The 121,896-nt window shown below is 47.0% G+C and overlaps 1 protein-coding gene across 1 annotated transcript; it reads right to left on the bottom strand.

The window, feature by feature from the left end:
* Positions 1 to 5,088: 5,088 nt before the first annotated feature.
* Positions 5,089 to 114,625, bottom strand: NPAS2 (neuronal PAS domain protein 2). The gene is made up of 21 exons (XM_069494407.1): positions 114,227 to 114,625; positions 90,381 to 90,434; positions 70,189 to 70,337; positions 62,583 to 62,674; positions 58,099 to 58,188; positions 48,465 to 48,585; positions 47,366 to 47,479; positions 33,572 to 33,690; positions 32,795 to 32,877; positions 31,955 to 32,061; positions 29,469 to 29,616; positions 27,316 to 27,400; positions 24,442 to 24,580; positions 23,812 to 23,921; positions 21,580 to 21,669; positions 17,527 to 17,673; positions 12,219 to 12,416; positions 10,019 to 10,209; positions 9,632 to 9,724; positions 7,740 to 7,890; positions 5,089 to 6,357 (listed from the first exon to the last, which is right to left on the bottom strand). The coding sequence occupies exons 1-21, from the start codon at positions 114,292 to 114,294 to the stop codon at positions 6,175 to 6,177; spliced, it is 2,532 nt and encodes an 843-aa protein (XP_069350508.1). The 5' UTR covers positions 114,295 to 114,625; the 3' UTR covers positions 5,089 to 6,174.
* Positions 114,626 to 121,896: the final 7,271 nt, after the last annotated feature.

The following is a 121,896-nucleotide window of genomic DNA, read 5'->3' as shown; positions in this document are numbered from 1 at the left end:
TAGGTGTTTTAGAATTAATTCGGCTGCACTGAAGAATAGCTTGGAAGTAGAGGGCAAGGTGGTGGCAAGGAGACCAGTAGCAGGAAACTGTTTACAAAATATAGACAAATGATGAGGGTCTGAACTAAGGCAGTTGCAGTGGGATTGGAAAGGAGCCACTGATTTTGTAGATACAAGGAGGTTAAATCAAGAGGACTGGGATAGAGGAGGCCAGTGTAGACTCTACATTTAAGAGGTGTGGGAGGCAGAAGCTGTAAGAAATTAGTAAAGTGTCATTAGAGCAGTACGAAAAGAGTTACTTGAAAATATTCCCATATAAGCCAAGAGGAGGACAGCATGGTCAACAGGTACTAAATGCTATAGAGTTCAAGTAAGGCAAAAGCAGATGTACCCATTAGATTCTCCAAACAGGAGATTGTCAGTGGTTTCACAAAAGTAATTTCACTGGGGAGTGGGGGTGGCTGCTTCTAGCTATTCTATCCCTGGGGATGTAAAGACTGGAGGAAGAATACTGCGCGGGGCCTGGGGAGGCAGCAGGTTGTCCAGTTGGAAGAGTGGGTTAAATGTGATGTAAGAGATGATGGGGAGCTTTGAGGAGACCTAGGAATTGCATGCCACTAGTCTAGAGATTCTGAGAGTCCATTGGATCTGTGGATCTATGCCTTCCTTTTTCTTAACAAATTCCCTTATCTCCCAAGAGCATACCATTTAGTGGTTTCTCAAGATGGAGCATGAGAGCTAAAGTTTTTGAGCCTTTAAGTATCTGAAGCTATTTATTTAACTTTCAAGTTTAAATTCTGGCTTGTATGGAATTCTAGGTTGAAAAGAATTTCTCCTGAGCATTTTGAAGACATTCTCCATTGCCTTCTATCTTTCAGTGTGGTTTTTGAGAAGTCATGGGCCATTTTTTGTGAACTGTTTTCTCTCTGAAAGATTTTAGGATCTTCTCTTTATCTCTAAAGTTCTGAAATTTCATGATGATGATACCTTGAATTCAACGGCATTTCCTAGAACTGATGAGCTTGATGGTCAAAGTTGAAAGGGCCCACTTAATGGCTGGCACTTAATGGGAAAATGCCCATATCAAGGCATGTCACCCCTAACATGCTAACAGGGCTTTCAGCAATGGACGTGTTTCAGGATCTTACAGATAAGACTGGAGGCAGTTTCAGGACTGGGCAGAGACTGTGATCTCATCAGGAACTCAGGCCTTTGCATCCCATATCAGGGTGGATACTGCACCCCAGGGTTTCCCAACTGTCCTCAAAGGCAGGAGGTGGGGGTGAACAGGCAAGCTTTACCCCCCCACCCCATGTCTCTTATGAGAATACAAAATCCTTTCTAGAAACCTCGAGGAGCTTTCTACCTGTCATTGGCTAAGACTGGGACTCCCTTATAATCAGGCTGGAAGAGCACATACCTGCCCAAAACAAATGGGATTATCATGATTACCTTAGCCTAATGGCGGGTTGGGTTTTTTGGCCTGGGCTAGAGACATTGCTGCTGCCCTGGGCAAAACTGAGGTTCTGTTAACAAGGCATAATTTGTTTCAACCCAATGACAGGTGCTCTGCTTTCCTCCTCTTTCTCAAGCTCAGGCACCTGAAACCTGCCTCAGGCCTTTCATACCTTATGGCCCATCTGGGATCATTGTTCTGATCCTGAGTCCCTGCAATCACTCTCTGAAAATGTGATCCTGCCCTTTCTAACTGGCTCCCAGCACTAGAGGGGAATTAAGGAACAGCTTTCTGGGGCACCATTCATTTATTACATTGCTATAATAAATCAGAAGTCTGGTGCCAGCTGACTCAAACTGCCATATAACTGACAAAATGTGAATAGATCTTACCTCTTGTTGAAGCAAAATAGACCCCTCCGGTAGAAATCTACAAAATGGCTCTCTCAGATGTCAGTTCTGCTGCCTTAATCAAAGGTTGAACAGACATACAATAAAGACTATTTGATTTGAGGATTGAAAATCACGAGCTTACCTGGGGCTCTCTGTGCTTCAGTATAGTTCTGCAGGCTCTTCCAGCTTGTTTCTCCCTCCCAAGCCCCAGGGACCAGGCCAGTGACTGCTGGGCCCCCCAGAGACCAGAACCACTTCACAGAAACTTTGTGTGCTTTGTAATTCTCTGGTGTTTGTTAGCTGTGCCAGTTGCCAATGTCTTTTTATTTTTAGTGATTAAAAATCCTTAAAGAATCCTCAAAATGAACAAGATCTGAATGCTTCCCTGTGGGGGCAGCAAGAAACAAGTGGACAGGCTGCATTCCAGTCCTCACCAGCCTTGGGGACAACAAACCCTAAGGGAGTGGAGGGGTCCTCCTTGGCAGTTTCTTGCAGGGCTGTGCCCCAGGAAGTGCCAGTGGAACTTCCCAAGAAGAGCCACTGAAAGAGTTCTAAAAGGAAAGGCGCCAGGTAGTGAAGAGGCGCTAAAGGGAGCCGTGTCTGGAGGTAGCGTGGGGACAGACTGGGGTCTGGGAGGTTTGTGAGGACGCTGTTGCTGTGACCCAGCTGAAATGGGGCCTGGGCGAGGCGGCTGCTAGTGGGCACAGAGGCGAGGATGGCACAGAGAAGCGTATGAAATTAAAATCAACAATTCATAACTGACTTTATATGAAATGACAATTTCACAGAAAGCCTTAGTGGTTAACAAAATCATGTTAGAAAGACAGAATATAATACAATATATCACAAAAATCAGTGTGATTTCATGACTTTGAAAGAAACGTTTTCAGCTCTGTCAAAATAGAGTGACCCAATAACAGCCACAGATGTGGCACTTTTATCCAACACCAGCTCTCATTCTCCTTCTAGGCACCCAGATTTTAATCTTTTTTTTTTTTTTCTAAAAGGAGTCAGGACCCGTTGGAGGATAGTTGAGTCCATGCTTTGGGGCAGGGGGAAAAAAAAAGATCAAGATGGACCTTGATCTTGTTGTCTAGAAAGAAATCTGGAATCTGATTTTTTATTGCAATGCCAAAAAGACAAAGGAGTCCAATGCAGGAGCAAGCTCCCACTTGCCAAGTTGTGCCAATTTGAGCATAAATAAAATAGTAACAATGGTTAATTAGAAAAGTTGAGTTTATAAAAGGCCATGAGTTCATGACTTCACACTTAAAAACATGAACTATAAAAAAAGAGTACTTATAATTTAAAAAGGAGTTAATATAGTTGATATGCCTAAGCATGGTTATGCAAAAATCCTAAGTGAGATTTTTTTTGTTTCCAGTGAGCCCTCTTTCCCAGAAAAATAAAACTGTTCATATGTATAGTATGAAGTTCATGTGTGTCTGTTCAAAAAGCCACTAACAGCATTTTTCTAGAGGATCCAAATTAGTTATTTCTCTAGGATATATCAATGGCTGACTTTGAGATCTTCAACCTGCGCCTTCACAAAGAGAGAAACTGAAGCAATCTTGTACCACTCAAATTTTACCAGATTATTTAGATGAGTGCAAAATGTCATGGCTTAGAACTAATAGTTGGCCAATACACGATGTTGCATGTATAAACAAAATTTTACAATTAATTTAACGAACTTTAGTTACCATTAGAGACAGAAGACACTGCATTTTAACTGAGTTAGTTTAAAATACCATAAACTTGGCGTACTCCAGAGTTCACAGTTCAGTCACTTCTCATGAGCCAAGACTTTATAGTTTTCCAAATAGAAAGGTCATGGTTTTTTTTGAAATAGGGCAGGGTTGCAACATAGCTTTTTAATGAGCAAAATTTAATGAATCAAAACTTTAGAGATTAAACTTCCTATGGTGTATGTGGGTTTAAAGAAATATTACACAATAACTTTTCTGAGTTTATCCAAATTCTGAACATGTGTAAGATTTAAGCAAAGCTAAATTAAATTAGTAGCAACGCACACTCCACCCTCTTTTAATGGTTTCCAGCTAGAAAATCCTAGGACAATAAATAGGCTGTGTCCATTAAAAATCTTGTTCTACTTAGAAAGATTCTGACAGCAAATTCTTTTACAGAAAAATAAGATCTATAAACCTTTGATTTTACAAAACATTAAATTAAAAACAAGTTAATCCAGTTTCACACATAGTTTTTTTAAAAAGGGGATTCATTTCTGGTTCCTTTAAAGAGTGAATGTTCTAGTGCCTGCAAAATATTTTGACTTACCTTTTTTCAGGAATAGAATAATTGTGTAGTACAACTCCTTTTGAATGTATTTATATAGCACCCTCTTATATCATCCAAACCTGATCCTAGTTAGGGCATTGACATGACCTATCCCTATTTTACAGGGCAGGGGGAAGCACAGAGCTATATTGATGGAGAAGGGGAAGGAACTTAGCTTTCTTGGACCAATGCTTTTCAAAAGGGCATTGCCATCTCTGGTTCTCAAACACAGTACACCAAGGTACCCTTGCATCAACGTAATGAAACGTCATGAGAGTGGGATGACTGTAGTTGGCAGAAACCTTCTAGATTCTGCTATGTCCCCCTACCCTAACATGGCATGTATGTGCACACATGTTATAGGCACACATGCTTCCCCACATCATTGGAATCTAAGTGTTGGCAGTGAGACCCCATGGAAACCAACCTGGGTGAGTTTAATTATGGTTTACGAATGAAAGCTTTGGTGGAGAATGTCTTGGTCATCTCCACTCATTACCTATGTCAGGATTGAAATGTTCCCAGGAACTTTTTTCTGTTTTTGTTTTGCTGTCACTTCCACAGTAAGTAAACCATTGTTTTACTGGCACAAACTTAAAGAGAAGGACCTGAGAGGCTGAGCTGATGCACGTAGCTCAAAAAACTTAACACCATCACCCAAATTATTTATTGCGTGTTTCTACCTTTTTCATACCTTTGATTATCCTTGAAACATTTTGAAATTTAAAAAGCATGTTTACTGGTGAAAAGGTGTATGCAGGGATGTATAACAAGGGACAGAGGAAATTGTACAAATTTGTTAATTTATTACAAAATTTCCACTCACAGAAAAACACAAGAAAACTTTTATACTTTTATATTTGGGAAAGGAACTGGTGTCTCAGATACAAAATAATTTACACATAATCCATACAATTTTATTTTATATAGAAATAGGTCATTATTACAACAGCTGTACAATTCACTGCGCTTCATCTTATAATTACATAAAATCTTTTCTTTAGAAACATCTCAACATAACAAAACATACAAAAAAAGCAAAGTGCATTTTGAAAAGGAAAATCCAATTCTCAGTATTCTCATGAAAGATATGTAGAAAGATGCAGCATTCTCACTCAAAGGGCCAGCACATGGCAGGGTTTCCTTGGGGACAGGCGTCCCCCAGGTCTGTCTGTCTGGCTTGTGAAACCTGTCCCCTCATAGTCTCAGAGTTCTCAACAGAATTCTGGAATGTCAGCTGGCATGACTGTGCTTTGCTTTGAGTCCACCTCTGTAGTTGCAATCAATGAAGTAAACAGGAAATAGTCCAGTGTTACATTTAGGGAAAAAAAAATCACTGCCCGTACAGCACGGGGTGAAAAGCCTCATCCTGTAGGGCTTAGGCCAGAGGGTGTGAATCTGTAGCTTGGTTAGTGACCAGCTTTTCTATCTGATTGGTGGGCTGTTTTTGTTACTGTGGTCCCCAAATGAAGTCATGAGACCTTACGATTTTTAAAAACAGAAAGTGCCTAAGTTATTTCCTCTGTGCAGCTGTGCAAATTAAAACAAAACAACCATTTAAAAATAATGAAAAATAATCTCTTTATTCCCTCTCCAACAGATGTCTGACCCAATCCTTCTCCAGTACAAAGGAAAGACGATCAAGAGAGTGAAGGCCAGCTAGCGCGGACAGACGGGCCACCGTTGGCCAGAGTCACCAGTGCACTCTTGGGGGACGCAGCGCGATGTACCCCCTCTGAAGGTACACGGAGTATCGACACCTGCGCTGGGCACTTGGTTCCCGTCCAGTATGGCTGTAGAGTGTGCCCGAGAACCTCGGAGGCAAGGGAAACATGGCCAATATTCCTGATCATTTCCCCCTGCACCAGCCACTGCACTCCAGAGATGGTTACTATCCAGGAGTTTTGAGATGTACGCAGTGTGTACAAAAGCCAAGGGTTTAGTTCAGACTCCTGTTCCCATCTCCCGTGGCCACCCCCCCTGTCCATTGGTTAAAGCTGATTGTGTCCCAACTTCAGCGCCAGGGCACTACCGGGGAGGCTGCTGGAGGCCTGACGACTCAGACAGACCGCTGACCCTTCGGGGAGGCCGCGGGGGCTGGGGTGGCGCTGGGGGCGGCGGGGGATAGCCCAGGGTCCCTGGCTGTTGTGAGTAGGTGGAGAGGAGCAGCGAGTCCTGCTGCTCACTGTGCAAAGAGGTTGGTGCCTGTACCTGGAAAGAAAAGAAAAAGGGCTCCAGGGGTGGTTCTGAGTCATCAGTCCCTCAGCTGCCTTACAGGGGTGGGGCTGTGCTGCAGATTCCGTCAGACTAGCGACGCTCGTTGAGGGGGCCCGTGGGGAGAGGTGGCTCTGACAGGACCTTGGGCAGGGTGTGGATGGGGAAGAAAGGAACCTGAGGCTCTACCAGATGGGGGTGAATGCTGAAGCCAAGTTCTCCACCAATACCGGGGGTTCCTTTTGGCCCAGTGGACCTGGGGCTGAGGCTTTGGGGAATGGTTTGTAAACATGTGCATGTGACCTACATGTAGCCAGAATGTTTTTCGGTGATGGAACCTGAAGCCACATGCAGATAAGCGACGGGGCAGAACGCAAATACACATCCGGTGTGCACACTTTTCACCGCTGGTCCCCGGTCCATAACTACCTCCAAATGCTATTCGCCAGTACCTCCTAGGAACATCCTGATGTGAAGTTCAGAAGCTTCAGCTGTCCAAAGCCTGACATTGGCAGCTCCAATCTTATTTCTCACTATTCCCTTCCATGAACTCTCCCCTTCCGAGTAACCCAGTCTCCCCACTCTCGAGGCCACCTGGGCACACCTGCCCTGCACTTTGCTCAGGCAGTCTTGCTGGAGCGCTGTCCCTTTCTCTTCCCCCCTTCACCCACACCTTGTGCATCTCCTGGATGTCCGGCTCTGCAGCAGGTGCCTCCTGAGCCCACCCTTCCCCTTCCGTGATGGCTTCCCTGCCACGGTGCCCCCACTCTGCACTAACCCAAGCCCGAACGCACGCTGTGCTCACCCACCATCCCACACTGCACCCCGAGTTCCCTAAGGGCAGCGAGTAGGCTGAAGAGCTCTTTGTATCTGTAGCCTGTGGCTCGCACGCAAGTGCCCCCAAACGTGTTTATTGCTGCCACTGAAGAAAGACATGGGTGACTTCTCATATGTTCCCTGCCACCCCTGCCTTCTCGCCTCATCATGTCCCATCCACAGTCGCGTCTGTGTCCTGAGAACTGAAAAGTCCGACAAAGTCACCAATGCCTGAATGCCTGACTTTTGCTCTAAAAAAAAAAAAAAAAAAAAAAAAAAAAAATCAAGATATAAAAATTTGATTAAAAACTACTTTTTAAAGATGGAACTTTGAGCACACAACCATATGAGGCATAATAGCTGATTCCTGATTTCTCATACTACCTAGACCCAGACTTTATACACCTTAAGCATGAAAAACATTCAAATAGGAATCTTTCTGGGGCTTACTTCTGTACCAGTGACAGAACCACCTTGAAAGCAGAGGAGGAGAAGGCCTTTCAGACTTGGGGTGTGGCGCTTGGCCCCGGCTCCCTAGAGCCCCACGGGGCCGGGGTGCCCACCTGCAGGTAGTGCTGCGGCGGCGGCTGGGAGGCGGGGAAGCTGGGGTGAAGCACCGCCTGCCCCGTCAGCAGGACGGGAGTTGGGGCGCTGCTGCTGCTGCTGGCGGGGTGCACGTCCGGAGTCTGAAACACGGTTTGGCTCTGGGCGTACCTGTTAGGTTTCGCGTGGGAAGGAGAAAACAGACCCTTTTAAAGCAGTATTGATATGATACCAAAAGCACAGGCAACAAAAGAAAAAATAAGTTGGACTTCATCAAAAACTTCTGTGCATCAAAGGACGCTATCAATAGAGAAAAAAAGGTAACCCATTTTAACCACACTTAAAAATGGTTAAAATGGTTAAGTTTATGTTATTTATATTTTACCACAATAAAAATGTTTTTAGAGATGTTGATAATGGTCCACTAACAAGGGGCAGAGAAAGGCCATTTAGGAAAGGTCTGGAAGATTACGGATTAGGAACGGATGATTGCAGATACTATAGAGAAGTCCGCTCTGCATTGTATTTCTAGAGACGTTATCTCCCCGTGTGGGGTCGTCTGTAACAGGTGCTGGGGGCTCCAAGCCTCCCCTGAAGAGGCACACGTGTGTGTGTGTGTGTGTGTGTGCGCACGCGCAGACAGATCCTGACACACTTGGGCCGGAGCTGTTGGGTCATGTCTGGAAGAGACAGTAGGGGAGATGGGGAGGGTATAAATTATTGGTTTGACCGAAAATGGCAGTTAGGGTTCCCAGAGGAAAGAATTTCCATATTTGCCTAGTTCATGGCATTTTAAACATCTCTGGAAAGTGATGTAACAAGAATTTTTGTTTCCACTTATTTGGATCATTTAGAAGAACAGGGAAAATCCAAAAGCAAAAGCAAAACCCTCTTCCTAACTGACAGCATGGACAGAACTTTAAAGACGGCTTCCAGCCAGGTGCGGTCCCCTTCTCACCCTCCTGTGACCAGAAAGTCTCCAGGGCCAGGAAGTCTCTGGGGGCGAAGGCTACTGCGACGTGTAGTGTGTGGCCTTGGAGAACATCACATAACCCCTTTAAAGCTCAGTCTCTTCATTAATAAAGACAGGAGCACGCCCCTCTATCATAGAGGTTTTATCAGGATAAAATGAAATGATGTACACAGAGGCGCCTGACCCCAGAAAGGCTCAATGACTACCTGCTGTTCCTAACCCTACAGGCTGAAGGAGGGCACAGACGGACTTCTAAGGGGACAGGCCGAGGGGCGCCTGTGAGGCCTCTCCCTGAGCAGCCAGCACTGTCCTGGTGAACTCTGGACACAAATTAAAGCAGTGTTTATACAAAAGAGACATCTCTATGTTAGTTCTATTTCTGCCTCATTTCAAAGGGCTAGAAACTATTTTCCAGTAGCTTCTAAACTATTCACCCTGATGTCACCAGTAACCTTTGTCCCTAGCAGTTAAGCAGCTGAGCCAAGCTGCTTGTGGTCTGGGGGGCACAGCGGAGGAGAGACCCGGAAGTGAGAGGAGGCCGTGTGTCTGGGAGGGACGGGCTGCATCCGCAGGGTTCAGGTCCCCTGCACGGATTCAAGTGCTACAGAAAGTCAGCTGGAGCCAGGGCTGCCACCAGGGGCGAAGGTTTTTAGACATGTCAAGAAGTCCCAAGATGATGGCAAACTGGGGGTGTGATTAATTGCTTCGTTCAGGTCCTGTTCTAAGCATGGGGTGCTGACTCCAAGTTTTATCTGCTTACACAGGAAACAGTGGAAGAAAAGCTAAGGGGCAGAGTCCCCTTCAAGGCCCTGGGCACACTATGCCGCCATCTTCTGTGCAAGACTCATGGTGAGCACTGCGGGCCCAGGTGGATGAGACCTCACCAGCCTGGGACCATTCAGGCAGCGCTCGGCTTCCCCCCCAACCTGGGCCACGTACTTGACTTGCCGTCCCGTCCTGCTGACCTCCGAGGGCGGCCTCCCGTCGCAGGACCCAGGCATCATGGGCTGGATGGGCTGACTCAGCAACAGCCTTGGAGCAGAGGGAGCGAGATGGGAAACGCTGGTCAGCACCAAGCTGCAGACCCACCGGCTGATGGCGGTGCTCGCGCAGCCTGGCTGGACCCTGTACGGTTGACCCTAATCCCCACTTTCCCCCTCCACTCTCAGAGGAAGATGGATGCAGCAGGTCACCTACTGCCCCTTCCTTAGTTGAGCTCTGCTGTGGCTGCTTTAGAGTCTGACTGACGGCACCAGAAAGGAGAGCTGAACCGAACCGCGTGAAACCACGTCTTGGTTCTCCCTGAAACGAGGACCGTCTCCGTACCTGAGCTGCCGATCGTGGCTGAAGTCCGGGCTGGGCTGGCACTGGCTGGCGTCCTGGGAGGTGGAGGCAGGTGTGGTGAGATTCAGACTTGGTGGGAGCACAGCAGCGGCACTGCTGAACGGGGACGCCAAGCTGCTCACGGAGCGGCCACCGCCCTGCAGCACCTGTGAGCTTCTCATTGGCTTTGGACCCTGAGAAAGGTAACACTTCGACTCAACTCAGTGTCATCTCTCCAGGAAACATCCCCAGCGGCTCCTTCTTCTACCCGCCCTGGCCTTTCCCCTGAGGATCTACCAACTATAATATTTATTGAAGCATTTTGACATCTTTCCCACTGGATTGTGTTTGAATCCCTTGGGTCTAGGACTGTGCCCGGCTCTCAGTAGGAAAGCCATAAATGTGCGCTGAACTGAGCTATGTTCTGCTTCACAAATTCCACTCTGGACATGTGGCCCTCCTGGCTGTTTCTCTAAGTCACCGGGCCTCCTCCTGCCTCAGGGCCTGCACATCTGTTGACCCCTCTATGTCCCCTGATACCGATATTCTCACCCCCTCAGGTCTTTGCTCACATACTATTGATACAGTTTGCATATCTGTCCCCTCCAAATCTCATGTTGAAATTTGGTCCCCAGAGCTGGAGGTGGGGCCTGGTGGGAGGTGTTTGGGTCATGGGGGCGGATCCCTCATGACCGCTGGGCGCTGTTCTTGCTCCATGCTTCCCTGGAGATGTGACTGTTAGAGAGAACCTGGCACCTCCCCCTTCTCTCCTCTCTCGCCAGGTGTTGCACCTGCTCCCCCTTCGCCTTCTGCCAGGAGTGGGAGCTTCCTGAGGCCCCCACCAGAAGCACATGCTAGCACTGTGCTTCTTGTCCAGCCTGCAGAATCGTGAGCCAGACAAACTCTTTTCTTTATAAATGGCCCAGCCTCAGGTGTTCCCTTATAGCAACCCAGACAGACAAGACAATTCTCTTCTCTGCCTCCCTGGCTGCCTATTTAAAACTCCAACTCATCCCGCCCTCGCCAGCATTCTCGCTCGCCATTTCACTGTCATTTCTACTTGTTTGTTTCCCTTCTCCTCCCCGCTTGGAACAGGGATTCTTTTCTTCTCTCCCTTTTTGTTCATTGCTGTCCCTCTGGTGCTCAGAATTTGTGCCTGACATGCAGTGAACACTCAATAAATGTTTGCTGAGTACAATAATAAATGAATGAAGGAGGGAGTTCGAACTTGCTTTTGGGCTTTCTGGCTGTTTCACTGACTGTCCATTCACACAGTGCTACCACAGAGCTTTAATTCTTAGAGCTTTTATAAAATTTTTCAATATCAGATGGTGTAAATCCTTCCTCAGTTTTTCCAGAATTTTTTTGGCCATTCTCACCCATTCATTTTTTTCTGATGACCTTTTGAATCAAAAGGCTACATTTTCAAGTAAAACCTTTCCGAGTGGATAAAGATGGACTAAACTGTCTTACGCTGTACTTGTCCACATCGTGCTGTGCACTATCTGTCTAAGTTCCCAGATTGCCTACAGGACTAGAAGCTCCTTGAGGTTCAGGACAACTCTTGTTCCTCTTTGTTCCCTGGGGTCTCTGTGAGTAACAGGGGCTCAAGCAGACATTTCCTGAAGTCACCAAGGCGTATGCGAATGTGAGAGGCCTGAGGAAAGGCTGGTTTCCCATCTGTGATCTGCCAGAAGCAGGGGCTTAGGCCTTCTTAATTCCAGTCCGTTCAAGTGCCATTTATCTACTGGTGACCCTGTTGGATTGGGGGGTCACTGGTGGGCCAGGGGCAAGGCACAATGAACGGTGGTGGCTGCTGACGTGGATTGTAGCTAAAACCAGGAGTAGGTGACGGGGACTGCAGACGTGTGTGTGCCTGGGATGTCCTCATCTACCTCCAACCCTGCGTCAGCATCAAAGCTGAAAGTTTCAGCTGCATGGTAGCTTTAAGGGCCACAGCAAGGGACTAAGGTGAACATTAATAAGCCACAGAGGGAAGCCAATTCAACTTGGGGCTTCAAAGTGACTTTAAAAAAGAAAAGCCAAAAAAAAAAGCACACCACCATAATCTACCCCCGGTCCATAAACGAGCAGCGCGGTAGGTTTCTAGTTCATGTAGGCTACAGGAATCAAGTACATCCTGGACTGCAAGAGCCTGTCCGCTCTAGTGGCAAGGACTGAATCTGGAGCAGGGCGCATTTACCTGGGTTGATATCACACTCGATTCTCTGAGCAGGTGCTGGCTTGTGACCTGGGCAGAGGTGATCTGCCCTGGAAGTTGGGGGCCTGCCCCGAGCTGGGCATGGGTCCCTGCAGCCGACCTTTGCTGTAGCTGCTGCTGAGCCTCGGGCCGCTGGGTGCTGCTGAAACTCAGGGATACAGTTGGCTGCTGCAAAAACATCTGGGAGCAGAACAGAAATGCCTATAAGGTTGGGGTCACCTGGGCCCTCAGAGGTATGCACCTTCCTTGCATCCCCCATCCACAGCAACTGGTCAGCTTTCTTGCTCTGTCTGACCTGCCTGGAAACAGTTCATTTACTCAGCCGGGAGACAGAGGACCTGCGATGCTCCCAGCACAGTGCAAGGCGCTGGACGTAAGGCGGTGGGCTGGGGAGATGCTGTCCCTGCCTTCATGACGGTTACAGTTAAGTGACCAAGGTCTAACAGTATGAAAGCCACTTAGACCCAAATGTTCTCTAAATCACTTGATGTACTTGTTCAGAGTCTAGGTTGGCTTATCAGTTTCTTATCAGAGGGGATAAACATCTTATAAATGGAACGAATAATGCAATAACAGTGGCAGAGGGCTGGCTAACCTGTGGCACGGGCTCTGTGCCTGGCCTTCAGTCTCTGACCAGTGACCCGTGTCTATACCCACTGCTGGGAATCTTCAACCCAGCGCGCTCAGCTGAGATGGCACATCTGCGTCCATTACGTAGGTGACTGCGTTCCCAGGTGGGCAAATAAGCAAGGAGATGATGGCGTGACATCAAGTGCATGTACTTTAAAGTTATGTTTAAGTTTTATAATCATCCTGGTAATCTCTGTACATTTTATTATCTGAGATAGAGCAGACATTCAAGAAGCTGTGATATATTGACCTGGTGGTTTTAATTTGAAAGGTTTAAGAGAATTTGAGGAGTTTGTAAAGAGTGTGTAAGTGCTTATTAGACTGCTAATTTAGTTCAAATAAGTTTGGTGTATTTGATTTAAAACAGTTGCTTAAGTGCTTAGAAAGCTTCTACTTCTTAGGTTTATAAGTCTGCCTTGTTAGGTACGTGTCATGTTTGAAAGATTCAGATAAATTAAAGGCTTTGGTAGATAATGTTGATTATTCACAATCTGTTAAACTTACAAACTAATTGAACAGAAATAAAAAAACAGTGGAGCATATCTATTAATTTGGTCTTTTCAGACCAAATTAATAGACATGCAAATAAAATAGGATCTGTAAGATGACTCTAAAGTTTTAAGAAAAACAACTGTAATGATTTTAATAATAATTTAACTAATGACCTGAAACTAGCTCTTTTAACAAAAGCCCCTCTTGGGCATTAAAAATATCAAGTGACACTGTCTCTATCATGATTCTCGACAGGCAATGTTCCACTCCATTCCTGACCTTTAGCTTGCGGTTCTTCAGGAGGAAGGCTCTCTGCCTCCTGGAATCTGGCGTTTTTAACCCCAATTCCTGTACTCAGTGCAGTGCCACCTCACACACAGCACAGAACCGACACGCTGACGTTTACCGAGTGACAGAGCAGGTTTGGAGAGGCAGGTGCAGAGCTGTGACCTGCAGGCGCATGGAGGGCACGTACGGATCAGTTAGTGCAAGCAGCTGTTCCACAGCTGGGACTGGGTCTGGGCCCAGGCCCTTTTCAGCAGAACGCTTGACCTCCTCAATATCCCCTCGTGCTCCCACCCCCGACAGAGAAGCCTGCGGTTTTGAAATGAGGGCTCCTTACCACTTTAGAGGTTAAGAAGAATTTTCTGGGTATCTGTCGTCTTAAACCTTTGAGGATTAGTGTTTCATGTAATCCTAGCTACCTATTATAACGTGGCTTGTTACAGCACATAGGGTAACCTCTACTTCATTACATCAGCAAAACCCCAATACTCAAACCCAATTAGCATACATTTTTCTGGTAGGATACAATTTATCTTTTGATTAGAGTTCAAATAAATGCAACTGTTATTGATGACAGGCAGTATAGTCTACCTTAAGTCAGACATACCTTAAATTCCCACCCTACCATCTACTAACATCCACTAACCTTGGGCAACTTCCAGACCTTTTTCAAAGCTTTAGTTTCCTCAGTAATAAAACAGCAACATTAACATCACATAATTCACAGGTGGTTAAATGAGACATAGTAAATATTGAATAAATGTTAGATAATATAATAATAATACTTAATATGAAAAAGGGAGCTTTTTGCTCCTTTGCCTCTTTGGGCATATAAAAACTATTCAATAAATGAATGAATGGAATAAACATATGTATGAATGAATAAACGACGTTTATTCATAGTTTTGCACAAAGAAAGGCAAACTATGTCTGCTAGTGTTATGTATTAATAACAGACTGCTTGGTGCGCTCCTCTGTTCCATTGACATGGACACTCTCAGGGTGGAAACCCTGTCCTATTTATCCCTGTGTCCCCACAGTGCTTAACCATGTGCCTGGTACATAATGGGTGTCTGCCAAGTGGATGGATGGAAGGATGGATGGATGGATGGATGGGTGGGCAGAAGGATGGATGGATGGATGGAGGAAAACGCCACTTGCCATTGCCACAGGTGTCCTTCTAGCCACTCCTTAGAGCAGCCAGCAGAGGGCGGGCATGCTCCCAAAAAGGCAAGAAGCTGCCTTCCCAACTCTCGGAGGTGTGGCAGAGCTTTCGGCAGAACAGCTCTTACCAGAGTCGTGCCCTCCATGATGCTGTCTAGGTGCAAACACCAACAGCCTTAGAGGCCCTCTCCCTCATAACCCAACCTTTTTTTGGGGAAAAAAACAACGTACTTCGCAAGCATCACAGGCACACAGAGACTCAGTGAAAGTTCTGAACCAATGAAGTAAAGTCTTGGGCGGGAGAGTGATTCCTGGTTTGCTGCTGTGCACATCTGTGCCTCTGTTTTATCAACAATAAAGTGGAATTTTATGGCTTCTTAAAAGGGCTCTGGGGTCAGTCTTATAGAAAACATGCAAAAAAAAAAAAAAAATAGTTCCCCAATTCAAGTAGGAAAAGTTATCAGAGAAAAAAACCTTCTAATATTCAAGAACAAACCTGCCCTGTATTCAAATGTGATTTTTTCCATTATTATCTGCTTACTTTTACAAGTACTTGTCATCACAGGACATTTCAGAAGGACACACAATGGAGGTGATGACACCACGTGTATGTCACGAGGCCTCAGCAATCACCGATTTGCCGTTCTCATTCCGTCTAGCCTCCCACTGCTGGGGGCGGGCTGGGGTAATCGCTTGCTTATTCTCTACGCTTGAATCACACAGTTTGGTCTTTTTTCAACAAAGTCCCCCCAAATATCACATTTTGGTTAAGCATTTTGGAGCAGATTAATACTTCTTTAAGCCTTGCAAAAAACCAAGAAGGCAGACTCCTTGGGGAAATGTCCTCTGCTTTGACTGTCTGTGGATTTCCACGTTCTTTGGAAAATTCCACAGCAAAGGAAAGGTCGCAGGGCTGAAAGTGGTAGGGAACACGCGGCAGGCTAGATGCCCACGTCACCCTCAGACTCGGGGGCCCTTCGCACAGGTACTTGGGGGTGAACAAAATGCACGGGTCATGAGGAGGAGAAAGAAGGCTTCTTTATGACAGGGAGTGAAAGCAACAACCTCGTCGCCTGTTATTTAAAAAATTCAGCTTTCATGTTGAAAAGGCAGGAAGTAGAAAAGCCCAGGCACTGAGGAGGATGTTCATACGCCCACCTTGCTTTTAGCAGTTTCTGGCTCAACTTCCCCCTTCCTGTCAGTGTAAAAATTCCATTAAAGTAATTGGAGTCAGGCAAGTTCTGGGCTCCCAGTCAGGCCCTGGATCTGTGAGAAAAATATCACAGCTGGGAACGAATAAGTAAAAAGTGGCTTTTTACTTATTCTGGTAAAAGGTGGAATCATGCCTTGGTGACTCCATTTCTTTTCATGTAAATGCTGAGCCTTCTCCCTTATCAACTTTTGGGAGTCCCTGAAGAGGTGGGGAGGGAGCAGCAGGGCTCTGGGCGTGGCCGGAGGTCAGAGTGGAGCCTGCACAACTCGCACACGGTGTGCCTGGTGGCAGCGGGTGGGCAGGGGGACCTGTCCCAGCCATGGCCTCTCTACAGGGAGGAGCCAGCTCTGGCAGAGAGGGCTGTGCAGGGACAGGGAGGGAAGGAGCAATGAGCATCTGCAAAGCCACAGGAGCGCCCCTGCGGGGCTGGGCAGAGCTGCTGGGAACCCAAGGAGACAGGATGCGTGGAGGAGACATCTCCCCATGTCCAACAGAACCCGGACTGCCCTGTGCTAGTCTCAGCGTGCACAGCTCACAGCGCTGCTCCCCGATGGAGCCCGCCTGTCCTGGGTGCTGCTGCACTTTAGAAGCTGTGTGGCCAGGGGAGGGTCTCTGTGGACAGTGAGGGGGCAGGAGGGAGCAGCAGGGACAATGCTCTGGCCATGTCCCCTGGTGTTCTTTCTGCTTCCTTCTGTGTCTGCTAAGAGAGCTGCAATGCTTAGGGCTCCTGGGGCAAACTCCAAGGTTAGCTAGAATTGCAATTAAAGGCTGGGTCCAAATAATGCACATCTGAAGATAAGCAGTCCTGGACTGATGTAAGTAAAACCTGGTAAAAATAATCTGTCCTTGAAAGAGATCCAATATTTAAAGTTTTTCCTCCAAAAAAAAAAAAAAAAAAAAATCTCTCCAAACAATTCCAAGGGAGTTTGGAATATGGAGCTGTTACGGTGAGAGCTGTCGGAGCATGCAGAGCGGCCCCACTGGCATGCCACAAATGGGGTGGCACGGAGGTGCCGGCCCCCAGCTCCGTCTGTGGTCCCCTCCGCACAGATACCATCATTTCCCCCGTCTCCTTCGACTCAGCGCTGGATGAGACATAGAGAGCAGTGGCTTCCCTCACCCTCTGCTACCAGCCTGGCTCCATGCTGGGAAAGCAAAGTTGTGCCGGTGCTGGGAGCCACACCCGGACTGAGGCTGGCATCCGGGCAGGCGATCCAACGCCAAAGACACGAGTGAAAATGCAGGTGAGGCAGTGACAGTACGTGCCCACCAGAGTCGGGGGGGTGAGGGAAGAGGATGTCATGGGACTTTCACGTTTCCCTGGAGATGGGGATGAGGAGTCACTCCCTGTACGTTGCCTATGGAGGCTGCAATATGCTTCCTAAGCATAGAGGGCTCTGGAAGGCAGTGAACGAGGCTTTGAGAGCCCCACCTGCCCTGAAATGGAGGGTGGGGACCCATCCCAGAGTGGCAGGGAGGACAGACTGGCCTGGGCAAGGGCATCACCTGGACGTTGGAGTCCTGGACCAGGCAGAGCTGCTCCTGGATCTTGTGGAGCTCTTCCTGCTGCCACCGGATGCTGGCCTGAAGGACCCGCGTCCGCTGCTCCAGCTGGTCTCGGATGGTCTGGAACATGCTGAACTGTGCTGAAAACTTCAAGGTGGAGCCGAAAAACAGAACCAGAGGAAAGAGTTAGTTTAGCCTTGGCAGACAGATCGTGCTGTGGTTCTGACCATCCCAGTGCACGTCCATTTTCCATCGCCCGGCCACTCTGCCCGGTGTCCTGGGAGCTCACTGCCGGGTGCCTGGCAGTGAGCAGGGACTGCGGGTGAGGCCTGGGTGTCCTGGGGACCCGGCACCAGCCTTTCTCAGGCTGGCGGTGACGGCAGGCCCATCTGAATCTATAGATCTGATTTACTGTGCTGCAGTCTGGGAGGGCCACAGAGTCGGGACGTGGTTTGTAAGCAATGCTTACACTGATATTCCAAATTTGGATGGAAGAACAAATGGCTTTGGGGATGAATGTAAAAGCAGGGCACCCGAGAGTGCTTTTTCCTCATCTAGGGCATGGCAGCGTGTGCGACGGCTCCACAGGCCCTGCTGGGGCCTCTCGTCCTAAACCTGACCCCGGTGCTCTCCAAACCGGCCTGGGACGGGGAGTCCTTGTCATCCCCTTTGCTTCCCCCGCCCCGGCTCACTTGCTGCTATGCCCATCTCAGAAACCTGTGCAAATAAGAACTAAGAAGAAGCACAAAACAATCACCTAAAGTTTACCCTGAGGGTCACACTGGCAGAGGGGACGCTGGACGAGGGACGTTCACTCCTGCTCTGCACAAGCACCAGGTCTCCCCGTCCTTCAGGCCCCTCAGTCCCTTCCTGGGGACGAGGCTGGCTTTAGGGAGCTCCCGCAGGTGATCCCTGTCCCCTGTCCCCCGTCTGCCTCAACAGAGTGCTCTGCTGGCAGGAAACATGCAGAGAGTTCGGGATCACAAGATCGGGGGGAGGGCAGCACGCCCTGGGCTCGCAGCCCCCGCTCTGGGCTCTGTGGGGCTCTCCGCGACTCCCATTCCTTTTGGCAAATGAGTTTGCTGGACTTGGACTTTTGCTCCTTCTCTTTGTTTTTCCCCCCCTTTTTTTACAATGACTTGATCTCCACTCCCTCGATCTCTACCCCAACATTCTCCCTAGTCTGTTTCCTGCCCACTGTCTTTTGCAAATGCCTTCAGAGCCTCTCTCTCTCCCTCTGCCCTTTGACCTCCCATACATGGAAAAACAAGGGGACCAGAGAGTTGGGAATACAGATGGGATATACTGGGGGATGGAATAACTGATCACAGTTTTGTGGAACAGCAAAATAATAGCAAAGAGGCCAGGTGTGGTGGCTCACGCCTGTAATCCCAGCACCTTGGGAGGCTGAGGTGGGAGGGAGGATCAGTTGAGGCCAGGAGTTGAAGACCAGGCTGGGCAACATAGTAAGACCCCTGTCTCTACAAAAGATAAAATAAAAAAAATTAGCTATGAGTGCTTGTGCACGTCTGTAGTCCCAGCTACTGGGGAGGCTGAGGCAGGAGGATCACTTGAGCCCAGGAGTTTGAGGTTGAGGCAGTGAGCTATGACTGGGTCACTGCATGCTAGTCTGGGCCATAGAGTAAGACCCTGTGTTAAAAAAAATAAAATAAAAAGAAGAAATAAGACTAATGGCAGGTGCTGCTGCCATTTGTGGAGACCTTCACGTGCCAGCTATTGTCCCATGCAGGCAACATAGGGACAAGAAGCCCGTGTCGCGCCAAGAGGCTCGAGGTCACACAGCCAGATGGGGTAGAGCCCATATGTGAATCCTGAGTCTTAGTAGCTGGTGGCAAGGCCCCACTTCCACCCTCCCACTCCCACCTCCGTGGGAGCGGCTTGGACATCAGACTTCCTTTAAAAGAAGTTTCTGCTGCTACACATGAGTATAAAAATACCTGTGCTGTACTGGACTGTCTCAAAGAAATCTCAAGCAGGACGTAGCTCATCAAAGCGCTCAGCTGGGATTTGGCGAGAACGCAATTGAGAAAGCAAACAAGCTATATCCTGTATTTAATTTAACAAACAAAACGCCAAAGCTTCTATGGTGGGTTCTGCAAAGTCAGGAAGCTCAGGACTGTGGTTCCACCTGCAGTGGAGCCGGCTCCTGGCTGCTGAGCTGCCGTTGGGGGCCAGAGGGGCGGGGTTCCTAGGTGTGAGTTCCTTTTTGAATCAGTCTTGTTTTCTCAAGGCCTCCCAGGTACCCAGTCGATAGTCCCTCGTTATCTTCTTGAACGTGGCCTTTCTGATAGAGAGACCTTCTCTAACTTAGAGACATTCTAGAAACACAGTATGAAGCACAAGAGGCTTTTTGAAAAACTACCGGTTACCCAGATAACCCACTCCCCAGATGTGGGACTTTATTTCCCCTGTGTCCCCGACAGGTTGCTACAGTGATGGCATCACTGAGGGGAAGGAGGGAGAATCGCAGAATGTCATTGTTTCACTTGGGGCGGGTATGAGAAGAGCCACCCGACTTGAAAAGTCAGTATCATGCGGGAGTATCTGGCAGAATATGGCTATTATTAAGTATAGTGGGCCTAACACACTAAGAGCAGTTACTATTACGTAAAGTTCAATAAATGAAAAATTAGAATTCTCGAAGGGCCTTAATCACACCATTATGGTTATAAACAGATATTCTTCCCCATGCAAGATCCAGAAGTTAAAGGAATTCTCATTTCATGTGCTTTTGGAATGAGAAAGTTACTAATTTCAAACCAAGTATGCCTTAGAAATTTGAAGAGAAAAAAATTATTTTGATTTTTTTTTTTTTGGTCTAAGGAGAATGAATATAGATTATTTTAATTAGCAGACTCTGCATGAGTAGCTTTTACTACTCAAGCCCAACTCTAGCAGGAAGCATGTGCTAGCACGGGTCTTTCTTATTCCAGGAAAATATCAGCGACCCCAGCTAAGAGGACATATGCTCTGAAATAGTTTTCATCGGTGCTGACAGATGTGCACCAAGACAGAGAAGGCCACACTCTTGTCGAAGAGTCTGGTGAGCTGCTGTCTGGGACCGAGGTCTAGCGTGTGGCAAGGGACTGGGGCCGAGCTCAATAACCCCACAAGGGCATTGAAGGCAGAGCTCCGGCCTTGGCAAAGCACATGCCAATCAGCTCAGCTGCTCTCGGTGACCACAGAGTAAGGGGCTCCTGTGTTCTGTGGCCTGTCGCCCAGGCCCCAGGCTTGTCAGGCGTGTTCGTAACTTCCTGCTAAAAGCACATGCCTGGTCTTTCTCCCCTGCCATCCCCTACTTCTTCACCGGGCAACCTCCTACCCATCCTTCCAGGGCCAGCTCAAATGTCACCTCTTCTAGGAAGCCACACCGGACTTCCCGAGGCAGACTATTTTATAACTGGTTCTATAAAAACACACGCCCTGCCACGGGTGGCATCTTTCTCTGTGCATACGCCATCTCTCTAACTCCGAGAACCAAACGCAAGGGCTCAGTGACATCTTTGCATCCCTCACACGTTGCTTGCTCACTGACCCAAATAGAAACTCGCTGAATGTTGTTGAAACAAGGAAGGAATCACTCAGCAAGGCTGTAATCTGCCCTCCCTCTTTTTTTTTTTGAAAACAAATGTGATATTTATAGTATTGAACTCACAGCTTTTAAATCTTTTCAGAGTTTTCCAATGACATTTGGCCTAATTGAGGCCTCTTCTAAAATATGGCCAATTAGGAGTCATAAAAAATGAGAGCAACGTGGAAAAGTGGCAGAGAGATGAACAGAGATTGTTAAAAGGACTGGCACAGACACTGGAGAAAAGAACTTGGAGAATGTATCTGGAGAGGACAAGGACAGCAGAAGAGGATGGGTGCAGGATGAACTTCATGGCTCGCCATGCCCCCAGTGCACCTTGGGAGGAGCAGTCCCCAAGACAGAGCCTTGCTGGCACCTAAGTGCGTGACACACGTCAGCACAACACACCCACATGCTTCTGACTTGAGGAAGTGCTGCGCCTCCCCGAGTCCCGGGCTCACCTGTGCCATGGGAGCAGGCGAGCTCTGCAAGATGGTCTGGGGCAGGAGCTGCTGGGTGAGGTCACAGGTAGACGGGGAAGGCAGAGGAGCCTGGGGAGGAAAAAGGGGCCTTGTTAACCGGGCTTCTGGCCGTTCCAGGGGTGCAGGGATGCTCTGGCTTGGTTGGCTGGGTTGTCTGGCTTAATGGAGGCCCTTCTGCAGTAGGGTGGAGACTTCTAGAAGGCACAGGTATCCGTTCCGGGCTGCACTGCCAGGATGTGCATGCGGTCAGAGCTGACACACGGCTGGTGCAGGTGGCCTTTGAACCACGTGGGGTCCACGATTCCTCCACACCACGGGGTGCTCTGCATGGCTGCTACCTGCCCAGGCTGGAGGCTGTGCTCCACTGCCCTTTCCCTGCCTCCTGTTCCAGACTCCAGCTGTGGTAGGTTTGGTTGCTCTTCTCCCTTCTCCCAAACTGTTGAATTCCTAGCAGGGCCACCCCACAGTGAGAATGGGGCACACCAACAGCCAGGGTGGCTCCTGCGTGCCCTTATCCTTTGTGCCTGCTGCTAACGCAGATGCGAGTCTGTGTCCATGAACTCATCCAGGCGGTGAAGACTGGGGCAGTTCCACCAGCCTCCGCCGGGAAGCTCTGGAGAGAGTCCGGGGAAGTGAGCCGAGTCACATCCTGGCTGAGTGATCACTCGGGGCGATGGGGGTGGGGAGAAGACAATATGCAGAAACAAGAAGTGAAACCCTCAGCGTCATGGGCTATTGGAGTTTTTACAGGAAAAGTGAAAGGACCCTTCTGAAGTCATTCCCAAACTGCTCCTAGTCCTGAAGGGCTATAAAGAGCAGCTTGGATGGAAAGTGTCACCCAGGCCAGCACTGGGGGGGTGGGGGATGAAACAGGAGACCTTGTTCTGAGTGAGAATTCCCAGGCGTGGGGCTGAACCAGAGTTGACCCAGGCTGTCCTAACTGTGTTTCCCTGCACGGCTGGGAGGAAATGGAAGAACTCGGGCCACCACTGTGGCCACCATCACCAGGACGTACTGACAGGAAGGATTCTGGATGAAGGACAGGCCCAACTTACAAGTGCACTTCGAGGTGGCTGGAGAGAGGGAAAGTAATCCTGTCATGTTCTATTTGAAAAAAAAAGTGTCACCCAAACTCCTCAAGCAGGGTGTGCATAACCTTCACGGTGACAGCCAGAGGAAGGCGGCTCATTCAATCCATCTCAGTGTCAACGAGGATGGTGGCAGGTGTTTGGTGACTACCTGGATACAGCCCTTAAAATTCCTGGACATTTCTCCCAACTAGGACTAGAGGTCTATGTCCCTCTCAATGGGTGACTTGTGATGGCTGTGACCAAGAGGTATGGCAGGGGTGACACTACGTGACTTCCAAGGCTAGGTCGTAGAAGGTCATACAGCCCCTGCCTGGCTCTTCAGATGTTTCTTCTTGGAATCCAGCTGCCAGGGGCAGCCTAAGGCTCGGAGAGGCCTGCACACGTCCACGCTGGGTGGAGTCCACTGAGCCCAGCCTTCAGCAACCCCAGCCCGGGTGCCGGCCATTCAAGTGCAGACACCATCTGGGATGTGGGCTGTCTGGCCTGGGCCCACGAGATCCCCAACACCAAGGAGCACAGCAGAGCTGTCCTGACTGTGTCCTTTCTGAACTCCTGACCCCAACTCCATGGACAAGATAAATGATGGTTTCTTTATGCCACTCAGTTAGGTGTGGCTCGGACACGGCAAGAGATGACCACAGTGTTGAATGTCAGTGACTTTACATATAGCCCGTGTGCTTTCTAAGAGGCCAGTCATTCCCTGACATTCTGGAAGGGTCCGGCACACAGCAGGGACACTGGCTGATACATACAGAGGCACATTTTTGTTGACCTTAAGCTTCTCAAACATTTTCACTGGCATGAAATGGGATTCAGAATGGGGGGGGGGTCCTAACCATGTACCCCCAGAGGCCCCAGGATTGCAGATTTGTGTTTTATCTTTAAAATTCACTTGGATTCTGTATCCTATGGATATACATCCATGTTAATTTTGTCATAAAAATGTTTAAAATTAGCTGCCAATTAAATTACTTAACTTCCCACCCCCATCTGCCACCCCACACTCTCAATCTTTAAGTAAAACCGATTCTCTGGGAAGAGGCAGCATGTTGCCCGTGCTTTGCAGCCCCCGCCACACTGTGGCGTACCCCTGTTGAGAAGTTTGGGGTCACACACATACCGGCATCGTGGCTGCCTGGCTGAGCCCGGGCATGGGTAACTCTTGGGGCAGGGTGGCCGATCTTGGCAAAGCCGGGGTGCTGGCCTCAGCCATCAGCTTGGTCGGAGTGGCTATAAGAAAGCAACGCGTTACCTTCCTGACTCACACAAACTTACCAGCTTTCCCATCCAAAGAGGGGAACGACGACTATGATGTGCACAGCACAGAGCTTCGCTGGACTCTCTGACGAAGGAAGTCCACCATGGGTGGAGGTGGTTTATCTGAGCCACAAAACCCCAGCCTGGGAGCAGGGAGAAGACACCACAAGCAATCGCCACCGCTTGGTCCAACCGCCTGCCTGCTCAAACCCCTTTCCAGAGTTACTAAAAGTGGCCAAGTTATTTGATCTGTGTGCCACCTGCCTCATGTCTCCGCTTGGGGCTGTAGTGGAGGTACCAGGGTGCAGAGAGGTGACCGGCAGGGGGGAAGTTAGTGGGAAAGGAAATGAGGGGTGTGAACTGCACAGCAACTTCTGCTTCAGAGGCATGGACGGCCCTGAATCGACTCAGGCCTGGGACCCTCGTGGGACTCTGTGCCCCCTGGTCTGGTGGGGTCCCCCCTCCCACGCCCCATCCATGGAATCACACTCACAGGTGGGTTCAGACGGGGCTGTGTGTGAGGATTTGTGGGAGCTTCTTGAGGACGCGGACGGTGAGTGACTGGCGTTGACGGAGGCGCCCACGTCCAGTGCATTAAAGTGCTGCTGAGGTTCCAGGCTTGAGCCCTTGTCCTGAAACAGACACACAAGTCTGCGTTTCAGCATCACGATGATGTAAATAAATGCTGTGACTTTGGTTCTAAATACGTATTAATAGAAAAACTTGGAAGCTGTTTAAACAAACAGTACAGCTACTTGGGGGACAATTCCAAGCATACTTGGGTGGAGCATCTATACATATATGTAATCTAGAAGTCACTGAGAGATGTGTAGCCTATCAGCACTATTTATTACACTTTCTCACCTTTTATTTTGATTTTGTAGACTTTTAATAACTGACTTTGCCTTTTACTATTTCCATAAAATTGTCACTCACCACCCAGCATCTTGGCTTTCCAAGAAGAGGCAAGAGTCAGGTTCTAGAAATGAGGCTGCTGTCGGCATTGGACTGTGAACACATGCCATGGAGCAGACACGTCTGTACCTTTCTGGGGCACTTCCCACATCACCTCCGTGCAGCCTCGGTGACCCACAGTGGAGGATGGGCAAAGGGCCTGTGATGGCCTATCTTCCAACCTCTGGCTCCCAGGGTGTCTCGGCCTCAAAGGCAGCATGATGAGAAAGCAACTGTCACTGTTGGACCCTGCAAGACCATCTTTCCATCCTCCATGGCTTAGAGGCCATAGGATATTTTTAAGATAAAGAAGAAAACATGGTGTGACCACCCTCCTGAGCTTGTTTCTACCTAGTGTTAGAAGGATGGGAATTGCCAGCGTCCCTTGAGCTGCACTGACAGGCTGGTCTACGACCCACGGTCTGGGGTTTGAAATTCTGTGTGTGCGTCTGTGCGTCTCCAGTGAGGGTGGATGCGGTGTGTGTGCAGATAGGGCTGGAGTGACTGACACATGGCCGTGTGCAGCACGGAATGACCAGCTGTGTCTACACGTGCTGAGCTAAAGGTAACTGTGGGACATTGCTGCTCAGTGGAGTCTCCCTCGGGCCAGGCCCCTCAGAGTGGGGTCCCTTGGCCACGGCCGTTGGCAAATTATTAATGTATATTCCTGGTCAGCAGAGAAACAAGCCTAGGAAGTGCACATAAGCGATAAGAAACTTCTGTAGCCACTTGACATGTCTGCACATCACACCTGTGCACGGGAATCTGCATTTTACAAACAGTCAGTGACAGATCTGGAACTAAAAAGACAAACTGGTGTCCCGCCACAGGAGTGTGGGCACACTGTCCTGGAGCTTTAACTGTAAAGGGGTTTATTAACCTGGTGCCCAAGACTGTATTTGTGTGTTTCTACACATGCGTGTTTCTACACACACGTGTTTCTATGAGAAGATGTTCCACAGGGCTCAGGACTCCCCAAGGATCAGAAGCCTCAGTGATGAATTTCTGATGGATGATACGCGTTACGCCCGTTCGTCAGCCGTGATGTATGGTGTGTCTAACACCTGCCTATTAACAGCTTAATTCCGTTCTCTGACATGATACATGATGTATTAGGTGACAGAGCTGGGTAATAAACACTTCCATAAACAACGACAGCTGTGTCCTATCAGTGTGCTTGGTGATGAATCACCGTATAATGTCCCACCGTGTTGCACGCCAGCCGGGGAGGCTCTGCAAAGACACCGCTGCTCTCTGATCTCTCCTCTCTCCCAGTGTGGTCCTTGGGGGCTGAGAGATGCTTTTGTTTGACCACGGACAGGCTAAGACTGAACCATGGCTGCTATACCAGCCTGTGGCCCAAGACTCTGGGTTCTAGCTCCCTGGACACCCTGGAACTTGAACTTCATCCATTCTAAGAGGCAGCCCCCTCTCATTTGAACATATCTGAAACTGAGATGTGTCCCTCCACTGATGAAAGGAAATCCTTATTTCATGGATCAATTGGCAGCATTTTCTCTTTCTTAGTGGGAGATAAAAATCATGGTGGACTTCCAGTTGACAGCTTCTTAGCTTTGATGAACTACAACAATACTTCCTCCCTTTCTTGTTTTCTCTCTTTTTTTTCTCCCAACATCTGTGTCTGCTTTAAGAATGAGCTTTGAGGAATAGGGTTCTGGTCTATTTGCAGATGGTCTCCAAGGTTTTCTCGTGTTGTCTGACAAACTGGGAGAAGCCTGGGTGGGCAGAGGGGACCCGAGGGCTCAGGGCGGGGAAGGAAGGAGGTAACTGGCTTTGTGTCTTTTCATAGTAGTGCTCCCCAACACACAGCTGGCTCCAGTGTGGCCGGGAACCAAGACCCTGGACGCAGGATAGAAAGTGCACCTTACTGAGGACATGGAGGGCGTGCCAGGGGCAGTCTCTGCCCAGGGTGCCCGAGTCTCAGAGGCAGTGCCGTGGCACTGAGGCTAAGGCAGGGAATCATTCCATGCCTCATAGTAGGTGGAATAACTCCCAGCTCTTTGTCTGTGGGGGAGATACAAAGTGGACTTATTGTAGCACGCTTGTTAGGTTACAAAGCTGCTGAGCGATGCTCCGAGTCCTGAGGCTGTTTCTAACCCGACTGTGAGTTCTAGCCCTTGGGTGCCCTTGGGTGTGTAGCTAACTGCTCTGTGTTAGCTGCGCCCCATCTGAAGAATGAGGACAATGACGGTGCCCACCTCACAGGAATGTCATGAGGGGCAAATAAGCAGATGCCCAAGAAACATTCTGAACCCCACGGGAGTGGAACAAGAGCTCAGCCCACAGAATCTGCTCTGTGTGTCTCATTACTGTTTTCACTGTAACAGCTCTGGGAGGTTCTAGCCAGCCAGTCTGTGCCTTTATCCTTCTGGTGGGGCTGGGGCGGACATACCTTTAGTGCTGAGGGGTGGATGGCCTCGGATGGCGGGTCTTCCAAAGCCAGCTCCTGCCTCCTCTCCACCCGGACGTCCGCGTAACTGCTCAGGGAATTAAGAGACCACAGTGGAGGAGGGACATTCCAGGTGACAATGCCAGAACAAGCTTCAGGAAACACTGAGGTTCTCTGCATAACACCCACTCCCAGAACAGTCGGCAGAGAGGAGCCTGGTCTCTTACTTGTCTGAGTGAGTTTCATTCCCTGCCTAAATTCCACTGGAGGGATTTCTAATATTACATTCAACATATTTTTCATTTCCAGGATGTTTTTATTCCTCTCTCCTTTCCTATTCTTTTTACTCCTCTGAAATCTCCAATTGTGATGTCTTTAAAAACACATTTTCATCTCTGCGATGAGCTTCCGCCTTTAAATAATTAGAAGGCTTTCTTAAAACCTGTTCAGTCTGGACTGTGCATATGGAAGAGGGACACAAAACTTTGTCGTAATTACATTTCTCAGAAAGTTTCCTCTCAGGCAAGCCCAGAACCAGCCAGGCTCAGACCACTGACGAGCCTACAAGAACCCACGTTTTCAACAGCGCGGGTAAATCGACTTGGCGCGGTGACCCCGCTATGCCCGCGCCCTGTTTGTGCAGGGAGGGCTTGGGAATGACATGGCTCTTGGGCCTCTGGAATGCTTATCACCTTATTTATTCACTCCGTCCCCTCCCACCTTTCTCTGAGAGTTTCTTGCTAAGATTTGGGAGGGGGAAGGCGGAGGGGAAGAGCCGGGGGAGGGTGGAGCCTGAGGAACGAGGTGTGGTGGATGCTCAGGCTTCCCCGGGGTGCAGGCCCCTGACAGAGGCGGGCTGGTGGCAGTGAGCGAGCGACACTTGATCTCTGCTCTGAAGGGGGGATAATCATGAATTAGGCGAGCGGAGGTGGAAATATGGACCAAAGAGCATGGCCACAGAGTCACAGACCCCTGGCTGTGTCACGTCCTTCAGCGAGGGTGTCAGTGGTTGAAATGGGACAGGGCCGCTGGCCGAGGAAAACTAGCATTTCTCCTCTCCCGAATACCAAAGAAGAGTGACAGGCTTGGTGACCACGTGTCTGCACGGGGGTGCGTGTGTGCAGTATGGGTCTGCTCTGTGTGCACAGTCACGCGCTGCATAATGACGTCGCAGTCAACAGTAGACTTCCTGCACGACAGTGGTCCCACAAGATCATAACACCGTGTAGCTTTCCTGTGTTTTCAGATATGTTTAGACCTACAAATCCTTACCATTGCGTCACAGTTGCCTGCAGCACTGAGTGCGGTACCAGGCTGTACAGGTTCGCAGCCCGGTAACAACAGGCTGTACTAGGTGTGTGGTGGACGGTACCATCTAGGTGTGTGTACGCGCACTCTATGACGTTTGCACGATGACAAAATCAAGTGACACGGATTGTAAATATGAAATGCCGTCCCTCGAACCTTCCTTTCTTTGCTCTTCTCTAGACCAGTTTAAAACTGACTTATGTTCTTAAAATTTCTGTAGTGGGGGACAGGGAAAGACTTTTCCCCTCCCCCTTCGGGCCGTGGCCCCACAAGGCTGGGTCTATGAGACGCTGGCCTGGCCGTGCCGCTCACCTGCCCTGGGCTGAGGCTCCCTGAGGCCACCAGGAGCAGGGGGAACCCGCTCCCACCGGCAGCCCGGCTATTTTTCCCCGACACTGCCTCAGTTGCCAGCAGGGGTTTTTAAAGCATTAAAAATAAAGGGGAGTGTGTCTTTGAGTTATTTAGAGGCAAAATTTAAATTTTCTTCTCAAAGCAGCAACAAGGGATGGCAGGGGGATGGATGGAGAAGAGGGAAAATATGCAAGTAGGTCAGTGAAGCAGTAACTTACTAAGCAATACCCTGCAGCCTGCGAGAGTCCAGGAGGCTTTCACAGGGGCCTGGCTGAATGCTTGAAAGCAGTCTCAGCCCTGGGAGGACAGGGCCGTGTGTACCTGGAGGGCAGCTGAGCGCCGGGAATTGTTCTGTTAACTGCAGAGGGCGGTCTGGGCTTGATCCTCAGAAACTGGGAACACCTGAGGCGGCTGCTGATCTGGCTTGGCTGGCAGGGGACTCAGCACCCCTCCCATGCACGGCAAGGATGCAGCCCACACCTGCCGCCCGCACGCACCTGACCACCGAGTGTGTGCACACGATGAACTCGGGCTTGGAGTTCCACTGGTGGTAGGTGATGTAGTAGTGAGTCTGCAGCCAGATCCACTGCTGGCCTTTGGTCAGGAACCGGTAGCAACACGACTTCCCTTTGCCAAACTGCATCACTGTTGGTACAAAATGGATTGTACATCTTACAAATGTTAATACAAAAATGGTCTTTTTTCTAACACAAGCGTTTAAAAAGACAATACCAACATGGTTTATTTCCCTGGTTGCACTGTATTTTAAGTGACTGTCAGGATCATGGTAAACCATAATGAATTCTTAAATGATAGAAGAGGGATTCACATATTTTCCCAAATGCTCAAAAGCATAAAGAAATCTTCACATAAACGTAGATATGGAAAGACTTTCAAACTGGAGGTTTAATTAAAAAGAGGCCCAGGTTTTCCTGGTGTTCCTCTTCCCACTGCAGGTGGAGCTATCTTTGGGGCTGCAGGTGCCGAGCCCAGGAGGGAGCACCCAGACACAGGGAGAATTGGACCCCAAACAGACCTGACCGCCAGCGACCCCTGGACAGACTCTGCGGCTGTCAGTGGGCAGTTTATGTTCAGCCTACTCAGGACTCAAATACAGAGTCTGGTATGGGTGCCTCCACTCCAGGCCTCCCCGGCCCCAGAGCTGCCTGGAGCCCCCTAAAGTTGTGTCTGGTGGTGCTTCCTCGGGGGCATCTGGAACACAATGGATGCTGACGGTGTATTGCCCTGGGCAGGGCAGAAAGCTGGGCTATGCCTCTGAGGAAGAAGAACAGTTTGGGAATTTGACACCTCTTAGGCAAATGGTTAAGATCAATCTAACTAGGAAACTAAACCTGCAAAAGGAGCCACTGACTCTGCAGAGAAGCCCCACAGAGCAAGCGTGTGGGCTCAAGAGAGCAAGAACATCTTGGCCATCCACGGGGCAAGCCTTTCAAATGCTGGACGTAATTCTTCAACTCTAGCGGCTTTTCTCTATCAGAAGAGTCAGAAGCAACCAAAGGTGTAAAGCAGTCGTGCTTCTCAAATTTCAACATGCTCACGAGTCACTTGGGGATCTTGTTAAAATGCACATTGTGATTCAGCAGACCTGATTCTACAATGGGTGGTGGGGGGGAAGCTGAGATTCTAGAAGTCCAGCAGACTCCCCAAGGTGCCGATGCAGCTGGTCCTGGGACCGCACTCCGAGGAATAAGTTTTAAAGATGAGCCTAAAATTATAGCAGCCAATCCATATGGAACTTAAGCCTGTTCTTCCTTCAACAGGAACAGCATGGAAGAGAAAGTTCTAATGGGTAGTACAGACAAGGCATCTGTTAAAGCACAATGTTAGTGGTCAATCCATGTATCAGGATCTGTAGGTCAATGTCACTACAACTGTTCCTGTTCAGAGCTAAAAGTTGGCACTGGAAATAGGGCTTCTTACGGTTAATTCTTGGCTCCTCTTGCTAAGTGGGAACCTGGACAGACCGTGTAATTCTCACTGCCCCGTATCATAAGTCCTAACCCCATGTTGGCCAACGTATTCCCCTCTTCTGTGGCAGAGAGCCTTCCTGACACGTCCCACCAGCTGTGTGAGAGGCCTTCTGACCGCTCCAATATCCTGTGCACACCACCCTCATTGCACCAATGACATCCTACCAAGCCACCTATTTCTGTCTTTCCCAGCAGACCTTGCCCTGCAGGGCAGCCAGAAGATGCCCGTCATCTTCACATGCTGGGCCTAGCTTAGAATCTGGCCTATCCTTGGTGACCAATACATGTCTGCTGATGAAAGAACAGTTATGTAAATTCAGTATTTCGTCTTTGAAATGTACTGCAAAACTTAAAAAAAAAATTCCTGGCATTGTTTTAATTTCTTTTCTTTTTTTTTTTTTTTTGAGACAGAGTCTCACTCTGTTGCCCAGGCTAGATGCTGTGGCGTCAGCCTAGCTCACAGCAACCTCAAACTCCTGGGCTCAAGCGATCCTCCTGCCTCAGCCTTCCAAGTAGCTGGGACTACAGGCATGTGCCATCATGCCTGGCTAATTTTTTCTATAAATATTTTTAGTTGTTCATATAATTTCTTTCTATTTTAGTAGAGATGGGGTCTCACTTTTGCTCAGGCTGGTCTCGAACTCCTGACCTCGAGTGATCCTCCTGCCTTGGCCTCCCAGAGTGCTAGGATTACAGGCGTGAGCCACCGTGCCCGGCCTTGTCTTAGTTTCTTAATTAGGATTAAATAGTGTGCCTATCTGGGTGATACCTGGAAGGTGTTGGGGTTTGGGACAAAGTCAATTCTAGGTTAAGCCACAACATGGGGGTAAATGCAGTCAAGGGCCTAAAAGAAGCCCCCAAATCATTTCAGAGAAAACCAAGTTCCCCAGCTCAAAGACGAACGAGGCAACGAGTAGATTTCTGGAGGCTCAGAGCCCTGCTGTCCGGCCCCCGGGGAGTGAGTGCAGGGCCCCCACACCAATGGTACTCACGGTGCTGGTGGCACCTGGCCAGGAGCTCCAGGTCATCGATGTGGTAGTAGTCATAGCCCGAGGTTCCCAGCACTTCAAAAGGCAGGTATCCTATGATTGGAGGGGCTCTGCACAAGGACCAGGGGAATTTGTCAGCAGAGAGGACACACAAGGCAGGGCTCACCATGGTGGCCGTGCCTTTCAAGGGGCAGGGTACAGTTTGCACGTTTAGTGATCAACATGGAGGCCTCACATGTCAAGAACGAGGGGAGGAAATAACTTTGCAGTGGTCAAAACCAGGGAGGCTGTGTTTTCCAAAAGGCTCGACTTTTTGTGGCAGCAAGATACTGCCTTCCCTTGGCATAACCCAGCCCAAATAATAATACACTTTATCACTACTGGATAATTAAAAACAGCTATAGATTGGGTCGGCCCAACACCAAAGTGTAATAAAAAATTAAAGGGTGGGAGGGGAGATCTTTAGTTCTTAAACTGTGAATAATGTTACAAAAGAAAGAATAAAAATTGGGCTAAAGGATCAAAGGGTGCTGAAAGAAAAAAGATGAGAGGTTTCTGTGACATCTGCTCCTGCCTTACTGGGGGCTGGGAAGGCCCCGAGCAGGGACTAGTCCAAAGACGCCTCTGGACTAAGGCATCTGACCCACGCACAGAACATACACACAGGGCAAGTGCAGTCAAAGGGACACCACCTCCCCCTTGGCTGGGGACGACCTTCCCGCTGCCAGAGAATCCTTCTCCTTCTGCAGACCGGGCCTGACTTTTCTCTCCCAAGGAGAGCCTGGCTCCTTCAAACAACCCTTGAGAAGGACCCAACCCAAATATGTTTTTCTTTTCACAAACCTGTGATCCAGAAATAAAAATTTCCATTCCAAGCTATGCCTTGAAGTGAATTCCTCTAAAGGTTCGTCAACTATGCACATTTCCTGTATTGGAAGGGAAAAAAAAAATGTTGCTTGGGGTGCCAGATGCTCACCCTAGGTTTGTTCAGAAGGAACGCATGGTGGGTAACAGAAGTTAAAATTGTTTCGAGCAAGTCTCCAAGTCATGTTGGACTGAAACTCATCATCTGTAGCTAATTTCGGTATTAGCTGATACTAAATTTATTTCACAAGCTGGGGAAAAATACCTAGGAGCCAAAATGTCACACCAGCCCTTCCCATTATGGAGAAGTGTGGTAAACATGTGGAGAATGGCTTTTCATCTGAATTTGAATTACTCATTTAACTCAACATTCACGCCATAGATGTTAAAGCAATCATAGATGAGAAAATACAGACAAACTCTTGACTTTCTGACACCGGTTCTCACCCCTTCCTGCCCTGAGTGGTACTAACGTTGGTGTGAGAGGTAGGAAGATTTACAGAGTCATCAAACAGCATCTCTGTGGGCTGAATAGCAACTGATGCCGCCGTCAAACAAAACAGCTTTGCAGGAAACCGGGTAGGGGGAAGGGCACGTGTGCAGACACAGACACCAGACATTTTAGATTTTCAAAGCTAGTGACAACTTCATTGTAATTTTATCCTCTTCCATAAAGGCAATTAATTACATATCACAAAATCTGACTCAATCATAATAGCTCCATGCACAGAACTGTCTCTCATCAAAGGTACTTGCCTTTAAAAACTGCGGTGTTGCCAGACGCACCGTGGCGATGAAGCAGACCTCCTTTCCTAGGGGCACCCGGCAAGGTCTTGAGAGGGTGTTGTCAAAGCCGTTACAGGAGGGGCTAGGCACTGAGGGGTGGGGAAGAGGGCACACAGGTTAGCCCCATCTGGTGACAGCAGCCAACCCCTACCTGGAACTTACAGTAAGCCAAGCACCACGCCCAGGGCTTATGCACAGCATATTAATTCATTTCCTTCTTACAACAATCGGATGAGATAGGTACTCCTATTATCCCCATTGCACACATGAGGAAACTGAGGCACGGAGTGAAGTAACTTGCACACAGCCAAATAGCTTGCTGGAGGCAGAGCTGGGACTCGAGTTCTTGCTGGGAACTGATACACTGCACTGCCTGTAATTTCCACCAGCCCTCCAGCCCCTGGCTCATTGTGCTGCAAAATGAGAAGATAGTCTTGTTCTGCATTAAGGGTCCAAATACTCCAGCCAGTGTTTTAAGGGTGAATTTCACAATCAGACAGTGTTTCTGATACCGATGGTCCCAGGGAAGGCCAGGGCATACACTGATCCCCACGTCCCTGCCCCTGGCTTGGCACACCTGGGATTCAAGGGCTTCTGCCCTGGAAGGCCCCCTTGGGAGCCCAGGCTGATGTGGGGGCTGGGTCTGGACCATCGAGGAGATGGCTTCAGGATCTAGGGCCATCCTCAGAGGTTTACAGTGTCCACAACAGAACTCACTAGTTCCGTGGTCCTGCACAGGTGACAAAATCTGTTCCCATGCATTGTCTTATGTATTCTCACCAGTCTGGGAAGGCACTACTGCCTTCATTTTACAGATGAGGAAACTGAGGCCCAGAATCTGTAGTTCACCAAGGTCATTCAGAGTAGAAATAACAGAGCAGGGATGCCACCAGGGTCTTTGGCCTCCAAATCCTAACACGGAAGAGGGGGACTCTTCTAGGTTCACACCCACCACGGTGTCGGGGCCACCCCTCCGGTGGCACCTGCAGAGTCTTCCCTGCGAGGTTGCAGACCTGTCTTCAGATGACTGTGAGAACTGACTGACCTTTTAGGCCAGAGAAAAATTCAGCTATTTTTAGGTGGAGCTTGCTAAGTGGGAGGAAGAACCCTGCTAAGTATGAGAAAGGCCAACTTACCAAGCACAGAATTCTCGAAGTGGGCTATACACAAGGATTCCCGCTGCCGGGCCCCACCCAGATCAGCTGATTCAGAAACTCAGGGGGTGAAGCCCGGGCATCGGCACTTTCCGAAGCTCGGCAGGTTTACCAACGTGCAGCCAGGGTTGAGGAGCCCAGTGGCAGATAATCTTCGCTACTTTTTCTTTTAAAATTGAGTTGGTTATTTCCTGCACATTCTGAGCTTAAACATCCTTATGTTTTCCAATTTAACTAAGAATATATAGAGCATCAGAAAACCAAATGCATTATAAAATGAAATCTGTAAGGTTTTCTTTGGAGTTTAGCTTTCCAGTCATTTTTTTTTGTTTTATGTATTTATAGGTTTCTAAGTGAGTCTATCATGTGGTCCTCTCTCCACTAACATGAATAGATTCATTTTGCCAAACATATTCTCTGAATTCATTCACATAAATACTAATGTTTCCAAACATGAATATAAAGTGGGAAAAATGGAAAATAGTGGTCCCTGGAGAGTTTACATCTGTCCCGAGTTGGCTCAGACTATTGCAGATCAATCCGTAGGGTGAGCCAAGAAACTTATCAAAGGGAAGAAAAACAATTCCACATGAGGGAAGGGTCTGCAGATGTGAACATCTGTGTAATACTAATAAAAAAAAAGCATTTAAAAAATTCCCAGATGTGAAATACTTTCTCTGCTTGAATCTTGGAGACATTACCCAGCCAGATAATGACCTAATAAAATTCTCCTGACTCTTTTAGAATACCAAGACCTTCCAAGCAAACTTCCGAGAACTCCCCAGGAATTTAAGAGAAAGCCCCTTTAATCTAGCTCTGAATGATGTGCCTCATTTGAACGATCGTTTCAGCTATTAAATTCACGTGCTCCCTTAGTGAGTGCCTTCCTCCCGATTCACTGTGAGGAGGTGATGGGGACAGAAAAAGATCACACGGTGGGAAACACCTGCCCCTTGCTACTTCAAGGGTTGCAGAGACTCAGACTGTGGACAGTAAGTGGGTGCTCTGCAGAGCTTGCTGTTGGCCTGGCTCCTTCCAGTGTAGCTTTATCTGTTCTTACAACTTCTAAGGCTTGAAAGATGAAAATGCACCCCCAAAAGGGAAGTTTCATAATTGCTTGTAGCCTGCACGTGGTAAGCTAGATATTTTACAGAGGGGCTCAGAACTGAGCGACTTCAGGGCTCAATAAGCTTTTCCTATGAAAAACCTTAACTGAGGGCTTGATCAGGGTGATGGATAGTAAATCAAGGATGAACGTTTTAATAGAGGCCAAGGAGGAAACCTTGGGGGAAAACCAGGTGGAGGAAGACACTTTAAACATTTTGCCAATTGCACTTGCAATGAGTTCTACGCGCAGCATGCCTTCTTGCATATTCTAGAGTCAATGCAGGAGCAAACTGCTCCCTTGGACTTCATAGTCATATTTAGCACTTAGAATAACTTCTCCGGCACTTTGCATCCCAAGGTAGTTTAAAGACATTAATTAAGGATTCAATTAGTTGTTTCAATTTAAGTAATAGAAAGAATATATCTAATTACAACTGGCTTCCTGAGCCTCTCAGAAGGATTAACTACTACATGCAGGCGCAGCCCTGTTTTCTCAGATCTCTGACCACTCATGATATAGAGAAAAGCGATGCTTTCTTGCTGCGGTTTTTCCCCCAGAGTCATTTTACTCAAAATTGACCTGACTCTTGCCAAGAGCTAAGGAGATAGGCTTTCCCCTGCCAGGAACTGGGTCCTGTTCTCTGTCTCCTGCTCTGAGCAGGTGTCCTGCACACAGCAGGTGATCAGCATGTGTTTACTGGATGAATCTGAGAGGACTTTCCATCTCACATCCACACCATAGCCTAAGGCCCAGATCTGGACGAGACCATCTCATCCTTGCCACTAACTAGCGCACAGGCCTCGGGACCGGAGATGGCTTTCTCTCTGCTCTGCAGTGCGACCTGCCCTAGTGCTGCTGGTGGCCGGTCTACTCTGCCAGCTGCGGGAGGTGCCTGCAGTGCATGGTTCTGGGCTCCACTGGCACGCAGGCAAGCTCACTGCCCTACTGGTGCATTCGCACTGGCCAGAAGGGGGCTGGGCAAGAAAAGTGCTGCCAGTGAGCACACAGCAGTCACCACTCTGGGACGGAAAACAGGGCGAGTGCCCATTGCCCGCTCCTGCTTGCAGAGATACGGGGCAGGGCTCTCTTTGTGGTCTTCCTATTAAAATGGTCACAGGTTATCATCAAGTCCTGAATCTTTTATTACAGTCTCTCATTTCAGAGTTCCCAGACGAGTTTTGCCTTGGGCTGGCATTCTCGGAATTCCAAAAACCAGGCGATTCCCGAGGTTCTGTGGACACTCAGAATGACTAATGTCTGTCTTGCTTGGAAGCATCCCCGGTTGGCTTCCAAGGCTGTCTGATGAGATGAAGATGACCACAGGGGCGGTGAGAGCTCAGGTGGGGGAGAACTTGCTTCACAGAGGCCCAGGATAGCGTGAGGAAGACGTAGAGATGCTCATAGGGAACGTTACTTTAAGAGCAAAAGAACAGAAGGAAGCAGGGAGAGACGTATTGACTCTGTTCTACGCAGTTATCAGCCTGGCCATCAGAACAATTAAGTATTCTCATCGGAGATGACCTGCTTATGGTGAATTAGTTGCAATGGCTGCAGGAAAACACACTAATAGTCCACAAGGAAAGTGACAAATAGCTTTCTCGGCACTTCTTGCAACAAATGAATAACAAAGCTGATAGATGTCTGGGAAGGCGTGGAGCAATCAATGACGGGGTTTTGCTCCAGGAAAAATAAAGTTCCTAAATCTCATTGTGATAAACGTCCTGAACGTTTCGGCTATGGCTTTGGAATGTTGAGGGGAACATAATTTTCTACACATTCATGAGAAATCATCTTCCACTAATTAAGCAGTATTTTCAGAGTCTTGCAGTGTGCTTGACCCGAAGTGTTCTGAATATCCTGGTGACTAGGCTCTTAGCAGAGCAGTAGCACCATTATCTTGCCCATCTCTTGGCCTGGGGCACTGCCTACCTTGCTTGTGTGATGCTTGCTGCTTCTTTCCTTTCTGCCAGTTCCGTTTTGCACAGGAAAGAGCAATGTTGGAGAGAAAGTGAGAGCCACAAGAGAAAGTGGGGGGGGGGGGGGGCGGGGATGTTGCAATTCACTGAATTGAAAAATTACTCTCAAGGGAAATTATGTCTTGCTCAAATATTTCTTCTTTCCCCTGAACATGCATTAATTAAAATGAATATGTTTGGGGGCCAGAAGAGTGTAATGGCATTGAGAAGATATCTAGTATATGGCTGGTGTGGACAAGGCCAAATTATTTGTTATGCTCAGGAAAGTGAATTTCCTGAAAGCTCTCACCCCTGTCTTCCAAGTGGATATCTCATGCACATTTTTATCACAATTATGGGACAACTTGTACGAAAGTTCTCCCCACTCCCAGACTAAAACAAGCAGAAAGATGTGGTTGATAAATATATGACCATTCCTCATTGCTTCATTTTAGTACAAACCCTTGACATTTGTGTGGAATGATGCCCTTGGGTAACAATTTTTTTAAAAAATTTCAAAATATTAAGGGGGTACAAATGTTTTTATTACATGGATACCTTGTATAATGCTTAAGTCAGGGCTTTTGGTGTGGCTGTCACCAAAATAGTGTTCAACGTATCCAACAGGTAAATTTTTAATCCCTCACTACCCCCCCTCCCTGCTTCTTGGTTTCCGATGTCCTTTATATCTCTTTGTGCTTGTGTGTACCCATCGTTTAGCTCCCACTTATTAGTGAGAACATACGGTGTTTGGTTTTCCATTCCTGAGATACTTCAACCAGGACATGCTCTCCAGTTCCATCCAGGTTGCTGCAAAAGACATTATTTCATTCCTTTTTATGGCTGAGTAGTACTCCATGGTACATAGGAGGTCTGTCTGGAAAGTGTCCAGCCACTGTTAATATGAGAATGGTCTGCGTAACCTGGCAGCCAAGGAGAGTGGACTGTAACCACGCATGCATGAAGAATGCTGACTCCACTGTACTAGTCAGTGGGGCGCTAGATCATTGAGTGAGCATGTGTACTGCGTGGCCATTGCATTCAAGATGACTGAGCTAGTAGAGCAATGAATCTGCGTCAAATTTTGCGTTAAGCTTGAACGTTCCTATGCGGAAACTATTTGGATGACTCAGAAGGCTTTTGGGGACGATGCAACGAGTGCAGCGAAAATAAAAATGTGGCACAAACACTTCAAAGATGGTCGAGAATGTGTTGACAGTGATCCACATGCTGGAAGACCTGCAACAAGCAGAACGTCTGAGAGTGCTGAACGTGTACAGGTTAGGTTAAGAGATGCTAGGAGAACTGTGAGGTTCCAAGGTGCCTATTTTGAATCGGACTGAAGCGTCATTGTCCTATGTACAATGTTTCTTGTATCTTGTAACTTCTTCAATAAATGTCTCTATTTTTCATATTACATGGATGCATTCTTTCCAGACACACCTCGTATATATACACCACATTTTCTTTGTTGATGGGCACTTAGGTTGATTCCACATCTTTGCAATCACACTGTGTTGTGATAAACACTGCAACGCAGGTATCTTTTTTTGGAAATGAATTCTTTTCCTTTGGGCAGATACCCAGTAGTGGGACTGTTGGATCAAACAGTTAAGTCTAACAACTTGTTTTTCTACCGTGATCTTAACTCCTCTGCAATCTAATCTGGCAGCAATGCCCGCTGGGGAAGGACGTCGTGCTTCTCTGTTGGGTAGAAGGGATGTTTTGCTTCCTACTCTCTGGGTCCTGTGTGAGGTCTAGTGTGCGTGCGCTTGGCTCCCTTCACTGAGACATCTCAGTTAATTAAGCTCAGGGGGGAAAAACCCAACAACACAAAGCCATAAAATGAGGCAACCTACAGAAATCCCACGGAAAAGACAGAATCAAATGTTGTAAGCTGAAAAGCCTCCACTCCAGCCAGTGTTTCAAATCTGGTTGTGTGGTTAGAGGGGAGTAGGTAAAATGAGGGCAGGGAAACTTTTATACTCTGGTGTGTGGTTTCTGGAAAGCCCAGAGTGGAATGTTTGCTGAGGGTGACCTATTTGGAACGACACCAGCGACTTTTGAAATCCTGTTTTCTGGATTTCACTCAGATGCACATGGAAATCCAAGTCTGGAGGAGGAGCCAGGGCTCGGATGAAGGATTGCCTTCTTCCTGGCACGAGGTTCTCTCGCCGGAACCGGACACCCGCGTATCAGGACCCTTTAGGGCAAAGACTGTTCGTCACGCCTTTGGAAATCATCCAGCAGGTTTCTTCCCACTAAGGGGCTGCATGGGTTTGAGAAAGGCCCCAGGGGCTCCTCTATTTAATTGGAGAAGTAAAAGATGGGATGGCGTGTTCATCCAAAAGCATCTCTCTCTGTTTTTTTTTTTTGCATCTGTTACCGGACAAACATAGCCCTGAATTAAGTCTTCACTTCAACTGTATTCTGGAAATAGTTGATGTGCAGAACAGAGGAAGACAAGGGCTGCTCGAAACACTGTCCCTCCTGCTGGCCAGGGCCAGAGTCGGCTTTCCATGGGCAGAGGAGGGGACGTGTGCTTATGTATCCCAGCTCAGATTCCTCCGGGAAGCTTTGCACAGACTGGGTTGGAAACTGTCCTCAAGTAAGACACTTCTAGAAAAGACTACTTTCTTCTCCCATTTCCTGACATGTATTTCTTCACGTTTATTAAAAATCTGGGTTAAAGATGTGAAGTCCACCAGAACATCTGTGGCAAGTCCTAAGGAGTGACCAAAATGAGCAAATACTGAAGCAGGGGAAAATTCCACTTGGCCCAAGGATTTGGGCAACGGTTGCTGTGTTCACACTGCCCAAGTGAACTGGGGGCAGAGGTGAAGGGGCATAATCCACTGGTGAATCTGGAAATGTCTGATCAGAGACTGTGACCTCATCTCTTTCATGAGGGCAAAGCTGCTTCCGCCCCTCCCCACCCCCCAAATTCCCATGAACTCAGACCAGATTTGTCAGGTGACCCAGCAAATCTGGTCACAGAGCCTGACCAATCCCAGCAGCTATTTGGGGGAGCAGGAAAGCAGAGGGGACCCCCCCTCACACGATTTAAGGGTCTCCTGAAGCCCTCTCTGGCTCAGTCTCACCCTCTCTTCCCTGCCCTGGAGCCCACACGTTTCACTTTGGTTGGGGCCCCGGGTTCCTGCCAGTGTGAGTGTTGAGTAGTGGCAAAGCGCCTCCATCAGCCTTGGGCCAACTCTGTGGATCAGATAAGCTCCAGGGTGGGAAGAGAGAGTGTCAGGAATAGGCTGGGCCAGTGGGGGCACCGCCTGAGTGACGGCCTGAGTAGGGACAGCAGGGCAGGAGGCCACTGCTCTCCAAGCACCCAGGGAGCTGAGGTGGGGAGAGGGCAGGAGAGGGTCAGGGCACAGATCGGGGAGTGAACAGAGGCCACAGGTGAACTTCCCTGGCCACATGCTGGTGCTTCAGAGGTCGTCAGTGTGGACAACTCCCAAGGCACCAGGAGTTACATTTTCCAGGTTACCCAGCATCTGCCAACCTGTACTTGATCTTCACTTTGGATTTAAGGCCAAAGAAGTGGCTGGAGCCCTCCTGAAAGCCATGACTATATGCCTGGAGTGTACTTTGGCATTAGTCAAGGAGAGCCCTGTCGGCTCCCAGGGAAGAGCATTGCTTCCCTGTGAGTCGAAGTCTGTGGTTGAGCCCTGCTCTGTCTGCTACCTGCTGTGTGCCAGGGCCAAGGTCTCTGAGTGTCAGTTTAGGTCAATCTAGTTTATTGAGCACTTACTTATGTGCCAGGCCCAGGAAGAGGTACAGTGAGTCCACAGATGAGTGGGCTGCTGCCTTTTCTATTCCATTATTTATAAAATATGATAGGCATCAAATAATAATGTAGCAAGCAATGCTCCATCAACTAAACAGCCAACAGAAACGTTAGGACTTTTCACCGTAATGGACCTAAGTGGGCTTTTCTATTTAGTTCTCCGAGGTGTGAACAAGTATTCTATTAAAATATAACTGATATTAGTGGTCATTTCTCTTATACATTTTACATATGTTTTCATGTGTGTCATGTGTCATGCCTGGGAACTCAAGGAAGTTGCATGGGGTGGCTTGTATAATAGCCACATTTTCTAGTTTTTGGATTTGATGCTTTGACATCTGAGGCCTTGCTGACAGTGGACTGACCCTCCCCGGGCTAGCCAATTCCTAAAGATGGCAAACAGCTCACCTCTGGCATACCTTTTATAGGCAAACCAAGCAACCTGGAGTCCCCACCCCAGCCACCTCCTCCTTCAGGCCCTCACACTCTGAGTCCCTGTCCCCTGCCCTAATCAACCCAGGGCAGGCACCAGGTAACTAGGGGCAGCCCCTACATCCCAGAGTCCACTGAACTTACTCAGACTCGCCAATCCTAAGCCTGCCTACCCTCCCTTGCCCATGTTTCCTCCTGCTTCCTCTGCCTCCTGACCGATGCTGGTGCTTCCTGTGTCTCCTGTTTCTAGGGATCTGTGAGGACAAACCTCTCCTTTCATGATCATCATTTCCATGCCTGTGTTTTACCATGTTTGATTAAAACAGATCTCAGGTGCCCTTAAGACAGCTTGGGACATGGTGCAGGGCATCTGATGGGCCCAGGTACAGACATCATGTACCAACAGAACGCCGGGAGGCAAGAGTGGGCCTGTGCTCTGTGTCTGCAGGTTTCATTTCGACACAGATGTGTGCGAGGCAGCAAGGCATCGGGGTGGAGGGTGAGGGTTCCCGGCCGGAGGGTCTGGGTATGAATGTGGACCCCGGACTTCCCACCTGTACCTGTTAGATGCAACCCTCTTATGTATCAATTTCCTCTCTGGAAAGATGGGATGATGCCAATGGCACTACCTCATCAGGCTGCTGTGAGGATTAAATGAGATGATCAATGCAGAGACTGAGCCCAGGGCCTGGTACTTAGAAAACACTCCTAAGGCGAGCTATTTTTATTATCTTCTTGCTCAGTGTTGATTGACAAGTAATTCCATGACGTCAAATTTGAATTATTTCTTCTCTTTTTTTTTTTTTTTTTGAGACAGGGTCTTGCTCTGTCACCCAGGCTAGAGTGCAGTGGTGTCATCATAGCTCACTGCAGCCTTGAACTCCTGGGCTCAAGCAATTCTCTTGCCTCAGCCTCCCAAGTAGGAATTACTTCTTATATTATATTAAACATATCTTATAGGTCAAAAGTGGTTGAATGTTGGAAATTTCATAGGGTTTAATGTTAGAAATTAATTTGCCTCTGACATTTTTTGCTGTCTATTTTAATCCAAGGTAGAATTATATTTCATGTGTTCTACAGTAACATTTGGGAACCCTGGCCTCAAGAAAGCCCCTCTAACTTTCGTTTATACAACAGGCTCTGGAGAGATACTCTGCACTCTTGGTTTTAAATTTTCCACTTTCAATGCTGTATGTTTATAGCAGTAACAGCTTCAAAAAAAAAAAAAAATCACACATAGCTTCCACATAATCTTTCAGGCAAACAAACACCATCTCAACCTGAGTGAAAATAAAGCCTTGCTAGTTAAAGAAATCCCAGGTATTCAGAATGACGCCTGCCTATTTCCTTGAAACTCTTCAAGGTGTGATAAATTACAGGATGCTTTGACAGGATGCTTCAAAGTGATATTCAGCAACATCTTAACAAGAATCGTGGAAATGTAAATTCACAAAGGACACAATTGCCGCCAGCCAATCACAGCTTGGTTCCTTTAAGTGTATACACTGTTGTCATGGGGACATGGGGAAGCAGCATCCCATAATCCCTACAGTCTTGGCACTCTGGGGGTTAGAGTGTCTTTGCCCTTTGCCCTCTGTGTGCATGTGGCTACTTAGGATGTGTTGCTATCCCAGCAGCTGCCATTATGGCCAAAGCACATGCATTTAAAGACAACTGTGGTAAAACATATAACATAAAGCTTATCATCTTAATCCTTTTTAAGTGTACAGTTCAGTGGCGTTGAGAACATGCACACCATTGTGCAACCATCATCACCATCCATCTCCAGGACTCCTTCCAGCTTGCAAAACTGAAGCTCCATACTGATTAAACAAAACTCCCTGTTTCCTCCTCCCCAGCCCCTGGCAACCACCATTCTACTTTCTGTCTCCATGAATTTGACTACTCTAGGTAGTAGTCAAATTCACTTATAAGTGGAATCATGCAATATTTGTCCTTTTGTGACTGGCTTATTTCACTTAGCATAATGTCCTCAAAGTTCTTCCATGTTGTGGCATGTGTCAGAACTTCCTTTCTTTTTACGGCTGAATAATATTCCAATGCATGTATATACCACAATTTCTTTATCCATTCATCCACTGATGGGAACTTGGGTTGCTTCCACCTTTTGGCTATTGTGAATAATGTTGCTATGAACATTGGTGCACAAATATCTCTTGAAGTCCTTGCTTTCCTTCTTTTGAGTATATGCCCAGAAGTGGAACTGCTGGATCATACGGTCCTTCTATTAAGTTATTAAATATGAAATGTCCGATTTCCTTAAGTACTTACTGTTTTACAGTTGATATCTCTGACACCTCACTTTGACACTTCTAAGTTTTATTTTTATTGTGAAGGTACATCCTCATTCTTTCAAATGCATATTTTGGCTTGGGATTTTCCTTCAAAAAAATTTTTAGAGCAATTTTTGTGAAACCATGGATAAGTCAAAAATTCGTGTTATTTTCGAATATGAGTTCGCTGTAGAACCAATGCAGCACAGACAGCTCAAAATATCAATGAAATGTTTGGGAAGGTTGTGGCTAATGAATGCACAGTATGTCAATGGTTTGAGAAGTTCTGTTCTGATGATTTTAATCTTGAAAATAAGCCACATGGGTGACCTGAGACCAAGGTGGATAATGAGCTGAAAGCTGTAGTGGAAGCGAATCCATCTCAACCTACGCGTGAATTAGCAGCAAGGTTTGACGTCACTATTCCAACAATATTGGACTGTTTGAAACAAATGGGCAAGGTACAGAAGCTGGATAGATGGTTTCTGGATGAATTCAACGAGAGTCAGAAGAGAAATCATCTTGAAGCTTGCCTTTCTTTGCTGTCATGACATAAAGGCAAATCATTTCTACACGGTATTGTTACATGTGATGAAAAATAGATTCTTTTTGACAATCGCAAGTGTTTGGCACAATGGTCGGATAAAGATGAAGTGCCGAAACACAGTCCAAAACTGAATATTCATCAAAAAAAGCCAATGTTGTCTATTTGGTGGTCCAGCACTGGTATTATCCACTACAGCTCTATGAAACCTGGTCAATGGATGACAGCAGATGTCTACTGTAGCCAACTGGATGAAATGGTGAGGATGCTTGCGATTAAGCAACCAAGACTGGTCAATAGGACAGGCCAATCCTCTTGCAAGACAATGCTCAACCACATGTTGCACAAACAATGCTGACACTATTCAAACTACAGCAGCTGGACTTGGAAACTCTCTGTTATCCGCTGTATTCACCAGACCTTGCACCAGCCAACTACCACTTCTTCCAGGCTTTGGACCACTTCATGCAAGGAAAAATACTAAATTCTCAACAAGCTGTGGAAAATGCCTTTCGCAATTTCATTGCCACTCACCCTCCAAGCTTCTTTGCTGCTGGCATAAACAAGCTACCATTAAGATGGCAAAACTGTCAATAGTTTAGGCGCATACTTTGATTAATTGTACTGCTTCTTGTTTGAGATAAAATAAACTACACTTTTGACTCAAAATCGGACATTTCCTATTTAATTTTTTGAGGAACCAGCACATGCATTTTAAGCAGATCTTAAATCACTACTTATATTAACTAGATGAGGTTGTCTGGAAGGAGTGCCACTAAATGTGCTATGGAATGGTATTTGGTATCACATTAGGACAAAGCTGCTCAAAGTCCATGAGCCCCTGGAACCAGAACCCCGCAGTCCTTTCCGGCTGCACATTCCTGGGCCCCACCATCACTCAGATCTCCTGAACTAGAATCTTTAGGGCAAGGCCTGACAATGTGCATTTTAACAATTTGCCCCACCCAAAGGGCCACTGCACTAGGGCTGGCATGATGTTGGGTTTTCTACGAGGTGCCTCTTGGATCAGTTTCCTTAATTGAGTAGCCAAACAAGCCACCATTCACCTCTCTGCATGGTTCATCTCATGAAGTCTGGGCAAGCCTTTCAGATGAGTAGGAGGAGGCATGGTTAGGCCTTGGCTTCATCTTGCTTTGCTCAGATTTAGCGGCTCACTTGGGAATGTAGACCTTCCACCACTTCTAACCACCCAGACACTTTAAGCTCTGGATGGGTTGGTTCCCAGGAGGGCCTGTAAGTTGGCCATGGAGCCCACCATCCAGGCAGAACCCTGGACACTGGATCTGAAAATCACTCTGGTAGGATCACGCTGTTTAGCATCTAGCTAGAGCCCTTTAAACCAAGCATATATATTTATGTAAGTAACATACAACTAAGGGATCATCGGAGGTTGAACAGAAAATTCTGGTTCGCCTAAGCATTAGAACTTGGGGCCATTACTCTGGCTGGTTCTAAGGAAACTCTGGGACTAGTCTGACTGGGTAACAGATGCACCAGGGGCCAGAGTTAAACAACAGTAACTAACGCGGCAGAAGTTAGTGCTGTCATCGTCTTCTCCCTGAGTCTCCCCCTCATTTCTGCAGCTCATCTTTCTGTTTTTGTTTCTTTTGGTATTTTTCTCTTTTCCTCTCCTTTCCCCCATTCCCTGCCAACACTTTCTTCTATTTTTTCCCATCTGCTGCTTTATGAGATGCTAGCTGTTTCAAAGTGATTTGTTTGGTGTTGAGTTTTGAGAAGCACAGCAAACCAAACGCAGGCCTCCTGTGCTTAGCCCATAATGAATTTCTGGCATCAGGTCTGCATCCCCATTTTGCATGGGTCAAAAGTGAAAATGAGTGTTTAAGTCTAATTCAGAGTCCATGTCTCTGCAGCCAGAGTTTGGGCAATCTGGTATCTGGGTAATTTCAGAAAATACGACTTTACCGCTTGGCTTACCCTGCTTGATAATTCATCCAATGCAGACTGCTGGCTCATCGTAAAATGGCCCCTTTACTGTGCATTAGGGCACAGTGAGCAGAAGAGCCATGAACCAGATCTATTAAAACTGGCTCATAGCAGTGCCGTAAAGAGGAGGACAGAAATGCAGAAAGTAAGGTTAGGGATCTTCCAGTAACAATGAAGGCCTGTTTGGTGGAGTGTGTAGGCTGAGCCTGTTCCTTATTAACTGTAAGTTGTTTCTCACAGTACAGAATTATTTCATCAGCCTGAAGATAAATAAATGAATAACATGTATTTCAGTGGGGCTGTGTGTGTGTGCACTGGCAAAAACAGGTGTGGGAGTGTGTTCTTCTCAAACAGGAGAGAACACGGACAAGCACAAAAACGTGTCTTGGGAACAGGAAAACCCAAATGCAAACATGCTCTCATTCTCCCCCCACCTCCCCTGGTGATTCTTATGCCCCCATGTGCACGTTTGCAGGATAAAACTGTCGCAATTATACGACAATTAAAACTTACCATTGTTGTAACAGCGAAAATTTCCTACGAATTTTATGTATTCATAAGTTGGAAATTCCTTTGGGTTCAAGCTGCCTCTGAGAAGATGGCAATAAAACTCTAAATCGTTGTCAGCTGGGCCGTTAAAGGAAGAAGAGGAGAGAGAGGGAACATGAGCATGACACAGACTCTAGACTAAACAAGTAGCGTCTTGGTGAACACTCCTACTTATGGGATTTCGTCTACACATGGCCAGGCTGGTTCTCTCATTATGACTGACTTTCAGACCCAGTTTATAACCTTTGCAGCACGGGGCTTTCTGTCCGTAGTTCATAGATATTTTGCATTCCATACTTGGACCCAATTAGTCTTAATTTGCTCACAGATGTCTGTGGTTGGTGATGTCGGCATTGATTAGTTCCGGTTGTTTTCATATGGTATATTAAAATAAAGCTGCTCGTATAGAGCTGCTCCCTTTAATTTAATCTTTTTGCTTTGCTTTGAAGTAAAATCAGATGTACGACGGGACAAGTTATTCATGGAAAATGGACTAAGGCCTGAACAAACGCAAGCATCTTTGCAACCTCATACAATTGCATGTGCCACTTCATGAAGGGACACATGGTTCAGTGGCCTTCTATCCAGGTTGCCAAATATTTTGCTAAAAAATTTAAAATTCCATAAAAAATACAAATGTACATAAATAACTAGATGATAGCGTCAGGAGGACAGACCTTGGATTTTTGATCCAATTATTCAGTTAATTTTTTGATACTATATAAATTTAGCATTATAGTGTCCTCCAAAATAAGCAGATCGTTCACTGATTTTTGTACTATTTATTATTAAAAGACTCTTATATAAAAAGAATCTCTTGTCATACACGTAAAACAAATTATTATTCTCAAGCTCCGTGCTTTCAAATTTTGCACATAAAAGCTAAATGTCTTACATATTCCAAATTCCGGTTTTAGCTTTAAACTTAAAATATACCTCTAAGGATCTTGGAAATGTTCTGAGTCATGAGGAAAATTATTCTTAAAATTAGTTCTCCCTTCTTAATTCATTCTAACCTCCTTTCAAAAGCAAAACTCTCATCTTGAAGTAAAGTCGCACTTACATTTTAAGTATTCAGGGGAGGGGGAATCCGTCACAAGCATGTGGGAAGAAAGCATTTTATAAACTTCTGAATGTTCTTGTTCTGGAAGGAAATTTAACAAATTCTGATCCATGACATCTGACTGAAAAAGATAATAAAGAACAAAGGCACACACCCTCAACGAAGAGGAAAAACAAATGCAAAAGCCAAAACTGAACGTTCATGACAACTCAGAGCTGGTTTCTGACATAGGAAGTTCTGAGCTGATTTTCTGTGAGATTCTCAATTTGTCACTCTGTAATCTTGAACTGTCATCTATAAGGTTTTACTCACTCAGAGGCATATGTGCTCTTGTGCATGGGCCCAGGAAAGGGCTAAGAGTTACATCAGACAGACTTGAGGAGCCTAATATGCCGATGTCCTGCACTCTGGCTGGGGCGCATGTGCCACAGGCAGCCCCAGCGCGAGGCCACCCACTCACTCACATGGCCCGGAAGAGTGCCTGGGTCCCTTCCTGACCGTTAGGCCAGCAGAGGGCCACCAGTCTACTTCTTAAAGGCCTCTAATTTTGATGGAGTTGCACTTTTTTTCTGAGTACCTGGGCACTGTGGATACAAAATACACTTAAGGTAGAGTGGAGACAGAGCACTGCCCTATCAAACCGGCTGTGATGACGGAAATGGCCTGGAATCCGCACTGTCCATCACAGGAGCCACTGGCCACATGGCAACCGAGCACTTGAAATGTGGCTAATGGGAACGAGGAACTGAATTTTTAATTTAATTTTAATTGAAATTTAAATAGCTACCTGTGGCTAGTGGCTACCATCCTCACAGTGGAGAGAGGAGACAGGCCTCTCTCTTCCTCAGTTTCCCTCAATAAACTCATCCACCCCCACAGCTTGGAACACTATCTGTGCACACTCTTCAGTTTGCAAATCCAGCCGACTCTCTCTCCAGACTCAACCTTCCAACTGCCACTCAGATGCCCCCTGGGGAGCACAGATGCACACACGCCCCCAAGGTCAGCGTTCTATCCCACCCATGCCAGCTCCAGCCCGCGTGTTCTCACCTCCATAGACGGTATCGCCAACGGGTCACCTGCCTACAACAGACACAGGTGGCATCTTGGCCCCTCACCTCCCTCCACACCCAATGTCCAAGTGCTGCCTGTCTCTCCCCTCTCACACTGTCTCCACTCCATTCACTGCCACTTCTCCGGCTTCTACCCTGGTCTAGGCCTCTCTCTCGCCTGGGGAATGGTTTGGCCGAACTGGCTGCCCACGTCCACTCTGGTCCCTGTGCCATTTGTTCTCTACGAGCAGCCAGGCGGAGCCTCATATCAGATCAAGTCACACCTTGCTCACACCTGTCCCTTGGCTTCTAGCTGCTCTGAGGACAACGCCTAAACTTCTCAACACACTTTAAAGCCTCTGCACACCTGGCCCCCACCTCCCCTCTGCTCCCAGCACTTCTGTAACCGTTAGAACTTTCTTTTCTCCAGTTTGCCAGGTTTGCTCCTCCCTGTGGGCCCTCACCTGGGCTGTTCTGTCAGGCTGGAATATTCTGCACCCTCCCCTCGTGTTCAGCTAACCCCTGTGCATTCTTCAGGTCTCTGCTCTGCAGTCGCTTCCTCTGAGAAAGCACCAAGCAACAGCCCTCCCCCACTGCTGATTTAATGGTCTCCCTGCTGGGCCATCAGCATGTGGCCTCCAGGGCAGGCAGGTGAGCCCCAGGGCCTAGGTAGACAGCAGGCTCCACCCCCTCCAAGCTGTGGTTTCCTCAACTGCCCAGTGAGGAAGTTGTGAGGGTTAAAGGAGCTCATTTGCCCACACTGCTGACGACATAGCACATGGCAGACAGTGAATCAATGCTAGGTGTGATGAGGAACCGGATGACCATTTACAGAATGACGACAAGGCAACGACACCGCAGCAATGTAGTTTTCCCACTCACTTACATGCTGACTTGTGCATCTGCCTTCCCTGCTGCAACAGGGGCTGCAGGAGAGCAGGGGTCGGCCCCAGGGGGACTGCCTTGTTCACGGTACCCCTGACATCCAGAATGGCACGGCCAGCACTATGGGAGAAGCTAACACAGCTGCCCAGAGAACCCTGAGGCGGTGTGCTGACACCAAAATGATGCAGTAGGGGGGTCTCCCAGGGAATGGTTCCCAGAGGGAGGAAACCTAGAGCAGGAGTCTGGGGACAAGGTGGTGTGTGCTGGGCAGTCAGCGTGGGCGGGCGCTCCAGGCAGGACACAGCACACACGAAGGCGAGCAGGTGGGGCTGTGGCAGCACTGCAGGCAGGGACCGGGAGGGCGAGAGGTCCTGGGAGAGGAGGCTGCAAAGCGAAGTAGGGTCCAGATCACAAAGAACCCAAAGGAGGTAGCACTGCATCCTGTGTGCATGGAGGAGCCCCCAGGGTCCTTGAGAAAGGGAGGGGCAGGGCTGTGCCTGTATCTTAAAGAGCTCCTGCTACGGTCTGAAGGGGGGAGCACAGAAGCCACGCTAGAGCTGGAGAGAGTCTCTGGTCCTTTAGGGAGACCAAGGCCCTGACAACCTTCCTGAGACAGGGGACAGGGATGGAGAGGGGTAGACACAGCCCAGAGCAATTCCTCAACAACGTGGTCCAACATTCAGTGAGGGCCACTATGTGCTGGCTGCTGTGATACGCCGGGAAGCAGCACAGCAGAGCCCGCAGCGCCCTCCCCTCCTGCAGTCAGCATGCTCGGGGCTGAGGATGCTGGACACTGTTTGGTGGCCGAATGCAGGACAGGAGGAGAGGAAGGAAGGGCTCAGCAGGGCTCCGGGGCCCTGGCTTGGATGTACCAGTCTTTATCTTTCTGGACGAAAACTCAACCAACACCCTCACCAGCCTATGTGAGCGTTTCTCATGCCGGATTTCTCCAAGTTTCTTCTGATGTGTTTGATTTTATTTTAAGCCCATTCCCTCTAGTTTTTTAAGAAGATGACTAATGCTCACAGATGACAGTACTCTTTCTTCTTAAAGATATTTCAGATCCTTGAAAATGATAACTTAAGTCACTCTGTGTGTTTTCTTGGAGAGCTCTGTGTGAAGCCACCTCCCCCGTGGTGGGTGTGGCGGAGGGCAAGGCTGGGCGGCCACCTGGCCTGGTTGCTGGCGTGGGAGAGCCTTGGGACTATGGGGGCGCCTCCAGCTGCAGGCTCTGCAGAGAATAAAGATGGGCGCTGGCCGGAGGTGGGGAGAGGTAGGTACAGTATATGGGAGGTTGTGAGGATGATGAGTTAGTGCATGAGGCGGCTCAAGACTGCCCTGGGCTCTTGTAGGTATGTGCTATTACATTACTATTACGTTGTTTCCATGTGTTGAAAACCGACACGAACTATAATAATTTGAAAATTTAAACCCTTATGCTTATGGGAGAGAAGAGTACATCTGCAGTTGAGCTGTCCCTTGAATGAGCTGAGCTCTGTTTATTAAAATAACAGCAAGTACGGAGACAAGGTAGGGACCCTGCCATCTGTGGCCATCTTCACAGCTGAGTCACATCACCAGGAACATCACTCACCTGTCAGAGGTGGGAGGTTCTCTCTCCCCAACTTACTGATGGGGTCTCGGCTGCTTTCTCAGGGCACTGGCCCTGTTCTGACCATCACTGCAAATGCCTGTCCTCGATTCCAAATTGCACCTCCCCACGTTCCCCCTGAGGAGCCTAGACACTGGGGATCATCTGAAACTGCCATGGGACATGGGAAGGCATTTTCCTCCCTCCCTGGAACCAGTGCCACCCGTTCAATTGTACCCAGCGAAGCTAAGTGAGCCTGGACTAAAGGCACATGCCCAGCTGGCTGGGCTGGAAGTGGGCTGGGTGGACACTATGCCCAGGATGTCCCGGCACATCTGCCTGGAGATCTGTGTGCCCCCAGCTAGAAGAGGTGGTGGACAGAGCCCTGGAGAAGCCTTACCTTAAGGAGAGAAAAGAATGGGCTGAGGAAGGTCGTCAGGGCCTTGGTTTCCCTAAAGGACCAGGCAGATTCTGCTTAGATTCAAATCAAACTGACGGCCACACAGCAAAGCTTTCAGAAGGCAGTATAGAAAACAGCTTTGACTTTGGAATAGTGAAGAATTAATTAAGATATAAAAAAGTGCCAGCTATAAAGAAAGAATCTCTCTGTTCATCAACATGCCCTAAGGGGAGGGGAAAAGCAAGCCACAAAGTGAGAGAAGATATTTGCAACACATTTACCTGTGGTAAAAGGCCTAACATTAAGGTTCTAAGTTATGTACTGCCTGGGTGGCATCTGGTAAAATCGGGAGAGCCTCGAAAGGCCTGGCTTCAAGTTCCCTTCCCAGACAGCCCCGTGGGTAAGTCCCCCAGCCAAGCAACCCTCCTTATCAGGGGGACCAGCCACAGTTCCCACTCACCCCTGAGGAGCGAGTTTCTGCCTGTGGAATTATTCCAGCAAGCCCATCCCATGCTCCCCACCCTCTGACACTACTAAGCCTGCCCCCCACAGCCCCGTGGTTTACTCCGTTCCCAAGGGCAGCTCTGTGCGGCCCCGTGGGGTGTGCAGCATCCTCCCGCCTGGGCTGCGAGTGTATGCGACTAATAAACTGTTGTTGATCTCATCTGTCCAGTGCAGGGTGCTGAGTGTTTGGACATCCCGACTACCCTAGGGTGGGGTGAATAAGAGGCGATTAAAACCATACCTGACAGACGACTCGTGTCCGGCTCATGGAAAGAACGCCTGCTAATCATCACAAGAAAAAATCCCAGACAATCCCATAGGAGGGTGTCAACATACCTAAACAGGCACTTCCCAAAAGAGGAGATCCAAATGGCTGACAAACATATGAACAGACACTCGGTATCATGAGTCACTGAGAGAAAAGCAAATTCAAACTCCACGAGACACCTTCACACGCCACACTGACAGAAACCAGGAGTCTGACAATACCAAGTTCTGCTGACACAGCCCCTGGAACTCTCCACTCTGCTGGTGGAGGGTAAATGGGTACCAGCACCCTGGGAGCAGTCTGGTGGCATCTAGTCAAGGCGAAGGTGTGGCCTCCCCATGAGCCAGCAATTGACTCAGTTCTCCTTCACAGAAGCACTTCCCAAGGGCTCCAGACTGGGATGGATGCAGGAATTACAGCACATTCCTACAACAGATACTAGCTGGCAGTGACAGTGAGCCCACGGCAGCAACACCTGACACCTGACAGTGGGAGGTGGATGCTCTCACAAACAACGCTGAACAAAAGGAGAAGTCACGAGAGTCCATTCTCTACGATTCCATTTCCATAAAGTTAACAGAAGGACATGAAATTGTAGTTTAGTGGTGAATTCAAAGTTGGTAAAACTCCAAAGGAAAACAAGCAAACTACGATCTTAAAAGTCAGGAAAACGATTGTCTCTCGGTGGATGGTGGGGGCATGCAGAGACAGGCGTGGACAGGAGCTCCTGTGGTCCCGGTCACGGGCTATTTCTTATCCTCAGTGACAGCTACATGTGTGTTCATGCTCCATCGTTAATTTAAATACTGAACGTATGTTTTATATACACATCTGTATATATAAACTCCAAGCTGCAGCCACACCTGCCGGGGCTCTGCCCTGACCCAGGGCCCCCTCTCACAAAATGGCCTGGATCAAGTGGGCTCTTCCAGCAGGTGAGGGCAGGGTGGATGTTTCCTGAAAAGTATGTCTCAGGGCCTTGGCCTTGCTGCCACGTTTTATGGTGACGTACGACAGAGGCTCAGTCTTGTCTTTTCTGTGACCTATTCTCTCTGCTGTGCCCCCTGCCTCGGGAACTTGATCCTATATTCCACCCTGATTTTATACTTTCTTCTCACTGGAGCTTTTACCTGGAGAACCAGCATAAAATGAATTTTTTTTTTTTGCCTATAGACTTTTCCAATTTTATGAATGCTTGTGCCTTAGATCATTTTCTTTTGGGGAAGTTGGGTTATCCATGCCCATATTTCTCCCGAGGCACTCCCCACCCCTGCCAAGCTGTTTGCAGTTGCTCTCAATATAGCAGCCCCGTTTATGAAGTCAGTTCCTCGTTCAGTGAACATTTAGGCACACGGTGCCGTGCCCAGGACTGGGATACGATGTCTGCCTTCAGAGCTTATCAGGGTCCAGCTCGCTGGGCAAATATTGCATTTATCAACAAATCAGAAATTTAACCCAGAAGGTAACAAAACCAAACCAAACCAAAGTCCAAACAGGAAACACAGATTATGCCTACTTTGGTCTCTCATTCGGTTCTGCTCAGCCATATACTCCTTCCCAATTCTGTCCACGGCGAGACTCACTTCCCTTGGGTCTCTCCTGAAGGGGTTTTATTCCAGAAGCTCCCGCTGGCCCTTGGCTTTCCCACCTTGCTCACGTTTCTTCTTTGACTGCCTGTGTTCTTTCTAGACACCGAGGAAGGTCAAAATGTGCTGGTGTCACCACTAACTGAAAAGTCTTGACTTTATCTTAAAATCACTTTCTGTTTTGAGCTATTTTCTTCTCTCTTTTCTCTGCCAAACTGGTAAAGAAAGTTCTAGGATGTTTCATCAGGAAATTGCTGTACAAAAATCTATCACGCGAGCTTCTGTCACGTCTGAGATGCTGGTAGTGTGAAGGAAACAGAGAGAGACTCTAAGCCCAACAGTCTGAGGAGTGGGAAGGAATTCTGGCTGCTCTCATCCTCCCCTCACCCATGGGCCTCCAGTCCCCAGCCACACAAGGGACCGAGGGACTGGACCCCTGGCATGCCAGCCTGTGCTGGGTGCGACACCGGCAGGGGTGCCCCTGCTGGGGCCCATGGCCTCCTGTCCCCTGTGTCCTGGCTGGCCGTGCCTCCCCTCGGTGGCCACGTCTTCCACGAAGCCTGAGCACTGCCTTTCAGTTCCTCATTCTCTCCCTTCCTGACCGCCACGCCCTGAGAACATTCACCTGCACTTTGTCCTGTACAGAATCCTCAGCAGAGATAAAGCACCAAGCTCTGGAACCAAAGTGCCTGAGTGCCAATCCCAGCTCTGCACTGGCTGGCTGTGGACCCCCCTCTGTGCCTCGGTTTTGTCGCCTGTGAACCGGGGTGACTAGTTCAAGGTACTTCGTGGCCTTGATAAGGAAAGGAGAGCAAACGTGATACGGCCCTCGCACGTCAGCAACTCTGAATGGTGCCTAGGACATAGCAAGTGTCCAGTAAGCGTCAGAGGCTCACAGTTTAACGGGGGAAATCTCTCAACAAAATCGCAAACCCTGACGGAAAGACAGCCTCACACGGGCCTTTTGAAATGCTGCGTCATCTGTGGACAAAACCTGGGCTCCTGCGAGGAATAAGTACGAATCCAAGTGAACGAGAGCAAAAGCAGAATTCCTAAATGATGACCCAAATCCTTGGCACCAGAAAGGCAGCAGAGCGGCGTGGTGACCAGGCTGGGTTCTGCAGCCAGCTGAGCCTGGGTTAAGCCCTGCCCTGTGTCCCACTGGCTGGGCCCCTGGGCTTTCTTGCGGCGAAGTCGAAGCAGAAGACGTGTGCGCCTCCCAGACTGTCTGCTCTGCTCAGCCCGCTGTCTGCTGGCCGCACCAGGAAGTTTCCATCCTCAGCCACCCTTGCCCACCCACTTGCAAAGGGCCATCCTGGTAAAAACTGGGTAATGAAAGCTTAAAAGTAAATTTCAGTTAAATTTGGGGACTGCCCATCCCGAGCGTGGGTCTGTATATAGATACTTAATAAGCATTCAAATGGGTCTAGTGTTGATAAATTAGAATCGGGGTCATTTTTGGCTCTTTCAGAGTTAGAAAATAATTTATAAAAGTGGCCTGAAATTGCTCCATAATTTCAAGTCAGAAGAATTCCCCTCTTACTTTCTAAGTCCCGTCTGCCACGTACAGCAACTGGGTCATCAGATAATTACAAGAGCACAAAGCAGAACAGCGCAAATCCTGTTTACCCAAACAGCTCTGGCTCCCAGGTCATCAAGCAGGCCACGTGTGGTCTCTTCTGGTCAGTGACGATCGCTGCCGAGCCCTTTGCATTCAGTACAAAACACAAGCTCCCTCCAGAGAAGTACCCCCTGTCCTCTCTGTCCTCAGCCACCCTCCGGGCTGATGAGGGGGTCACTTCCGGATTCATCGCGTCAGCCTCCTCACCATCCTCCTGGCCTGAGACGAACATCAAGGCACAGCTGCACCCTCAGCCTTTTTCAGGTGAGGTGAGAATGAGCCTCTGCCCACACAATCAAGAGGAGAGGGAACCCCCCAAATCTGGCGCACCCCGGTTTCAGGAAAGGGGCTGGAACACAAAGGTGAGACAGACAGGGTTAGATTATAGCATAATGGGACAGCACCTGCCTAGCAAAGTCACAAATGCTTTTCTGGGCTACGACACAGTGAACACAAAGGAAAATGTGGGCGGCTACTGCGAGCATTATTTACAGAAATGATGGGATGAGGGGTGGCTTCCAAGGAAAAGTGTGACTCAGGACGATGTGCAGCCCCGGGCCATCAGCAGAGCTCCACTCATTACACGAGGCAGTTGGAAGCTGCCTTCGGAGCGAGGCCACGCTGCTCTCCGGGCAGGTGCAGCTAAGGAGAGGGAACCATGGTCCTCCAGTGACATCCTGGTCCAAGATGTCCCATGTAGGAACCCAGGGCAAGCTGTTACCCTCCTTGTCACATAAACTGGCTGCCCCCCCCACCGATGGGCAGGGGTGGCGAGTAGTGGCAGAGGGTTTAGCTGGACTTGTTGAGAAGTTGGAGAAGAGAGGACACTTTGTCATTATCTGTCACATGTACTGCTTCGGTGAGGCTGTCATCCAAGGTCACGTTCTGTAGGAATGCACAATGGTGGGGCAGGAAAGGGAAGCCTGGCCCGTGAGGAAGCCTCAAAGGTGGGTCCTCCACCGGCCAGGTGCAGGTCTGTGAGTCATTTCATCCTGATCCGGGGGTTATCAGAGAGCCAGCAAGGCTCGTGTAGAGAGAAGGCAGGAGAACGAAGGAAGGAGAAAGGAAGGAAGAGGGAGGAGGGAGTGAGTGGGGAGGGACATGTGTTAGGGCCTGCGAGCATGCTGCAGCCACCTGCCTCCAAGCCTCTGCTGCACACGCCTGGACAGCAGAGCTGACCCTGTCCTCCCAGCCTGCCCAGGCCCGCCTCACTCCCCCAGGCCTTCCAAGACATCGGCCCGACAATGTCTTCCCGGAGCATTTCAACCCCCCTTACCACCACTGCCACAACCTACTTGCAATCTCAGGCATGTCCCCAGTGGGTTCCAAAACAGGACAGAGTCATCTGCTACCCATTCCTTGATCAGCTCTCAGTTGAGCCAGGACATTTATCAGCCTCTGTGAAAGCTCTGAGCTCTGCCAGCTGTGCTGTGACTCTTGTCTGTCCCCATTTCTGACAGGGGATAAGAACCTGTACCCACATTCCCTAGTCCAGGCCTGGCCTTGCTGAGATCACAGTGCCTCGCTTATTCCAGAATGACACATGCCTGCACCTGCCCTTCACCTGCCCCTGGGGCCCCGACCTCGGCCTGGTCCTGTCCTCACCTCTCCACAGATCCCCTTCTCACACACAGCCCGAATGCCTGCACCTCTGGTCTGAGATCTAAACGCTTCTCAACCAAAAGATGATAACATGTACCCGCATGGCCATCGGCGCAGACACTCACCGGTAAATGCCCAAGGAGAGGCGTGATACTGTCAGAAACATAGATGATGCTGCCGTCTGTTGTCACTGCGATAATGAAGCCATCTAATGCCTGTGGAAAACGCAACATTTGAAAGCTCCTTAGCAATGCTTTCATGGAGGAGCATGTTACCGAAATAAAGGATGATATTTTATGACACTGGCTTTGTTTTGTAATCCTCGGAATATTTCCACGGATAACCTCCCAGCGCTTTTCTGCCCTACACTGAAGACAGTTTCTTACAGAGAATTTGTTTAGCCCAGGAAAAGTGTTTGCAAAAGCACCACAGGCGCAGTGAAAATGGACCTATTGGTAACACAAAATAAAATTTAGCCATGGAAATTCCCTAAGGAGGTTTAGTGATAAGCACACTATTGTGCTGAATTAGAAAGACCACCATTGAAAACCATTAGCAATATTGTATGGTCCCCATCGCCCCTACTCTTGTTACCACTTTGAGTCCACGGTGAACGGTTAACAAAAGATAGCAGACCTAACAGAGGCATTAAAAACAGAAAGTGCGCTTGTCGGCCAAGGTAGACCTCTGCCTACATTCATTGCCACAGGAGAAATACTGGTTGAAGGAACTGTTTGTAAAGAACATTCACATTATTCCACAGGGACGAGTGGGTGTGCAGGGTTGTGTAACTCAACTGGATCCATGAGCATTTCAGAATGTCTGAAAAATTCATTCATTTGAAGGTATCTACTGAGTGCCTATGATATGCTAGGCACACTGTCCTGGGTGCTGGAGATGTAACAAGTTTGAGGTGGGCAATGTTTTCTTACGAAGTGAATACTTTGGCTGTTTTTAGATTCCTTACTGAGATTTATTTTTGTGCGGATGCTTGTGATGCTTTCATAAGATGCATCTGAAATTGATTTCTAAAATTCAGACTATGTAATTCAGCAGAGAATCGGGTCACACTGGCAACTGGCTATCTGGGGTGCACCGATGAGATGGAAAAGAGTAAAAACAACGCCTGCCTCAGCAGAAAACAAGTCATTGAATAATAAGCTCTGGTGGATTTTCACTGCAAACTTGTCACTGCGTTTTACTGAGAATATCTTTAAAATACTATCTTCCCCAAAGCTGGGAATTTTTCTGCTTTGGGGGAATAAAAAGGTGAAATATGTGCTTAGAAGGCTCTGGAAACCTTTTGTATGCACTCAACCAGACGCTGCCAGGGTGTTACTGGGAATCTGCCCCACCAGAAGGCATTTATGGTTCAAGTTGGGACGGTGCGGCTACATCCATAGCAGCAGGAACCAGACAGAGGCCACTAACAGTGCATGAAGGGCACCTTTACAACATGCCAAAGTGCAAAAGAGTTCTTTTCACCAGGAAAATTAACACTAGGCTCATTTATTATCTTACACTTATGTATGGCAGGATTTCAGGCTGAAAAATCTATTACAGCACATTTCTTAAATAGAATCTCATCCTTTTGGATTACATAAGCGGTTCTTGATTGGGGACAATTTTGGCAATGTCTGGAAACATTTTTGTTGTCACTACTGGAGTGGGTGGTGCTGGCATCTAGTGGGTGGAGGCCAGGGATGCTGTGAAACATCCTATAACGCACAGGACAGTCCCCACAACAAAGAAGTTACCAGGTCCCAAATGTCAATAGTGTAAGGTTGAGAAATTCTGCGTTAGGTTAATGAGTTATAGTGAACAAAGGAGTATATCCCAGTAACTGGTATTTCTTTCCCATCTAAATATTTTTCTAAATCGTTTTTTAAATCATCTTTGCGGCCCTCCTGGAGGTGAATTTTTTTAAGGGGTGAGGGCACTGCTGATGACGTCACCTGGACCTTTCTGGAAAAAGCAGACTGGAAGGCTGGGAAAAATAGGCCTTCCTGCACAGCGAGCCATGCCCCTCTTGAATTTGTAAAGTAAAGCGAGTGGGTGTTAAAGAGCTGAAGGTATTTATAGACGGAAGATAACTTTCATCAGCTCATTGGCATTTCCATCAAACGTACAAGAACTGCAGTGAGTCACTGCTTTAAGGAAGCTCGCTGTGGTTTTGGAAGTCCCACCAGCAGCGCTGCAGAGTGATTCCACGGCAAGCGACTGCAAAGCGATGTGCCCCTATCCACAGAAAGGTAATTCTGACAGGGATGTTTCCAAAGGTGTCATAATGGTCCAGAATTTTATACCCGACACACAGCAGAGGGAAATGAAACCTCCTCTTTTTATCTGCCAGTTCCTGAATCTGATGGAACATTTCTTGTGTTCTCTGGGACAACCTCTGGGCTAAAAGATTGCTGTAGCTTTTCTGAATAAAATTCAGAAATTCCACAACCTTCCTAATCCCCAGTCAACACGAGCTTTCCCTCCTTTTGAGTCCCCTTGTTGAAATGCTTATAGCCACAGTCAGGCCTGCAATCAGGCCTGATTTGAAACTTCACAGCTATGTGAGTCCTCCTGGAATCTGGTCTTGGCCTTTGTGAGAGAAGAGGGAAGATGGAGGGATCACACGCAGAGGGCACTGGCAGTTCCCTGGGGGGCGTGATGGGTTCTCTCCTGGGCTCTGTCATTATTTAAAAGAAGGAACATCCCGGCCACCAAGACATGGTCCCTGGATTCCTCGTGTTCTCCGAGATGGCTCCGAAAATAGGACAGGGATGTGCAGCTGGAGAGGGACCCACACCATGGAGAAGCTGCACCATGGGCAATGATGACATCATCCTGGGAGGACCCTCCCCACCCCCAACGCTAGGGCTCAGGCCATCAGAGAAGGGACCGCAAGGAGCTCCAGCTGCTCCACACCAGTGTGTGTCTGCTGACGAGCAACAGGCTGGTAGAGGAGCCTAACATAGTCAGAGATAAACCAGAAGTACTAGCTGGTGGGTTTCCCAGACTACTCAGAGCTGCAGTGCACTCAGAAGGCTGCTGCTTGTGAGGCCTGATTTCAGATCCAATCCATTCATCTAGCAGGACTTCCTTTTCATCTGCTTCATGGAGTCTACACTGGAGCAGGGGAAAGGGCATAAAGACCATCTGTGGAAATCTAAAAGGCTAGAAATTCCAGTCTCCTGAATCTTAGTTCTGCCTTCTAGCCCCTAAATGTACCCATTTTTAACTTTATAAAAGCCTTATTTCCTCTAGTACTTTTGATACTTTGAAACTCACTAGGGAAAAAAAAAAGCATTGTGCTACAGGCTCTTAAAAAAAGGCTGATGCTATAGGGTTATGTGTTTTAACTACTTTTCCATAAGAATTAAAAGATAAATTGATTTATGTAAAGTAGCATAATGATGCATTAATTCAACATTATATTTCACTAGCTGCTTTAAATTTAACATACTTAAAAATGCATTGCTTCTGCAGAAAGTTCTGTATTTTCTTTAAATATAGTTCACATGTAGATTTAAGTATCTTTCATCTTATGCAAATGTTCATTAATGCGTTTATATTTCATAATATTTGGACGTCTTCATTCTGGCATTTTCTTACTCTAGTACTTTCTGTTTTCCGCATAGTTAATCTATGTAAATTGGAGTTTACATCACTCTTATATAGGCACATAAGATGAGATAGAGAAAGATTTAGCCCAAGAAGCCACTCTCTGAACTCCCTGCCGGGAACCATGGTCCATGGCCGGCGTCTAACTCCCTTTTGCTGAACTTGGCTGTCCCAGTTCTCCTCTTTCTGGTCAAGGGCCCAGTTCCTCTGCCCGCCCCTCTGCCATATCCATACACATCCAGCCTTATCCCCAGGTCAGAAGTCAGAGCAGATGTTCTGTCGAGACTTATCCTCATCTGTACTGAGGAATTTCACCCATAGATAGATACACGATATTGAGGAAGGCCACTCATTCAGAACAGCCAGGTTTTCACAAATATATCCCTGCAGACAAATGTGGGCACCTAACCCAGAGGGAGAAACATGAGCATCTTACTCGGCACAGAAAGGCTGGTCAGGGAGGTACAGGATCACTAGTAGGGTTGACAGCCACATGCCATGTTGATGTAATATGAGCTCAAGGTAAAAGCATAACTTTAAAAGAAGACTCTTATTTTCAAAATGTGTTTCTACTAACGGAAAAAAATATAATCATTGTGTTCTAAAGACGAGACTCTCTGTGTCGAATACCAGTGCAGGCTGACGTAATTTCCCTTCCCTCTTTCCCCTCTCTCTAGCTACCTACAACCTGCCCCCTGCCAGCTCCCCGGCTAGGTGCCCTCTGGTTATGAGACCCTGGGGGGGGGGGGGGCGCCTGCAGTCGCTATGGTGGTAGCTCACGGCCACATTCGATTCTGGGATTCTTGCATACATCGCCCAACTCAGTGGCACAACGTAAGTGACAGCAGGCATCACCGCAGGAGGGCATCTGTTTCAGGACCAGGTCTTTCCAGGGTCAAGAACAGTTGTTTCCTTTGGGCACAGGGACTTATCTGGAAAAAGCAGCTACATTCTAACTGGCAACTCATTAAGCTAATTTGAAAGTATATTTCACCTCCAACATCAGCTGGGTGAATTCTTCATTACTGAGGAATGAAGGCTTCCAGTCTTGCTGAATGTCACAGATTTCCGTTTGTGCTGAGACTTCTAAAAAAGAAAGACACAAATAAGCTTTTATAGTCCACGGCACCTAGAAATTGGGATTAACAAATGAAGCACATATAACTTCTGTGTAATTTTGTATTACTCTCTGCGCAGTTGAATTTATGAAACCAACCTAAGGAAGTATGTCACCCTGATTTTCCAGGGACTGGGAACTTTGGGTTCATGGACTTAAAATCCTTCTGATGTTCTCACGCCCCTTTAATGAGGCTTTGGGGAAGAGAGTACCCCACCCTCTGCATGGGTGTAGTGCCTGCCATTTGCAGGTGGCACAATGCTCTTGGATTTCTACATCACAAACCCCGTCGTCAGCAGTTGGAATTAGGTAGCTACCACCTAGCAAAGCAGCAGGAACAAAGACTGGGATTGTGGGACGCTTCATAAGCTGCTTCATCACAGTCAAGGTGAAACAAAACACTTCAGAGACCTGGGATTTTCACCTTAGGCTTGTGGTAAATAACCACTGTGTTATGCAGAATGTTCCATATTTTCCAGCATTTCCATTACTGAAGTATAATGTGCTATCCTAATACACATTACTTAGTTGCTTTTAAGGCAAGAACTTACTCTTCGAAAAACTTTTTTGGGTTAATCTATAGTTTACCTGTCTCACGTAACCACTTTGTACCGAAGATATTATTCACGTTTGTAAATTCAAATATTCGTTGGCCTACACAGGACTTCTTAAATATTCTAGTTCTTCTGCACTTTTGAAAGAATGTTTTGTTCTATTATTAAATTATCTGATAAGGTTATCGCAGTTAGCTCAAATGCGATATCAAATATATTTGTTTTTCCTTCAGTTTATCCTCCATCTTAAACCAACATTTTGCTCTACTTTATGTAGTAAGAGATTTCTTTAGGGATTACTTTCTTGGTGCTAGGAAAAATGTAAGAACATAAGACTTATGCCTCAGAAAATAAAACTAACCTGTTTAACAACTTCCTGGACAATGCAGAATTTTCAGGCAGATAACTTTACACCAGGAGAAAGATGCAAGGCTCTCTCCTTTGCTCCTGTGTTTTTTGTAATCTCTCTTACATGGAGCACGGGGAATGAATGCTGCCATTTGAATGAATGCAGTGGTTACTCAGGCACAAAGGATGTGAAGAGCTAAGTTACACACATGTGAATCTGTAAACCTTTACTAATTCTATGACCCAACGTCCTCGGCAATGCTCAGCTCTACTGGGAAGGTTTCTTCCTTCAAGATGTCAGAAAGAACAAGTTGCTGCTGCTGCTGTTATACAATTGGATTCTTGTCTTTGTGATTTTAAAGGAGCACAAAAGAGCTGCTAGGAGCTTTTGGTAACACAGGAAGAAAGCCAGGAGAGGAAACCGTGCCAGCAATCAGGCAGACCACACCACTGGAGAGGGTGCTCGAGGGAGGTTCAGCGTGTGGGCTCACCGCACAGTGCTGGGCGCCATGATGCACGTGGTGAAATGCATCATGGGAAGCAGAGGCAGGGCGCCACGCACAGATCTTGGCCAGAGAGCCAAGTTCTGCTGTGCTGGCCCAGGTGAGGGAGAGAGGGTGAAGCTCCCAGTTCTTCAAACAAATGGTGCCACAGTACGACCCCCTAAGAAAACAGATGGACCAAGGATGTGCTAATATATTAACCCCGTTAAGGTCCTCTTCTTCTCCCCACAAAGTACACTCATCTGTAAGACTCTTTTGACCACTATGATCAAACTGTGGATTAATTCTCCAGGAGAGGAGTCTTTATGGCAGCCCAAATTTCATTTAGATAGAGGTCCATTCAACTTAACGGTGAAGGAAAATGAAAGACCTGTTCCTTTTACATAAGTCATTTTTAGATCATTTTTCCATATGGCTGGATATTTTTTCAATACCAACATACTAACTAAAGTTAGATAAGATGTCTCAAAGCGAGGAAAAAGGATTACACTGGGAAGTAATATTTAGTGCTGTAACCATCTCTCCACTGGTATTTGCTGCGATCAATGTCATAAGGTACAAGTGACAGGGCAGGATTAGCAAAGAGGGATGGTCAAAGTGATTTCTAAATTTTGAGGAAAGCAAAACCACCTGGGAGCCATTTTTGCAGGAAGCTATTGCAATCACCAGCCAAACCCCAAAATGCTACTCTGGTATAACTTGCAGCTGTGCCCTAGAGTGCTCAACTCTGGTATGTCCGAACAGGGAGCAGTACATCTTTGGGCTGTGTGTGGTGAAAGAAAAGTCTGGAAATTGGGGTAGAAACTACTGCAGGGCTGGGTAAATATCACCCTGTCCAATAGGGACCTCTCTCCTTGTGCTGCAGGCCTCCCACCCCACTCCCCATCCATGCAGGCAGACACATTAAAGAGGCATAAATGAGAAATGGGATTTGATGCTGGGAGAAGATTTCATTAAATCAGCTCGAGACTCACCCAGGAAGAGGATAACATGTAGGGCAGCCTGGCTGTGCAGAACTAACATTTAGGTGGATGTGGATAAGGATGCTCAATATGCCCTGCTATCTATATAATTTAGAGGTTCCTCTCTTATAATAGATACTGTTAACACACAATTTTGCTACAAAGACACGCGGTCAGATTCTCATTTTGATTTGGACTACTGCAAAGAGAACAAGTGTGCAACCCAGGATTAAGATTTATTTCCCAAGCTGAGAAAATAACAATGCTTGGAAGATTACTGAGGAAAGAGCTAAATAACTATAACGACGACTTGGACCTGATCATCTTTCCTTATTTATCATGTGGTCTCCTTTTAGCATGAAGGCAGAAGCGTGTCTAAATCCATAGTTCCTAATCCTGGCTGCACACTGGAGTCCCCTGCGGAGCTTTAAAAATACTGATGCCTGGGCCTTACCGAGCAGTCACGTGGTAAAGGCTCTCTGGCTCTCACCACAAAAAGCCCTGCTCTGCAGCACCTGTCTGTTTCTACTGTGTATATACTCTTATCATGGCTGATTTCAAGCTACCAACTTGATGTCAGCTGGCTTACAGAAGTCCTGAAAATTTAACAGGCCTCTCTTGAAAGCTGCTGTGAGTTGGTTCCAGCACACCACTGGGGTCCCAACCCCAGAGATTCTGAGGTACTGGTCTATGAGGTGTTAACCAGTTACATGTATTTTTACAAAGCTCCTCAGGTGATTCTAGTGGGCAGCCAAGGTTGGGAACCAGTAGTCTAAACGGACACACTCATGGACAGCTATGGTGCAGCCATGACATAAATATCTACGAGCCCCGTGAAGCATGTCTTGAGGAGAAGCAGCACAGTGTAATGTCAAAAATTTGAGTTCTGGAGACAGGTAGCTGGGTTTAGATGCCACATCTTCCTGGCTGTCTGACTTGGGTGAGTGACGTAAACTTGTGTGCCTCAGTTGCCTCATCTGTGCAATGGCACTAGCTCAAAGTGCTGCTGTGAAGCTTAGAGCAGAGCACGTGGAACAATGCACGGCTCGTGGTGAGCCCTGAGTAAATGGTGATCGTAATTATTCCCTATTTTGTTGCAGATGCCTGCAGAGGCCATGTCCATTATGACTGTAAGTAAAGGAAGGTGGTTGTTTGGTCTTTGCTTTAATTCAAATTTTGGTCCAAGCAACCACTCTATTTCTCCATAAAGTCTGCCATGGAACTGCTGCTTTCTTTGGAATATGGAATCACAGAGATGAGTGAGATCCCGGTGTGATCCCGGTTGTGTTTGAGCGGGTTGTGGGGAGTAGGCCTTCATCTTATGAAAAAGGCAAGATGAGACAGGCACTCCCGGTGTTTGGAGGCTGCATTTCTGCTGACTGATCCTTTCCAGGGCCCAGATTTGACAATTCTGTAATTCCACAGCAGACAGAGCCCAGCATAAATGTCACACTGATGAACTTGATCCCGGCTGGCCTACTTAACAGCTGTCCTGCTTCTCAGTGGCACTGACCTAGTTTGAGTAATTTGCACAAAATATCTTGGCAATCAAACCAACCTGCTATTTCACTTGGATAAATCATTATTTAGGAAATAAAACCATTCTGATTAAATTATTGGGGTGATCAAATACTGCCGTAACACTTTATTCCAATCCTGCTTGATTGGTCTTCCCTGACTTTTAACGAAAGCAATTAGCATGTTCTTTACTCTTCCCTTGGGCAGCTTTGGGAAAAAAAATAGGAGGATATATCATTACTGTCACATTTTTAATAGGCGTATACGATTATCAAAGAAATAATAAAAGAATAAGAAGTATAACGAAACTTTCAGATGTTCCAGCCGCACCCTTTTCCATGAAATCATCTTGTCTAGGAAGATGTTCAGTGGAAGAAAAGCACCCCCATAAGCACAGAACTGTAATTATTTCCTCACTAGTTCTGACATTTCTGACTTTATTATGTTTGGTGTCATGGTTAAAGAAAAGATTCTGCTCTTCCTGCTTGTTAATAGATCCTTAGCCCTCTTAACTGTTCTCTGCATTTTTGTACCATCCTGGGTGATTAGCAGGATAGGTGTGATTATCACCAAGAGGTAAAAAGGCTTTTAGGAGAGTAAAAGGGAGAGAGTGGCTTGAGAAAGACACGTGTTCAAGGATGGATTTGAGTGGTAAGTTCCTGTGGTGGAATACTATATACCAGTGAAGAGGAACTAGCCATAGCGCCAGGAGAATGTGGATGGATCTCACAGACACCATGGGCCTAATAGTGATTCCATCTGATGAGGTTCCCACAGGCGAGACCAGCCTATGGGGCTGGAAGTCAGAATAGGTTACCTCTGGAGACAGCACAGGTAGGTAGGAAGAGACATCTACTGGGAAAGCTTCTATTTCTTGAGCTGGGTGTTGGCTCCCCAGCTGAGTTCACTTTGTTATAATTAATTCAATCATACAGCTATGATGTGTGTATTTTCCATATGTGTTGTACTTTTATAAAGTATTAAAAGGTTAAAAAAGAAAAAGAATGGGCCAGGTGAGGTGGCTCACACCTGTAATCCTAGCACTTTGGGAGGCCGAAGCAGGACGATCACTTGAGCTCAGGAGTTTGAGACCAGCCTGAGCAAGAGTGAGACCCCGTCTCTACTAATGATAGAAAAATTATCTGGGCATGGTGGCACAAGCCTGTAGTTCCCGCTACTTGGGAGGCTAAGGCAGGAGGATCGCTTGAGCCCAGGAATTTGAGGTTGCAGTGAGCTGTGATGACACCTCTGCACGCTCTACCCGGGGCAACAGAGTGAGACCCTGTCTCAAAAAAAAAAAAAAAAAAAAAATTGGAGTGCTGGGATAGCTGGGTATTCACATTCAAAAGAATGAATTTTGACTTCCTACCTCAGACCATCCACAAAACTAACTCCAAATGGATCAAATCTCTAAATACTTAACCTATAGTTTAAAACCATAGAACTCTTAGGAAAAAACATACATGAGTCTTCGTTACTTTAGATTAGGCAATGGTTTCTTAGAAATGATACCTAAAGCACAAGTAATCAAAGGAAAAAAAATAAGCTGGACATAATCTATTAAAATTAAAACCTTTATGTGTCAAAGGACATCATTGAAAAGGTAAAAAGATAATCCACAGAATGGGGGAAAATATTTGCAAATTATATATCTGATAAGGGTTTAGTGTGCAGAACATATAAAGAACACTTACAACTCAAGAGTAAAAAGATAAATAAACAGCTCAATTTAAAAATGGGCAATGGATTTGAATGGACATTTCTCCAAAGAAGATATACAAATGGCCAAGAAACACACAAAAAGATCATGAAACACGCAACATCATCAGTCACCAGGGAAATGCAAATCAGAACCATATGAGATGGCCTTACACCCACTAGGGAGACAACAACAATCATCATCACCATCATCATACTAATAATGACAATAAGAAGTGTGTCAGCGAGGGTGTGGAGAAACTGGAACCCTCATACACCACTGCTGGGAATGTAAAATGGTATAGCCACTTGGGAAAACAATTTGGAATTTGATCACAAAGTTAAATATTAGTTACCATTTGACCCAGCAATTCCACTCTTGGGAATATACCCAAGAGAAGTGAAAACATGTATCAACTTAAAAATATGTACACAGCTGTTCAAAGTAGCATTATTCATAATAGCCCCAAATTAGAAACAACCCAAATATTCATCAACTTATAAATGGATAATCATAATATGGTATATATCCATACAATGGAATATCATTTGTTCATAAAATAAGAATGAAGTACTACTAACACATGCTAAAACGTAGATGCCTAAGTGAAGAAGCCGTACATAAAAGACCATATATTCTATGATTCCGTGTGTATAAAATGCCCAGAATAGGCAAATCCATAGACAGAAAACAGACTAGTGGTTGTTAGGACCTGGGGTCAGGGGGAACAAGGGAAGTGACTGATCATGAGTACAGGATTTCTGGGTTTGTTTGTTGGTTTTGTTTTTTGAGACAGGGTCTTTCTCTGTCCCCCAGGCTGGAGTGTAGTGGTGTGTTCAGCTCACTGGAACCTCAAATTCCTGGGCTCAAGTGATCCTCTCATGTCAGCCTTCCAAGCAGCTAGAACTACAGGTGGGAGCCACCGCGCCCCACTGGGTAAAGGGTTTCTTTTTGGAGTGACGAAATTAGATAGTGGTGATGACTGCATACTCTTGTAAAAATACACTAAAAACCACTGCACTCTAAAATGGTGAATTTTATGGTATAGAAATTATATCTTAATAAAAATACAACAGATTTGACATTAAGTAAATGAATTATTTTCAATTTATTTTTTTCACAGTGTAGCTCAGAAGACCAAAGAGTTTGGAGGCAGTGGCAGAGAAGGACGAAAAAGCTCCTATGGTCTGACCCAGCAGGAAATGAGTACTTGAGCACCACCTCTGCTCAGGGGTGAATGGGAGACGCTTGCTCCAGGGATTTTTTTTTTTTTTTTTTTTGAGACAGAGTCTCACTCTGTTGCCCAGGCTAGAGTGAGTGCCGTGGCGTCAGCCTAGCTCACAGCAACCTCAAACTCCTGAGCTCAAGGGATCCTCCTGTCTCAGCCTCCCGAGTAGCTGGGACTACAGGCATGCACCACCATGCCCGGCTAATTTTTTCTATATATATTTTTAGCTGTCCATATAATTTCTTTCTATTTTTAGTAGAGATGGGGTCTCGCTCTTGCTCAGGCTGGTCTCGAACTCCTGAGCTCAAACGATCCGCCCACCTCGGCCTCCCAGAGTGCTAGGATTACAGGCGTGAGCCACCGCGCCCAGCCGCTCCAGGGATTTTTGATGAAGCTGTTCCCACTGAGAAAGCCACCCCTCTCGGGCTGGGTGTTAGCTGCGAGGTGCTCTGGAGTCTCTTGTCTGGTTAATAAAGCAATCTGGGAGGCGAGTGCCTTCTCCCCACCAGCTGGCGATGGGCTATTACGGAGGGTGCCTTTGAAAGGGGAAGCCTACAACTGTGGGGTTGGGCCTGCTGGTGAGAGAGAACCAACCAGGAAGACCTACTGATGGAGACGGGGCCACGTGGAAAGGGCAGGGTGGAGTTAAAATGGAGGAGCGTGACCTTTACCATTGTGTTTCTGCAGAAATCCGATGACCTTTTCCAACACGGTGGTTTTGTCCATTTTCCGTGTGTTGCCAGGGAGCATGGAGCTGAGCTCTTTGATGAGAACATTGAACTGGTCCCGACGCTTCTTCTCAGACTTGTTTCGAGAAGCTCTGTAAACACAAAATGCATAGGTTCCTGGAACATTCCACTTCATAAAGGCTTTGTTTTGAAATGGAGGTACTTGTAATAGAGCACATTCTACTGTGATCATCTTACCAAAAACTGTTTCAAGAAGGCAATGTTAGACACATTTCAGGGCTGAGTAATGGAGATAGAAAATGTTTTGCTAGACTCTTGGCCACAGAGAGAGACAGCATTAATAATCACTAAGTTCTGACTCAGATGCAACGTTTCACCCAGATTAGCTCCGTGGCCAGATGCTGCTCACTCTGACTTCAGAGACCAAGTGACACACTTCTTCTCGCGACTGCTGCACTCTGAAAGCCCTTTCTCAGGCTCAAACCACATTCCCCTCACCCCCACAGCACCCAGCCTGGTGCCAAGGCACAAGGGGTGGCCAGGTGTCCTGCATGTGCCACCAGGGCACACCTGGCCCCTGCCCCAAGGAGCTCCCCATCCTGTTGGGGAGACAAGGCATACCCTGCACAAAACAGTCTGTAAGCTGTGCAGACCCAGGGCTGACGTATGACAGGTACTGCATGTGGCTGTCAAGCTGCTAAAAGCAGCTGAACCCTTTTTAAAAATGACATGAAGGAAACTCGAATGCATATCACTAAGTCGCAGATGCCAGTCTGAAAAAGCTACACACTGTATGAGTCCAACTATATGACATTCTGGAAGAGGCAAAACTATGGAGACAGCACAAAGATCAGTGGTTGCCAGGGGTTAGGGAGGGATGAAAAGGTGGAGCACAGAGGATTTTAGGGCAGTGCAAACTACTCGATATGACACCACCATGGTGGATACATGTCATTATACATTTGTCCAAACTCGTAGAATGTGCATCACCAAAAGTGACCCCTAATGTTAGCTACGGACTGTGGGTGAAGATGATGTGTCAATGCAGGTTCATCAGTTATAACTAACGTCCCACTGTGGTGGGGGGTGTCAATAGTGGGGGAGGCGATAGGGAGGATGGAGGAGTATGAAAAAATCGCTGTACCTTCCACTCAGTTTGGCTGTGAGCCTAGAACTGCTTTAAAAAATAAAGTCTATTTTTTAAAAAATGACATCCTACACTGCACACCTATAGAAGAGATCAAAGTGAAGCTGCTCAGTTTGAGGAGAGGGGACCTCTCCCGAGCCACCGAGGCCCCTCTGAGGAACCCTAGGATCCCTGGGAACTTGAATAGGGAATCACAGCTCTAGGGGCTGCTCTAACAGACAATCCAACACACACAGCAGAAAGCCCCCCCCCTCCCCCCGCCAGCAAGCCCAGGAAGCAGCAGTTTGAGGGGCCTTGATCAGACAACACGCTGCAGCCCTGCACCAACAATCAGCTAATTTGAAGGAGATCCAGGGCTGGGAGGGCTGACCCACTCTTCCTCCCAAATTCACCCAAGGTGGACTTGTTCTGGAATGTTGGCTCCCTGAGAAAGAACAGGGCCCCAGTGGCAGAGCCCATCAAACATGGTCTGCCTGCTGGTCCAGGCACCCTAGGGCTTGGAGGTCAAGGTTCCTGGGGGAGCTAACCACCCATCAGGAGGCTCCCAGCCAACATGTGGCCAGGACAGAGGGTGCTGGAGGATGGAGATGCACCTCCCTTGGGGCAGGTATCCATATCGACTCTGCTTCCCCCAGCAGCCCTTGGAAACATAAAGGCACACTCCAACATCCTTTCCCTAGACACCACGATGGCCGTAACCACCCTGCATGCCTCTGCCCAATTACACACAACCTGTCTTTATTTCAACACACATGTCCACAGCTCATTTTATATTGAATATATCTCAATTTGGGCTATTTCCTGATAATATTTGAGCAATCCTCCAAAGCTCACCTAAAGTTTGTAGTCACTACCGTTCATCTAAAGGGTCTTTTCCTTATCCTCAGGGCAGTGAATCCCCTCCTTCCTATCTGCTCTTGGATTTGGGGTTAAGGGATTTCTACAAAGCCGAGCCACTCTCTTTCCATGTGCTCTCTCACATCACAGGCTAACTGCAGGTGTGGCCGCAAGATGCTGAGGCGTCTTGTTGCAGGTCCAGGCTAAAAAGCACAGTGTTCAAACACATGGAGAGAAGAAAGGAACCCTTTAACTTTCTGAGTGACTGTCTATGCATTATAAATAATTTTTTGGCCTAGATTTTAGAGTGACATGCAACCTCCTTAGCCAAAAAAAGCTCTGTTCCTGCCCTAGTTTGCCCATTATAAATTATTTGTGAGCCGATAACACCCAGCTCATTATTGCTCTGTTCTCTTCCTCAATGGGTGTAATGACGACCAACACGGCCTGGCAGAGGCTCCGATGAAGGTTCATATCATTAGTGATAAAAACACAAGCTTGTTTCCGTCAGCCTCTGCCTGGGACATGCCGTGGTGCCCACTGGAAATCGGTCACCGTCATCTGGCTCCATAGCTATGAGGCCAGAGAAAGAAAATGAGCCTGGAATGACCTTCTTTCCAACAAGGGGGTATGCCGGGCAGGCCCCGAGACCACCACACACAAGGACTGGGATGACAGGATGAAAGACACTTCAACAATCAGGCTTTGGGTTCTTTTTTAAGGCATTATTGACATCGAATAAAATTCACTCATTTTATGTATAGAGTTGGGTGAATTTTGGTCACTGTGTAACTGCCACTACAACCAAGATATACAACATAATATACACATGTCCCCTCACCCTAATGAGTCTTCTCCCGTGTCTTTCTTGTGGATCCCCCAACCATAGCCACAGGCAACCACTGATCTGTCAACTTAGTGCCACCTTTTCTAGAATTTCACGTAAATGGAATTACATAGTATGTAATCTGACTTTTATTTAGCACAAAGTTTGTGAGATGCATCCATGTTGCTGCACATGTTAATATTTCATTCCTTTTTACAGATGACTAGTATTTCGTTGCATGAATATGCTACATTTGGGTTGTTCCCAGGTGGGGAGTATTAAGAATAATGTTGTTCTGAATAGTTGTGTACAGATCTTTGTGTAGACACAGGCATTCATTTCTCCTGGGTAAATCCAGAGGCATGAAACTGCTGGGTCATACAAATACATAAATGTATTTGTAACCTTATAAGACATGGCCACACTATTGTACAAAGCTGGCTAGACCATTTTGGCATTTCCACCAGCAGCCTATAAAGTGTCCCAGTTGCTACATTCTTGCCAACACTTGATACTGTCAATCATTTTTTTTTTAACTTTAGCTACTGAAGTGTTATGTTTTTGTGGTTTCAATTCGTGTTTCCTGATGACTAGTGATGTTGAACATCTTTTTGTGTGCTTGATGGCTATTCATATATCTCCTTTGGTGAAGTGTTTGTTGAAATCTTCTTCCTGTTTTTCAATTGGATTGTTGTTGTCTTCTTGAGTTTAAGAGAGAGACACGGAGCGGGGGCGGGGGGAGAGAGAGAGAGAGAGAGAGAGGAAGGAAGGGAAGGGTATGTGTGTGTATGCTTTAAATATACATTCATATAAGCCTCACCCTTTGATTTTTGAATGCAGGGCTCAGAGCCCTAGGTTATCTGTTCTAAAGTGTCTTTTATTGGACATCTTGGGAAATTTGGTTACATAGTTAACATTTGCTGGGCACTAACTATATAACAGGTACCATATGACCTGCTTTACATACATTGAATTTAATCCTCACAACAACCCCATAGGGTAGGTACTCCCTCCCATTTCACAGGGAAGGAGCTGAGGTACCGAGAGGCTGCGTAACTCACCGGCATCACAGACTAGGAGGTGGTGGTGCAGGCTGGCTCCAGCGCCCACACCACAAAGCAACGCACTCTCCTGCCTCGTCCTATAGCTCCCCCCAAATCACTGTGGCATGATCCATATCATGGAGCTATGGACACAGTGCTCTGGGAGCACAGAACTGAGAGTGACTAATTCTGGCTGCTTAAATTTATAGCACAGAAACTAAACACACCATTCAGAAAAACGGCCTTGCACGCTAACAGGACCCCAGCGTTTGTGTTCCCCATCCCACCGACGGGGGATACTGCAGAGAACCAAGGGAAGATTGCGACTCCAGCCCCAGCTCCTAGGAAGCGCGGCCTTTCCCACTGTCATGGTCACCTGTGGTTGTCAGCATGGCTGTTCACCAAATATTTCTGGTTTGCCTTCTAGACAGAGTAGGATTGCGCTTCCCTGCCCCTGGAAGTTAGGCGTGGCCCCATGACTCACCTAGGCCAAGAACCTGTCGGCACAAACAGCATGTGTTGGTCCTCAGGAGAAGCATGGAGCGCCCGTGTATAACCTACCACATTCCTTCTTCCAACCTCGGCAACAAGAGAGATGAAGCCTCTCTCAGCCTGGTCTCTGAGTGAGGACATCTCACAGCGAGGGCCCCGGCAGCTCTGTGTTGAACATAGGTTTACTGAGATTTGGGATTGTTTGTTTCCACAGCACAATGTAGCCTATCTGGAATGGACTGAGGCAGAAAGTCACCCATGGGGCTGAACTCAATGATCCGTTTAACTGCAATAGAGACAGACCCCCAGGGAAGGGGGCGAACAGGTTACCTTCCAGGCCCCATCCTTGGCATTAGCGGGACTTTACATTTCTAAATTGTTTTTAATTGACTAATAATAATATATATATATTTATGGGGTACAATGTGATGTTTCGATATGTGCATACAACGTGGAATGATTAAATCAAGCTAATTAACATATCCGTCACTTCAATTACTTTTTGTGGTCAGGCATTTGAAATGTACTCTCTTAGCAATGTTGAAATACACAATACTGTACAATAGCATAAACTATAGTTACCCTGCTGTGCAATAGGTCTCAAAAACATATCCTTCCTGTCTAACCGAAACTCCTATCCTTCGCCTAACATCTCCCGATTCCCTCTCCCTTTTCCAGGCCCTTCTTACACCGCTGACTTGAGGGTCCTCCAGATCACAGTAATTAGAAACAGGAGGATACCCTTTGTCCTCTTCTCTGATTAGCACTTTTTATGCACAAGGCACTCCCTCAAGCAAAAATGAAGAGGTCTTCACAGCTGCTATACAAGGCACAGAGTGACATGGCCAGGTGAGACGTTCCAACAAACTGGGGGGGGGGGGGGGGGGCGTGGTTCACCAGGGAGGGAGACCAGCCACGTGAGGTGGTCAGGGAAGTCTTGCGGGGGGCTGGACCTGAGGCAGCTGCACACGTGGCTGGCCGGGTGGTGGGGAGGACAGCCCAGGGAAAAGCTGGGTGGCCAAGAGTGAGGGGAGAGTTGGGGAAAAGTGGGAAGGAAAGTGCAAGGAGGTGGATGAGAAAAAAGAGGTTGAACATGGAGCCTTAAATAGCAGACCAGGCAACCTGGTCTGAGCTCTCCAGGGAGTCTGGAACAGGGTGCTGATGGACTGTCTGAAGGAGGGAGACCGGTCAGGACATCAGGAGAAGGGGAAGGGGGACCCAACTTAGGGGGAAATGAGCAGAGAGGGAAGGATCGACGTGGATCTTTTGCCCAAAAGCACAACACTGCTGTCACCCCCATTTTGTTTTTTTTTTTTTTTTTTAATTTTTATTATCTTCATTAGCTTCCCTCTGCCTGACCCTATCCCATTTTGCTCTAGGGCACAGTTCTATACATGTTAGCACACATATAAATTTATGTCGTCATCATCGCAATCAAGACACAGAACAGTTCTCTCCCCAGCTCCCTCATTCCCTCCACTCCCTTAGTCCGGCCAGCTCTGCTCTGTGCTCCAGCAGTATGTTGTCTTTTCAAGAATGTCATAACAATACAATCGTGCGGCGTGTCACCTTCCGAGCCTGGCTTCTTCTGCCCAGCATAACGCCTTTGAGACTTATCCACGTTGCCGTGCCTATCAATACCTGTGCCTTCTCACTGTCGGGTAGCTTCCTATAGCACAGATGCTCCACAGCCGGGCTGCTTGTTCACCCACTGAAAGAAATTGGGGTTGTTTCTGGTTTTAGTGATTATGAACAGAGGTTTTTGGGTCAATGTGTTTTCATTTCCCTGAAGTAAATAACCTAAGAGGACAATGGCTGGGTCATATGGAAAGAGTATGTGTAACTTTATAAGAAACTGCCAAACTGATTTCCAGCGTGACCACACCCTTTCAATTTCTCGCCGGCAAACTGTGAGTGATCCAGCTGCTCCACATCCTCAAGGAGACTTAGCATCGTCAGTACTTTAAGTATTAGCTAATCTAAGAAGGAGCAGTGGTACTTTATCGGGTTTTAATTTGCATTTCTCTAGTGGCTAATGACACTGAACATCTTTTCATGTATTTTTTTTCGCCATCTGTATATTCTCTTTGGTGAAGCATCTGCTCATATCTTGTGCCCATTTTTAAACTGGGTTGTTTCTTTATTATTGACTTTTGAGAATGAGTTATATATTCCAGATACAAATCTTTTGTCAGATATGTGATTTGTCAATATTTTCTCCCAGACTGTGGTTTGCCTTTTCATTCTCTTAATATTAGCTTCCAGAATTAAGTTTTTTTTTTTTTTTAAATTTTAGAACATTATGGGGGTACAAATGTTTTGGTTACACGGATTGCTTTTGTACTGCTTGAGTCAAAGTCATAAGTGTGCCCACCACCCAGATAGTGTACACTATACTCGTTAGGTAGGATTTCACCCATCTCCTCCCCTCCCCCCACCTGCATGATTTCCGTTGAATTTTCTCTCCATCTGTGCACATGAGTGCTGATTGGTTAGTTCCAATTTAATAGTGAGTACATGTGGTGTTTGTTTTTCCATTCTTGTGAGACTTCACTTAGGAGGATGGCCTCCAGTTCCATCCAGATTGTTGCAAAAGGTATTAATTCATTTTTTATGGCTGAGTAGAACTCCGTGGTATACATATACCACATTTTATTCATCCACTCATGAATTGATGGGCACTTGGGTTGTTTCCACATCTTTACAACTGTGAATTGTGCTGCAATAAACATTCTACTGAAAGTGTCTTTTTGATAAAATGACTTCTTTTCCTTCGGGTAAATACCCAGTAGTGGGATTGCTGGATCAAATGGTAGGTCTACTTTTAGATTTTGATGAAGTCAAAGTTAACAATTTTTCTCTTATGCATTGTACTTTTGGTGTTAGGTCTCGGAACTCTTTGCCTAATCTTACAGGCCAGAAATACTTTCTCCTATTTTTTCCTCTAAGGATTTCAGAGTTTTACACATTTTACATTTATAATCCATTTTAAGTGTTGATTTTTATTTCATGAATAAATGTTAAATTTTGTCCAATTTTTTCTGCATCAATTGATACAATCATGTGGTTTTTGCTTCTATGGTCTGCTAACATGATGAATTACACTGATTGATTTTTGAACGCTGAATAGCCTTGCATTCTCTGGATAAACTCTCCTTGGTTGTGATTTTTAAATATACATATATATGTACATGTATATTGTTAAATATGATTTGTTAATGTTTTGTTGAGGATTGTTACATCTGTGTTCATGAGGAATATTGGTCTGCAGTTTTCTTTTCTCATATTGTCTTTGTCTTGGCAATGCTGGTCTCATAAAATAAATTGGAAAGTATTTCCTCCTTTTCAATTCTCTGGAAGAGACTGCATAGAATTGGTGATATTTTTTCTTTTAATGTCTGGCAGGATTCACTACTGAAATCATCTTGGACTGGAGATTTCTTGTTCAGGTTTTTAACTACAAATTTAATTTATTAGTTATAGGACTCTTTAGGTTTTCTCTTTCGTCTTGTGTGAGTTTGGTAGTTATGGTTTCTAAGTAATTGGTCCATCTCATTTAAGTTGTTGGATTTATGTGGATACAATTGTTTATGGTGTTCCCTTATGGTCCTTTTATTGTCTGAGGGGCGTGTAGTGATAGCCCCTTGTATTGCTGCTATTGGTAATTTATGTCTTCTTTTTTGGTCAGTCTTTCAATAGGCTTATCAATTTTATTGATCTTTTTTAAAAAAAAATCACCTTTTGGTTTCACTGATCCTTGTTTTTTTGTTTTCAATCTTACTGATCTCTGCTCTTACATCTATTATTTCAATCCTTGCTATGAATTTATTTTGCTCTTGTTTCTAGTTTCTTAAGGTAGAAGCTTAATTGTTGATTTGAGATCTTTCTTCTTTTCTAATGTAAGCATTTAATATTGGAATTTTCCCTCTAAGCACTGCTTTAGCTACAACCCACAAAATTTGAAATGTTGTACTTCCATTTTTATTCAGTTAAAAATATTTTCTAATATCCTTGAGACTTTCTTGTTGATCCATGGATTACTTTGAAGTCTGTTGTTTAATTTCAAGTTTTGGAGATATTTTTCCTGGTATCTTTCTGTTTCTAAAATAATTTAAGTTCATTTAGATTTATTTATATTTGTTTTATGAAGCAGGATTTGATCTATCTTGGTAAATGTTCAATATGTACTTGAAAATATATATATTCTGTTATTGTTGAGTGGAATGTTTAATGAACATCAATCAGATTCTGTTGGTTGATGGTGTTTTTCAGTTCTTTTATATCCTTGCTGAATTTCAGTCCATTAGTTCTATTGCTACGAGAGGCATATTAAAGACTCATCTAAGTTCTTCATGTATTTTAAATCTTTGTTTTTAGGTGTATATATATGCTTAGGATTATTATCTGTTCTTGATCCTTTATCATTATATAATATCACTCTTTATTCCTGGTAAATTTCTTTACTCTGAAGTCTACTTCATTTGATATTAATATAGTCACTGTGGCTTTTTTTTAATTAGTGTTTATATGGTATATTATTTTCATAGTTTTACTTTTAATTCACCTATATCATTATATTTGAGGTGAATGTCTTATGCACAGCATATATCTAGGTTATTAAAAAATCCACTATGACAATCTCTTTTAGTTGATATATTTAGACCATTTATACTTAATGTAGTTATTTATCTGTTTGGACTTAGTTCTTCTATTTTAACACCTGCTTTCTGTTTTTTCTACCCTTTATTTTTGGTTATTATGCCTGTTTCCCCTTTCCTGCCTTATTTTGGGCTATTTAAATATTCCTTAGTATTTCATTTTAATTTTTATATTGTTTTTCCTCCTATATTTCTTTGTATAGCACTTAGTAATAACTCTAAGAATTGTAATACATAAACTTGTCTTTTCAAAGCCCACTTAGAATATTTTACCATTTCAAATGGAATCTAGAAACTTCTCTCTATATAGTTCCTTTTACCATCCTGTCTTTTTTAATGTTATAGTTGTCTTATGTCTATATATACAAACACTGGACACACTATCAAATTATGCTATTTTTTTAAAATGCCAGACTTTTTATTGTATTTTGCCAAATGTTGACCATTTCTGTTATTTTTCCTTTATTCTTCATATTCCAAGTTTCTATCTGGTATCATTTCCTTTCTGTTCGAAAAATTTCCTTTAGTAATTCTTTCAGAGCAGGTCTCTTGACAAGAAGTTTTCCTTTATTTGAGAATATCTTCATTTTACCTTTATTCCTGACGGATATCGTCACTGGATATAGAATTCTAGGTTAGCAGTTCTTTTCTTTTGACATTTTAAGAATACTGTGGCACTATCAGAAGGCTTGTATGGTGTCTGATGAGCAAACCAGAGTGCTATTTATTTAAACACGTCCCACATGGCCACCTTGGGTGGCGGTCTATCCTGAAGTTCAGACCCAAAAGTCTATGGTGCGCTGCTCAAGATCAGATCCATGCCCAACTTTACAGGGTCACTTTCCTGAGCTCCTCCCTCTCTAAATCTGCACAGTACCTTCGGGTTCCTAGGGCTCCTTGTTCCTAGGGAACAAAAACGTTCCCTTAGCCAGAAAGCTTGCTCTTTATTTATCCTGCTCCGCTTCACACTTCCCACATCTGCACTTTCATTTGAGGCCAAGCAGTAGGAAGATAGAGGGAGAGAGGGGAAAAGCAACAGGGTTTCATCCCATCCTCCTGGAACTCTAGCTCCTCTGATTGGAGAGATATGTTCCTCTCCCTCAGCATAAAAGGTTCCATGTGGATCCCCACTGCCGCTGTTGCTACCGCTACGCTGTCTGGGGATCACTTACAGAGCACAAGGAAATGGAGAAAAGAACAAAAAGAGAGAGATTTCACTGTACTCAATCTGAGCATTAGAAGACCCTGTCCCCACTCCTTAGGCCAGTGCTAGAGGGCTTCTCCTGTCCTCGCTCCATCAGAAGATGCCACCTCTGGGTAAGGGGCTGACTGAGTCTAGGCTAAGGGATACTACAGGGGAAAAATGGTGAACGCACTGCTGGTTCGATGCCGCTTCGAATTCTGCTCCCTCCCCAATCTGACCCCTACTATTTACTTTTCAGGGTCCTCAAATAGCTGTTCTATGCATTCTGCCCATGTTTTATAACTGCATCAGTATGACAGACAGGATGAAGCAGACTGACGCCATCTTACCAAGATCCAGAACCTTTACATATCTTTTCACACTTTTTTAGTGACTTTGTAAAAGACCCATAGGAATCAAAAGGTGGGAGTAGAGATTCTGAAAGGCTGGCCCAGGGACTGTAAATAAGGCCCTTTTGCAGGAAAGCATATGGGTGAGCTGGATAGTAGTTGTAAGTGACTCGAAGAAACCTATTTCTGGGTAGCTCTTGCAGAACAAAGAGAATGACAGATGAACTGTGAAGGCCCTTCTTCCTTGGTATTACTGTATCACTCTGTTATGAGCTAATATTAAAAAAGGATCAAAAGGAAACCACCACTGCATATTAACATTGGGTTTTATTAACCCAATAAGACTGCTCTCCTATGCTTCCCTACCCACTGAGAGTAGATTTGGGCTCCCATACTGGCCTAGCTGGGGCACACAGGTGGGAGGCTGAGACACAGGTCTCCAGACCTCTGGAATTCCAGAGGAGGGTTGTGTCTGCAGCTCAGGATCTAAGTGAGACCGAGCACAGTAGTGCTACACTGACAACGGGATTGTGTTTATGGTATATCAAGAGGACTGAAGGAAGGAGAGGCACCACGTAAGGCAAGGCAGGAGGAGACCATGGTTCTAAGACAAAGCATCATGGAGGAGAGATGTGTGCACACATCTGTGTGCCTGCATATACACATGTACACCGCCCTTGGGCTTCTCCACCAGGTGGAATCCCCAAGGCCCTTCTCTCAGGCACTTTCATGAGACAGATGTACATTATACACACCATACTTAATGCTGCTCTCCCCTCCTTCTTGGTGGGGAGATGGCCATTGTGTGCACACTTAGTGTGCAGGACTGGGCTTCACACCCAATGGCCCAAGACGTATGAAAGTGGCTAGGACAGGGATTAGGTCCTTCTGGGGAGCCTGTGGCACAGAGGAGGAAGGGAGATGCTTGTCTCCCACCCTTGCTGAGAAGCCCTGAGGCAGGAAAAGAGAGTTTGAGTGTACAGGGGAATGTGAATGCACACCCCAAGCTTGTGTCCTTGGCCTTCTCTCTTCCTTAAATTCACAAGGACACTTGGACAGTGGTGCAGGTGTGTTTTATACATCACCAAAAATCCTGTGTTTCCTTCAGGGGAAAAACTGTATCAAAACCCCTGATCTGTGAGCTGAATCAGGAATGAATATAAAATCAGTGAAAAGAGAAAAAAAAAAAATCTATCATCCCAAGCAGGCTTTTCCTTTTCATCCATTTCATGTGCAGACTGGTCTGGCTGGCAACGTCTTCAGTTTAAGCATCCCCGGCATCCATTGGGAAACCATCCACGACATCTAACAGACTTCCATCCTACTCGGATGCTTTTCCTGGCATTTAATCCCAATGGTGCCATCTTTTAAATTGGCCCCACTAAATCTAGTTCTGTTAACTGAGCGAATAGGACATCCTGATGGGGGAAAACAGAAGATGCCCTCTGAATCAAACACAGTTGATCAGATGAAGTGAAAGCTGATAAATCAAATGCTTTGCAATAAAGCAGGAAAGCTCTGTTTAGAACTGGAGAGGGAGGTGCTGGCTCCCCTTGCTGCCGATAACAGCTGGGTTTTGAATAATAGGTACAATAGTACATATGAGAATGAGTACACAGCTCCGTGAAGAGTGGCTTTTGTCCTTGGAGGGTCTCCATGGTGAGGAGCTACAGGCATTCCATGAGGCGTCTTATTTTCATGTTCCCAATCACCACTGGAAGTTAAAGGGTGGTTACGGGAACAAGGGTATCAGGACAGTGTGGCTTGGTTGAGATGAGCATTATACAAGGTTTCAGAACATGCCAGTCCTCACCCTGGTTATGCCACCTACGCCAGGAGAGAGTGGGCAAAGCACTCCCAGCCCATGGGCCTCAGTTTCCTATTTCGAGGACATCAATATGGTCATTTTTAACACAGAGCATTTTAAATTCTCTGAAATTCCCCCCATCAAAAGATGGGTTCTAATTCCCCTCCCCTTGACTATGGGCTTGGTGACTGGCTTCTAGTGAACAGAATGCAGGAGCAGTGACAATGCTTGACTTCTAAGATCAGCTATTAAGAGGAGAGGCAGCTCCCCCCAGCTCTCTCTGTCATGATGCTTGCCCTCAAACCCAACCACGTGTGTGCAGAAGCCACACCTCCACAGGGAAAACCACAGACCCAGCGGAGGTCCCAGCCAACAGCTAACATCAACCACTAGCTGTGGGAGGGAGCATGGCTTAGACAGTTCCACGCCACCATCTTGGAGTCATCCCAGCTGATACCACGTGGAATGAGACAAGCGCTCCCTGCCAAGCCCTACCCTCATCAAAGATCCATGGGCAAAATGAACATCATTGCTTTAATCCCTCAAGTTTTGGGGTGGTTTGTTACATAGCAACAGGTACCCAGAATACTTAGTGCATAAAATAGAGACTCACTGATGCCTAAGTTTCCTTCCAGATGGGGAATTCTGGCGTGTCTCGTCTAGGATAACCAGTTCCACATGATAGGATGCGACAGGAAGTGACAAGATTGCAGGATTAGGCATCCCAAATCTGAGTGTTATAAACTGAGCAAACTCAACCTTTAGAGAAGGCATATCGGGACTAGTCTCAAGTATCTTTCTTTTGTCGTCTCCCCAGTGCCTGAGACTGAGGTAACACAGGGAACTCACATTTCTTGTAGAACTGAAAATACCAAGTAGGTGCTCACAGTCAACCCCCAAAGCGACAACTGTGGCATGCAAGGCTCAGAGGCATGAAATACATTTTAAGCATCCCCTACATGAAAACAGTCCTGTCTGTAAAAGGTGAACTTTGCTAGGGAATAAATTAGAGTCTGATCACCCACATTAATGAAGAGCTTGTAACAGCATTTCTGTCAGGATTGGATGGAAATGTACAAAAAAGACTGATGGAAAATACGCCAAAATATTAACAGTGGCTATCTCTAGGCGATGTGATCATAAATGATCTTTGTTTGCCTCTTCAAACATTTCAGCATTTTCCAAATGTCATTTTGATATTTTATGTAAAAGAAAACGTACAAAAATGATGGGAATGAAGTCAGCGTATCTATTGCCTAAGAAGTGTTGGTCCAAGGGTCTTCAGTGGAAAATCAAGAAGAATTACTTGGAGAAAGAGAAAGGACCACGGCCAGAGACAGTTATTTTGTTGTTATTATTTTTGGGTTTTTCCAGATTTTTAAAAAATGGCCAGGTTGCATAAGATTGAACAGATTTTTATTTATTTGCTAATTGCAGTCTTAGCACTTGCTAAGAAGCCCTGAAATTCTCCAACAGTGAGAAAGAGTAAATGCACAGTCCAAACTTGTTTTGGAGGGCGCTTCCTGGGACTGGTGTTCCCCACACCACCTTGTGGGTAACCCTGGCATAAAGCAAGGTCCATGTACAGTCAGGGCAGCCCCCTCTGACGGTCAGGCCTGGGCCCTGCGGACAGGTGCATCCCTCCTTGCTCCGTAACTCAGGTGGCGCCCCATGCACAGTGAGGAGATGGGTGTGGGGCATCGCTGAGCTCAGAGCCTTAAGCAGTTTGGTGCAAGAAGACAATGTCATCTGTGTGTGTGAGGAGAAGTCACCTCATGTGGGACAAGACGGGTCAGGCCGATGCCACCCTCATCTCATGGAAAACGTGTGGAACTCAGGATGTTTTTACCGCAGAGATTTGGCAAAGCATCTGGGGGTGGCTGACGGCAGCTGAGGCTGTCTGTTCTCTTGAGATGCAACGGGAACATCTTTCCTCTTAACCACAGTTAGTAGAAAGAGTCTGGGCCCAAATGGGAATCTGGCCTAATTTCACAGTGACTCTTAGTTAACGGTTACACGGGCACCATTTAACTAGAGCACAGTCTTTAGGAACTTGCCACCAAAATTCTAAAAGAGGAATGTTTATCCTTTTCTAAAGAAAGGCAGCATTTTCAAGAGAGTGGATTTCTGATCATCCTTTTTCAATTTAAAATTTATTGAAATTATTGAAAAGGCTTTTAGTAAACTGCCTTTTGCCTCAGATGCCCCCAGAGAAGCTCTGAATCTCCCTGAGCTAAGACATTCCCAAGTTTCTAAGCCTGCCAGGCACATGCTTCTCTGACAATTCTTCTTAGCCTACCCAGGAACCCCAGCAGAGTCAAAGCCAAAAGCCCCCAATTGAGGGAGGCCCCTTTTCCATTCTGCTGTTTACTGGGCCACAGCAAGAATTAGCATTCTGCCTGCCAGTACAGTTCTTCTTTTCCCTTTGAGAATGGAATCACTCTTCTGGAAATTACAGGGTAATACAAATGAATCGCATGTCCTTTTACCTCCCGTGTTCTTGCAATGCCTGCTGCTACCTTAATCACCAAGCAAAGTAAACAAAACGGAAGCCTCAAACATTTTTTACTGTCATTTTTTCCCTGTGTCAGAGCTTATGATGATGTCAGTAAAACCCAACCCAAAGCCTATGAAAGAAAATCACAACACGACAGGCTCCAGCTGGGAAGGTCAATATACTGCAGAATGCAGAGCACCAGGCGCTTTCCTCCCGCACTGTGTCCACGCACGGGGCACTCTGCTAGCGTGCACGGAGCTGAAGCCCTCCTTGTTGGCTACAACCTTCCCGGACAGACCTTTTCCTCCAGACATAAAGAACTTACATTCAAAGAAACAATATAAATGAAGTGAGATCGATCTCTCCTCTTCACCATGTTACTCTCTCCAAGAGAGCAGTTGGCTGGGAAGGTTGAGCTTACAAATTTGATCACCATCCTGGCTTTGCCTAACACAGACTCTGCAAGATATTTTTTTTTCTCCTTTATGCTTGTTTTCAGGAGTGCATCCCTAACTTGCCTGAAAGCTCTTTGAGGGCAGGATAACACCCTGCATCCTCTGCTGTAGCTTCCACTTGCTTACCACGCTACTTGGTTCACCAGTACAGACAGAATGGTCTTAGTCACTGGTCCACATCAATGAACTACCCCATTTCCTAGTCCTCTACCTGGGGGGGACAGAAGAAATAACCAGTCCCCAAATGGCTAAAGCTGTTCCTTCTGAAACATCTGCTTCTGCAAAATGGCACATACAGGCTTCTTGTTTGTTGTGTTTGAACTCCTTCCTCTCGCCTGAACAATTTTATCAGTGTTGAGACTAAGGATTAGGGTCAAAGAATAATACACTGTTTAGCTTGTGTTTCAGAACCAGCATTCACTCTGTCGAGAACCCTAAGAATCAGCTAATCTGGCCTGACCCTCTTGATTCTCATGAACAAAAGGCAGCACAGCCACAACCCCCTCCCCCGCCTTCCCTCCACTGCGAGGCATGGGGTTAGGGAAACCTCACAGCTGACAGGACCGCAGAGGACATGTACTTGTTTAATACTGGATCAGAGGAGGACGTGAACATGAACCAGTTTCTTCCTCACCACCAGGTGCTCATTTGTATCAAGAAATGGAGTAAACTGTATTTTACAATACAGTAAATTTGTAGACATGCTTTCTTTGGAAAGCTAGAATTCCTATCAGCACTTACTGTCCCTACCCCTCAGAAGGTGGTGAATCAAAAAGAACAGCTTCCATAGAATGTCACAGAAGCCCTTAGGAACATGACTTTAGAAACTGATGCCTGCATTTGAATCCCTGCCTGTCACTGACTGGCTGTGTGATCCCTGAGCCTCGGGTTTCCCAACTGTAAAATGGGACTAATAATAACCGAACTTGAGGGTATTGTGAGGCTGAGGTACTGTGTGTCAAATGCTCCAGGTGTTTTGTGAGTGTTCCAGGAGTTTTAGCTTTTCTTATCAGCACTGTGGACACCACACTGTGCTGGGGGCTTAGAAACAACTGCATTCAATTCCCGCAATCATCCCCCGAAGAAGTTGCTACTATTATCACCCCACTTTAAAGAAGAAGAAACTGGCCGGGAGCGGTGGCTCACGCCTGTAATCCTAGCACTCTGGGAGGCCGAGGTGGGCGGATCGTTTGAGCTCAGGAGTTCGAGACCAGCCTGAGCAAGAGCGAGACCCCATCTCTACTAAAAATAGAAAGAAATTATATGGACAGCTAAAAATATATATAGAAAAAATTAGCCGGGCATGGTGGTGCATGCCTGTAGTCCCAGCTACTCGGGAGGCTGAGACAGGAGGATTGCTTGAGCTCAGGAGTTTGAGGTTGCTGTGAGCTAGGCTGACGCCACGGCACTCACTCTAGCCTGGGCAACAGAGTGAGACTCTGTCTCAAAAAAAATAAAAATAAAGAAGAAGAAACTGAGGCTAAGAGAGGTTTGGTAACTCCAAGGACAGAGAGGAATGGTGGCAAGAATTACAGTCAGGCCTGTCTGATTCTAAGCCTGTACACTTCCTGCTCCAGCACATGGCTGCCTGGATGGCCACACGCTCCCCGCCCCAACCCCCAACCACTATGTTGCATCAGAATGAGAAAGACGCGCTCATGGCCGGAACACAGAATGGCAACTGCGAACTTCATTATCTAGGGATTCCAAATCACTCTCAATCAAACAGTTGCCTTCTTGAGCACAAAGACTATGTTTTTGCATCTTCCCTAAAGAAAATAGCACACAGTTCTGAACATACCATAGGCACTCAATTAATACTCACTAGACTTATAAGGAAATGCACAGAAGAAAGTGGAACCGTCCCTGGCTCAGAATACTTGATCAAACAACCCAATACACCATGAATTCCCTAAAGCGTTGAAAACCCTGTCTAACACAAAGCATGTTTTCTGAGGCCAATGAGAGTTTTAACCTCAAGCTAAACCATTTCTAATCTCATCAAAAACATTGTGAGAGTGAAAACATTTCACGTCAGGCCTCCAGGTGGGATTAGGGCAAGGGTCTCCCAAGGTGCTCCAACAAAAATTACCTTGAAAAGAATACAGTCTTAGTTTGTGTTCGTTTTATTTTTGTTTTTCCCAAGTGTGAGGACAGATACTGCATTATTGCTGTTTGTTCTGGATGTTACCAAACACCCTAAACCCGTTTCCCTGTCTGAGGGTGAGAGGAGGAGTGTGGCCAGCAGTCTTACTGCCCCGGTGGCTGTGCAAAGGAGGTTTCCAAGCAGAGAAGTTTTGGGGTGGGGGTGGGGTATGCCCATGGCCCAAAGCAAAAGGGGAGGGGAATAAAGGAAAAGAAACTGCACACAAACTGATTTATTTCTAGGATCTTTTAGCCCAGATTTTTTTGGGCATGTCTATATTTGCTAATTTCTGTGTATAGTAGAGCCTAAACATTCATTTTTATCTCTTCTTGATATAGAGGTGAGCAGTGCACTAGCGAGGCAGGGCTCAGTCTCTAGGGGGTTGGGACAGTGATAGCAAAGATGATGATGGCACAAGTAAAACTCCTGTGGACTCCAAAGTCACATCAGAATGCAGCTCTTAGTCTGGTCTACCAGGAAGACTGAATTTGTTCTTATACGAAGAGCGTCTCTCGTGGTCTAGAGGATTATCAGAGTCCAAGGTTAAGGAATCCTGTATCTGACTTCTCATTCTGCCACTTACTAGAGCTTTCTGATCTCTGACAAGTTACTCAACCTTGTTGAACCTTAGTTTTCTCATCTGTAAAATGGGAATAACAATGATACACACCCCAAAAGAAGGTCGAGGAGATGACATGAAATGATGCATATAAAAGTACTTAGCTTGGTACTGGGGTATAGATTGCGGTATACAGGAAGCACCTAATGAACGCTGGCCACCACTACTGTTCTTTCCATTATTGGTAAAAAGAATATCCTTATTATGAATAAATGGATCATCGTCAAGTACGGTGAATTTTCACATAGATGTAGTGATGAATACTTAAAAAGAGCTCCTCTGTGTATTTTGTGGCTGATTCCCAGGATGACCCAGAAGGCAGGCAGGAGAGACATTAGTACCCTTGTGTTGCAGGTGAGAAAACGGAGGCTTAGAGAGATGGAGGGTTTGTCAGAATTCATTAGCTAGCACAGGGCAGGCCAGGCACGGGGCCCGGGTCTATCCCCAGCACTCCGGCCACAGCCTTCTGGAGGAAACCAAAAGGCAAGGTACCCCCGGGGAAAGAACTGGAAGCTAGTCTGCCCACGAGAGGGGGCAAGAGGACTGGTGTGGGCTGGGTTGGTCTATTCGTTTGCTTGTTGCTTGGGACCCAGATGGATTTTGCAACCCTTGTAGGTTGTGACCCACAGCTTGCAAAGCATTGCTGTGGGGAGCCGTGGTTCCCAAAGCCAAGTGAAGGGCCTGTTACTTTAGAATGAGCTGGGGGGTTATCTGTGCTGTTGTTTGTTTGAATTTTCATTGCAGGAATTTTCAAACATATGGAAAAGTAGAAATAAGAGTACCATGAGCCTCCAGTGCTGACCGGCCCAGGTTCCTGGGCCTCGTCCCAGGCCAACCCTGTTCCATCTATTATACACTGCTGGCCACTTCCCTGATCCCCAATTTTGTTAAAGGAAATACTGGGGGAGTTGAAAACAATCCAGACTCCCCGTACACCTTGCAGACTCAGATCTAGCAGGTCTAGGGTGGCTGGGCACTTGTGGTCCTCACGGCTGCCAAGCCAGGGGACACGGAAGAACAGCCACCCTACCGCTGCCAGGCTGGGTGGCCTCTGAGGGCTCCGCAGTTTGCAAGTGACAACAAGCAGTGGGTTCCGTGAAGGGAAGTGGGCAAACCCTTCAGCTGCACGGGCTCACAAGGGCTGCCACAGAGGATGGAGCCCTCCACATATAAACTGTGGCAGAGGCAGAAAAGGATGAGAATGGAGGGAGGAGGCTGGTCCACCGGCCTGTGATGAAGGCCGGCCGGAAGAGAACGCTCCCTGCTGCCATGGCTCTACGGCTGGGCCTGCAGCCCTGCACCCTAACATTCTGTAGCGGCCTCCAACCCATGCGTTCCACATGGCCAGGCAGCCCCCTACTCCCCGATATTTCCCCAGAGTTTGGCACAGTAAATGCCAACTTGGGCGAATCATGTGAAATAGATGAAATTTGACCATCCCTGACTTTCTAAATGTCAACTGTATGGCTCTACCTCCCATCTAGTAGGTATTCAGTAAATGTCCAATGAGGGAACAAACACCGACAGGGTTATGAGAGCTCCCACATGCCAGCTACCAAGCTAGTCTTTCTTGCTGAACCAACCACAGTGCAAGGCGGCTATGATATCTCCAATCTACAGATGAGGAAACTGAGCTGATGTCCATGAAAGTGCTTAGCACAGCACCGGGTGGTTACTGCACACTCACCGTGTGGCAGTGATTCTGACTGCTATTACTGTTACCCAAAGCCAGGCAGCGCCCCAACAACAGAGCCAGGCCTGCGGGGCTCTAATCAGCCTGCCTTGCTCAGCAGCAGCTGTCCTGGAAAAGCAAAGCCAGAGGCCCCTGAAAGAAGACCAGAGTCAACAGGGGTAGCACACGAGCGTGTTCACAACACAGACCACTGGGCGAGTCCCCGAGGATGAGCAATTTTGCAGTGAGGAGCAAACCGAGAGAGCTGGTTTAGAACATTTGCACAGAGCACGGCACTATCTCAAGGAGACAATGTGCAGACGTGTCCCACCACCGCCCGTCTGCTGGTGGTGTTCTTGTTCGCACAGAGCGCAGGCAGGCGAGACTCGGGCCAGCAGCCCACCGAGGACGCCGCTGTGCAGGGAAGACAGCTCCTGCTTACCTCTTTGCTCTGTCTTTCTCATCTTCATCCATTAGATTTTCTATGCAGTTTTTCCTGGAGGGAAAAAAGAACAGATGATTACTTTCTGCTTCTAGATCTTTCTCACACGTCTTTCTGGTTGTCATCATTTTGGTCTTATCTAACCCACATATCTTAGCCCGGCAGTTCTCAAATTGATTGGTTTCGGCACCCCTTTGCGTGTTCAAAATTCACTGGGGACTCCAAAGCACTCTTGCCTATGTGGGTTAAAACTGAGAAATGTTTAAACACACGAGCACTCCTTCCACCAGGAGTCAGAGCAATGAAGTCATCAGATGTCAAGTAGCGTCTAGAAAAGCCCCCTGTACACTCGTGAGAGAATGGAAATTTAAAAAAGAAAAAAAAAAAAAGCAAATAATGTGTTAATGATATTTTGAAAAAGTGTTTTGACCTCACAGATCCTAGGGGTTCTGTTTATCTCAATCCTTAAGCCAGCAAGCACCTCCTACACATGCCTGTGATCTGTTAGTAACGTCCACAGGGCACGTTCCCTCCTCCTCACAGGACTCCAGTGGCCAGTGAGGACATCCTGAAGGAGAGGGTTTGTTTATCTGTGCATTCAAATGCGCCAACTCCTCTGACAGGTGGTCTGGAGGAATCTGCCCCAAAGGGGTATAATCTACAGTCCTTCCCTGAAGGCACTTACTCGCCCCCGGGCAGCAAAGACGCACAGATGTGAAAGATTAAGTAACAATCCAGGAATGTTCTTCCTCACTGCCTGGAGCCTCCGCTCTCCCAGGCCACTGGCTCTGTGCCTCTCAGGCCCACGGATCCGGTTTCCTCCCTCACCACACACAGGCCCGGGATCCCTTCACCCTTCAGAGCCACATCCTCGGTTCCTTCTTTCATTCACACACTTCCCAGAGCTCCGCCCATCTGGGATGCTCTCCCGCCAGCCAGCAAACCATTCTCAGGGTGTCCGAGAGCCAGGGCCTGCTGGGGGAGCTGCAGGCAGAAGGCCGTGGTGGCTGAGATAGCACAGTGTGACCTCGGAGAAGCCGAATCACCACTGCCCACAGGCGTCTGTGCTCAACACACAGCGTCCCAAGTCAGCACTTCAAAACCAATGCTAGATATTACTCTCAAAATTTAAAGTTTTAGATAAAATTTTTTAATGGAGCAAACGAGTCTTTCTCTGCAATAATTTAGTTTTGTGATTTTGGTCACCTATGGGCACAAGCCCAAGCAAGGAAGAGGCATCCTGCAGCCATGGCCTCTGTTTCCATACGTGCCCCGTGCAGTCAGCCGCAGACACAGTCAGTGACAGACTAGCGAGAAACACTGTTTAGAAGTTGAGGCTTGTATCGTAATTAAATCAGAGTTACCACATCTGTAAACAGGCCTGTGCTTAATGTTTTCCAGATGGAATCTGTTCAAAGTTTTACAACATGAACAATGCATTGTCAATTCATTTACTGACACCCTACCTCAGGCCTGTGCTTCCAAGGATAGTGGCAGCTGCCCAAGTGCCCACGGCATGAGCAAGGACCCAGCCAAGCCACGTCCCTTACTGGGACACACACTGGACAGAACGTGTCCACAGGAGGGCTGTGCTGCCGCTTTCGGTCCACTATCCTGAGGTCCTGGGATCCTGTTTGGACGACCGGAGTTGCTTAGTCATAAACTAAACATCTAAAAGTGACTAATAGCTATTCTTTATCGACCACATCTTCTCTGATTTATATCTGTTTATCCTTAAACATTTCCTGAATCCATGAAGCCTGGATGACCCACATCCAACTTCCTCATCTTCCCCGCCCCTCCCTCTTCCCTGCCCGACGTCTCACCTGACCCCTGCCTAAGCCACTGGCTGAACCTGCCACTGCAGCACCTGCCACAGAAGCTCCATACCAACGTCCTTACTATTTTGTCACCTCTATTGTCTCCCATCTTTACCCCATGTATTTTTTTTAACTTTAAAAGAATTGTGGTGAAATGCACATAATAAAATGTACCATCCTAACCATTCTGTAGTGTACAGTTCAGTAGTATTAAACATAGTCACATTGTTGAGCCACTGTCACTACCACCCATCTCCAGAACCTCTTTCATCCTGCAAAACGGAAACTCTGTATCCACTAAACACCTCCCCATTGCCCACTCACTCCAGCCCCTGGCAACCGGCGTTCTGCTTTCTGTCTCTATGAATTTGATGACTCGTGATTGTAGGTGGAATAACATAGTATTTCTCTTTTTGTGACTGGTTTATTTCACTTAGCACAGTGTCTTCAAGGTTCATGCATGTCGCAGCACGTGTCAGAACTTTCTTCCTTCCTATGGCGGAATGACAGGCGACAGTATGGACAGACTTGTCTAGGTCATGCGTGCACCGGTGGCGGACACGTGCGCTGCGTCCGCTGTCATTGGCGGTGGATCGCGCCGCTGTGCACGTGGGCACGCGGGTCCGCTTGCGTTTCAGAGTCGCTCTGGCACTTCACAACCCAGACGCCCCGCAGGGGCCCACAGGCAAGCGAGGCAGAGGCTTAGGGGCGGAAAGGAAGCCCTCCGAGGTCAGGGGAAAGGAATCACAGAGAAGTTTAGCGGGTGACCATGACTCTTCTCAACTGTATAGAGTTTCCAGTGAGAAGGATTTTGAGCAGCTATTTTTCTGGGACTACAGAGTGCCACAGAAGAGGAGTTTAAATGAAGGCAGAGGAGATCCTGCTTGGAGCTGAGTAAACAATGGTGATGTGATTAACCCTCAGAGTGGGCATCAGAGGCATGTGGCAGTGTCTTTACTCCAGATAACCATATGTCTGCCGTGGGTGGGACATTCACAAGGCCTATGAGTCAAGGTCCCAGCAGGAAGCAGATGGCAAGGTCAGGATCCTTTGAGGAGGGCGTATTTGCAACGTGGCTCTTGGGAAAGGTGTGGGTGGGGGGCAGGGAACCAAGAGGGATAGTGTGGTTACCCGAGATTAGTAACAGCAGAGCTGCTAACACCCTAAGGGTGAAGGGATGAGAGGGAAATGATTTCCTAAACCTGGAAGGGGATTGTCCTCCAGGGGAGGTGGCTTTTGCTGGAGGGACACAGCCAAGAAGGTAGCAGAGGAAATAAAAGCCCTCACCTCCTTCTCCACCCGCCCCCCTGTCCCGCTTGTGTCTCCTGTTAGTCCCTTCTCCAGGACGCGGAGGCTGGGAGCCTGTGTGTATCCTCAGCCCAGGGAAGCCTGGGGGCAGAGAGAAAGGCACACACAGAAGACACCCAGCACGCCCGGTAACCTTCATTTCTTAGGGGATCTTCTAGTTCTGGGTTTCTCTGGTTTTCCTAGAACACAAACTCTTTGGGGTCTTTTTAAGCCTTGTTACATCTCCCCAAATTTGAAGTCTAGGCATCTGCACCTACCAACTAATCATGCAAGAAATAAGGACCAACAGTAACAATGAGAGCCTGAAAGGGGATCCTGGGATAATCTGAGCGACGACAGTATTGATTATAACCCAAGAGGTAAACTAAATATTTATGAGTCTAGACTGATACAAATAAATAAATAAATAAAAAAACAGGGGGTCGGAGGGAGGGAGACAGCTCTCCCTTACAGAAGAATTCCAAATAATAAATGTAGACAGGAGTAAGGGAAATAGAAAAATCACCATCGGTATACCATAGTAATAATTGTTACAGCAAGGTCCACTGATGGATGCTAAATTAATGGGAAAAAATTTGGGAAGAAACAGGATAACTGCATAGTCTCAAAGTATCTGCCTCAAGATATGTATTAATTCAAAGGAAAACCAGTAATTTCATAGTGGAAGTTGGTAGATATCACCTTCACTTAGTGGTCAAAACTAACATCACCAGTGACAAGTCATATGTAAGTCTCTCTGCAGAAATATGTATTCATTTCTCTTGAGTGTATACACCTAGGAGTATAATTGCTGGATCATAGGGTAGCTTTATGCTTAGTTAAAAACTGCCAAGCTGTTCTCCAAAGTGCTTGTACAATTTTATATTTGCACCTGTAGCGCACAAGAGTTCCAGTGGCTCCACATTCTCACTAACACTTGGTACTGTAAGTCTTCTTACATTTAGTCATTCTAGTGGGTGTGTTGTGGGATCTCATTGGGATTTGAATTTGCATTTCCCTGATGATGACAATGTAGAGCATCTTTTCATATGCTTATTGGCTATTCAGATACCTTCTTTTCTGAGGAATCTAATTCTTTTGCCCACCTAAAAATATGGGCTGTTTATCATCATCATCTCTCTCTTCTAGATACCAGAACTTTGTCAGATATATGTACTGCAAACACTTTCTCTAGGTCTGTGGCTGGCCTTTTTGCTTTTTGGATGGTGTCTTTTGATGAGCAGTTTTTAATTTTGATAAAGTCCAATTTATCAACTTTTTATTTTATGATTAGTAATTTTTGTGTCCTAAGAAATCTTTGCCACCTCAATATTGTAAAGAATCATCCTGTATTTTCTTTTAGAAGCTTTATCATTTAACTTGCACATTTCAAACTACAGTCCATTGCAAAATAAATGTCATGTGTGGTCTAAGATAGGGGTCAAGGATAATTTTTTCCCCCATATGGATATCCAGTTGCTTCAGGATCATTTATTGGAAAGACATTTCTTTCCCTATTGAATTTCCTTTGTACTTTCATCAAATATTGTATATATTTATTTACACACTATTCCATTCCATTTATCTACAGGATGTCTGCAGAGTTGAGATACACAGAATAAACTTTTTTTAAAAAATAAACTTTACTTTTTAGAACAATTTTAGATTTACAGAAAATGCAAAGATAGCAGAGATCCCATACACCCTGCACCTAGTTTCCCCTATTATTAACATCTCACATTAGTATGGTACATTAGTCACAATTAATTAACCAATATTGACACATTAGTATTCAGAAAAGGCCATACTTTATTCATCTTTCCTTAGGTTTTTACCTAATGTGCTTTTTTAGTTCCAGGATCCCATCCACGACACCACATTACATTTTATCATCACGTCTCCTAAGACTCCTCCCAGCAGTGCTAGATTCTCAGACTTCCCTTGTTTTTGAAGACCTTGACAATTTTGAGTAGTATCTGCAGAATATTCTTCAATTTGGGTTTGTTGGATATTTTTCTTAAAGTCAGACTGGGAATGTGGGTTTTTGAGAAGAAGGCCCTGGAGGTAAAGTACCCTTTCTGATCACATCATGTTGGCAACGTGACTTATCACTGTTGATGCTGACTTTCGTCACCCAGCTGAGGTGGTGATAAACTTATTTTTAAGTAGTATGTTAGTTGCATTTATACATAATATGTGCAATGTGTTTTTCTTCAACTATGAGATATTTTTTTTTCTAAGTGAAGAATCTCTAAATTTAAAACAGTAGATCAATTAATCTGGAAAAAAGTACCAAGTACACCTTTTTCCCTGTTTTTAGACTTGAGTTCAATATAATTATTGAACTTTTATCAGATTAGAAATTAGACCCACTGCTTTGCTTTTACACATAAAGGCCGTTCACCTGGAAACATATTGAGCATGTCATTTGAAAATATAACTGATCTGCTGTTTAAACAAACTTATTCCATATTTTCCAACTCCATGATACCTCGCTTATCTATCTTTATGCCAGTTCCACACTATCGTAACTCCGGCAGTTGTGCAGTAATTTTTGACACCACTGTGGAGTGAGCCTTCCAACTTTGTTCTTATCCAAGTTTGCCTTGGCTATTCTAGGCCTTTCCATTTTCATGTAAATTTAGAATCAGCTTGTCAATTTCTATTAATGCCTGATGCGATTTTGATTGGGAATATGTTGAATCCACAGATCAATTTTGGGAAAACTGACATCTTAACGACGTTGAGGGCTCCGATCCATGTACATGGCATCTTCTATTTGCTTGTCCTCCTAAGCTCTGTGACAAGGCAGGAAAGTGTATTCACTAACCCACTAAATGTGCCATCCGTGTGTGACGTTCAGTGATTCAGCAGGTATCTCCTGAGTGGCTGGGCAGTGAGGGCCCCACCACAGGCAAAGGCCCCAGTCTCGTGGTGCTCATGTGGGGTGGGGATGTGTGTCCTGGGGGTAGGGGCGGGCCACAGGCAAGTGCGTAAGTGCACCCAGGGCCTGTCACCTGGCTGTGACTGCCGTGGGGAAAAATAAAGGAGCACCGGGGGGATGGGGAATGCTGTGGAGGTGGGGGGGGGGGAAGAATCTCACTCAGAAGTTTTAGGGAGTCATGGAAGGTTCTAGGGAGTCACAGAAGGCCTCCTTGATAAGATGCTGTGTGAGCTGGGACCTGAGGGAATGAGCCATGAGGACACCTCTGGGGAAGGCCCCAGACAGCAAAGACAGCAAGAAACAGCCACGAGGCTGGTGTGGCAGACGGAGTTAGTGAGGGGAAGAAGAAGGCAGAGAGGGCAGGGCACTTTGGCTTTTGCTCTGTGTGAGATGGGAAGGTGCTGGGGGTTTTGATAGAGGAGTGGCAGATACCTGCCTGGGAGGACAGCTGTGGCTCTAAATGAACTCAGTCAGGTTGCAGAGCCTGGCCCGCAGCAGACACTCAAAATCAGGCTCTCTACTTTGATGGCAAGGATTAGGCAGAATGCATCTTCACCCACTTCATCAAGTCTAGCCCAGCTCCTTACCCATATCAGGTGCTCAATAAATGCATGAGGAATGATGAAGAGGAGGGGGGAGGATGGACACAGCAGGGACAAACCCCTATCTGAATTCCCATGTCGCTGCCTGACATTCACTCCCACAAACCCCTCCATGGTGGTGGCTGATCCAGGGTATACTTGCGAAATGCATTTGAAGGTACGACCACATCCTGATGGCTAAAATTAAAACAAAAACTGCTGTGTGGCAGGAGCTATGGACTGAAGGGAAAATCCACTTGGACAGAAATGACAATTAGAGGACTTCAGGAAGGCCCAGTGCCTCCCTCACCAACCCTTGGCCACTGCCAAGCTCTGAAAAAGCATAATCTCGCTTCATCTCCATCACTTCTCTGGGTGGAATGGGCTGGCTGCAGTTGTCCCCCGTTTACGAATCAGGAAGCACCACTGCCCAGCAAGGCTGAGCGGTGCCCACAGACACAGGGCTTTGGGGACAGAGTAGAGCCCAGGCCTTTCTCCTGCGCTGACTTGATTGGCTCTTCTCCACCCACTGCTGCTTAGGATGGGGGTTTCTGACTTCAGAGTCAGCCTGATTTAAATTTCCTTTCCAACCCACTTGCTTTTTGACCTTGAGCAAGCCCCTTGAACATCACAAGCCTCTGTTCCTCTCATTCCTTACACAAGGCTAACGTCCACCGGGCAGCAAGACTGTGTGAGGTGTGAACAAGGGGCGTGGCTTCATGGACGCACACAATAAAGGACCCAGCATGACACTGCAGCACAGAAAGCTCAAGGTGAAGCCCATTCACTGCACACCTGCCTAGCCTAACTGTGCTACCCTTGACGTTCTCGCTGTGGTTGCTGAGCCCCTGGTGAAGGCAGGTGACACTAAGCCTCATCCCTTCTTCTTGTCTGCCTTGAATTTTAAGGAACACATCCTCACCATGGGGTGAAACAGACACCAGCTCAGGGATCACAAAGACCAAAAGTTTCAGAGAGGGGCTCCTGAATAGAACAGGAAGGGCCGTAGTAAGGGAAGAGCACCTTACAGCCAAGGGCACCCAAGACAGGCACTCCAGCTGAGGCCTGGGCCTGTCTCGGCCCTAGGTGTCACCTGTGGCTGCCTCCGGCAGGGCTGCGGAGACCACTGAGCAGAGGGGATGGGTGAGGGAACTTGCGGCAGGCCCAGGAAGCAGACCAGCTGGAGAATCAGACCACGCAAGGCCAATGGAGCACTGGGTGGGCCCAGAAGTCCCCATGGCATTGGCAGCATGCCACACCTGCTGCTGGGAGGCAGAACCCTTGAGACATGCTGGTGTCAGAGCCCTGGGTCCAGCGTCCACATCTGTAAAGCGGAGGGGGCAGTGGTGGCCTAGAGTCAGCACAGCCAAGCTGAAACCCTGGCTCTGCTCCTCAGGAGCTCTGTGTGACCTTGGGCAAGTGCGCCGGCTCCCACCCTGGTCCTCCATCTGCGAGTGGGGACAGCAGAAGGGCCCCCCTCACCGTGAGGCTGTGAGAAGAAATCCATGAGAAACTCCCAGCACAGTCCCTGGCACAAGTAACTCATCAAAAAACTTCAGCTACTATTTAGTATTAATCACAACACCAATAAAGACAATGAGGTAAAGGGCTAACAGCAGTAGAAACTGGTACTTAAATCTGTCAAACGTCTTTGGGAGGAGCAGGATCATTGCTCCTTCCTACCAGTCAGTGTTGAAAACGTGTGTGTGTGTGTGTGTGGGCATGGTGCACACATGGTGCACACACACACAGTGCTGTCTGGAGTGGTGGACCAGTGAGGACTGCAAATGACATCTACAGTACCCAGGTGAAATTTCTGCCCCAAGGGCTCTAGAACATTCTTTCTCACAGCCACCTACTACACAATTGATTGGAATTCTGGCCCGTGGTGAATGGGGACCGGGCAAATGGCAGCATGACTGTTTTCTCAAGCACATCTGCCCTGAGTCCCACAGTGCGTCAGCAAGACAAGAGAATAATGCATTGTACAAGTGACGGCAACCCCTTGAGGACTCACAGGCAGCTCACTCCTGGATCTGCAGAGAAGGCTGCGTGCAACATACATGGAAAGATATGTTATTCTACTAAAGCAGAGGTAAGCAACACTTTTCTATAAAGGGCCACCAAGTAAATATTTTAGATGCAGGCCATACAGTCTTTGTTGCAACTGCTCAACTCTACCATAAAGCAGCCAGAGACAATATGTAAGTGAATGGGGATGGCTATATTCCAATAAAACTTTATTTACAAAAACAGGCTGTGGGCCAGATGTGGTCCCCAGACAGTAGTTTGGCAACCCATGTTAAAGAATCACCAGAATCACTACTCAGCCTTCCTCCTCAGTGTCTTCTAATTTAGACTGCTTTGTAAAGTCTTTATAGGCCCAGTTTGTCACTCTGTATCACCATAAATTTCCCCTGGAATGGCTACCCTGAGCCTGTTGTGTTGCAAGGCCAATGTTTTCACAAAACAAAATCATGATGTTTTCAAATTGGCTGAGAAGTGGTTTGAATTATAGGTCCCAACCAACTGGAAAATCCTAATACTCCTCCCCACCATATCAACTAAGTCTGGTAAATTTAGTTCATTAAAAGAGAAAATATAGAAGCCGAGAACAAGTTGAAATTAAAAGAGGGAAAACCAAGCACACAGAACTCCCCAGCCGACGGGGCTTTGTTTATTGCCAACAGAGCGTGCACCTTCTGTCCTCTCACAGTCCCTGGGGAGGGGACCTCATGTCGTTTGGATTAACGTCTGTATCTCACACATGGGAGCTTGGTAATGATTTCTCCTCATTATATGTAGGAAATAAAAAGGCTGTGAGAGACAGCTGCCGATGGACTGCGATGCTCACTTGTTCCCCTTTGTCATTTGGGGAACTAGGAAATAACTTCCATATTTTGAATCTTCCTCTCCAGGGAATGGCTTTTCGGGTTACAGTGATTCATTCACTGGGGAAAAAATAGTTTTTCTAAAGCAAATGGACAGCGGAAAGCTGGGGGCCGGCTGCTCTTGCAATCCCAATTCCCCTCTGACTAAGGGATTCTTATCACGTTCCAGCACATTCCATGACCTGGAAATGGCAAGGCCGGCAGACCCAACCTTAACTGGCACTAGCCCACTCCAGCCTGTCCCGGGGAGCCGCGTCTCATGGCGCTTGCTGGGGCCTCACACAGAAGAAACCAAGACGAGACCTTCCGCAAGCTTTGGGACCAAAGCGAACGCTACCACCCGCATCTGCCAGGCTGTGGCCGAGGTGTCGCCTGTCTGTTATGGACACGATTCTTCCTGCTTTCCTTTCCCCAGGGATCCGATGATTCATTATTCAGGGAGACAGTGACATAGCCAGTGAAGGAATGGATGGAGAAAGTTAGAGAATTTGTTATTAACTAAATTTACAATGACATCGTTTGGTCAGCAAAGAATTTCCAAAATAGAAATGGTCACGACATCTGGATTGAAGAGCCATCCCAACACGACTTATTATCCTTGCGACCTCTGACACTTAGGTTCCAATCACTTAATATTCCTCTCAGGGGGCCTCTTTATCAAGAGTTCGGACGGCATGGTGTCGACTCGAGTCAACTGGAGATGCCGATGGGTGACCGTGTGTGGTCAGGGTGTGGACAAAAGAGGCCTAGAAAAATCAGCGCGAGGGGAAAAGGAGATTTATGAGTCATGCTTGGAGCTGAGTCAGTGAAAGCCTTTGTTTGCCGCAGACAAACCGAAATGAATCGACAAAACACAGCTCCAGCCCAGCGGCTCCCCACCACATAACTGTTCCCCCAGTGCCCCTTCAGGTCCAGGAGCACTCATCCTCGCTACACTCAAGGCTGCAAGGAGAGCAAAAGAAAAAGAAGATGTCCTTGGGACAGAAGTCAAATTAGTTTTGGACACGTAGGCTGCAGAATCTTGGGTTTAACATCAGCGCTTCAATAACTAACCAAACCTCCCTCAGTCTTCCCCATCAGCGTCTTTGCTAATAAGATTTGCTAAGTGTAGGAGGCAGCAGTTAGTTTGGGAGCTGACCAGGTCTAGGTTGCAAGGCCCTCCACCCTCTTTCCTTCACTTAGTGTTCGTGGCCTTAGAAAGCGCCTCGATCGATGACCACACCTGTACACTGAAGCGGATGACACTCGCCTCCCACAGTCGCCATGGGGATCCACTAGGACTCCTCACCTGGTTAATCGCCTCCTCTGCCACGGCGCAGTGGTCAGAAACCGTGACTTTCAAATGAAAACAGGCTGGGACCTTCAGAGCCGCAGGTCACTTGGCCTACGCGTGTCCAGCGCCACACACCTTGTTGGTACGAAGCACCCTTACTTTCCATCGTCTTCCCTCTTCCCCTGGCACCATCACTCTTTCATTTGCAGTTTAGCGAACGCAGCCAGAGGCTCCTGCCCACCCCCTCTGCTGACACTGCAGGGGCCCACAGGGAGCGTGCAGGACACCACCAGCAGCGGGCGCTCTCTTCCTCCACACTGCACGACGCTCTTGTGATTCACTATTACTTCATTCACTCACTTTTAAGAGGTATCCATGAAGTTACCACCTCATCTGTTCCTTTCGTTGGCTCTCTGTTGTATTAATACAATCCAGCCGAGATGGGAGAGGCATCCCCGTGGAAGGAACAGTTTGTACAAAGTGCCAGGGGTGTGAGAAAACGGGGTTACATATGGAGCCTGAAGCAGTTCTGGACGGCTGGTCTCCTGACTGCATTTTGGTCTGATGGCCTGAGGGTGCAGTTACACCTGTAGTACTGCCCAGAGTACCTTCATCTCCCTCCCACTTTGACCTGGGTCCAGGGACAGGCTTGCACAACTTCGTGCAGAGGGCATTCAAGGGTAGACACTGTCAGGGAGGTCCCTGAATAGCTCCTTTGTTGACCGCTAGATTGAAGCCAATTTTGCCATGCCTCCCCCCACCATCTACCCCTACAGCCAAATGTGGTTTGGTGAGGGGCCTGGGTGGGCCCCTGAGGCCAGCTGAGAGTGCCCACGACCTCTGAGCCTGGCCTGCTCCCTGGATGTGGCCAGCCCACTGCAGAGGCCCAGCACACCTTGCGGCAGCATCACACCCAGGCTGGGGCCTTTCTAATAACCCTTGGAGAGTGTGACCTGGTTTGCCGTCATCCAAGTGTGTCATGCTGAGACCTGGCAAAGCTACACACCTCACGTAGGACACAGACAGAAGCAGACCTGGAGGATCCTGTCTCACTCCCAACGAGCCAAGAATTCACCGGCACACACTGACAGGAGGAAGGTGGGTGGACGAGGAAACCCCGGATCTGTCCAGCTGTTCTACGTCAGCCCTCCCCGTCAGAACACACCCAGCCCAGGCCCTCAACCTCGGGAACGCCTCAATAGCAGCTACAACGATGCACTAATAGGGAAAAGGGCACTAAGTCACCATTTTTAAAAAGTCAATTAAAAACTAAAAAGCGTTGAGATATATCTGCTAGATCACTAAACTGACAGGCTCTTTCTTCTCTTTTTAAAATCTGAGTTGTCTGAAAATTCTGGTTGGTTGGGGCTGATGCAAGCCCAGCTGGCCTGGTGGTCACAGCGGTGGGAACTTGGGAGCCATCAGCCTTTCCCTAGACCCTAATCCACAGAGTGAACCGATCCTGGACGTGCCCCGCCCCCCCAAACCCCAATCAGCCCAACTTCAGGATATCCGTGTACGAATGGATTGGATGCACAAGAACAAAACTAATGTCGGGAAGATCAACCAGTAGACAGAGAAGCTGGGATGCAGGGATCAGGGGTCAGTGGGGGAAAAAGCTGACCAGGACAACTGATCTCCTTGAATGTCGCAAGGAGAAGGGCACACCTCTGCCTGAGCAAGAGCCACTGCATACAGACTGAACCCAAACACACGGAGAGCCCCCCACCCCCTCCAGCAAGCCCTTCACCAGCAGCTCGTAACTCTCCCTAGTGAGGTGGTGAAGCAATATAGGGCCTAATATCTCCAGTTTCCCTCTTCGATTCTAGAGCATGGAGACTCGGAGTCACATGCCAGCACTCAATAAACATATGCTGAATGTCCAAAGATGACGGGGAGGGAGGGGAAATGAAAACGAGAGAATATTCTAAGCCACCCGGTTCAAAGTCCCACGCGGATTAGCAGCAGAGCCAGGCAATGCCAGGACCCCTCTAAGGTGGGGCTGCGTCCTGAGCCGTGAGACACCTGCCACAGGGAGGCCTTACGGGAACGGTCACGTCTCTGGACGCACCGTCAACGTTGGAATAGAGACGATATCCAGCACAGAGTGGCGGCCGCCTTCCCTCTTGCCCGACTTCACAGGAGTCCCCCCCCCACCCCCCCCCCCCGCCCCACCACTGCCGCCTCCCACGGTGCACTGAGGTAGGGATCTCAGAGCAGCAGGGTCAGGGGCCCGGAAGCTGATGTTTCTCCTCAAGAAACACTGGTAGGCCCTGCCACACCCAACGTCTGAAGAAAGGCCTGGCCTTCAGACGTGACAATCCAGATGGAAAGATGAGACATGAAAACAGACACAGACGGCACCTTGGGCAGGAAGCGCCAGGGCCCACCCGCTTCCCCCAGGAGGACCCTGCCCTGGCGGGAAACCATGGCCAGTCTTGCTCGCCAAGCAAAGGGAGAGTGTTAGCAGCTCTAGAAATGTCTGATTTTTACACCATGTCAAGGCCAACTGGGTTTGCCTTGGCAGGACTAGAAATCTCCAGTTTTTCGACGTACATTTGTATATTCATGTTGTAAATTAAAGACATCTTAGATCTGTCACCTTACTCACATCTGTCACCCTGACCCTGGATAACGCTGAAGAAACTGCAAGAGAAATGAGAAGTATGTTTTTGCTTTTTTAAAACAGAGATTGAATTCTCCCTTTTTGCAGACGGCTAATGAAGTGGCCCCAATAAATGCACAATTCACCCACCGGCCCAGCGCCTCCTTGAAAGCTCTGGGTGGTAGTTTCGGGGTATCAGGGAGAGTCCAACATATGTCCGCCTCCCTGAGAAGGCTCAGTCACGCCTTCAGAATCAGAAAGCACAGGCCCAGGACACCGTTCCTAAGGCACGCTGCTATGCAGAACACACAGGCGCTGCTCGGCCTTACGGTTTTCTGGTGCATCAGCGTATTTAATCATGATGTCTCATCCCAACTTTTCCCCCCAAACGACTCTAACAGACACTATCCTATGCCCCAAAGCAGCACCATAGCAATATTTCAGCAAAAATAAAAGCACAAATGTGTGTGGGGGTGGGGTGGGTGGGGAATAACATACACATCCACTGGCACTTCCCATGGGTCCAAAGTGTAGCATTCAAAGCCCCAGATGAGGAGCTGCCAACCTGTGACTTCAGCCCCACCTCCAATCACATGGTGCCTCCCCACAATACCTTCTGCCCTGCCAGGGTGTCCTCCTCTGCCTCCATGGCCCATCACCATCCGCTCTTTTCTGCTTCACCTTGGCCTGAGCTGTCCACGACTGTTCCCCCTCCCCCCACCCTGCTCCTCAGTGGTGAATCCTTCAAGGACAGGCATGGTTCCCACCCATCTCAAGCGGCTGATGTTCTTAGGGCTCAGGACATGTGCTCAGTATGGGATATGAAGAGCTTCCATTTAGGAATCTGTGTTTAAAGTTTGGAAAGAAGCCTGGCTTTGCTTGCCAGCAATAATCCTAATGCAGGATCTCCGGGGAAGAGGCTGAACATGGGTCTCGGGATACCCCTGTGCTTGGACCCTTGACTCGAGCCACCCTGGGTGGTGGGCTCTGACCCTTTAGACTAGTGGCGAACGGGACACACAGATTCAACCATGCTCACTCAGAAGACTGCCTGCTGTATGACTCAGGAAGCAACTTGCTCTGCCCAGCCCCTCTGGACAAGGCTAAACAGGCTTAGCCTGCTGTGGGCAAACAGGAAAAGTAGGTCAGCTCAACAGCCCGGTTCTTCCATGGTGATGAACAAATGATGCGAATGCGGGGCCCGTCCGCAGAGAGGGGTGGTGCCAACGCCAGCCCAGGCCCTCAGCTGCTCCCAGGCCTAGCCTGGGTGGCTCAGGCCAGCCTCCCGGTGGCAGATAGGAGAGCCGGGTACGAGGAAAACCCAAAGAATGCTCAGGGAGATGGCTCTTTAAAAAAAAAAAAAAAAGCAAAAACTGCAGAAAAACAACAGTGCAGATTGATACTCACTGTCATTTCCCTGTCATCAAAGACAAATCAGCTCATGACTTTATCACAATGCAATACCTGCACAGGCTGCTTCACCTATACAGGTGCACCACTGTGACAGTGTGCATGAACACAGCCGGGCGACGGTGGTGCTGCCCCTCAGCGCACCTACATGACATGCTCTCCCCTCAACTCCTCCTTGGAAATAGCTGGACGCTCACTGGGGGCAAGGACGGACTTGAGTCAGCAGTCCCAGGACTGGTGGGCACAGGGCCCCAGGCCGGGGAGAAGGCCACTGTCCTGATGCTGCTGTTCGTGTGTCTGGTCTGGGCTGCAGCTATCCAAACAGAAAGGCATCCCCTTCGGGCCTCTCTGGCTCAGAAGTTGGACAAAGCACCAGACACTGTGAGGGAGATTCCCCCGAGGCCTAGATGAGCTAACCTACTTACTTCCAGGAGGAGTTTCTAGAATCAGGTCATCTCAGGAGGGCCCAGCACAAACCTGGAGGCTGAAGCTGGAGTCCCAGGGGGCCAGGAAGACAGGACCCCTAGCTCACCTCCCAAACAGCTCACTGGTACTCCTGCAGCAGGAGCAAATGAGAGTTCGTCTGGGGATCCCAGAGAAGTTTCCCAACAGAGCAGGCCAAAGGGATGGAATCTGTATAATTTATAAAGGCCTTTCTTCTAAAATGCTGGACATTGTTTCTCCTTTATTTCATTTCTATAACAAATGTATTAGAGGGTTTTGTCAATAAACATTTCAGAAACATTAAAATCTACAAACCCGTGACTTTGGGAATGTTCACCCTACCTCTTTTAGAAAATGACCTTATCTGTAAAGTCTTCTCTTTGGCATTTTTAAGAACTAAAGGGCAGAGGCCAGATCATTGCAAAGCCTGTACAACAATCAGTCCTTTCTTCCTTCCTTCCTTCTTCCTCCTGTCACTTGGCTTTTGCTGACAAGTTTATTCAGCAGATGCTACATGAGAGGGGAAATCCACTATGCAGGAAGAGAGATGAGGCTCTGCTAGTCATGAGGCAACAGTCCGGGGAGAGAGGTCCTGTGTTCGAATCGTGACTGTGTCGGTTAACTGGCTGGGTGACCTTAGGCAAGTTACTAACCCACTCTCTGCCTAGGTTTCTCATCTTGTGTAACCTAAGGACACAACACCTGTAGAGCACCTAGAATGTGAGACACAGAGTAAAAGCTCATTGAATGTTAGCTCAGGTGGTTGTTATCCAAAAACAATCCAAAGGTGCATTTCAATGGTTCCATATTTAAATAACAGATCCTAACCACAGATGTCAATTAGCTTCCCAAGATACTCACCAACTGCCAGATAACCTGCAAAACAAGTCCTTTTACATGTACCTCGAAATCCGAAAGGTTGCTAGATAAGGAACTTCGGCTCACATATGAGTATCTTCCTAAAGAGCTGGTGACAAGATTTCGGTGAACTGAATCATACTTTCAAGGTGAATGGCTCAGGGCCCACTAATTGGAGGAGTGTGGAATCCCACCTTCACTAATGAGCTTCTGCAATGCAAAACTCCACGCTGCCAATTACTTGCTTAGCAAAGCATCATATACTTGGTTTCCAGGAGACCAGAACCAACTGCAATTTTGCAATTCTGCGTAAAATGGAGAGAAGTTTGGATTCTTTTTTTGATTTTAAATAAATAATTTTACATATTTGTCCAATTTAACAAAGTCAAAAGTGAAATGCCATTAAAATAAATAGGCCACACATTAGCCCTATCTACTATTCAAAGCATTGCTTAATTCAATAGCATTATCTCAAAGAATGTTCCCTTTACTTGATTTACTTAAGCAAGCAATTCAGTACATTTCATAGTGTTATATTATTATCTATACTTAAATAAAAAGTCATGCAATTTTCAGTTCCTAGAGTATGCTAAATAATTGAGTCCCTGAAAAAACGATCAGATTCTTAAGAACAGAACTAAGTATTCATTCCAAGGCCACACAAACACACTCTTAGGTGTTATGAACCTAAACAGAAATAAATTTCATTTTTGCAAATCTGTCTGACAGAAAAGGAAACCAGCAAATAAATAAGTAAAACACAAGGACATGAAAACATTTAAAAATTTTCTCATTTTTTTCTGAGGGAGAAGCAATGTATATTCATTGCAATTCATTCCTTAATTCCTTAAGAATATACATGGCAGAGCCAAATTCTCTCTTTATATGTATACTAAAAAAATGTTTAAATATATAGCAGTTAAGATGTACTAAGTCCTCCTAACTCTCCTAGAAATACTCTCTTCTTTCTCTAATTTACTCACTAAATTACTCCTTTGAGATGCTTTCCTTTTTCATATGGTTTCAACTGTTTATTCTGCCTTGTGCCAGAGTAGAAGCCAAGTTCAAGTCTATGTAAGAATGACCTCAGGCTGACACCCTCTGTCTCTGGCCTCAAACGTACAAACACTTTGAGGTCATGAACACTTACGTTAACAATAACAACAGCACCACAATCTTTTTTAGCCTTGATCACAAGTGAGGCCTTAATAATGTGTGTGTTTATGTACGTACATGTCACATGGCAACACAGTATTATTCATACTCTGGTAAGACCAAGAATCCAAGGGCAGGAAGAACTCATCGGTATCAGAGGTGGTGAGGACAGCGAGTTGTACAAAGCACATGCATTCCTCTATCTATTATCTCTCATCTTGCGTGCAGAAAAACAAATGCAATGACTTTGTTATCTTCAGAAGGTACTGTTTGTTTTCTGATGAGTTCCTAAGTGCCCTTGCAACCTCTTGTATGGCCAAAGGGCGAAGATGAAAGTGTGACTTGCATTTAGACAAAAAAGGAACTGAATTCAAGAACAGCCTCAGAGAAACTTTAAATACTGAAAAAGATAGGTGTTTTTTTTTTTTTTATTTTTTCACAATAATAAGCAACTTACAAAATGTCCCATGGATGGTAGACATAGTTTTGGGTTTGGAAAACCCCATAATCCAGACTCTGGGTCAAGTTCTCTCAAGCGCCTGCCCCTGCCCTTGGAGGACGAGAGAGAGGAGGCCAGCTGGGCTCCCCACAGAAGCAGGGGCTGCTCTTCTGTAATTTTTTCCCACAAACTCACAAAATGCTTCAGGACCATGTGCCCCCTCCAGGGGTGAAACAGAAAGACTGCTCTGGGTGGGACAGGGCCCAGTCGACGGGCAGACGTCATCAGAAGATGGAGGCTACGGTGTCGGCTCCCTCACTGCCCGGCTGGAAAGGAATCGTTGACCTTTTTGGACTGTGGTTTCTTCATATGGTGGACTAAGAAGTGACTTTTGTAAACTATGAGGTTTCCTAACTACTTGAAGATGGTCATTTAGCCATGTACTATGCTGAGTAAGAATGACCTGCACAGGTGGCCATACAGGTGAACAAGGAGGCAGGATAAGGAAGGGTGTTAAGAACTCATGGGGAGCAGAAGCCCTGGTTACAACAGAGCATTCTCCACCTGTGACTGTGCCATGGTGACAAATCAGAGCCATTAATGCCAGTCCTCTCTGTTCTTAACAGTGGGTACCTAAATCCTTAATATCCTAGAGCATGCGGCTACCTGAAGTTCAGGTTTATGCTGCTACATGTGTGGCTCTAACATGCCTCTTTGCAAATGGGTCAGCTGTAGGCCAGGAACCTGACTCCCACCCTTCTGTAGGGTGCTGATGTTCTCAGCTGGGAATGACTGCGCTGTGAACCACTTCTGACCCAGGGACCTTGTTTGCATCACCTGTGACCCACTTTGCTGACAGCCTGGCGTAAACCCAGTCACCGATGACAATATCTAGCCCTGGTGGATTCCAGCCAGGTCTTTATTTTTTGGAGTGGGGTCAGTTAGAAAAAATTAATGCTTTTATGTGGAATTGAACATGAAAGAAGTAAAATAGCTATACTTGCGGGTCATCTGCTACTGTGGTTTCCAGATGCAAATTCTTTCTCTAGCCATTTAGACTCTAATGCATTGTAGACTCTGGTGTCCAGTGTAGTCTCTGGTGTGTAGCTACGTTTCCAAGTATGAGACAAGTGATTTCAAGTAACTGCCCACTGGTTGGGTCAGTTTCCTTTTCTTACAGATGAAAACAACTTCCACTCCCAAGACTATCTGACTTCATGCCAATTTCTCCTCTAAAAAGCAGGGCTCCTTCCCTATCCCAGCCAAGAGGGGAACAGGTCCCAGGAACAGCCACCGAGCACTTTCAAGTCTTCCACAGAGAAAGTACATAGCATGCATGTGTGTGTAAGAGAGACTTCACATAGGCAAGGCAGGTCTGGGCACCTCACACCACTCTAGAATGCAGTGTGATCTCTGCCTTTCACTTTGTGATGCACAGCAGCTCCTTCCTGCCCCCAGGAAATCAGTCTTCATGGAATTTGTTTGAGAGGACCCCACAATTATTTCTTTAAAAATCAAGGGAAGAGGTGGAGGTTGTGGTGACATAAATCTACATGTGGTAAAAGGACACAGAACTATGCACACGCCTGTGCCAGTGCCCAGTTCCTGGTTGTGATGTTGTGCTCCAGTGATGTAAGATGTTGCCACTGGGGGAACTGGATGATGGGTACACCAAACATGAACCTCTCTGCAACTTCCTTTGAATCTAGAATTATTTCAAAACAAAAAGTTTAATGAAAACAGGAAGGGAACAGCTAATGACAATGTGAGCACTGTGCAGTGAGGAATCACAGGGCATCACACTGCAGGGCTGGGGGGTAAGATCTCCCCAGCCCCAGCAGGCTCAGCCTGGAAGGATCCCCCAGCTCCTAGGCTGCATCAACACCTCTGGGTATGGAGCAATGACACCCTCAGTCTATTCCTCTGCTTGCTGACACTGCGTGCAGTGAACCCTGGGCCTAGAGAGCAAGCAGCGGCGATTTGGACACCTCCTGTTCTTTACTGCTTGCTCTGTAGATTGGTTTTCACTCCTGGTTTTACCAAGCCCTGCAACACTCCAATAGGCTACAGACTTTGAAAGAGTAACTTGGCAAACAAGCTCTGCTGCAAACTCACGTTTGGGACAAAGTGCCTTAATTGGCAGGTGTTCATACACGAAGCATGGTAACCCCAGGGCCGCCTTGACATTCTTCCATTTTCCAGAATTCACACTTTGGTGAGGAACACGGGCTCTTGAGTGAGCTATCAAGACTTGCCGCTTCCTGTCCCTCTGCAACCCCTCACTGATCAGATGGGAGTGCTGCACTGTGGCTGCAAACCTCTGTGAGTTACTACGGGAAAAGGCACGGGTTTGACATGGGGCACTCTGCTCTCCCGTCACCCGTGCGGGAGATGTCTGCCCTTCCACCCATGCTGCAGAGGGCTGCGGGATAATGCTCCCTACTTGATCAATGAGAAATCCAGAGCAGAGAGAGGTCACGCAGCATGAAAACATCCTATCAGTGTTAGCTGGTCGTGCCAGTAACAATGCTGTCCAGACCGGGAGGGTCAGTTCTTGGAAGGGGGCGGGCTGGACCAGCCTCTCCACTGCACCCACCATAGACACAACAGGTCCCTGAGGCTCCCGCCCAGGGCTCCTTCCCTTGGGGATGCCTCCACCAGCCCCACCCTCCCCTCCTCAGGGGGCCACCATGTGTGTCCACCCGCATTCTTGCCCACACCAGTACCCTCAGCTTGGCCCCACGCCACAACAAGAGTATCGAACAAAGTCATGAACCGAGGATCAGGAAGCAGGAAGCGCAGTTCTAGGTGAGCTGAGGTGTGCTGGGCACCAAGAGTTTGATGCTGAAGTGGCTCCTGCATTTCCTCCACAGCACATCACATTCTCACTCAGCCCAGGCTACGGCACGAGGGAGGTGGGTGGGCCTGGGGGGAGAAGGCCCCAGATCTGAGTCCTGGGAGACAAGCACTTGCCACTGGCATGTAGATTGAACAAGAAGAGCCTCAGCACCTGGACTCCCTCACCTGTCAAAGAGCGGAACAAATTTGAAATCGTGCAGAAGATAAAATGAGAAAAAGCAGTTCAAAGTGTCTTACAAATGAAGATCTACAACAGCACTTCTTAAACTCAGACAGGCACACAGGTCATCCTGGATCTTGTAAAAGTGCCAATTCTGATCTGGTGGGCATGGGGAAGGCTGAGAGCTCTAACCAGCTCCCAGGTGAGGCTGAAGCTACAGGTACATCACTCACACCACGAAGTGAGGTGCCTAGGCATGCGAGCACCACGGCTGCGAAAACAAGCACCTGTTGGAGCGGATACTCAAGGTCATCTGCTTTGACTGAAAGCTGAGCCACCAGAGCCTTCACCTGGATGCCCAGGCTAAACTCAAGGCCAATGGCATTGGCACCCCCAGGGTAGGGCCCAAGTGTTACTTTTTTATTCCACCGAGGGGAATCCCACGTGTACTCAGGGGTGACAACCGCTGCTCCAGAGCTTGACAACCATCCAAAACACCCAGCAAGTGTTCCTTAAGTCCCCTCCACTTGCAGCCTTCTTGGGCATCCTCTTCTGCTTCTATTTCCTGCAAGTTGTACTTACTAGAAAGATCTTTCTATTAAGCCAAAATACCACTGCCCCCACTTCTGGGACTTCTACTCCCTTCTCACTATGTGTGCAGGGGCCACACAGAGTGATAGCTGTCAGATTACTTTTAATTGAGATGAAATTCACATAATATAGAATTAACCATTTTAAAATGTACAATTCAGTGGCACTTACTGCATTCACAGTGTTGTGCAACTACCACCTCTTTAGGTTCAACACCTTTTCATCACCCCAGAGAAACGCAATCGTTCCCATCTCCGCCACCCCTAATCCCCTCTTCTCTATAGATTTGCCTTTTCTAGGCATATCATACAATAGGAATCATACAATGTGTGACCTTTGGTCATTGGTTTCTTTCATTTAGCACAATGTTTTCAAGGTCCATCCACGCTGGAACATGTTTCAGAATTTCCTTCCTTTTTAAGACTAAATAATATTCCATTATATGTACATATTGTACATTTTATTCATTCATCCACTGATGGACACTTGGGTTGCTTTCACCTTTTGGCTACTGTGAACAACACTGCTATGCACACTGAGGTATACGTTTCTGTGTGGACATATGTTTTCGTTTCTCTTGGGTATATACCAAAGAGTGGAGCTGTCAGGTCATATGGTAATTCTATGTTTTAACTGTTTGAGGAACCGCCAAACTGTTTTCCACAGCGGCTGCACCAGTTTACATTCCCACCAGCAATGTATGAGTGTTCCAATTTCTCCATATGCTCACCAACACTTGTTATTTTCCATTTAAAAATTTTTTTAATTAAAGTCATCCTAGGGATGCAGTCAGCCCTCCGATATGGGAGCAGAGGAATCTGATCTCCCCCAGAGGCCTCTTGTTTTCAGGGCAAATATCCTCAGCTGCTGCCCTCCTCTTGGGTGTCGAGGATGCCCTGAAATGTGCTCTCTGGAGGTGGGCACAGTGTCCTGGTGTAGAACTAGACCTCAGCAGCACAGGTGGTGGTGGCCACCCCCACACCCCAGGGCTGACTCTCTCGGCCACAGATCCAGGGCCTCGCTCCTGAGTGGCTGCTTGGACACACTTGCCTCTGTTTACAGTGTTTTTTAATCTAAAAAAGGGAAAGCTTTTTGCAAAGAACACAGTGCCATACCCAGCATACAGCCTGATGTTACTGCCCTCACTAACTGCCAGAGACAGGTGCTCTCTGCGGCCAGGCCTGCCTGAGTTGGTAGGGCTCACACTTTCCCAGGGAGAGGGCGGGGTGGGCAGGAAGCCCCGGATGTCACATGCACCGTGAGAGGAAACAAGAGGACGGGGAAGCTGATTCCAAGGGCATAATTGCAGCCTTGGACTTGCAGTCAGGTGCCTTTGAATGGCCGTCTCTATTGTTTTAAAGAATCTGAGTAAACGATGAACAGACCATCCTGCTCTGCACACAGCACCACCTCCATACTCAATCAAATGCAGCCATTGATGCTTAAACTTAATTTACTATATTTCATTCTTACAAGTTAAAATATTGATGATGTCATGATTTTTTAAAAACAGATTATGCTCATAGATCATAAAAAAGGAAAAAAGAAAATACTGAGCATTTAAATATTATGAATGAACTACCGCATGACCCAGCAATCCCTCTTCTGGGTACATACACAAAGGAGATGAAATCACCACCTCGTAAAGATATCTACACTCCACTGTCCACTGCAGCATTGTTCACAATAGACAACATATGTTAACAAGCTAAGTGCCCGTAGATGGATGAATGATAAAGAAAATGGGGTGCACATATAATGGACTATTCAGCTGTTAAAAAAAAAGAAGATCCTATCATTTCCCACAATACGGATGAACCTGGAGGACATTATGCTAAACAAAATAATCCAGACACAGAAAGAGAAATATTGCATGATCTCACTTACATATGGAATTAAAAAAAAAAAAAAAAAAAAAAGAGCTAGAGAACTAAATGGTGGTCACCAGGGTCTGGGGGAGGGAGAGAAAACAGAGATGTCGTTCAAAGGATACGAAGTAGCAGATATGCAGAATGAACAAGTCTAGAGATCTAATGCACAACAGGGTTATAGTTAATAAAATTGTATTGCATTAGGGATTTTTGTTAAATAAGTATATTTTTAGCTGCTCTTGTCACAAAGAAAAGGAACTGTGTGAGATGATGGATATGTTAATTTGCTTCATTACAGTAACCATTTTACTACCTATATGTACCTTATAACATTATGTTGTAAACCTCAAATACAATAAAATTTACTTTAAAAAATAAATATTATCAATGAAACAAATTATTCCTGTCTACCAACATGTGCCCCAGAGATATTTTCTACTGCACCTTGATGAAAATATTTAGAGGGCACTTTCTTTTAAATAATTTATAGTATCTTTATTGAAAAACAATCAGTGGTGAACATTTAAAACCCAGGTAATAGTACTTGGACTCAGACGAGTAAACATCACTCCCTTACAGCTGGGTATCAGTGAGAATCTACAAAACCAACACCAACAAAATCAGACACCTTTTCTTGCAAACAAAAAAACAAAGTTACCTTGATTCTGTTGCCAGATAATGGAAGGTGTCTGTTCTTACAGAGCCTAATGTACCACACAGGGCCATTTTCACGGATGGCTAAAACCGAGTGCTCCTTCTGAGAAGAAATGAAGTACCCAAATCTCTCTGTGCCTCCTCTTCTCTCTTGGGTTTTACAGAGGAAGCTATTCTCCATCTTGTCACTGTGTATCTTGCTCATGTCCTTGTCCAATGCTGGAAACATGAACTGCTGGTTTTCCAGGTCCTCAGCTGTTTCCAAAGTGCACCCATTCGGTTGGGGTGACCTGGTATCTTGTTTAGTCTGTCCAACTCTGCCTCCCTTGCTCTGGGCTGCTCACAGAGCTCCCGAAACAGTCCTCCGGATTTTTCTGCCTCCTGCCCAGCCTTCCCTAGTGCCTGGAGCCAGGTGGTCAGTGATCCTGGCAGGGACACATGCACTGACCTGGTCCCTGGAGGCTGTCCTCTGTCACAGCAGCCCGTCTCAGCTGCTGCCAAAGAACCTTCCATGGACATTGGGTAACTCTGACCCATCGTCACCTTTTGCAATCAAGGTAGGTGTCCAGACGGCCTACAAAGAACAGCGTGCTGGGCTTAGCTATATCTCATGTAACTGATACGTTCCGAATCCCTAGACTTCCAAATTAGCGTTTCAGCCATGTTTGCTATTTGAAAATTTTGTTTTACTGGGAAGTCCTGGTATTGTACAAGATAAGGCCCCTGGTATTCTTACAAGGCAGTACACGGAATAAAACTGAAAGGATTCGCTGGCTGAACATACAGCTGCACTTTAGCACGGTGATGGGGCTCCCTAAGAGGGCACGCCAGGAAGAGCTGCCAGAGCCAACAGTCACATCACATTTAATGTACCACTGATGACTGGAGCCACCACCACAGGGTGCAAAAATATCAGAAAATGCATGTGGAGCTGTGTACAATGGGTGCTGTGACACCCACAGGACACACCCAAATGACAAAGCCCCCAAGAGAAAGCCTCGGGGCTGTCAAGCTCACCTGGGGGAGGCAGGCTGAGGGCTCTCTGGCCAGTCCCGGTGCCTCCCGGCTGTGCAGGACAAGACCCTTCTCAAAGCTCTATTCTGACCATTCTGGAAGGAGCAGTGACCACAGGGGTCTCCCATGCCCTGCGTTCCCCAGCTGAGTAAAGTGAACACAACTGTAGGTCTTCCTGAGGAGCAGAGGAACTCGATCTCAGCAGGGCAGAATGAGGACCTCCGAGTCAAGTGAGCCATGGAACACCAAACCTCTTCGGTTCTTCTCCCAGCTTTCTCTCATTTTTCTGTCCTTTCTCTGGTTCCTGGGGGTTACCTGCCTCTCTTGGCAGCCACAGTTCCTGTTCTTCGCAGCAGTTTCTCAAAGGCTGAGCACCTGAGGGCAGGTGAGCACCTCCACGTGTGTGAGGTAAGAGTCTGGGCGGGCTCTCCACCTTCCCCAGGAGCTTAGCATGGAGGGCTCTGGGACTTGTCTTGCTAAGCTTTCCAGCCAGGTGAGATGGCCAGTCTTTGGCCCTGAGCCACCACAGCGCGCTCACCTTGCCGCTAACAGCAGCAAGCATCCAGGTTTGAAAGACTCCCCTCCCCACCAGCCACGCACCAGGCCTGCACCTGAGCTCTGCATGAGTCACCACTGATGGGAAATCACAGATTCAGGCTGTGGTTCCCAAACCCCGCTGGGCAGAAGTACTTGGAGAGCAACTAAAATACAGATTCCTGGGCTCCCGGGGCAGCTGGAGATTCTGATACATGGCCTTGATGGAAGGCCAGGACCGAAAGGCAGAGGCAGATACCCGATTGTGTGCTCTCCTGAAGGCCTCTTAGCAGACGTGGGGACCAGGCCATTGCTGCATTTCTCCACGCAATGCATGCTGGTACCACAAAATGATACTAGCCAGGAGCTTTGGCGCAGGACTTACGAATGCCCCGTCGACCCTGGAGAAAGGTTGCTAAGCCAATGCATGGCTCCGACATGTCACTACTAGTGACAGATACGGGGAAGAACGGAACAGACCCAAGGAGGCCCTGTGTACCCCCAAAGTAGGTCTCGCTATCGGATGTCAGCTGCCTCTGACGCCTGCTCTCATTTAATCAAACAGAAAAAATTAGTGGTGGTAAAAGGAGAGAAAGGCAAATAATTTGATCTGCTGGAGTGTAATGGGATAACAGGATTTATAGCATTTTTGAGGCTAAAAATAGCTTAAGAGCCTTCACTTCAGAACTCTCTGCACTTCACACGGTTTTAACCTATCCTCCCGTTTCCCTTCTGTGCTAACATCCTGCGGCTTGAAGTTTGCTTTCTGCAGTGTTTGATTCCATGTGGGTGTTTTTCCTCATCCGTCTTCCCTTTTGTTACTTCAAGGGGAAAACAGCCCCGGGAGCGCTTTCATGCCCCCCGCCGTTGTTCTGCGAGGAGGAGAAAGTACACGCTGCTTGATCTGGGAGACCAGCCTGACCGGCAAATTCCAGAAACTTTAAATCTTTGTTAAAAATGCCAAAGTAAACGACCTTTGGTCTATAAAACTAACAGAAGGCAACCGTGCCCGCGCCTCTCAAGCCCGGACAAGCTACGTCCCAGCAGCCACGCCGGGTAGGAGCCCGCGGAGCAGAGCTGCCCGCTCCCACCCCTTTGAGAGGCCACGAAATGAGGCTTCGCACTCACATCTGTAGGATCCCCTAAGTGTCGTGTGTGTGTGTGTGTGTGTGTGTGCGCGCGTGTGTGTGCGCCCAAGCTTTTTATGTATTTATTTTTTAAATTGTGGTGAAATATGCATAACGTAAAATTCACCATTTTGACCATTTTTAAGTGTACAGGTCAGTGGTGTTACGTACACTGTTGTGCAACCACCACCACCATCCGTCTCCAGAACTGTTTCATTGTCCCAAAGTGACACTCTGTACCAACTAAACACTCACCCCCATCCCCCTGCCCCCAGCCCTGGCAGCCACCATTCCACTGTCTCCGTGAGGCTGACTACTCCAGGTCCCTCATATGACTAGAACCACACAGTATTTGGCTTATGTCACTTAGCATAAGGTCCTCAAGGTTCATCCATGCCGTAACATATATCAGAATTTCCTTCCTTTTTAAATAAAATCCCATTGTATGTATATACCACACGTGCTTAAACTTTTCATTCTAAAAATGATAAAATATCAACCTGCCAACATGTCCTGGATTCCACACTCCTTTTCAATAAATTCAAACTTGATAGACAAACGACCTAGCAGGAGGCCCACCACATGGTCACAAGGGCTCTCCACTCTCCTTGGGCCCGTGGCATGGAGCCAGGTGTTAGAGCACCCCAGATTCCAGGGCAGGAGACAGCCTATGAGAAAGAGCCCCAGAGCTCTGGACGTTCTCTGTCTTGACTAGGTTTTGCAGGGCTGTGAGAAAACTGATGTTTTACTTTATTTGTATCTTTGTAAATGGTAATTGCTGTATGAGAATTCCCAGTTTCTCGGGTGAAGCAGACACCATGCCACCACCTGCGCCCTTGCAATGTGGAGCGCTGAATATATGGCAAAATCAGACATAAGGTGTCTTGGTCACGCCCATCGCGTGGGTCTTATTCCATTACTCTTCTCTATTTGCTCAACAATGAATTGACTCTATATTCAAAACTGCCAGCTGTAAAAAGCCTCCAGAAGCCCCTCCCATTTTTCAAGTTTAGTGAAACATGAAGACACTTCTCTCCTTAAGCCATATAAAGCTACCGACGGTTACACTGCAAGGAACAGGGCAGGAACAACAGCTAGATAAGGGACAGTGGCTGGGGCTGCTGAGCGTATATGCACCATCCATTCCGCAGGTCCAGCAGTCTCGCTTACCATGCGAACCCAACCCACTCACAAACAAATCCCCGCTGAATCATTATAAAATTAAACACTTTATAATATCATAAAATATTTTTATCAATAGCTAAAGTGGATGGTATTTGAACAAAACGTAAAGAATAGGAGAAAATAGAGGTTTCAAGGATAATATAGCTGAGCTGCCATATATTTTTGGGTCTTATTTTCTGTACATATTTCCGTTAACTGTGAAATTAGGCGATGGTTTTTAAAAAAGGGATACATTTGTAGAGTACTCTTGTGAGGTTTAATATTATTGTATTGAGGAAATGAACACTTCTGCAAATTTCTTAAGACAGAGATCTTCACAGTGTGTTCTCAAAGAGATTTTAATTGGCATCCATTTATTCATTCATTTTTTCACGCACTGAACCAGTGTATCTTTGGGACTTAGTCACAACAGACATGCCGATGAATGATACCAGTCCCTGCTCCAGTAGACAGATAGGATCATGGGATGCCACAGAGGTGCCAAGGTGGTGGGGGTCAGGGGTTCAGGGATGGCTTCCTGGAGGTGGAGGCTGAGTCTTGGGTAAGTAGCGTTAGCAGACAAGAGAACAGACCTTTCTGGGCTTTCATCCAGTGTTGAGCTATAGAATGAGGCAGTAAGAAGTCACTAGAGGCTCCGTACTAAGGATGACCACCAGGTTCTAGATGTTTCTAGAAACCATTTCTTTTGAAAAAGGAATTTATAAATAGTCTCAGCAGAAAAAGGGAGATAGAGAACTATTAATAAAAGATGAAAAAAATGGTATCTATCTGCCATTTTTTGGCTCTTACAGTGCCTTCCATTTTAGTGTTTTAAATTCCATCATGGTTACTCCTCAAACAAAATAAGTTTGTTGTTCTGATTTCCATTTTACAGATAAGGAATTACAAAGTCAGAAAGATTAAGTAATATATGATGATAATGGCTAGCATCTGAAGGCTTCCTAGGTTCCAGGCACTGTTCTAGGGACTTTAAAATATTTTATTTCATTTCATCACATTAGTGACCCTAGGACCCTGTTGTCCAGATGAGGAAACCGAGGCACAGTGGGATTAAGTGACTTGCCCACAGTCACTGGTCGGTGGCAGGGCAGGGATTCGCACCTGAGCAGCTTGACTCCGCCGCGCACCCCTGGCCACAGGCCATCGACAGGGCCAGCCGTGCTCTTTCGGCCACAGAGAGCGCACTGATGAGCCCTTACAGAACAGATCCTTGCTGGTGACTGTTTCCAGGAACAAATTCTTCACTGCTCAAGCGACTGCCTTAAAAGGAGAGCTCCTCTGGTGCCATTAGATGCTACTTAACTTTACTGAAATATTATGTTACATGTTTGTTGTTGCTGTATTTCCAAGACTGTATCTGCTGCTTGAAATGTGTATTTGGAGTGAACGTATGAATGGATGTATGCAAGCTACCTGCCTTCCCCCAAGGGATCTGTAACTGAACACCTAGCCTAGGGTGGAGGGAGGGTCCTGAGGCAGCGGAGAGACTTTAAGTGTCTAAACTAAATTAAATGAGGGTTTCTGAGGCCAAGCTAGTAATTGACTTTTAGACATGCAGAGATGCAGGTCTCGTGTTTCAAAGGGCAAATCCTGACCAGGCTGAGGATGGGCGAGGCTTCGGTGGAGCAAGGCTGGCGCTGGGGAGGTTACAGTGTGGTTAAGGAGGAGGGGAGAGCCTGGCTACAGGATGCTCTAGGGAAGAGTTTAGGAGCAGGGGGTGAGCAGCCCAGCACAGGGCCTCAGGGCAAGGCTGAAAAACTCTTTCCATAAAGACATAGATAGTAAATATTTCCAGTTTTGTGGGTCATTGTAGTGGGAAGGCAGCCAAAGATAATAGAAATGGGTATGGCTATGTGCCAACAAAACTTTATTTACAAAAACTGGCTATGGGTGACATGCAGCTTGCAAGCAGTTTGCCACTCCCTGGGTTAGACCATGGTGTTGGAAAGAAGGCAACAGGCTGCCCAGGGCCATGCGACAGGACACTGAGACTGGCCAGGGAGAAGTTCTGCCAGAACAGCATTAGCAGGAAAGCCGAGAGTCATTGGCCCTGGGCCTGAATGACATTAATATATAGGACCTGACTCTTCCAAAGTCCAAGGTGCCACACAGCTCAATTCAGAGGTGAGGAGGAGAAGGGTCTCTCAGCATTGCCACGACCACATCTGTTGGTACCCGTATAGTCCCTCACACCACAGTGCTGGTTGGGGGGATGTGTTGAGCTACAAAGCACAAGGAAAAAGGAGGGACCTATCTTTGCTCTCCCTGGGTGGAGGAACTAAACAGCGAAGTTGGTATCTGCTAGAAACAAGACGGGGCCTTGGCCTTGACAATACAGAACATTTATTAACTGCATGTGGTTCTGCTTCCAGCAGATACCTGGACAGCCTCCTGCTGAAGTCAACTAAAAATGAAAGATAAAAGGATAGAAAACACCTGAATAGCTGCTGAGCTGATAAGAAAGTAAGGAGTCTGCACAGGCCAAACACAGTCGAAGTTGGGGTCCTGGGCACCACGAGGCTGAACCTAGCACTTTCTCGGAAGGGGAACCCTGGTGACCCGACCCTTTGCCATGATGGCGTGTGGGATGAGGCAGAAGGCAGGGGATGAAGCCCGTCCACGGTGGGGAGTCTAACAGGAGACCCTTGCGTAAAGCTCGGATCTCAAAGGCACGCTGTGCTCAGTATAAATGGGAATGAGCAGTAACTTGTCCACACAGAAGGAACAGAAAGGGAACTTGCCTTTTTCAACCCCAAGGAGAAAAATAGTGTCTCCCACACAGTCATAACCCCGAACTGGGTTTCAGGCCCAAATTCCCACTGTGTGGTTTGAAAATCCTTAAGGGATAATTTCAAGTGGTTGCAGGTTGACGACACTCAGGTACACAGTAGAACAAACACAAATCCTCCCTAGAGGAAAGTAACTTTAAACTGGGCTTCAAAAAAGCCTCACAGATCAAGTTCCAAGGATTGTGAGCCCAGTCAAAATTCCCAAAATGTGCAAGGGAAAAGGACCCTGAGAGAGATCCAGCAGAAACAACAGAGAGCAAAATCAGGTTCACAGTGACGTCAGATATTGGAAGGATCATACATAAATTATAAAATAAGTATGTTTAAAGATATAAACATGAGGATTTAAAATCAAATCAAGGAACAAAGGATTATTTTAAAACAATAAGGCCAAGCAAACTTGAAATTTTGACAAAGAAGAGAATTTGTGGAATAATAATATAATATTTTTAAAAACTCAATAGGCTGGTTAAAAGGAAGTTGAGACAGGTGGAGTGAGAACTCCTGAAGTTTAAGACATATCTGAAGAAACTGTGCAGATTGCAGAACAGAGACAATAAGGTGGAAAATATAAAAGAGACACAGGATAGAGTGAAATCTAATGCATAAGTTCAAACAAGTAGAGGAAAAAATGTAATGAAGAGAAAGAAAAATGCAAGAGAAGGCAGAAAAAGGGAAGAAAGCAGAACAATTGAGACAAATACCAAGTATAATATAAAATAGTTAAAAATGAATTAAAGTACTTCAGGAATCATAATAAATGTATGGCATAATCTCTCCAGTTTAAAAAAAATTGCCATCGGACAGGATTTTTAAAAAAAAATCTAGCAAACACTGCTTGTAAGAAACATGTCTGTGATATAAGGATAGAAAACTTGAGAGTAAAAGGAGAAAAAACAAATGCCAAGTAAATACTAAAAAAGAAATCTGCTGTACCTCTATTAATATTAGACAGATAGACTTTAAGGCAGGAAGCATAACTTATTAGCCTATCAGCGTAACTTAGAGATAACATAGGGTCACAA

The sequence above is a fragment of the Eulemur rufifrons genome, chromosome 19 (assembly GCF_041146395.1).
Source record: "Eulemur rufifrons isolate Redbay chromosome 19, OSU_ERuf_1, whole genome shotgun sequence".
Lineage (NCBI taxonomy): Eukaryota > Metazoa > Chordata > Mammalia > Primates > Lemuridae > Eulemur > Eulemur rufifrons.
The sequence above is the reverse complement of the archived record's forward strand: the minus strand, read 5'-3'. Positions and strand labels throughout refer to the sequence as shown.

Bases quoted from the DNA above. Each gene is read 5' to 3' on its own strand.
- NPAS2 (XM_069494407.1), bottom strand. From the start codon at position 114,294: ATGGCCCTGTGTGGTACATTAGGCTCTGTAAGAACAGACACCTTCCAT. The intron at 33,691-47,365 runs GTAAGTTTTAAT...CCCACCCCTCAG, and splicing joins TTTTCGCTGTTACAACAATG to TGCCTAGCCCCTCCTGTAAC. The intron at 29,617-31,954 runs GTGAGTACCATT...TTGTACCAACAG, and splicing joins GGCCAGGTGCCACCAGCACC to TGATGCAGTTTGGCAAAGGG.